Raw genomic sequence first — 142,501 nt, forward strand, 5'->3', positions numbered from 1 at the left:
GCAAGGAAGGCAGGTGAGGGCAGCAAGGACAAACCCTTGGATCACTGCGAAAGTCACTCCCCAGTCTGGGACTCAATGCCTTGTTCACAGACATTAAACCTCCCCAGTTTGCCCCTCGGAGATTACCGGGCTGGAAGGGGCCACCTGACATGAAGGCACTGGGTAGGAAGCAAGAGGCAAAATCACGTACTGATCCCTCCAAAAGGTGAGGTGACCACACAAGGACTCAGGTCCTGGACGCAGCAGACAGACCTCAGCCCTGCTCCCACTGGCTGGGCATCCTGGGGCAATGCAGCCTGAGCCCAGCTTCCTTTGCCTCACCTAAGAAATGGGGATGGTAATTCAGGTCCACCTGCAATTCAGGAAGCCAACAGTGTCGGAAAACTGAGTTTTGTTTCAAAACTCATTTGGTGAAAAATTTGACCTGATGTGAGGCTGTAACCAGAGAGTTATCATGCGATTAGCCGCAGATGCATGTCTCTGATTATGGGGTGCATGCCTGGAGGCATCATGAAATAAACAGAACATGCACTGAAGTACTTTTCAAAAATCTGGTTCCACGGATTCTGGAAAATGGATTTGAACCTGCAGCAACTACTCTGTGGGGCAGAAATGAAGCAGTCCTTTCGTGGCTCCTGGGACTCAGTGGGCCCTCAATAAATGCCCAGATGACCCCTGTAAGGAGGCGGTAGTATTCTCATTTTACACATCAGAAAATAGAGGCTCAGAAAGGTTAAGTAACTTTCTCAGGGTCACCCAGCAGCTAAATGGCAGAGCTGCAGTCCTACAAAATTTACGATCTTAGACACTATGTAAGACACTCAATTATGTTGCCTATTGTCAGGTGACTTGTTTTTCCCAGAGCCAACCCAGAATGAGTTCTAGCCAGTGACTTGTGCACTGCCCACCCCCATTGTCCCTTGCCTCTGCTGGACACAGGACTCAGGGAAAGTCTGGATGGAGTCCTGGGCTCCTCTTCCTTGTCAATTTGACGCAGGTGGAGTTTGGGAAACCACAGCTACCGCATCCCTGGGTGACTGTGGCCTTGTGCCGAGAGCTGTTAAGTACCAGCACTGGGAAAGGAGCTGCCATCCAGTAGCTTCTCCTCCTGTGGCCATGCTTACCAAGGCCTCCAGACATCAGAAGGGCAGGCTCCTGCTTCGTCACAGCTAGTGGGAGGGTGCAGCCTCCCTCTTTGTTATCTGGAACTTGTGTGGGCTCTACGTTTATGGAGTCAGGGAACTGTGGGGTCAGAGAGGGCTGAATGGAGGTGCCTCAGCACCAACAGACCACCTTGGGCCATGTGAGCCCCATCCCGTGACGCCAGGGTCCCGGCTCTCCGGCACAGCTAGGCCACTATGTGTAGCATGAATGGGGAGCTTGATGGCAGTGGGCAGTTCAAAGAGCCAGAGCAGCCCACACATGGATCACCACTGAGGAGCAAGGGGAGAGAAGGGTGTCTTGTACCCAGCAACACCCAGAGTGCCCCCAGAGTGCCCCTGGGTCCAGCCCCGGAGACTGAATTGGGACGAGAAGGGATTGCAAATAAGCTGGGTGATGCAATCAGGATCTAGGAGCATCTCTGTTGATTGGAGCTTCATCTGACAAGATGAAGCTTAACAGGGACAAAGAGGACATCATGTTGTGGGGTCCCAAGAGCCGAGGCTGGGCCAGCGGGAGTGACAAAGACCTGGGGGTTTAGCAAGTAGTCAGTTGATGCCAGGCAGCAGTGATTCTTTTTTTTTTAATTGAAGTATAGTTGATTTACACTGTTGTGCTAATTTCTGCTGTACAGCAAAGTGACTCAGTTATACACATATATACATTCTTTTTTAATATTCTTTTCCATCATGGTTTGTCTTAGGAGATTGGATATAGTTCCCTATGCTATACAGTAGAACCTTGTTGTTTATCCATTCTATATGTAATAGTTTGCATCTGCTCATCCCAAACTCCCAGTTCGTCCTTCTCCCTCTCCACCTCCCCCTTGGCAACCACAAGTCTGTTCTCTACGTCTGTGAGTCTGTTTCTGTTTTGTAGATAGGTTCATTTGTGCCATATTTTAGATTCCACATATAAGTGATATCATACGGCACTTGTCTTTCTCTTTCTGACTTACTTCACTTAGTATGATAATCTCTAGTTGCATCCATGTTGCTGCAAATGACATTATTTTGTTCTTTCTTTTTTTTTTTTTTTTTGCGGTTTGCGGGCCTCTCACTGTTGTGGCCTCTCCTTTTGCGAAGCACAGGCTCCGGACGCGCAGTCTCAGCGACCATGGCTCACAGGCCCAGCCGCTCCGCGGCATGTGGGATCCTCCCGGACCGGGGCATGAACCCGTATTCTCTGCATCGGCAGACGGACTCTAAACCACTGTGCCACCAGGGAAGCCCTATTTTGTTCTTTTTGATGGCAAGTAGTATTCCATTGTGTGTGTGTGTGTGTGTGTGTGTGTGTGTGTCTGTATCACATCTTCTTTATCCATTCACCTGTCAATGACATTAGGTTGTTTCCATGTCTTGGCTATTGTGAATAGTGTTACTATTCATAGGGGTGCATGTATCTTTTTGAATTATAATTTGGCCAGGTATATGCCCAGGATTGGGATTGCTGGATCATATGGCAGTTCTATTTTTAGTTTTATGAGGAACCTCCATACTGTTCTCCATAGTGGCTCAGGCAGCAGTAATCCTTTTTTAGGGGCTGGCAGGGAGAGGTACATATACCCAAGCAGCTAACTTCTCCTGGGCTCTGTTCATACACAACAGCAGCCAAAATAAGGGGCAAGCTTGTTTTTCTCTGGGCAAGTCCAGTTCCGAGTGAAGATTTAGGAAGGATATTGACAAGGTGGGCCAGTCCAGAGGTAGGCACAGGTGGGGCCTTGGAACCTATTTGAAAGGAGGGCCTGGGACTGACACTAGACATTGAGATTTAGAGTCAGGGATAGGAACTCCCTCTCTGAGACGTCACCCAGTCTGTTTTTAGGCAGGGGGGAAACCTCAGGTCTAAAGGCTGGAGGGCATGGAAAACCATGAGGGACTCAGGCTAGAAACAAAGAAGAACTTTCTAAATCCATAGGAATACCAGTACTAAGGTTTCACCTCCCTCTTGGGCTTCCCTGGTGGCTCAGTGGTTGAGAGTCCGTCTGCCGATGCAGGGGACACGGGTTCGTGCCCCGGTCTGGGAAGATCCCACATGCCGCGGAGCGCCTAGGCCTGTGAGCCATGGGTGCTGAGCCTGTGCGTCCGGAGCCTGTGCTCTGCAACGGGAGAGGCCACAACAGTGAGAGGCCCGCGTACTGCTAAAAAAAAAAAAAGAATAAGATGTTTTCCATGTGTAGGTGGGCTGACTCAGCGTGGGTCATTGGCAGAGATGTGGCTCTCCCGTGCCCAGGGTGTGGCTATGAGCTGGCACTAAGCCAGGAAGAGAGGAACATAGTGGGGAAGGGGGTGAAGAGCCAGGGACCTGCTCCAGACCGGCAGCCTCAGCTGGCTCCCAGGCCCGGAGGGGAGGAGGCGGGCAGGGGACTAGCAGGCACACACTCCCTATTAATTACCCCTCAGCCTAATTAGTCTTCCAGCCTCCCCTCCCACTGCTAGGAAAAGGCCTTTGTTTGCTGTCTGCATGTTTACCAAGGAAATGGCTTTTAAAAGTTTTCATAGACACAGAGAACCCATTTAGGAGGCTGGGTGGATAAAATTATTTATAGAGTTTAATGGTTATCGTTCTCATGCCTTTAGGAAATCAGGAGCCATGTGGGTGGTGGGTCTGGGGGGGCCAGGATGTCTCTGCCGGCTGCACCTCCTCCTGCTGCCCTCCCTCCTCCTCTACCTCTCTTCCGGACAGTCCTCTTGGTTCTGTCCTTTCTCTGCTTCTGTCTCTTCTGCACCTTTTCTGTTTTCCTTTTGAAATTACCCTTTAGCTCACTCTGTGTCTCCCCTCCTCCCTTCCCTTCTTCCTCTCTCTCTCTCTAGCTGTTAGATTCCCTGTTTTCTCACTGCCTGTCTTCCTCAAGGTCTATATTTGGATTTGTAGGTGTATCTCTGTCTTTCTCTCTGTGTGTTCTCTGTCTTGGTGAATCTCTCTGGCTCTCTGTCTTTTTCTCCGTTTCTGTCTGTGTAAGTCTCTATCTCTGTCTCTCACTGTCTCTTCTCCATCTCTCTCTTTCTGTCATTTATCTCCCCCATCTCTTGGTCTCTGTCCCTGGCTTTTTCCCTCTCTCTTCATCTCTCCACCTACATCCTGTGTACTTTGTCCAGACAACCGCATGGGCCCCAGGCATTGGTGGGCAGTTCCTTTCCATAAGAGCCTTTCACACGTGTCTCCGAGTGGCTGGTGGGTTGGGTTCCTGAGTGTCCTGGACCCACTGCCTCCGCTGGGGCGGGTCCTCTCATGGGTCAATTTGTGTGGGGTCCTGAGGGTGGGACCCTCTTCTTCTCCCACAAGGACAAGGCCCAGAGTGAAAGTGCCTGCCGCCCAAGGTCACGTAGGGGTGGAGGAGAGCAGAGAGAGGTGAGACTGGGAGCCAGTGCACCCTTCAGGCTGAGACCATGGGACAGAGGGTAGGTCATAAGGGGGGTGTAAGGGACTCCCAAGGGTCAAGGATTCCAGAGGAAGGCCTTGGGAACTGGGTAGAACTTTGAAGTTCCTCTGAGATCAGGTCCACTGAGGCCCACCCCAAGCAGGTCTCTAACGACATTCCCTCCAGCCTCTGGTACAGACCTTCGGGGATAGGAAACTCCCTACCTGTTAGAAAGTTGTGCCCAAGGAAGCATCTTCTCTACGGGGAGTCCCTCCTGACTGCGTCTGTGTGAGGAAGGTCTGGAAGTGGAGAGGTGACAGGCCCCTAACTCTGGCAGCACCTAGTCTGATGGGGAAAATGTGGACTCCACCTGTGCAGTGTGTGTGGAGTCCTGGAAAGCTGTCTTTGGAGCGTGGAGACAGACATGCTGGCACTGGTCCTGATTAATGTACTACTGTGTGCCCTGGGCTCGTCACTTTGCCCTGAGGGCCCTGGTTTCTTCTTCTGGAAAATGGGATTGGCGATAACACACCTACATCTCAGGGTTGACAGCAATATGACATGGTGATGGAGAGCCCAAGCTTAGGGTACGGGTGGCTAATATGAATTAGCCCTGTGTCCTAATTCACATTCTCCCTACTTCTTAGCTGTGTGGTCTTGTGCAAGTTACTTGACCTCTCTGAGCCAGTTTCTTTCTCTATAAAATGGTGATAAAAAACAGTCCCTTATACCACTGATTTGTTGTGATAACAATTCAATGAGGTGCTGCATGACTAATGCTTTGCTTGCACAAGTGACTGAACCTCTCTGTGCCTCAGTTTTCTCATCTGTAAAATGGGGATGATAATACTACTCACCTCCAATGGTGGTTGTGAGGACTAAATGAAATAGCACATGTTAAGCATTCGGACCAGTGTCTGGTGCAGAGCAAGCACCACGTGAGAGTCACCTATTGTAATTAGCACAGTGCTTAGCCCATAACAGGGTATGATCTCATCCCTATGGACTCCGACAACCTCCTCCTACTCCCCTCCTTGAGCCCCAACATGTCCACCACGGGTGGCGGGGAGAGAGTGGGGCGGGGAAGTGGGACTGTCCTCTCCTGGGAAGATCTGGCTCCACTCTCCTGTTCATCCATCCAACCATCTTGCAGTCGAGCCTCCAAAAGCTCTTTAACGAGCCTCCAAGGGGACTTTCAGATCATCTGCTTCCCGGGAGACCCGCTTGCATCTCGCAGCAGGGTGGTGCCCATAGCAGGAGGTGGAGGCCGTGTGGGAAAGCATCCTGAGCAGAGTGGCAGGTGGAGGGGTCTCCGCCTCCACACTCCCTGGCGGGGTTGCCTGGAGCTCTCAGCCTCGGTGCCAGGAGCAGCCTGCTGCCTACATGGCCCCGTTAACTACACCAAGGTAGGCACAGCAAACTGGGCGCAGGACTCCTGGGATTTTGGTGGCTGGGCCTTTGCGGCCAGTATGATCCTTCGGCCCCATTGACTCATTAAATGGCCCTGTCCTTTTTCCTTCTGGGGAATTGATGAGGTGAATCCAAATTGCGGTGTGTGGGATCCCCAGTCCTTGCTTTCTGGCTTCGTATTTGAACTTAGATTTAGAGACATTTTGAATCTCCTTAATATCTGGATTTCAATTTGCCAGTTTATAGGATGGAATTAACAATGCTGACCTCACTTAGCCTTTTAAGGGGGTATTAATAATTAATAAAGACAATGATCGCAGCCGGCATTTATTCAGAACTTACTGTGCACTCGGCCCTGTGCTGAGACTTCTCAGCGTGGTCCTAGTTCACGTTCACAGCCTCATGAAGTAGGGGCTCTTATGGTCGTGTCCTTGGTGTGGGAAAACTGACAGGGGACACCTCAGCATAAGGCCACTCAGAGAGTAACAGGTGTATGATGCGCTGCCCGCTGCTCTTTTCACTGACCCACACTGGGGCTTTAAAGACCCAGAGGTTTTGGTGAGGAAAAGGTGCCCATTTCCTCCCTGGGGAAGGAGGCCCCAGTGTAAGGAAGTCTCCCCTGGGGGAGGGAGTGGCCGTTGAGGCAGATCAGCTGCCCAGGAGTCTGGGAGCCTTGCATCCCATGGGAGGATTTTTGGGCCAGGCTTGCTGGGCGGCTGGGGGTGGAAACATAGGGCTTCTCTGGTTCCTTAAGGCCCCATCTGAAGGCAGGGTCAGTTGGGAGATGAGTGACAGCAGGGCCGAGGCCTAGGGAAGGTGAGAGAGACCAGAAGGGGGAACCCTCCTGGTTGACTCTATTCTCAGAGCACCTGGCACATAGTAGGTGCTCATTTAATGCTGCTTGAATGAAGGTCTGACCGAGGAACCCAGCAAAAGATCTTGCACCCCCTCTTTCCAGAGCCCTCCTCTGTGAGCCCCATGGTCTGGGCATGACTGGGAAGAAGGCCCCTTTCTGCTCGGGAGGGAGCACTGAAGCCTTTCCAGGCTTCTGTTAGCAAAAAGTTAGTTAGTGAAAAGAATCACTAGGACCGCTCCCTCCTCCCCCCTCCCCCCCATGCCCGATGACAAGGGAACAAGTAGCTGGGAGCAGCAGTACTGGGGCCAGTCAGACATTTGGGGTCACACTCTCGCCACCAGGGGCACACTGTCCCTAAACCCCCACCATCCTAGTTTCCAGATGCCAAGCTGGCCGCAGGAGTATTAAAGGATAATTTATTTTGAAAAAGTACCAACATGACTCTCATACCGAAACAAAATGAACATGTGTCAAGATTGTATTTAACTCATTAATTAGCTAGGGACCCCATGAGATGTTACAACCTGTTCAAAGGAGAATTCAAATTATCTCATGTATAGAGTCAAAGAAGGCGTCCTGAAATGAATTCACACATAGTTGTGAAAACTGGCAAATCTAGTCTGTATCCACAGAACAACAATCAACGGCATTCCTCTGAACACAATTTGCATTTCTATGGGCAAGAATTATTTGCATTATTATCAGTTGGGATGTGAATGACAGCAAGGCAAGGGTTTAGGGAAAGAGCTGAGAAAAGGGGGCCAGCATTTGCATGTCTGCATGGGCAGCCTCTGGGCTCCGGCTCGGCTGGTCCAGGGTATCACCTGCAGGGACTGTGAACTGCACACCTGTGCCCAACCCAGAAGCGGGCTGAATCGAGCGGGCAATCTGACACCTGCCTTTTTTTTTTTTTTTTTTTTTTTTTACTTTTTATTTTATAATTTCTTTTTTTTTATATATCTTTATTGGAGTATAATTGCTCTACAGTGGTGTGTTAGTTTCTGCTTTATAACAAAGTGAATCAGTTATACATATACATATGTCCCCATATCTCTTCCCTCTTGCGTCTCTCTCCCTCCCACCCTCCCTATCCCACCCCTCTAGGTGGTCACATAGCACCGAGCTGATCTCCCTGTGCTATGCGACTGCTTCCCACTAGCTATCTATTTTACGTATGGTAGTGTATATATGTCCATGCCACTCTCTCACTTTGTCACAGCTTACCCTTCCCCCTCCACATATCCTCAAGTCCATGCTCTAGTAGGTCTGTGTCTTTATTCCCATTTTACCCCTAGGTTCTTCATGACCTTTTTTTTTTTTTCTTAGATTCCATATATATGTGTTTACCTGTTGGTGAGCAGTTCGTGACCTGAGCACTCTACGTGGAATAGTAAAATGATCTGTGCAACGGCACCCCTGGCTGAGGAAGGTGCCCTCTGCATCACAGACAAAGCACACTAGAGGTGATGCAGGCAAGCGAATGGAAGGCTGGATGTAGGGGAAGATGGAGAGAGGAGGAGCCCTGGGTGACAGGAGGTTGGGAGCCTCCTCATCAGGCGGGTGGGGGTGGGGAAGGAAGGAAGGAAGGGAAGGCTTTCAGGGGCTGAGGGAGAAGAGGAGGGAAAGGGAGAGAAGAGGGGAGAATCAGAGAGGTAGCTTGACATGGGAGCAAAGTCCCAGCCTGGAAACCCGGGGCTGGGGTCCCACCCTCGGCTCTGGCTGCCTGGCCTTCGGGATGGAGCCCTTCCGGGCCTCAGCTTCTTTCTGGTTAAGGGGGGAGGATGACACAAGAGGACCTGCATGGCACCATTAATTCTGACTTCTCTCGGGTCTGGCCACACTCAAGAGCTTGGTGCTCCCCAGACCTGTCATGCACCTCTGGGCCTCTGTGCCTTTGAACATGTTGTTCCCTTTGCTTGGAAAGCCTTTCCTTCCTTGCCTGCCTGGCGAAGTCCTATCCATCCACCAAGGCCCGTTGCTGTTGGAACATCACCTCCCTTTAGCATTCAAGACTGTCCCAGGCGCTATGGAATGCTCCTTATCCCTCAGCTGCGGTGTTATAAGTAGCTTATCTTCACAAGCAAGGGACTTAAAGTCAGACAGACTGGGTCTAAACTCTGGCTCTGCCACCTCTTAGATAGCCTCTAAGTGTTCAAATCTCTAAAATGAGGTTGGGACCATTTCACTCAAGTAATGGCACCCACCTTCACAGTGCTGTGATGTTCCCAGGGGACATACTTGTAAATCTCTCAGCCCTGTCCCTGGAACCTGGGATGTGCTCAAAAAATGTTGGCTGTTACTATACACCTGTGAGATAGCACATCGTTCTCGGATCACTGGGGTCAGTTCTGTCCAGATGCCCCATTGAGCAGGGCTGTGTCTTACTTCCCTGTGTGTCACCCCTGCCTAGCGCAGCACCTGGACCTTAGCAGGCTGGCAGTGAATCCCCACTGGATGTAATGATTTTGGATGATATAAGTGGAGGGACAGGGAAGGACTGATAGAAGGAGAGAGACTTAACCGGGCCAGGTGTGGAGGTCTGAGCTGCCAGGGATGGCGATAATTAGCTTAGGAGGGAGGGGAAGGGCCCAGCTAAGGCTGGCTGCTGGTAGGAGAGCTGGCATCTGGTTGGGAGCCTATCTCTCAGGACAAGAACCCCCCGGACTTCCTCCAGGACACAGGAACTCTCCCGGGATGTCTCCGAGGATGGCTGGAGATTGGAGTTATGTGAGATTCAAGCCTCGGCTTTCTCTAAGGGCCAAGAAAAGATACTTACCGGTTATCCCAGGCTGCTGCTGCTAGGAGATGCTCTCTCCCTTCTCCTGGAGATGGGGATGTGGGCCAGGAGGGGAAGGAGCACTATATTCGTCCTGTCCTAGTGCTGCCTCAGAGAACTGAGGCACAGAGAAGGGCAGCAACTTGGTTAAGGTCACACAGCAAGTGGACCCACAGGTAAAATGCATTCTCTTGCGTGGTCTCATTTCACAATCACAGAGTCGTGGCAGGTAGGGAGGCCAGAGCTTATTCTTTCCATGTTATAGATGAGAAACTGGACCTGGAGAAGGGATATACAAGCCCAGGTTAAAGAATGAATCAGCGTTGGAGCAGTGAACTCAAGATCAAGACCCTCGCCCTGCCTTCTCTGTCTGGACTGGGGGCTGCCCTCTCACACCTACAGTGGGGTGAGGAGCCCCGGTAGGGGCTTTGTTCCAGGATAGCTTGTAGTCAAGTTTGGGAGCCTGGAGCCTGGTGATGGGATGGACAGGGACCTTACCCTCTGGGCTCAGGAAGGGGCACCTCAGCTTGCGGCGACTGGCTTGGCAAGGTCCTGGACCCCCAGCCTGCTCTGGAAACGGAGGGACCAGGGGCTGCCAGGCTAGTTGGCAGCATGGCGGCCACTCCGGGAATGGAGAGAAGGTGGGATTTGGGAAGCGGCATTGGTTGGTGCTCCAGCAGCCTGGACCTGCCCCTGGCAGTGCCCTCCTTGATGCCAGCTGCTCTGGGCCTGTCCTACCACTACACAGGGTCCACCTTGGCGGCTGACTCCAAGCCCGGATGCTGCCAAGAGAAGCCGCCTCTTCGCTACCCTTAGCCACATGCAGATCGGAACCAATCCAACGAATCACTCTGTGGGCCTCATCACAGTGAGGGGCCAGTGTGCCCCTCACTCCCCGTTCTAGCTGCCTATCTGATCTGTCTGGCCTGGATGCAGAGGCTATAAGGCCAGGTGAGGGTGGTCAACTCCAATTTTAAGAGGGTCCTGGACCTCTAAGCAAAGGGGGGAGGCATGGGGGGTGTGCAGGGACTAATATTTACTCAGCATCTATCTGTGCCATAGACTTAATTAATCCTCAGAAAAACTCTGCAAAGTAATTATCATTATTCCCATTGTACAGACCAGGAAACTGAGGCTCAGAGACAATAATTTACCTGGGCAACATTATAGAGCTTCTGGGTGGTGGAACCAGGTCTCAAATGCAGCCATGAAGCACATCACTCTCTCCACTCCCCCACCCCTCAGTGGTGGGAGGTGCAGAGGTAGAGACAAATGACCCCCAAAACATGACACGTGCAATTAGAGAAGTGTGAGGAAGGTGCCCTGGGAACTCAGGGGAAGGGGTTGAAAATTCACATAGGAGAAACCAGGGAAGTTTTTGCAGAGGGGAAGCATTTGGAGCCGGGCTTCGGTGAATGAGCAGGGCCTTCTGTAGGTGGAAGAAAGAGCCAGAAGGGCTTCTCGGGCAGAGGGGGCAGCCGGAACAAAGGCTTGAGTGTCTGTCTAGAAAGTTTGGGCTAGATTCTGTAGGTTTTATCCCTCGTGGATGTGACTATTTGATTATCTCCTACCAATTTGTAAGCTCCATGAGGGCAGAGGGGACATCTGTTATTTACATTTTCTCCATTATCACCCTAAATCTTAGCACACTGAGGGCATACAACAGATGTTCAAGAAGTATTTGTCGGTCGAATGAGCAGTGCCTGTTTTAGCTCGGCACCTCAGGACCCCTTGCTTTGCCCCTCCCTTCATGGGTCTCCAGCACACCCTGAACTTGCCACCTTTGAACTTGCCTCCTCTGTAAGGGATTTCTCCGCTGGCCCTCAGACAGCTGGAGCATCCTTTCCGAGGAAGCTCTGAGGCTGAGTCCCACCTGCCAGGCCAGGCTCCTGAACTATAGGAGGTGGAGGCTCCCCTGCAGCCCTGGCCTCTGTTCTCACTCCCTCCTCGGCCAGCCCATGCCTACCAGCTGCAAGGCCCAGGGCAAGAGTGCAAAGGAGGCCCACATACCACACGTTTAAATACCAAAACATCATTGATTCAGCTATTAGACTGGCAAATAAAATATGTTTTAGCCCCCTCCCCAGGCAAATACACCTTCATAATGACAAAACTGAAAAGAATATATAGAGCTATGGTGGGAAATCCCAGAATGTTTATTTATTACCGTGCAGGTATGTCCTGGTGTCCCATTGGTGGCGGCCGATGTCTGGATGAGAAATAAAATAAAGACACATAACAGAAGCCAGATGCAAAAGCGATAATGTGTGATTCTGAGGATGTGAAGTTCAAGAACAGGCAAAATGAACCTATGATGATAGAAATCAGAAAATCAGTTGCCCCTGGGATTGAAAGGATTGTGAAGGACCTGAGTGGGCTGATGAAGTTGTTTTATGTCTAGATTAGGGGGCTGGTAGTACAGGTGTTTACACTGATCCAAACTCATCCAACTGTATTCTTAAAATGAGGGCATTTCACTGTATGTAAATTATACCTCAAATACAGCCATAAAAGACTTGATAACATCAGAACCATGAGAAAATTACAACAAATCAGTGTTAAAATCACGTAAAAAAAGATGTGCATCATGCTTAAATTATCACATATTTACTCCCTAAAATTTATCTTTTTTGCCATTATGTCAGCAAAATCACCAGTTTTGTTGTTATAATCAGGATTTTCATATAATTTGTGTTCTCTTGACAGTAATGATCTCAAGCAGCCCTATCTGATAGAAATACATGAGTCACATATAGAATCTAGTCCACGTTTTAAAATGCAAAAATAAGCAAGTGAAATTCATTTAAATAATATATTTATTCAATCCAAGATGTCCAAACTGTTATTTAAACAGGTAAACAATATAAAGTGTTATTAATGACATACTTTATGTTCCTTTTTTTCATATAAAGTCTCCAGAATTTTGTGTGCATTTTACACTTACAGCACATTTCTATTCAAACTGGCCACATTTCAAGTGCTCAATTGTCATATGTAGAGAATGGATACTCTATTGGACAGCTCAGCTAAAGAATTAAAAAATAAAATGCAATTTTATTCAAAGTGTACAAAATTCGAAAATATTTTCATTAAGCATTTAAGTTCAAATGATAGTAAAATATTTAAAAACTAACCCTTTTTCATATATCTTTCATCAAAGTATTAAAAATGATCTATTAAAATTAAAAGGTACAATTCCTATTGTAATTAATGAATATAAAAATTATTTAACTAACCTGAAATGTTTAAAATATTTTGAAAAGTTATTTAAGTATTATTAAATATTTTTATTAAAAAAATTGTTCACAACTCTAGTATTAAAAGTACAAGTTTTTGTTAATGTAATGAATCAGTGTCATGCATTTTACATCTAGACCTACATTTATACCATATGATTAATATGAATTGTTGAATGTAGCAAAATGTTCCTTAGCTGCTCTGTCAACTAGAGCCAACACTGCAAATAATAACTTGAGAATTGTGAGTACTTCCAGAACCGTTAATTGGAACAGTCAGACAGCTAGAAAAGGACACTTGGCTTTGCTTGGAAATGATACTTTGTTTTTTGAGAATCTTTTGCATTCATGCTATCTGAGAGCAAGGATTTGAAAAGCTAATTAACTCATCTTACCCAAGTGCTTCTGTGGCTCTTATGTGCCCCGTGTTCTCCATTCCATCCGGTGGAGCCATTTGTCAGCAGCAGCAGGTCCCAGAAACATTCTCAGCATTCTGACTCTGTTGTCTTTTTATTCAGCAAACCCAGAGCAAAAGATGTGGAGACCCATTTCCCTGGAGCCTGAACAGTGTTAATCGTGAGAGCAGGGGTTTAGGATTAGGGGCTATACGTGCCAGCGCTGAACATAACAATCCTGAGTGACAAGAGGTGCCCACGTGTTCTTTAAGGTGTGTGTGTGTGTGTGTGTGTGTGTGTGTGTGTGTGAGATACTTGAGTTCCAGCAGACAGCTGCCTGGTTTTGTAAATAAAGTTGTATTGCTGCACAGCTGTGCCCACTTGTTCAGGTATTGTCTATGGCTGCTCTTGGGCTAAAAGATCAGAGTTGTTTTAACAGAGATCAGACCATACAGCCTGAAAGCCTGAAATATTTGCTACCTGCTGCTTTAAGACATTTGCCAACTGAGGGCAGGATCTTGCCTGGGTCTCAGTGGTGCCCCTCCTTGGGGCCTGTTGAACTGAGACCTTGGGTGCCATGGGGATTCCATCTAGACTTCTGCTGCAGTTGCAAGCTCCTCAAAGGAGGAGATCTAGGGGCGTAGGAAGGTCCCCCAAAGCAGGTCCTCTAAGTTAAATTCTGAGGGCTTCAGTTGTTTCTTGTAGTGAGTTTGCTGTTCCCATAGTGTTTGAGATAATTTGGGATAATATTCTCTCAACAGTGAGTCCGGAGTAAGCAAGTGGTTGGAGCAGACTGAGAGAATGGTCCTCTTCCCTTCCTCCCTTCTGCCAGCCCCTCCCCATCCTTTGTAAGAATAGCCATGAGGGAATTTCCCACAATCCTCTCAAGGAGCAGAGCTGGCACTAAGCTCTCTTTTCTGGCCCCAGTGTCCTGGACAGAGGTGGTAACTGCCAAGAGATCTTGGTGGGCTGGGGACCTTGTCTGCCTGGGCGAGCCTGAGTGTATGCCAGTGTGGCTGGAGATGGAGGGTAAGTAGACAGAGGGCAGAGTGTGGGCATGGCGGTGCCCACCCCTATTGCCTCACTGGTCACAGTGGCATTTTGTTGGATTCTGCACCTGTCACTTCTACTAGGTGCATCATTCTTGGTCAGCCCCTTTGTGGCTACACAGTGCTGGGCACCTGGTGGACCCACCATCAGGAGATGCGGTCTGCCAGGTTGGCATGTGCTCTTTGCCAGGCACAGGTCGGAGTTGCACACATGAATGCAAACAGTCCATGCCCTCAAGTAGCTCACCCCCACGCCCAGGAGAGGCAGAGAGGCTGGCAGCTGGAGCCCTCACTCTGAGGATCAAGTATATGATGCCTCGAGCAAGCACTCACTCTGATGGTTCCAAGCAGGGCACCATAATTCAGCTTGGAGGGATCCGGACGCTTCAGCAAAGAGGTGACAAATTGAACTACTTGTTGAACAAAAGCGTGAACAGATGAGAACGAGAGCCTAATGCTGGGGCTGTGAACTTTAAAAATGTGAGAAGGGATTGCTTCTGAAGTTTTAAATGGAATTCATTTAAAATGTCCCTTGGCTGAAAGGGGGACAGGAGCAGAGGGCTGGAGGGAGATGGCTGCTGAGAACAGGAGGACCAAGGCCAAGAAGATGGAGCCTCCTGTCCAGGCTCTCACCCAGCATCCCTGCCCCCAACTGGCCCAGGAACTCCTTGCTGCTGATGAGCTGTCGCAGCTCGAGGACAAATCTCTTTTAATTTTGTTCTTCGGAGGAGGGGAGGGCCAGCGTTGGAGCGAGGGACTGGCTCCGTGAGTAATGGTCCTGCCAGCTCCACTAACACCCCAGGTGAGGGATGAGGGAGAAACGCTCCCTCCCCTAACCTTTCCTGGGGCTTGCAGCCAGGGGACAGGGACTGCTCTGCCTGGGCGCATGGAAGCGGTGCACCTCAAAGGGCTGAAGCTGGGGTCCTTAGGAACCATCTTACAAGGGCTTCTGAAGTAGTCTCCTTGGAGTTTTAAGGGGGAATCCATGGGAGGGTCCTTAGGGGTTCACCACCCCTACTGAGTAGTGTGTGAAATTTTGTATAAGTAGAAAAGTAGTGGGGGGAGGGTGCGTGGTTTTCATCAGCTTCTCTAAATTGTCCGCACCCCCGACCCAGAGCTAAGATCTCCTGGATTCTTCCCTCTTGCTTAACAGATGGGGAGGGGAGGGACTCATCCAATGCCACATGGCAGATCTGTGGATCCTGGGGGCTCGGTTGGGCTGTCACCTCCCTACTGTCTCTATGGTCCAAGGCCTGGCTAAGAGGGGCACTGAATGAGAGAACCCAGGTCTCCCGGCCCTCCCTTGCATGCTTTTTCTCCTGGTGAAAGTCTGGGAGATAAGAGATGGGGGCAAGACCAGGAGGTTTAAGCAAAGTCTGGTGTATGTAGCTGCGTGGATGAGCTGCCCTCCCCGCTTCCCCAGGGGATCCTCGCGGTGGGGAGGGGGCGTGCACACACAAGGAGGCAGATCAGAAGCATCTGCAAGGACCTCTCACCTGGGGCAGCCTAAGCCTTAACTCTGCAACACCCCCTCCACCTGCAGCAAAGGACACCTACATAGGGCAGGGAGAGGGGAGGAGGGCAGCATCCCTGAGGGGCAGCACGATGATCAGATACAGATTAGAGGTGATTCTGAAGCCAAAGGCTGCAGTGGGGAGAGCTGGGCAGAGAGGCTGGGTAGGAGGGTGTCGTAGTGGTCCTGGTAGAAACGAGGGAGTGGGAAAATAGAAAGAGCACTGGAGTTGGCCCTGTCCCTGCTGGTGACAAAGGAGCCAGCAGGGCCTCCCGATGGGGCTGAGAACTTTAAAAATGTAGAAAGGGATTGCTTCTGAAGGTTCAGAATCAATCTAGCCCCAGTCCCTGCTTTGACTTCGTGTCACCATGGGCAAGACTTGTGTTTGTGTTGGTCTCAGTTTTCCCGTCTATTAAATGGAATAGAACATTTGGAACCCATCTGTTAAATGAAATAATTATAGTTGCAGCCCGTCTTAGCAAGTGAGGCCTAGAGACAGGAGAGTGGGCATGAAAGCACTTTGGTGCTGAGAACAGATGTAGGGATCGTTGACGAGGACTTGAGAAAAGGTGGTACAGGAAGAAATGATGGGGTGTGGGGAGAGGAGGAAGAGGTGGGGCAGGCCAGGAGAAGGAAGGGTCAACCCCATTCGAAGTGTCTAGGTGTTTTCCTGGAAGCACAATATACTTGACAAGAGCATTTGATAGAACCTGCCAAGGGGTGGCCTCTGACCTGGGAGGGAAATGGTGAACTTTGGTTTTACGAGTGTTCTAGCTGAGTCCTTGATTACCCTGGAATGCAGGTAACTCACTACAGGGAAAGCTGGGAGGATTAAGGCTCAGAAATGATATGGCTGTGCGTGGCAGAGGTAGATACAAGTTATTTGGTGACCTAAAGCCTACCTAAGATAACTACTGAGCACTGAGAGATAAAGCTGGGAGGATCTGGGAAGCCTCCCTGGAGTGGGTGACTTGTGAGCTGGTCACGGGTAGGATCCCGAGAGTAACACGGGGAAAGGAGCAGCCCAACACCGGAAGGCAGGGCTTCAGGAACGTGGGGGACCCCAGCCATTTCCCCTTGGGTTATGAAATGGAATCATGGTCCATCTAACTTTTGGTTCTTGAGGGCGTGTGTGACTCCACCAAGGGTCCCACCCCGTAGGGCCACGCTCAGGAGTCCTCCCAGCCTTGGGCACCCAAGGAAATGAATCCCGGCACTTCCTCCTGGCCTTGAGCCCCCGCGGGAGGCTTGCTGAGCTAGACTCGGCTCCAGGCAGCTCTCCGTGAGGCTCGCCTGTTTACCACTTCGCTGCAGAGCAGATGGATGACACAGAGGCCGCATTTTTCTCCCCTCGCTGCAGGAAAATGAATCTCACCAAGTGTTGCCGACACCATCCTACCAGGTTCCGCATCCATCGTGGACCGGGGCTGCTGACAGAGCACAGGCCCATCCCTCAGCCCGGCTCCGAGCCCAGGGGAGAGAGTGGAGACGAGATGAACATTTCACATCCTTCTTTCCTCGGTGCCTCACCTCCTCTCCCCCAGCTCCAACCACTCTGCCGAGCAGCCCCTGCAACACCCCCGGCCTAGGTCTTAACGGCACTTGGAAGCAGATGCTCCCTGACAGAGAGAAGATGGGGTTGTGATCAGGGGAGAGGTGGCGAGAAGGCATTGGATTTAGACCTGACAACCGACACAGTCTGAAAGCATGATGAGGGGCAGTCATTTCACCAAAATACCTGAAGGTCAAGTCTGCCTGGGAGTGAGGCAGCTGGGAAGATGGGACGGTGGTCGGGAGAATTAGATTCGAATCCCAGCTCCTTTATCAATGTACTCTAGGAATCTGGGCAAATCATTCCATTGCTCTGGGTCTTGTTTTCTTCCAAAATTGGAATGGATTCCTTCCAGTGCTGGTAATGGGTCATGTGCTGGGAATTTAAAGACATGCTGGTAATATTCCAACATCTGTTGAGCACTTACTATTGCCTTAAGACTGTGTGGAAAAGATCATTGATCTTCACATGAACCTTGGGAAGAGGCCCACTTCAGCCCCATTTTACAGACTGAGTAACTGAGATACTGATTTGAAATGACTTGCAAGAAGTAAATGGCCGAACCAAGATTCAAACCCACCCTGTTAATTCCAAAGTCCTTTCTTCTTACTAAATGATATGACTATCCCAGGGCAAAGAGACTTGGGGGTCCGGACCTTAGGGAATCTAGAGGAATAAATAATTGAAAGGAGGGATTTGAGAACCTCAAGAGAGCTGTTTGGGAAAGCATTTCCATTCCTGGCCTCATTTGACACCTAGCGTAGCTCCATCGCTCATCGGGCCCCAGTCCTTCCTCATCCCTCTGCATCATAGCCGTCTTTCCAAAACCCAGTCTCCCTGGACCACTCTGTAGAAGTCTCCAGTGATGCACGTTGACCTTGGGATACAGTCCAAAGTCTTATTAGGCCATGTCTGCCTTCCCAGTCTGCTCACGAGCTCAGGGGGAGAACCCTGGTGTATTTCCAAAATCCCCAGGCCCTTCTCTTGCTTCTGAGTCTTTGCTAGATTCTGAGTTTTCTCCCTTTACCAGCACAAGTTCTCCTTCTGTTGTTTCCAGAAGAAAGTTTTGAGCTTCCTAATACCTTTTCTATCTATTTGGCCAGTTGGACTTTGTTCCTTCCCATTCTTCCATCCTACCCCCCGGGGAAACAATCCAGGTGAGACAGTAGAACCTCTTTTCACAGGAGACTGAGTCACAGGTAGGGGTGAGCCTGAACAGTCGAAGGTAGGGTTCTTCCAATCTGGTCTTTGAAGATGGCTCCTGTCATGCCTGCCTAGTGGCTGTGGGTTTGGGTGGGCCAGGAAATGTGGGAGTTGCCCACTGTGTAGGTTGGGGACCAGCTGGGGCTGCCTTCCAGCCTCCGTGGGTCCCCAGTGGAGAAGAATCAAAGTTGTTGCCCTTTCCTCCCCGTCTAGCAGACGGCCCCAGAGTATAGAGCATCCCAAAGAGAATCACGTGCCAATTCGTTTCCATTTAATCTGGGAATCCTTTGTGGGCCAGTTGGGGCTGGAGATTTGGTCCCATTTTATTTTGGTTGTGACCTCTACTCCCTGTTGAGATGAGTGGCTTCATTGACTGTAGAAATGCCCCCTTTAGGTGTGACCTGGAGAGAGTTTTCTGCTGGGACCCTACAGGGAGAAGGAGGGGTTGCGTAGGGCCTGGAGTGATGACTTACACTCTTCCCCATACCTACCTCAAGTTCATGTACCATTTCAACAGGTCGTGGACTCCCTGAGCCCATCCACAAACCCCCAGCTAACAAGCCTGCTCTCAGGCTTGAATTCAGACCCCAGACCTGGTCCACCTCCCCTGAGCCGGGCCCTCCCTTCTCAGCGCCCCTTCTCCCCTGTGAGTTCCCCACCCTGCTCGCCCCACCCTTGCTGGGATCCTTGCTCCTTGTTGTTGCTGGTGGGCCCTCTGTACCTGGGAGTACCCTCAGCTGCCTCCTACACCCAGGGCCACCCCAGGGTCAAGCTGCCCCTGGATGAAGCTGGGATGCTGGATTGGAGGCTGGGAGGACGCCCGGAGCTTGTTACATTGGGTTACATTTCCACACTGGGAAGGAGACTTTCCTGGTGGCGGACCCTGGTCTGAGACAGAGCCTCATTAGACCACCTTGCTCCCTCTATCTGGGTGTCACGTGCAATAATTTATTTAATCCTCACGAGAACCCTCTGAAGTACGAGCTGTTGAATCCCCATTTCATAGGCAGGGAACTGAATCAGGGTGGAGTCAGTTCCACTGCCTTCCATGCTAGGCCAGCTTGGCTAGGGTGACCCCCAAGTCACCCGGGGTGCCCTTTCCTCCCAGCCAGCCTCAGCAGGGCTCTCTCCATCCACAGGTGTTTTAATAATCTCTCCAGGATCTCTGTCCCTTTCCTCCCAGAAATCTTCTTGGCTTCCATGCAGAGAATGTCAGCCCAGGAACCAGGGCACACCCTCTGAATGAGGGCTTCTGGTTCTACCTCCCCAGGCACGGGCCCAGAATAAATCATTTCATTAGAGTTAATAACATAGTCCCTTTAACTGCAAAGTGTTTCCAAATAGAAGGCCCTCCAGTCTGCTTTAATGAACAGATAAGAATCTTTGTAATTAACTCAGCGATGGCTTGCATGTGAATGGGTATTCTTCAGAGTGCTGTGAGACTATTTGGTTATTGTTTTAGGTATGGGATAGATGTGCTCCTGACCCCTCCCTCCTTCCAACAAGCTTCTATACAAACCACCACCCCTGGGAGTGTGTGTGTGTGTGTGTGTGTGTGTGTGTTTGTGAGGGGCATGCCCCTGCTTGTGCACATCTGTGAGGTTGGCAGGCGTGTGAATGAGTAGGGATGCTCGGAGAGAGTGCATTTGTGATGCGTGCTCTGTGTGCGTACGGAGTGTGTGCACACGTGCTCTATGTGCCCCGCCCACAAGAGCCCAGTTCCTTATCTTCTAACAAAGGCAGCACTTTAATTGCTGGATGCATCTGGTGCTTTGTTGTGTCTGTTCCTGAAGCAAGGTTTGCTGGGGCGGAGGGTCACCCCGTGGCTCTGGCATCACTGGAGATTTCCTCGAGATGTTGCAGCTGCTGGAGTGTTCTTTCCTTGCCTTCTTTTCCTCTCTTCCCTCCCTGAGGGGTGTGGTCCTTGCCCGGTGGGCTAGCCACAGTCCAGCTCCCCTCCCCTGGGCCTGCCCCTTCCCTTGATGGAGAGCCATCTCACAGGGGATCTGGAATCTGGAACGGAGCCCGGAGGGGGCAGGGAACAGATTGTGGAAGAAGGACCCCGTGGGCAAGTGTGTGTGAGGGAGGAGGCCCTGGAACAGCATCCCAGCTTCTGTCAATGCTGATGAATTGCATCCCATCAGGGGAGGGGTGGGCTTCACTCTCTGTGCCCCTTGGAGGGGCGGACTGCGTGCATCGAGGTGGCTGTAGGGTGTACATGATCAGAAGGGGCAGAGAAAGGGGAGGCATGAAGGACCCTTCACCTGCTACCTCCCACCAACGGCATCCCTCCACCCTCCCTCCTCCCTGACATGCCTGGGGTGGGGGTCTGCAGGTGGAGTCCATTTCAGGGCCAGGGCTGGGCTGCTGGCTTCGGTATAGAGTAGGAGCACAGGGGTCCACTCCCAGAACACTGCTCATTTTTCCTTTGCTCCCAATCAGCTGTCCTAACTGGCAGGACCCCTCCTGATGGGAGAATCTACAGAAAGCAGCCCCAGAGCCCCTGCCCCAGTACAAGTCATAGGAGGCCTGTTGGGAGCTTTTGCAATGGAGGAGGAAGAAAGTCATTCGAGAACTGCAGAAGGTCGGGAGGCAAAGGGCACCCCCAGCCCTTCTGTGAAGCCCAAAGAGGGCTGGGGGGCTGCCTGAGGTCACACAGGAAGATGGCAGCAGAACTGGGGCTCAAGCCCTTCTGACCTTGTTTTTCTTGGGAGCCCCATAGTGTCCTGCCCCATGGGGCTGGGAACTCGGCCAGGGGCCGAGGCCCCGTCTGTGCCCCAGGAAAGTCCTGGCAGGCACTTTGAGTTCTGTGTTTGAATCCACTTGATAGTTGGGCTCACAGTTGGCCTCTGGATGGGGGCACAGAGGGTCAGTCCGGGGAGGGTCCTCAGATAGCATCTAGTCCAGACCCCTCTTCTCACAGAGGAGGGCCAGAGACTTGTGCAAGGTCACACTGCAGCTGCGGGGGAGCCAGGGGACTGGAAGCCAAGCAGCTCTCTTCTAAGCAGCCCAGGGCTTCTCCAGGGTCACCTGGGGGAGGGTCCCTTCCCCCGCTTCCCACGCCCACTCCTCTTAGCCAGGCCCCTGTGGGGCTCCATCCCCCAGCCACCGGGGTAAATCCACCCCACCTCCTTACCCTTAACTGTTTGTGTCTGAATTCCTGGCCATCTGATAGACCCTTCTGAATGCCTCCCCTCAACCCACCTACAGCCCTGGTCCAGGCTGCCTTTCTGGATTAACTTCCCAGGTTCCACATTTATTTTACTTCTTCTGCTCTGTGGGCTAAGTGCATACCTAGGTTACTTTGCACTTATTAGCACCTGTTCGTATGTTTCACTGAATGCATGGTGGCATTTCTTCGGCTGTGTCATTTTCCCCCCCTCAGACTGGAAGCTGCTATGGGACAGGGCCCAGTCCTCTTCCATCAGACTGGGAGCTCCCTGTGGGCAGAGGATCCACAAGCTGAACTTTCAAGCTCTGTCTTAGCCGCTGCTTCTCTGGCAGACACAGGGATGGTTACCGTTCCCATCCCCCCATGCTCCTTCCCTATGGACACCCCCCCCCCCAATCTGGCAAAGTCCAAACTCACAGGAGCAGCTACCAGTGGCAGCATCAAGTAGAGGACGGCAGAGCTGGCAAAGCTTGGAGAACCGCTGAGGACCGTTGAAACTGTTACCCGCCTCCTGCCCACAGCATCTCTAAGAGGGTGGAGGGTGGAGGGTGGAAGGTATAAACTAGCAGGGCTGGGCAGTGCCCTGGGCTTCATACCTGCAGACCTGAAAACCATTAAGACTGAAGGCACTGAGGGGGCCATCTGGCCCTGGATTCTAGTTGAGGGTCCTGGCTTGTTCTAGACATGGGCAGTGCTAGGCTCATGGCCACACAACTAGTCAATGGCAGAGAGAGAACCCCCACCAAGGCCCTGGACTCCCAGCCCAGTGCGCTTGACACTGTCAGAATCATTCTCTGAACTCCCGGTCCCCACGGAGGAGGGCAGTGTGGGGCAGAGGGAAGACAGGAGACTTGAGCCAATGTAACCTGGGTATGAATCCTGGCGCTGCTATTTGTTTGCTGTGTGACATGAGACAAGTTACATAACTTCTGAGCCTCAGTTTTGTCATCTGTAAAATGGATATAATGATAGCACCTACCCTACTTGGTTATTGTGAAGACTCAATGGAATGATGGATATAAAATGGTTAGCGTGGAGTGAGCTCTCAGGAAATGTTAGTGACGGCTATTTAATCCTCCTGATTCCCCTGTGCTTGGCACTCTGACTGATCTATGATAAGGATTTAATAAACACTCACTGTGCTACTGTAGCCGGGGTGGGGGCCTAAGGGATGGCCTCAGCTTCCCAGTTTCTCTTGCTTATACTCCAGAGGCTGAAGGGACAGCCAGTATCCCAAGGGAAACAGCAGGTGCAACTCACACCCACTTCCCTGTGTGTGCTGCCTGCTCTCCTAACAAGCCCAGCTCAACACCTTGCTCAGGAAAGCCCTGCTGGTTCTCTGCTCCAAAGGTGACCAAGAGAGGGTTGGATGGTTGTCTGTTGTGACAGTCAGCTGGGGGTGGAGCTTCTAGTAGGGGAGGGAGAGTGTTCCCTCTAAAAATGGGAGAGAGGCCGTAGCGCTTACTGTGTTCCATCTGCCCCCCAACACTATCCATGGTCTATACCTTAAATGGGGGTCCCACAGCCTTGCCCCCATCACTTGAGCACATCAAATCCTTAGAGGCCCCTCTGTATGCCCCTCGCACCTTCCAATCTCTCCAACATCATTTCCCTTCAGTTGCCAACATCATCAGTTGCTTCAGGATGTAGCAGAAAGAGGGTAGGTTTGTAGCTGCCCGGAGGTTACTTCTAAGCTGGAGACCCTGGGCAAATTACCATCACTCTCTGTGTGCCTGTCTCCTCGTCTATAAAATAGGAGTTAGTAGTTCCTATCTCCCTGGACTTTTGTGCAGTACAGGTGCTAAAACAGCACAGCCCCTTCAGAGAGGTCAGTGAATACTGTCTAGTAGCGGTGACTTCCATGTTTATACAAATGAAGAAATGAGAGCCCAGAGCTGGTTTTGTGTTGGCTGAAGGTCACACAGCAAATGCACTGTCAGACCCCAGGGGTCCCTGCCAACCTGTCTTAAGAAGTTTTATCCCTTTAAATGAGAGTTTCCTTTCCTGGCCCATATACTGTATTTCCCAGGTTCTCAGCTTGGCTCCAAGTCTCTCCCTTTCTCCCTGAAGCCTTCTCTTAAGGGGGGCACAGTGCCTGGCACATAGTAGGTGCTTGTCAATATTTGTTGAAGACAGGTTTGTAGGCATGTCCTGGGTGGCGTGGGGGTGAAGCGGGGAGCCGAGCCGAGCACTGACCTCGGGCAGGGGACAGGCTCAGGGTGGCTTCTCCACACCCCCCCGCTGTTGGAGAAATCTCATTTTGCCAGCAAGCTGATTCATGGGCCTGGTTCCCTGGAGCTCCCTGCGCAGCTCTCTGTCAATAACTATTCTTTACAAGGTCCCTTGATTCGGTTTTGGGGTTGAATACAAATTTTTAAAGAGGAGTTCAGCGCCAGGGCCATTCCAGGGACTGTTAACTTAATGTCTCGCCTCGTTGCCTCCAAGCTTCCTGCCTCTTGAACCGCGTGAGGGTCAGGTCTCACCATTTCTAGCAATTGCTTCTGAGTTCTTGCCTTCGGACAGGGGGTGAGGAATGAAGAGAAAGGGACACAAATTACAAGCCAGGGTGGCAGGCAGAGCTCTGGCCCTGCTGCTAGGTTTGCTGTGTGACTATCAACCAACCGCTCCCCTTCTCGGGGTCCTCGTTTCCCCATTTGTGAAAGCATGGATGCTGACAACCACCATGAGGCCGGCTTCTGTGGTCTCCCCTGGAGCAGCGTGTTCTCTGAGGTTCATTTGGGAAGGAGATCTCGGTGTCAGCAGCATCTGATGTCCTCCCCTCACTCCCATGTGGGATAATGCACTTGGCAAATCCTGCAGTGAATGCTACTGTGTCCACCAGCTCTCTGTTGCCACTGTCCTTCTGCTGCAGCATCCTCCTAACTGGTCCCCTTGCCCCTCGCACCCTTCTTTCCTTCACCCAGCAAGAGGGAAATGATCTGAACCTCAAGTCAATCCTGATTCCCCATCCATTTTGAACCCACCGTATTCCCTCCGGCCTCCACTCTTCGGCGTATACATTTTATGTGTTTCTCTATCATCAGGGACCCAAAGCCCAGGCACGGGGAAAGCGTGTGCAGAGACAAGGCAGCAAAAGCAAGCCCCATGGTGTCAAGTATGCAGCTTCTGGGCCTCCTCACCCACTATTCTCCCTTCCTGGAATGTCCTTGGCCTTGTCCTCAGCAAACTCAGTTTGAGTATGCCTCCCCCTCCCTTCTTTGTGCCCCACCAACCCAGGGCAAAGCTCTATCATCAATCATCCCAGGCGACCATGGCCAGCCGCTATGTCCATCTTTCCCCTCGGGGTTGGGGCTCCTTGGCGACAAGCCCACGGTTTTGCCTCCTCTTTTCCTGGCAGGAGCTGGCACATGGTAGGAGCTTAATGCATTGAATAAATGAATTGCATCCACTTTCCAGCTTTCATACCAGCACCCCTCCTGTGCACACACACCCAAGCTGGGATGTTCATCCTTCCTTGACACACACCTATGTCCTCCTCATCTCTCTCTGGAACACTGTGCAGGTAAGTGGTGAGGTGGCAGAGTATGGAAAATCCCCAAATGAGGGATAACAGGGAAGCCATTGATAGTTTGCGTCTGAACTTGAGTTAGCAAATATTTGTTGAGCACTTGCCAATTCTGGGCACCACGGGTGATGAAAAGTGACTGAGGGCCCCCCTGCCCACCCCCTAGGACCCTCTAGGAGGGCACCGTCAGGGCACATTTGAACAGCAGGTACCTGATGTCCTGGACACTCCAGGAGAGGCCTCACGCTCTGCTCTGCATGGCTTTCCAGCAGCTCCTGGCTTCCTTGCCGCTGAGCTACACTTATTCTCTGTTGCCAACACATCTTGGGCAGAGCTGGCCAATCTCAAGTCTTTCTTTCAAGCCCACATCTTACCTGAACATTAAGACCTGGATGCAACAAACTCCATTTATTAAGCATCTCTGTGTGCCAGGGTCTGTGCCGGGAACTTTGTCTGCTTCTGGGCACCGCGCACAGCACTTTACAGACACGATCTCATCTAATTCTCACGACAGCCCCGGGGCTGCCCTGATTGGTTGAGCAGAGGATCGTGACAGGCAGGCTTCCTTCTGTGTGTGGGGGCAACAGCTATTTGGGGCAGGTGCCAACACAGCACTAGTCCTGCCCCTGGTCCCTTCTGGGGCAGATGCTGGTTGCTGTAGCCACCTGTCCACGGCACTGGAGGCTGGCCAGGCAGCCTTGGCCGGGCTCTTCCTCCCCCACCCCCAGGTCTCCTGTGGTCCCTGGGGCTGCTGCCTGTGCTGGGGAGAGGTCTCCCAGGGCCATGGGAGGCCATGAGGGGCGAGGGGCCAGCCCATGGCCCACCAAGCAGGGAGGAGCCCCCCAACAGCCATTGCTCTTTCCTGCCTGGCTTTCTGACTTGGAGACCCCCAGACTATCTCCATCAATCCCTGGAGAAGAGAGGCCTCCCTGGGAGGTGGTGATGGTGACGAGGAGGGATGCCCTCTGAGAGGTGCACTGAGGCAGAGGAGGAAACTGGAGTGAGCTCAGGTGTGCACACAACCCTCTCGCCTCTCTCCTTCTTTTTCTGTACCCTCCTACCCTTCTCCTAGAGGAGACATCTCTTTAGAAGGGCACATTTCTGGGTCAGCAAGTCCTCTATCCCCAGAGGTGAGCATCCCCCCAGCACCACAGGGTTTAAAGGGACCTGGATGTTGGAGGAGGAGCAGGACTGCAGGTGGCTCAGCCGTGTTTCCGTCTCATGTCATTTAGCGTGACCTCCATATGTGTGTGTGTGTGTGTGTGTGTGCATGCACGTGTGTGCATGCACGCGCCTGCACGCAAGGAAGAGACACAGAGCCAGCCACCATGTACTGCCTGTTCTCCGGGAGCTGCTGCCGCCCCCATTCCCAGTCTGGTTGCCTCCATTTACTTAAGAAAAATCTGACACAGTGGTGGGTAGAACCCGAGAGAGGGGTGGCTGTGGGATGGGGTAGGGGAGCCGTGGGCTCCCTTCTGCCTTGCTTGTCGCAGGGTCCTTCCCAGCACTGCCTGGCGCCCTCTCCCCTTCCCACCGGATTCCGCCTAGCAGCGGGGCGGGTGGCTGCCCCTGCAGAGAGGAAGGAGTGCTCAGCAGAGCAGGAGGGACGGCTAAGGCGTAGTGCTGACCTTGCTGAGGGGTGGGCGCGGGGCACCCAGGGCTCCCGGGCACCCGGACCACAGTGCTCTGGGGTGGACCGAGGACTCCTCCCCCTTGAGGGCCTGCCCACAGCCCTTGGGGGCACAGGATGGAGTCCTGAGATCTCAGAGAGGCGCCTGGCTTGGCCCCAGACCCCTCTGGAGAGTCAGCTCCCAGGTCCTGGGAAGGGAGTGGGGGGCACCCAGAAGCCAGCAGATGCTACAAATATCCCCTGCCCCCCAAATGTTCTGTCCACAGCAAGATCCTTGGCAGGGCAGGCAGCCGCCGCCTCCCCACCCTGCAGGACAGAAATCCCTGAATAGTGGTTTGAGAAAAGTCTTTGTGCAGCTTGTGACACAAGACCCCCCCAGAGCCCCCCACACAGGGGGAAGCAGGGGACGTGGGGGGATGGGGCGGGGCATTGTGTGGACCCTTGGCGCAAGCTCGGCCTCCTTGCGCCTGTCTTGGGGCAGGGGTCTAAGTCAGGAGGAGGGTTGGAAAGGGTAGAACGAAGGCTGGGATTGCTCTCCTCTTAGCAAGCTCCAGGGGGAAGGCCCCTCCACCTCTGGGGGCGGAGGATGGTAGGGTGCGAGGCAAGGAGGTGGCCGTCTGGGAGGAGCAAAGCTGCCGGGGCCGGAGCATAAGATCCACTTCAGCCGGCCCGTGTCAATTGTGAGCTGGGTCCCGGCTCTGTCCCACACGGAGCCCAGGCCATGGCGGGCAGGGGACGCACCTCTATGCCATCTCTTTGACTCTGCGCCTGTAATTGTGCAGGTCAGGGGGCGGAGTGGGCCGCGCGGTGCCCGCCGCCTCTGGGCAGCCCCATCTCAGGGCCTCTTCGTCCTCCTCGTCCTCCTCGCCGGCGGGCACCGAGTCGTAGGCCAGCCCCTCCGAGGGCAGCGCCGTGAAGGTGGTGAACTTGACCCGCTTGCGCTTGGAGGTGGGAGAGCTGGCGGGGTCTTCGGCCTGGTCCCGGGCCGAGCCGCCCGAGGAGCCGTCGCCCCGCCCGTGCACCTGGCTCTGGACGCTGCTCTGCGAGCTGCCGCTGCTGTGGTGGTCGCCGTGGCAGCAGGCGGGCACGGCCTCCAGCGGGTTGCTGGCGGGTGGCGACAGCTCCCCCTGCCCCCGCAGCGGCTGCCCGTTGCCCAGGAACACCCAGTGGTGAGAGTGGTCCATGCTGGTCTGGCCCTCTGGCGGGATGCGCTTGTGCCTGTAGCGCAGCACGAAGACGATGCAGTTGATGAGGAAGACCAGGATGGCGAGGCAGAAGACGCCCAGCAGCGCGTACATGCCGATCTCCAGGTCCGTCAGCCCCCTCGGCATCTGCAGGAAGCCGGTGGGCAGTGGCAGGAAATCTTCTGTGGGTGGCACCGCCGGGCTGGCCGTGCCCGGGCCCACAGCCTCGGGTGGGGATCCGGCAGTGCCCGGTGGGCCAGCTCCCTGGGCCTCGTCCTCGCCCCCGCCGGGCCCTGGCTGGCTGGGGCCGGGGTAGTCGTAGGTGGGGTCCCCCTCTTCCCGCCCAAAGTGCACCCGCAGGCCTACAGGGGTCGTGGCCAGCACACTCTTGCGCTTGGTTTTCTGGCAGCTCTCGGCGATGGTGAGCTCCGCGCGGAGCAGCTCCCCGGCCCCCTCGGCCTCAGCCACCACCAGTGGGAAGGCCCGGTCCTGGGTCACTGTGGCCACGCGCTTGTCCAGACTGCTCACCAGCAGCCCATAGTCCTGGGGGCTGTAGAGGGAGAGTGGGGCCGTGGTACCGTCGCTGTAGGAGAGCCAGAGGCTCAGGAGGGCTTCCTGGAGGAGGAAGAGGAGAGGACAGGAATCAGAGATCTACTCCTGCTGACTTCCCAGTGCTGGAACAGTGCCTGGCAGGTGGTGGGTGCTTGGGAATGGTTATTTGAGGGGGAATTCTCCCACTCAACTCTGTACAGAGAGTTATGGCTCCGTACTGCCCCGAGAACGTCCTTGCCCACTTCGCCCTTCTCCCCTGGGTGAGTTGATGGTAAATTCTGCCTTGGGTCTAACTCAGATCCCTTCTGCTGCAGGAGTCACACCGTATCTCCATGCCTGATCACCCCCAGCAGACACGTGGAGACTGAGAACGCACATATACTCAACCCCAGCCTTGTCCTCTGTTTGTTAAACCTTCTGAGAGTTGACCTTCTTGCAGATGAAGAAGCAGGGCTCAGAGACAAGCAACTGGCCTGAGGTCACGAAGCAAGTTGGGGCAGAGGACTCCTGTGTCCTGACCTCTGGCTCGGTGTTCAGTGCCCACCTTCTCCCTCCCTGTGACCCCCACCTGTAACTTTTCCACCTTTGTCCCATAGCCAGTGCCCTGGCGTATCAGTGGGGGGGCTATAGCTGGGGGTCCAGAGATGGGTGAGGGTAATTCCGGGGGGTAGAGGCAGAGGTGACGGGCCCTCTGAGAAATGCAGGAGTGGGAACCTTCAACAGGAGCATCTCACCATGGCAGGTGCAGGAAGTGAGACCTCGGCCAGACTCCCAGGCAGATGGTGGGGCACGGGCCCAGTAGGGCAGGTGCACAGGGCACAAAGGGTAGATAGATCTTCCATTATCAAATCCCTTATCTGGGGGGCTCGTGGCCAGAAACTGCAAGTCCTCCTTCCACACCCCAAGCCCCCAGTCTGGCCAGTTGGGCATCCAGTTACCTGCTTGAGGAAGCTGAGGGTCTGCTGGGCGGCTGTGGTGGCCAGGATGGTGTGGCTGCTACCGGGGCTGGGCCGCAGGGAGAGGGCGAGGCTGGCCACCACCTGGGCCTGCAGCTGTGTGATGCTGACCTTGTCCTCTGTCACTGTCAGCAGTGTCTCCCCAAGCACGGACTCCGTCAGGGGTGAAACCACCTGAGGCAGGGTGGGGCGGGGACGGGTGAGAGCCAGGAGAGAAGGACACCCCACCCCTCTCCAAATTCCCAACCAGGGAGGAATCTGAGTGCTGCTGGAAGAGAAGCCCAGGGGGTGGGGCAGATTGGGAGGCAGGACTCCTGGGCTCTGCCTTAGGTCTGCAACCGGGAACCAGGGTCCAGAGGCCAAGCAAGGGTCAAGGGCTCACAGGAGCCAGGCAGGAACACAGATGAGTGAGGTGAGTTGATTTTAAAGAAAACAACAGCTCTCCCGTAGAGTGATAAGTCACAGTTGATGGTCAGCCTCAGTGTCAGGGAGACAAAAGGGAGTGGTGGGCACTGGGGCAAATGGGAGAACTCATGCTCATGTAAAAAAGGCAGCAGTACTGACTCCAGCTGATGATTGCCAGGCGGGAATGCAGACCCTGTGCTGCCAGATTCATATTTTCTAAAACCAGAAATTTACATTTTTTAAAAAATGAGAAACCTCCCAATTTTTAAACGGTTGGGTCAGTTGTTTTACAAACAAAATATGTCTGCAGGCAGATTTCAGCCCATGGGTCACTATGTATAGTCTCTGAGATGGATGATATCTACCCAGGCACCCAGTTATCAAGGAGGAAGGTCAAAGTTGAGTCCCTAGATCTCCAAAATTCCCTCTTCTGGCCTCTACGCTGGCTGGGCCCTCCCACCTCCTCCGCTCCGCAGCCACATCTCTCAGCGACCACACTGAGCCATGAAAGGTTCACAGAGGCTGATGAGGCTCGGAGAGAGAAGCTTCTCCAAGGTTCTTGACCTTCGATGGTAGAATTTCAAGCAGAAGGGCAGGTGGGGAAGTGTGTTTGCAGGGCCCGTCTGGGGTTGCTCCCCAAGGCCGAGGCGCTGGAAATCCTGTCTTAGGAACGTCTGTGTGAAGGCTCCCGGCACCCGGCACGCCCCACTGTGCTTACCTTGAAGGGGGTGGTGCCTGGCTCCAGCCCGGCCAGCGTGCTGCTGTCTACCATGCGTGCCACTCGGGGGTCACCCACCCGCATGAAGTCGCTGACCAGGTCGGTGACCTCCACCAGCCAGTCTGGGCCCAGCATGGTGACCACCTGGTCGGTGCCCTCCGCCGACGTTGTGTGGAACTGGGTGAAAACCTGCAGGGTGGCGTGCTGGTACTGCAGAGTGCAGCCACGGCTCGCGCTCTGCCGTCGTCCCTCGTCCTCGTCCTCGTCCTCGCTCTCCCGGGCTGATCTGGGTGGGGGAGGCCTGGAGTCAGGGCTCCCCACCCCGGCTCTGACCTGCACGAGTCCCTCCCTCCCTCTTGCCCCACCAGCCCCTCCCTGGCTCCCGTGGGTGGAAGGCTTTCCCTGGTCCACCCCTTCTGTCTCTGACAAGCTTGGAGCCCGAAGTCCCAGGCTTTCCTCTCCTAGAAAGGTACCTTCTTGACTCCCCACCCCACCCCGTGTCCCCTGCCTGGCTGCGTCCACACCTGTGAATAGCTGGCATCAAATCTTAGCAAATACTGGCTCTTTCTCAGCACTAAGCACTTGCTGGGCCCTGGGCTCAGCTCTAACTTGGATCAAAGGTGATCCCTGCTCAAGTGCCAGGAGGCTTAGCTGCGTCGTCGTGTCCTACAGCTGTGTGGCAGACAGAACTTGGATATTCAGCTGATGAGATTGCCAAGCAGAGTGTGGGAGGTGTGTCCTGGCTTCCTCTGGCTGCTCAGAGTAAAATGCAAGAGGAGACAGATAAATGGAGGGAGGAACTGGCAGGCAGAATGAAACCAGGACTTGACAATTTGGGGAATTCTCAGCCTGTCCAGATTGCCAAAAATACGAAAATCAGGAGATTCACCCAGGAAAGCAGGTTGTGGAGAGAGAGAAGGGTGTGGCCAGTGCTTGGCTAGTGCTTCAGAAGGATTAAACCACCAGAATATTCATTCACATAGAGGGCTCTTTTACCTGTGTTAACTAATTTAATCCTCACAGCAATCCGCTAAGTGTAAACGTGCCCATTTTAGAGATGAGGAAACTGAGGCACAGTAGCCTAAGGTTACCCAGCTAGCAAATAGCAGTCAGGATTTCACCCCAAGCCATCTGGCTTCAGAGTTCACTATGTCCTTCACTACTCAAAGGAGCATCAACCTCACTGGGAGCTGGCCTGAAATGCAGACTCACAGGCCTCATCCCAGTTTCACGGAATCAGAATCTGCATTTCAACAGCATCCTTGGGCAAGTCGCGCGCAAGTTCAAGAGGCCCTGGTCTATGCTTCCTTGCTTTTCCAAATCTCCGCAGAACTGAACTGATCCCAACTCTCACTAGGCTGCCTGCTTCTCTCTCCAGCTCCACCCTTCCCGCTCTTAGCTGCCTGTCACTCTGCCTTTCTTCTCTTCCCTGCTGGCTTCTCTCTCCAGCAGCGATGAGTGGGTGAGTGGAGTGTGCTGAGTACACCTGGACCTGCCCCACAGATGGGCACCCAGGTGTGTGAGCCTGTATCCCAGCGAGGGAGCCCAGTGGGGGTCACCGTGTGCCTGGCTGATGTACTCACAAGTGTGTCCCTGGTGTGCCCAGGCTGGGGCACTCGTGTACAGGTGTGTGAGCACCTGTGTTGGTGTTTCTGCTCCATTTTGTCTGCTGCTTGACTGCTCTTACCCTGTCTCCCTAGCCAAATCCTTTCCACTCATCCTTTAAGACTTAGCTCCCGAGTCACCTCTTCCAGGAAGCCTGCTTTGACTTCTTCTGGAGGAAGAGGTGGTTCTTTCCTTTGTGTCACTTGCTTCCCTGTACTCAGGGCTTCCTTCATCCACCACGCTCCATGATATATATAAGACCGCTTCCTGATGGACCCAGAGCTCAACTGGGTCAGGCTCTGGCCACACTTACCTGCTCCCCTCCCTGCCCCCATCCGTGCCTGGCACACAGTAGCTGCTCAATAAGTTTGTTGATTGCAAAACCGACCTGCAGACTGTGTACACCTAGGGCCTTACACACACATGCAGATCAGACGTTGTGCCAGGGCTGTGTCACCCATGAGTATCCCCAGCATCTGCTGTGTTTGGAAGGGCCATACCTCCGGTCAGGAAGGATAGGTACCCTCCAGCCCTTCACTTGGCTGAGGCGGGCATCCGAGAGCTCAATGTGCAGGGGCAGCTTGGGCACCCAGACTGTCATTTCCAGGGGGGCATTGAGGACATCGTAGCGGAAGGTGACCCTGGCGTTCATGGAACCGCGAGACTCCTTTCCGCTAACAAACACGTAGTCACAGCTGCTGGATACCTGGGGAGGGGGAGAGAGGTTGGTTGGCCTGTCTTGCCCTACAGGTCATCCTGTGGGGCAGTGCAGAGGACTTCATTCTGACAAGGAAGGCCAGAAGGCCATTGGACAGAGAAAGTGCCAGTCACAGGAGGCTGAAGGGGAGAGGCTGGGTGGGAGAAGGCCCCTAATTTAATTCCTCTGGGAGGTGTCAGCTTCCACTCCATTGCTCCAGAGATCACCTCTTAGTGGCTACCTTGGGAGGATTTTGCTCCCTGGCAAGAAGCCAGTGTGCCAATATTTTTGTAAGGGGCTGTTTTTGATGTGGCAGGCCACACCTTGGGGGAGTCTTCAGGCTGAGGGTCCCCAGAGCTGGCTCCCCTCCCCAGCATGACCGCCTGGGCTCTGGAGCAGGTGTCTGATGGGTAGAGTCCTCCACGGTACACAGGAATAGCCTGTCCTGAGCAGGACACTGGGGTGCGACTGGGCGGGGAGGAGGTTGAGGTGGAGGGGGTGGGGAGAAGGGGCAGGCCCACAGCTCCTCCAAGGTGCCTCTGGCCCAGTGGTCCCAGGCAGCTGGGCAGCTGGTTAATTTCCAGGAGGGGGCTGCTCCAGCCAGGGGTGGAACTGAGGGAAAGGGAGAGGAAATTTCAGGACCAGAGAACCCCAAGCACAGACAGGTGGACAACTGTCACCCACAGGTGCAGCTTTTGCAAATGCATGCCCACCTGGACACCACCTTGCATTCTTCACGGTTCCCCAGATGAGCATATGCTCACTGAACACATCTTGGTGGATAGCTGTGCCCACTCACAGAGGTGTCCCTGCTAGTACTTCAGGGCAGATGCAACGGGTGTCTGTGTAAGTGCCCACGTACACACCTGGCATAACTGGAGTGAATCCTGTGTGCAATGCATTTAGGTGCTCCTACTGGGACACGCCCCAGGGTGCACATCCTTGAGTTTGGAGGAGGGTCTATCAGGCAGCCTATGGGCTGATGACAACCTGAATGCTCTCGTGGGGGTGGGGAGGGGCTGGGACTGTGGTTCATCCGTGCAGATGAGCCCCTGACGGTCCCAAACTCCTTCAAGCTCTCTTAATCATCTCAGGGGGTGGGTGGAGAGGAGTGGGACAGTGGTTCTGCTAGAAATGCTCATTTCCCACTTCGGAAGGCAGGGAATTCCAGCTGAAGGCTGGCAAATCCCATTTAGAATGTTGGCAAACTCCCGAAAGAACCTGAGTGTATTTCAGTGAGAACAGAAACAAATTCCATTTCGAATCTTTGCTAATTCCCTTTGGTATCTAAGCCACGGTGACAGTTCTGGTCTGCTCTGGGGCGGAGGTGTGGGAGTCTGGGTGGTAGAGGAAGGTGCTGGGTGAGGGCTCTTGGGAGCAGGCCCATTTCTCCCCGTCCCAGCCTGCCAGCAGTGGCAAGCCCCATGGGCCTGACAAGGCTTCCAGCCCTCAGGAGGCCGTGGGTGTGTGGTACCAAGCCGTCTGCTCTGGCTCACTCGGGGGACATTCTTCCTGGATGGGGGGGATGGACGAGGTGAGCCTCGGGGGTCCAGAGACCAGGAGGGATCCAGGGCAGAGCAGAGCAGAGCAAAGAGAAAGAGAGAGGGAGAGAGAGAGAGCACACACTCCCAGGGAGGGAGGACACCCACATCCCCACTCCCCCTGCTGAAGGATTTACAGGAACAGAAAACAGATTCTGTTGCCCAATCATTTGATTTTGGCACCAGCTGGAGGCTGGCACGGCAAACAGCTCACCAATCCCACAGGGACCAGGGCTGGATGCCCTCCTGCATCACTGCCTTCCCCACTGCCTCCTCCCCACATCTCACCTCTGACCACTGTCCAAAGCCAGAGGAAATCTGGAGGCCCTCCTGGGGAGGTAGCAAACTGGACCAGTCAAGTCAGATCAATGTCCTGTTTGCTGGGCTGTGGAGGACCCACTGCCCAGAGGGGGCATCTGGGGAGGAGCTCAGGGCAAGGCCTTTGGGAGGTGGAGGGCTGGGGTGGGTGTTCCTGGAGTGGGTCCTTTTACACAACCTTCACTCCTGGCCTAACTCATGAGCTTCTGGAGGCTTCCTCCTTGGGCTGGATCTCCTCCACCTGGTCACCAGCACCCAGGTTCAGGGCATGTCTCTGAGATCCCCCCCAGGACCCCTTCCCCTATTGCTGTACCTGGTGTCTGCCACACAACAAGGGCTCAGTAATGACTTGGGGATTGAATTCAAGTTGCCAGTGCTGCTTTCTCCCTTCAGCCTGCCAAAAGGTCTCTTCCACATTCCTGTAGGAAGCCCTCCAGGACCTCCCCTTGCTCAGGCTGGACATGGGATGCTCTTCCCCTCACCCCCTGCCACTTCCCCTCCTCTTGCCTACCAAGGGGACCTGCCTGGGATGTGAATTCCCCTCTGGTTTGGGGTTCCGCTCCCCCGGAAGGCCCGAGGCCTTCTTCCCAGGCTCCCCCACCTCCAGGAAGCTCACCTTGATGATGTCCTCATTGTCAGATTCGCATTCCACCAGGGCAGAGACATCTAGGACAAGGCCGGTCACCTCGATGGCAATGACCTTGACAGGGATGGCCACCGTCCGGCCAGTCAGGATGGCTGTGTTGATGATCTCTGTGTCCTGCAGGGAAGAGAGGAGGGCGGGGCTCTGCTGAGCTGCTTGAGGTCCCCTGCTCTCCCAGGACCACCAGCCAAGCCCCGGCAGCTCCCAGCTGTCCCCACTCCTCAGATGCGTATCCTTCCCTTGGGGACGTGGGCAGACAGATGCATCTACTTGGTCTCATGTGCCTTCCCAGACGCTCTGCTCACTTGGACTCCCGTGGTAGCCTTCAGGGTCTACCCCACTCTGCTGCCAGAAAACAATGCTTCCCCAATCCTCCACCATCTCCTCTCAACATCTTCCATTTTTCTCCGGACTCAGAGTAACGTCCAGCACATTTGCCTGGCTATTCCACGTGCCCCTGGGCACCAGACAATCGTTCCACGGCACTCTTCCTAAACCCATAGCTCCTTTGAACAAACTATTCCCCATTCCCATCACCACACCTTTGCCCAGGAGATCCCCTGCCTAAAGCACCTTCCTCATCTTCTCTGACTACTGTATGATCCCCTCCTCCACGGGACCTTCAAGGCTCCACTGCATGGTCACCTCATCCAGGAAGCCCCCCACCAAGTGCCCCCTCCACGGGGACTTCTCCCACCTCCGTGCCCCTCAGCAGCCGCTGGCCCACTCCAGTGCCAGGCGCAGAGCTCGCCTGCCTCCTGTGAGTGCACTCACCATGGCCAGGGGTAGGATGGCCTGCACGTCCCGCTGGATGCCCGTCAGCTCGGTGACAGCCCGCTCCAGGTCAGGCAGGGCACCGTGGCCACGGTAGTCGATATGCCACATTATCCTCCGCTTGACTGACTGGCTGGTGAAGTTCTCCATCTCAAAGTCCAGCTGCAGGATCTCCAGGGGCCCCTGGTCCTCCCTGTGCGGTGGGGGAAGGAAGGAGAGCCCAGGAGGAAGGGCTGGGAGCAGCTCAGGAGCTCCGAAACCCTCGTTGAGGACCCTAGCCCTCCTCAGTGGCCTTTCCCCGGGGTCCTCTGAACCTTCCCCAGCCTGGCCTCCAGGGTCCCCAGAAAGTATGCCCCGGCCCTTGCCCCAGCCTGGCCTCCTCCGTCAAGAATTCCCCCACCCCTCCCCGGTGCTGTCCTGCAAAGAGGTGGGCAGAGGAGCCACCTTGGCTCACCAGAGGGGCAGTGGTGTGCCCTGGGCCCAGGACACATCCACGGTGGCTGTTGAATGCTTTGCCCCAGTCAGCAGCTCGGAGGTCACGTGCCACTGGCCACTCCGTGACTTGGTTCCTAGAAGGGTCACGCCCTTCTTGGCCTTCACCCTGGGACAAAGCAAAAAGAAGAAGAGGGAGAGGGTCAGCTTGGGGGTCCAAGGGCTGCCCACCTGCCTACCATCCTTAGGCTGGGGCTGGGAGAAGGGCGAGCAGGTGAGTAAGTTACCCTGAGTTCTAGACTCAAAGCCTGAAACTAATTTGGGGGATCTGGTATCATGTAGCTTCAACCTCTGGCCCTAGTGGAAGCTGTAGTCCCTTCTATTATATCTCTGCCAGGTCTTTACCTAACCTCTACTTGCATATCTTAGTGACAGGGGACTCACTACTTCTGCACACATCCCATTACATCTTTAGAAAGTCCCTAAAAGGAGAAACTTCTTCCCTGGATGTAGCTGAAATAGAACAGCCGTGGGTTCTGTTGGGGGAAGGGAGGACAGCTCTCTTCCACCTGAACAGACATCTGGGGAGGTGAGCAGGTGTCCTCTGAGTCTTCTTTTCTCCAGGCCTAAATTCTTCAGTTCCTCCGATTGTTGCTCTTTTGCCATAGCTTCAAGTCGCCCATATCCTAGTCACCTTCCTCTGGACATTCTGAATACATAAGGTGTAGTGTCTTATACTAAATACAACATTTCAGCTCTAATTAACACTAACTAAAGCAGAATGATTATCACCTCCCTAATTCTACATACTTTACTCCTATTAATGCAGCCCAGGATCTCTGATGACTGATTTAACTCATATTCACATTCAGGTGTTAATCACTGAATTCGGTATGACTCTCTCCAGGAATACTTGAACTTTAAGGTAGTACATTCAGGACAGAAGGCAATACTTAAAGAAGCCGGAGGTTAATGGTGCTGTTTCAGGTCCCATGTATAGTGCTTGGGTTTGTGGGGAGCATTTTGGTGGGGCCTTTCTTATATCCTCAGAATCACCCAACATGGCTCAAACCATGGATTCCTACTGTGAGACATCATTATATTTTGTGGGGATGTGCTATGACTGAAGGCATTTCTGAATTTCTGAACTGTATCCTTCACAAAGAAAGAGCTAGGACTCCTGAAAATATTTCTCCCCACTCCAGGATTAGACAAATGTCCTGACACACGGACACTCTCCTGTTCATCTTTTGGCTCCCAGGCAAGGGGCTGCTCTCTGATCTCAATTTCTCCTCTTAGGCCTCAGTCTACTCATCTGTAAAATAGAAGAGTTGCACCCGCTAATGTCTAAGGGCCCTTCCAGCCCCGATTCTATCATTCTGGATATCATGCTTGTGGAAATGGATGTTTCCTCTTCACCATGACACCACTTCTGTGAGGTAGGGAGGACAGGGCAGACATTTTTGTGGCCATCAAGCGGATGAGAACACCGAGGCTCAGGTAAGTGAGCTGTCTTCCTGAAGTTGCTCAGGTGATAACTGGAAGAACTGGGATTAGGATGCTGGATGGGCAGGTCTGGGCGAGCCCTCTACAAGGGGTCAGGTGTGCATCTGACCTTGGAAGGGAAGCCAGACCCCCGCCCATACCCCCGTACCTGAGAGTGAAGTGCTCCAGGCTGGGGCTGGAGGGAGAGGAGGAGTTGGGGGCCAGGTAGAGGAGGATGCTGAGCAGTTCCCCGGGCTTGAGGGGCCGGTCAGGCAGGCGGATCATCAGGTTGCTGTCCAGCCTGTGCTCCTGCAGGGTCCTTCTCGGGGGCGGGCGGAACAGGCTGATGCTCCCGATGCGCAGCAGGGGGTGCTGGGTCGGGCTCTCGGCCCGGGCCCCGCCCCCGGGCCCGGCACCCCGCCGTGTTCCTCCACAGCCTCCCGACGCATCCGGGGCGTGGAGAGTGTAGTAAAGCTCGGCTTGCTGACTCTCCCCTGTCGCCTCGGGCTCCAGCCCATCTGGAGACTTGCGGCGGGCAGTGGGTGGTGCAGCCGGGGCCGGCGGTCCGAACCAAGCCAGGGGCAGCTCGGCGCGCACGAGACAGGTGGCCAGACCCCCGCTGAGGCGGCAGGAGCTCTTGACCTCCCGGGCATCCCGGAAGGCGTGCAGGCGTACGCAGGGCAGCCGCTCGGTGACGCCGAAGTCATCCCAGTCCCGGCCGGCCACGTAGAACAGCACCTGGGCCACGGGCTGCGAGGCAGGCACGCGGGGGTGGACGATGAAGGCTCGCACCTTCCAGCTGACCGTCAGGCGCTCGGGGATGTCCAGGGTGCTGGACGGCTGCAGGAGCTCCCGGGCCACCACCTGGCTGGTGCTGAACGGTCCCAGGGAGACATTGAGGACGGGCAGCTCCTTGGTCTGGAACACCACGAAGGGCTCGGAGCGCTGCAGGGAGCCGTTGGTGACCGTGGGAGGCGTGCGCCGCACCTCCCGCAGGAAGAAGGCCAGCCGCGTGTGTGACAGGCGGTAGCTGACCGGCAGCACCGGGCTGGCCTGCGGCCCCGGAGGACTGGGGCTGGCTGGGTGGGAGCGGCCAGAGGCTGGGGACAGACAGAATAAAGACCCCAGAGTGGTCAGGAGAGGCTGTGCTGGGACTCCAGGGCACCCCAGCCTCCCACCCTTACAGAGGGCCATCCACTCCCAGCCAAGCCGAGCTCAGCCCAGCTCTCCATCCTCAAGGCTCCAAGCTGGGCTCCACCTTTGCTGGTGTGTTAATTGCCCTCTTGTTGATGATTCATTTCTTTATCTGCGATGCAGGGGTAAAGCTAATGCCGGTACAAAGCATTGTGAAGGTTTAAAGAGGTTTTATCCTCTGGCATCTTCGTTTGTAAAATGAGTATAAAAATTGTTTCTGCCTCAAAGAGCTATTGTAGGGACTTAGCGAAGTCATGTGCGTAGAGGGCTAAGAGCAAGTGTGATGCCGAGGTGGTAAGTTTTCACTCTTACCATTATTAACGGTACAGTACAGTACGTATTTAACGATTTAACATTGTTTATTAAGATTAAACTATTATTCATGCATTATTATGACAGGCAGTGGCTTATTTGATCCTCATCAAGTCTTTGAACCAGGTATTATTATGATCTCCATTGATTCACCCAGTTTTCTATCAGTAACTTCTCTTTTTGGAGAGCCTATTCTTACCTCTTACAAATGAAGGTGCCGGATGCTTAAATAACTTACCCAAGTCACATGAGTGAAAGGGGCCAGCAGCTGGAGTTGAACCTGGGGCCACCTGGCTTTCAAACCCAAGCCTCTACTCCTTTACTGCTCCAGCTGCCTCAGATGGTGCAGGGTCCCCAGGGATCCCACCTCACCCCCTACCCCCTATATGTACCACCCCACAAATACACACTGGGAAGTTGATCCTCGTCCACCAAACCCAAACGTGGGCCTTGGGATCTCGGGCTTGACTTCTCCCTTCTCTCGGCCACTCACCCCATCCTCGCAGGATCCTGCCAAGCTGTAGCAATTCTACCTCTTGGCTCTCTGGTCTGTCCCCGGCTGCCCCTGACCTCCATCCCCAGACCCCTGCTCCAGCTTTGGCTTCATTCCTGTTGCTATGACAACATAACGTTGTCTAAGTGGGTCTCACCTCTCCCCAGCTCTTCCCTTCCCTGGCATACCCTTCCCCCCTATAGCAGCCAGAGGGATTTGTTTCTCCCAGACACAGATGGGACCTTGTTGGCTCCTTACTCCCAGCTCAACACCTGTTGGACACTGTTAAGGAACAGGAAGGACCAATATGGGGAGGTCTGAGGTTTGAGAACCAGTTCTGGATCTGCTGCTTAGAAAGCAGTTGGGTTGGCTGCTGTGCCCTGGCCCAGGTCATTACCCCTGATCCCACATGTGTGCCTGCAGCCAGCCTCCCTTTAGGGGGCAGGGACATGCTCTCAGAGACTCCAGTGGACCCCTGAGCCATGTTTCTCACCTTTGATGTTGTGTTGTCATTTGTTTTCGAGAATCAAGAAATTGCTCTATAATTTATGTAACACAATGCAAAAGTGTATTATTAAAGACTGTCCCTTCTGCTTACAGAACTCACCTTGCACCTGAGTGTGGCATTCAGGGCCCTCTACAATGAGCTCCAGGCTCCCCTTTCCCCAGTATTCCTCTTCCCAGGCTCCTGCTGCCAGCATAACTGGACAACTTCTGGCTTTAGCGCTGGCCGATGCTGCCTTACCGTCCTTCCTATGCTCATGCTGTGCCCTCTGCATTGGATTCTCTCCTATCCTATCTGCACACATCCAAATCCGAATCTTCCTCTAAGGCCCTGCTCAAATGCCACCTCCTCCACGAAGCCCTTCAAGATATGACTTCTACTCCTGGGAATTTCCTCAGAGCTTTGCCCTTCTCTGAGGGAACCTCTCATCCTGCCTTGTGTGAGAGTTATCTACGAGGCCTTGCACTGAACAAGTCTTTAACAAATCACTGTTGATCTACACTGAGTGATTCGCTGAGACTCCGTCCCAAGGAGACTCCTAATCAGTGCTATGGTGGTTACTTGCCACTTATGCATATTATCATGTTACCACCATCAATGAAACCTTGATGGTTCCACAAATGTTCACACCCAATTCCTCATAAATGCGATGAACTAAAAATTCCCTGCCCTTGAGGCTCTGGTGTCTATGTCTGATGTTTTTTAATTTGTGGTTTAATTTTCTCATTTAACAAATGAGGCAATTGGCTTGGGTCACAACAAAGGCCCTGGGTCAAGTGTCCTAAGAGGAGTGGCACCTAGTCTGTGTGACCCTTAGGGCCCTGCTTGAGCAGCCCTTAGGACCAGCTGGCCCCTGGTCCTCTAGGCAGCCCATGCTTTAGCCATCAGACTGCTCCCTCTGTTCCCAGGAGAACTCTGTTCTCAGGCCACCCTTCTCCACTAGACGTCCTGCAGCCCTGCAAGGTAAGCCAGCTGCCGATGATGGGGTAGAGATGCGCAGCCTGGGCCCAGATGAGAATAGGAAGGCGTTTGGAGAGACGGGAGCCTTCCCTGCTGCTGCATAGAATCCCTGCCCCACGGTTACCACTGGAGTTTCTGAGAAGGTGTCCCTGATGCCTGGGGCGAAGCTGGCCCAGGCACACATGTGGGATCTGGGGTAATGACCTGGGCCAGGCACAGCAGCCAACCAACTGCTTTCTAAGCAGCAGGAAGTAGGCAAACGGAGGCTTCAGGACTCAAGTTTAAGGCTTCTCCCTGCCACGCTCACGAGGCAACTTGCTTCCCATTTTGAGCCTCGGTTTCCATCTCTAAAATTGAGGAGGTGACATCAGCCCCCTCACAGGGATGTTGAGAGTAGCTGAAAGACCAAGGGGAGGAGGGGGCACTGCTACAGGTGGTGGGATGTCCAGGACCTGCAGGTACTGAGCGGAGATGGGGAGAGGCCACCGTGCTTGTCCTGCTGGGGTTGGAGAAGGGCACCGGTTGTCCCTGAGCTGTAAGTGCTCAGGCCGGGTGGACAGGGTAGGGATGTGGATGTCAGAACCACTGGCCCTGTCTCGTTTACCATCCCCAGGAGACCCCAGAGGCTACTAAGACTAAGGCACTTAGTCCCCTTTGGCCCTCTCACCGTCCCAACCTCAGGCAGGGCCAGCCACCTGGACCCCTTGGAGGCACAGTGGGGCGGGGCCACCAGATAAGCAGCAGACTCAGAGGGGCGTGGAGAAAGGGATTGGAGAAATGTGCTTGCGTGCACCCCTCCGCCCTCAGATTTTTGTTGAATGAATGCAATTCTCTGAATGAGCTGCCCAGCACTGACTGGGATGCCATGGGCTAATGAAAGCGCCCTCCATGGGGCATCCCAGAGGAGACTGGATGGCCAGTCAGGGCAGGGTTGCTGGGCTGGGGGTTCTTGATCTCTCTCAGCAACCTTGCAGATAAGGAGACTGAGTTTCTGAAACAGGGAGCAACTTATATTAAGAAGGCAACTAGCATTTAGAAAAGGGAGCCAGAAAAGATGGTATTAGGGTACTACCATTTTGTACTGATGTCATCATGACACACAGCACCGCCCCCCATCACCACCCATGAATCATTCTATCCTCTGGGGCCCTGAGACCCCTCTGTGGGCTGAGTAGGGGCGGGGGTGTTCCTGAGACCCCAGCACTAATCTCAGCTCTATGGCTCAATTACTCTGGAGCCTAAAGGAAGTTGCTTGATGTCTCTGGGCCCCAGTTTTCCCAGGGAGGTAGGGGAGGCCCTGGAAGCTGTCTGGTGTGGTGGGGCTGCCAGGAGGAAGGGGAGACTGGGGGAGTTGCCAGCAGATCAAGTTTTTGGAGACACGATGTGTGAATGTGTGTGCACACATGCGTGTGCTGAGCTGCACGCTGGCTGGCATCTCACAAGGAGCTCTAAGCTCCGGGCATCATGGAGCGTGGAATGGGCTTGGGAAGGAAAAGCTTCTAGAAGTTTCCCTAAAGGAAGACGGATGGAGTAAGGGAGGGTCAACCCGGAGCCGAGCTCAGCCAGTTCCAGAGGTGAAGGAGGAGTGCTCCAGGGGTGCCGCTCGGGTGGACTTGCTGGCCTGGACCCGCCCCGCCTTGGAAACACCCAACACAACTCCCTCCAGTCTGAGTGGGGAGCACGCACGCACACACACTCACACACCCATGCTCATACACAGCCTGGCACACACCTGCTCGTTAGGCCCCCCACCAGGAAGCCCGTGACAGATAGTTCTGAACCCCGGCCGCCCCTGGGCCTCTCACCTGCCCCACTTGGCTCCCCGGACCCCAGGCTCCACCTGCTGACTTCTGTTTCAGCCCAGCTCGCCCTGTGGACCAGACTTAGTACTGCCTTCCTGTCAGCAGCCTCCCCTCTCCTGGGAGCAGCAGTCGGATTCTCCCTCCGTCTAGGTGGCCTTGGGCCTAAGGAATCATATGGGTCTGGCTTCCCTGCTTCTGTCTCCCTAGGGAAGGGGCTCTCCCTGTCTCATCATGTCTCATGGTTAGCATTACATGCCCCCTTCCAAATTCATACGTCGAAGTCCTAACCCCCAGCACCTCCTAATGTGACTGTGTTTTGAGATGGGGGTCTTTAAAGAGGTAATTAAGTTAAAATGAGGTCATACGGGTGGGTCCTAATCCAATATGACTGGTGTCCTTAAATGAGGAGATTGGGACACAGACACACACAAGAGGGAAGACCATGTGAAGACACAGGGAGAAGGCGGCCATCTACAAGCCAAGGAGAGAAGCCTCAGAAGGAACCCACCCTGCTGTTACCTTGATCTCAGACTCCCAGCCTCCAGAACTGTGAGAAAAGACATTTCTGTTGTTTTTGTAAAAGTCTCTGGGACTTTGTTATGGCAGCCCAAGCAGGTTAATAATAGATGGGGATGAGCTATTTCTGTCCCTCACGGCCTCAGTTTCCCCAGTAAGATGTGGAGATACCGTATAGGGGTGGAGGAGGAAGACAGGCTGGGATCAGGCAGCTTTTGCAGACAGGGATAATGATGGAGGCTGAGGCGTTCCCAGCGCCTCCCCTGACTGTGCCTGGCATGTGACCCTTCCTAGCTGAGCTGAGCCAGCTCCTTCCTCCCTCAGCCCTGGAGGGCACATCCAGCTCTTAACAGCTTGGTAACTAAGGATGAGGTGTCTGTGGATGTAAGAGGTCTGAACTCCCATCTCCCCCCACCTCCAACCATCCCCTCTCCCACCAGCTCCCCTGGGCCCTGAACCTGCCCACCTCAGGGACCCTTGGGAGCACCATCCTGGGGCCACTTCAAGACTATGCTCAGCTGAGAGCCAGAAGCCATCCTTCCCTTCTTGTTCCAGAACGAGACTAAGGCATGAAGAGAGGCTTCACTGGAGCTAAAGAAAGGCACTGGACCCACCAGCACCCAAGAGAACATTTGCCCAGGAGGTGGGGTGTGGGGGTCCCCTCATCCTTCCATGCCCAGCTTAGGCATCACCTCCTCCCTGAAGCCTTCCCAGATACCTCCACTGCCACCACTGCTTTGTTCTGTCCAGCTCTGGCTCTGGCTGATCAGGAGCTTGGCCCTGGTATAAGTGTGAGATGCAAGTAATCAATGATCTGTCTCAGCCACTTCTGTGAATTTTTCCTGGGGGGCAGGATGCTGGTCCATGGACCTCTTCGTCTCTCAAGCCATCTCCAATCCAACACCAGAAGGCAGGTACTTGTTTATGCTTTTGTTTTTCCAGCTGGATTGGGATCTGGGCAGACACTGGGTCTAGCCCAGCTTTGCATAGTGCCTGGCATGGCACACGGCCGGTGCTTAACAGATGTCAGTTCTACCCTCTTATAAGGCTTGGGGGCACCTGCTCAGGGCCATTGGCTGGATAGAGGCCCTCCCTTTTCATCTCAGGCTGGCCCTAGGTGTCTGGGAATGCAGCAGGGGCCTTTGCCCAGCCCCAGATAAGCTTCACACCTTCTCCCCAGGCACAGAGGCCAGTCCCTCTCCCCAACCTATAGAATAGATAAATGAATCTGCGTGGAGGCTAGGGCCAGGCAGTCTGGGGGAGGGGGCACCTCTGGCCATCTCCCTGCTTCTAATCAAGATCAGATGCCTCCTGCTTCTATCTCTAATTGTCCCCAAATTAAAACTAATCGCTTGTAAATCGGAAAAAAAAAAGATTGTCATCAGCTTTGGTGAGTTTGAGGCTGAGGGGCACAGCAGGGCCAGAGGACACGGGGCTGTGCTGGGAGAGGGATTGGCCTGCTTACCTGTGTGTGTGTGTGTGTGTGTGTGTGTGTGTGTGTGTGTGTGTGTGTGTGTGTAAGAGCCACACCTCAGGTCTGGTGCTTGGGGATCCTTCTACTCTTACTCCTGAACTTGCCTGAATCTAAGAATCAGCCAGAGAAAACAAAACAGCAATAGCAAACAGATTCTCGGGCTGGATCCAGGCAGACACAATCACAATGTCCAGGGGAGAGACCTGGTAATCTGTGTTTATTAAGGATCCCAGGCGTTGATATTATCATAGGAGTTTGGACCACACAGCGCTAAGCAGGAAGGGCTGGGAGATGCTGAAGCGGTCATGACCTGCATGGCATAACGTGGTGATGCTGATGGTGCAAGATGAAGCACCCAGAGCCCAGAACAGTGCTGGGCACGCACTGGTGCCAATTCTACAAAGGGATGAATGAACGGGTGAGAGGAGGTGAGAGCCAGGGTTGATGCAAGTGGTGAGAATCCTAGTGAAATCGAGCAGGACCCTGGAGGGCCCTCCGGGGTACAAAAGCCTTTCCCTGTCCCCCATTTCTTGTCTGTAGGAAAAAGGCTTCGGTCTCCTAGGCCTTCCCAGAGTTCCACAAGAGCAGGCACAAGCAGTTAGTGATTTGGACAGTAGAGTCACAGCGCTCTTAACCCCTCCTGCAGGGATGTAAACAACAATCTGATGCCTACCTTTGAGTTGTTCTACTGAAACTAAGACCCCCACCCAGGTGGAGGATGGTGACTACATGCTGACCACAAGCGTGTAGACCTCAGAATGGCTGGAACCAGAAGGTTGAGATTCTGGAAACATCACCCCGTTACCTCACCACCAACCAATCAGAAGAAGGTGCACAAGCTGATCAGGCATCCTCTGACCCTCTCCCCTAGCACCATCTTAAAAAACGCTCACCTGAAAGCCACCGGGGAGTTCAGGTCTTTTGAGTACAAGCCGCCCGTTCTCTTTGCTTGGACCTTGCAGTAAACCTTTTCTGCTCCAAACTCCAACGTTTCAATTTGTTTGGCCTCACTTGGCATCGGGCACATGGACTTGGGTTTGACAGCACTAGGGGCCATGCGGTCCAGGATCAAGAAACCAGGGATGGGCTATGCACAGTGACCCCTCCCAACCCAGACCTCCAGGCCCACAGGAGGGGTGTGACCTAGGGGGTACACTCCCCTGGCCCAGGACAGTGGCAGTGGAGGAAACTCTCCACTGAGGACCCTGAAGAGCTAGAATAGGGCTCTCACCGGTAGGAGGGATGCTTGCGTTCCAGCACTGCTCTTCCTTGGCTGCTGGGTGGATCTGACCCAGGGCAAGCATGTCATTTCTGCAGCCCAAGGCCCTATTTCTCCATCAGCAAAATGGGGAATTAGCAACCGATATACCAGTTAGTCCAGAGTGGGGTGCTGAAGTAGAAAAACACTATGTCTTGAGAAAGGTTTTATTTTTACAATTAGTGATACCCGGTGTTAGTAAGGGCTTTAAGATATGGGGCGATCACATGACCTGCTGTCGGAGGGTAAACTGGGCAAGCTTTCTAGAAAGCAATTTCAAAATATGTTTTGAAGGCCTTGAAACCGTTCATGCTCCTTGCCCCAGTAACTCTGCCTTTGGGAATCTACTAAGCAGAAATCGGCTCAAAAATTTATGTGGAAAGATATTCACCACAATGTTCTGTTTATTAGTAAAAAATTAGAAACAACCTAAATGTCCAAAGGCAGGGTATGGTTAAATAAAAGCAAATGGCTAAGCATGCAGGTTTCCAAAAATTTTTTACTCAGGTTGGAAAATGCTCCCAAAATAGTTTGAACTAAACAAAGGATGGTGAGAAACTGGCTATATGGCATGATATCAGTTTTTATGTAGACACTGGGAGGAAATACATCAAAATGCTATTGGTGGTTATCTCTGGGGGGCTGAGGATTATGCATGATTGTTATTTTTTACTTTATGCTTTTATGTATTTCTAGTTGTCTGGAAAGAACATGTATTGCTTGTAAAATTAGAAAGAAAACAATAAATGTCATTAAAAATGAAGGAAAGTGTTTGAAGCTATTGCAAGAATTTTTTTAAAAAAGGAAATTAAAAAAAAGAAAGAAAGGAAGAAAGAACCTGTGTGGTTTGGGAGCCACACAAATTCATATAGAAATCTCGGATCTGACACTTCTTAGCTGTGTGACCTTGGGCCAGTTATATAACCCCATCTGAGCCTCTACTTCCACACTTGTAGAATGAGAATAATAGACTCTATTTCATAGAGTTGTCATGACTAAATGAGCAAATTGCTTGGTGTAGTTCCTGGAACAGAGTCAGTGATGAGGGTTCATTGATTCATTCATTCATTCATCACTTATTGGTTATTTAGTTCTGAGAGGAGGGAAGCGCTAACCTGCTTTTCTCCAGCACTTGGTGCATTGCTTAACTCATGGTAGGTCCCCTGTCAAAGTCTGTTAAGTTAAATAGGACAAGTACAGAGGTGACAGGCACATGAAGCAGAATGTCCCAGGGACCTCGAAAGCAGCGCTGAAGCTGGAAGGAGGGCTAGTTGTTGGGAGCTGTGAAGAACCCAGACCAGGAAACTCTGTGTGACCTTGAGCAGTTTCCTCCTCTCTCTGGGCCTCGGTTTCCTCATCTAGGAGAAGAGGCTGGTCCCTGCTCAGCCTGCCATATATGACTTAGGGCTGGGCAGGGGCCATGTGTGCAGGGAAGCCTGGTGGGTTCTGAAGCAGGCAGGGGCGGCTGGATAAAGGGGAGGTGACAGCTGGGCCAAGTGGTCCCAAACATGGCCCTCCCCTTGCCCCACTAGGACAGGGCCTCTACGTACTGTTGAGCAGTTTGGATCTTGCACAAAAATGCTAAAACCCAGACCCAGATCTGCTCACCAAGCCCGGCACCTAGTGTGGGGCTGCTTCTGTCTTTTTCCAAGCTGACAGAGATGCCGTATAGGCTGGTCCATACCGGCGTGTTCCCACGCAAGGCGGGACTGCGGTAATCCACCCCTTGGAGGAGGAGTCCAGCCGAGGAGTGGGTGACTCCCTGACATCCACCCCCTTCCTGAGCGCCACTGCATCTCCCTCCTCCACCTGGCTCTGCCCCTTCCCAAAGCAGCTCCGGGCAGGGCTGCATGTCACCCATCAACCCAGTCCTCTGACCCCTGTGTCCCCAACACTGAGGGCCACTGTGTGCCTGAAGCCTGGGCTGGGCTGCGGGCAGCAGGAACTGCAGAGGGGAGGACATCCAGCCAGTGAATACGTGAGAACTCCCTGCAGCGTGGGGGCGGGGTCAGGGCTGGCCACTGAAGGCTTCAGCCATCCACAGCCCCCAGTGGCTCCTGCTGTCTCCTAGTGGGCTGTAAATCCTGGGGAGCCAGCTTCCCCATACTGTCTCCATGCCCCACCCGGCTGGAGCACAACATTGGAATAAGTAAGCTGGGGGAGGGGCCAGCGGAGGGGTCCCCTTCCCCAACTTGGCCCTAAATTCCCTCCTGCCTGCTCACTGCCAGCAGCACTGGTGATTGGCCAGGTCATTTCCTCCTATCTACCTCGGAACTCCCCATGTCTTAGCTAAAGGGATGGCAGGGTCCCTACTCCCACATTTTACCGATAAACAAACTGAGGGTTTGGAAGGCTCCCGTCAGACTGGCTCTGCCAGTTATTAGCTGTGTGACCTTAGGCAAGTGACTTAGCATCTTTCTACTGGGTTTCCTAAACTGTAAAATGAGGTGATAGTGGCCCCTCTTTGAGCAGGTTGCTTTAAGAATGAAATGCTCATGTTATAAGATTATCTGCAGGCACTTCAACCATGCCTGACACCCAGTTAGCCCTCTTTAAAGGTCAGCTGTTGTTTGGGTGTGATTACCACCATCATGAAACAGATCCCCACACAACCTCCTGAGTCAGGGCTCTCCTGGCCGTTTCTTTTGCTTCCTCAGCCTAAAATCCTTGCCTCCACCGGACCGGATGCTACCGCTCAGCTATGCCCCCTTGTCTCTTCTTGTCTTGGAGAACAAAGGAGGAAATCAGAGAGATGTAGGTGGAGGAAGAGAGGAGGGAAGGAGCAGATACTGGCGGATGCAGGAAGGAACCGAGCTCAGCTGACTTGGGAGCTAGGGATGCTTCCCGGGGTTCAAAGGAGGACCAGGGCACTGGAAGATCAGGCAGCCACAGGTCCCCGAGAAGTTACTGCTGGGACAGCCCCTATGTGCTGGAAATGACCATCTAGTCTTGCTCCAGAGCACCTGGAGGGCACCTGAGGCCCCCGGGGGGGGCGCGGGTTGGGGGAAGGCCTGCTGGGTACCCAGCAAGGTAGATCACAGCCACGGGAACAGGGCTCTCATTTCCCTGGTCATCCCAGGGGCACCTTCTTACCGTTCCGGAGCCTTGCTGCCAGACAAAAGCAATCCCAAGGGGAGCCCGAGGAAAGGTCTCCTGGTCCCGAGAGACTGTTTGGGCCGGGGATCACTCCCTCCTCCTCCAGCTTCTGCTCTCGTGGGATCCTGTAAGCTACATGTGACACGGGTGCAGAGCCTCGGGGCCCGTGACAGAGAGAGGGTGAGAAAGGGTAACCCGGGAGGCGGTGATATGGACCTCTTGGGGGCGAGGACCTTGAGATGGACAACTCAGATGGTGTCCCTGGGCTGGAGGAGCCTGAGCTCAGAGGTAGGGCTCCTGGAGGGGGCGGGAGTGGTAGGGGGGCAGGAAGGAGGGGCATCAACTCCGGGGACAGAAGCTCTACCCCTTCCAAGTGCACAGCGACCCTGCGCTTGTAAGTTGTGAACATGTGTCTGTCTGTTAGTCCTTCTACATTTGTGATCTCAGGATCAGGACCAGAGGCTCAAACAGGCTCCTGAAGACAAGGAGGCCTTGTATTTCCAGGCAAGCATCCCTCACCCCGGGAACATCTCTTTTATAATTTATTTCTGAAAATCTGGAGGGGCCCCATCCTCACTCCTGCCCCCAGCAACAACCGGCAAGGCCAGGGCACACCCTTGGCCCCAGACCTCAGTCCCCCAGCCTAATGGGCCAGATGTGAGGTCCCTTCTGTTATGCAGAAGGCTTGGTGGGGCTCAGCGGGGGAGGGAGAGGGTCTGATTCATCTGCTGCCAGGTGTGCCGGTGGCTATGGGACCAGGGACAGAAGGCAGCTGTGGGAACAGCTCCTTGTCCCTGGTGGACAGATGGCCCTCTGCTCCCACAGCCCTCTTGAACCCCACCTTCACCCCCCACACTCGCCTCTCATGGGGCCTGGTGCGAAGCCACCTGATGTGGTCTTTTGGAGAAAGGCCTTTTTGGGACAAAGGCCTGCCTCTGCCAGTCCAGTCCTCAGGCAAACAAGGGCCAGGGACCTCGGGCAGGAAAGAGGGGTGGACAGCAGCAGGGGGCGGGCACCCTCCAAGGGAGCGGGTCTGAGGGAGGTCACCCTGTATAGGAGAATGGGCCCCTCCCCCAAGGACCTGGAAACCGGGCTTGACCTACTCGGCTGACCTACCTAACCAGACCGCTGGTCAGGCTGCCAGGGAGGCCTTGGGGAGGGAGAGAGAAAGAGCAGAAATAGGCAAGGATGGGGGTGGGAACTGAGAGGTACAGAGGGAAAGGCAACAGGAGGGAAGAGTCGGGGTGGGGAGAGAGAGAGAGGAGGTAACCCCAGCCTGGTGGGTGGCCAGTGGGAGGCTGCTGGGGGCCAGGCCCCCCAGGAACCCCTGTAAACCTGTACAGCCCAGCCTGGGAGCTGAGCGAGCTACAGCGGGAGCAGCGGGGGAGGGGAGCGCGGGGGAGGGGGCTGCTCTCTGAGTTACACTAAATGACTAATGTGCATTATCCTAATTATAGCGGAGCAAGCTGAGCCTTCCCACTGGCACAGCCGCCTGCATCTCCTAATAAACAATTAGCTGCAAACAACAGGAAAAAAAGTGTGTGTGTGAGAGAGACAGAACGACGGGTGGGGGTGGGTTTGGAGCTGGGCCTTGAGTGGGGGGGAGCTGGGGAACCACATCACTCTTTCAGCTCATTCCACCAGGTCAGGGGTCAGGGTTGCAGCAAACAGCAGGGCCCCAGAGGTATAGGGTGGGCCAGCTCATATTTAGAGGCTGCTTATGGAGTGCAGGCACTGGGCTGGATCCCACCTTCCCACCTTCCTCACAATAACCCCCGGAACTAGCATCCCTGTGGTTTTTTTTTTTTTTTTTGCGGTACGCGGGCCTCTCACTGTTGTGGCCTCTCCCATTGCGGAGCACAGGCTCCAGACACGCAGGCTCAGCGGCCATGGCTCACGGGCCCTGCCGCTCCGTGGCATGTGGGATCTTCCCGGACCGGGGCACGAACCCATGTCCCCTGCATCGGCAGGCAGACTCTCAACCACTGTGCCACCAGGGAAGCCCTAGCATCCCTGTTTTTGCCAATGAAGGAACCAAAGCTCAGAGAGGCTAAGGGGCTTGCCCAAGGACACACAGCTCTGTGTCAGCCCTCCTGAGTTCCCTGAGCTCATCTATAAGGAGCCTGGAAGCTGGGGACTGACTAGGCAATCAACTAAACTATGCTCCAAGATCAGCACTGGAGGTGGGCATGAAGGTAAGATTTTCTTGCTGGTCCACAGTGAGTTTTATGTGAACCATCTCTGATGTTTTGACAACAGTCCAGAGACAGGAGCCTTCTTCCGATGCCCATTTTAACTGAGGCTTAGAGACAGGCAGATATTTGTTCGAGGTCTTGGAGGTGTAGTGGCAGTTTGAGGTTTGGAAGTGACTCCTGATCCTTGGGGTGGGGTGTGGGGGGGTCCCTCAGTCCTGGGCAAACTGGCACAGTTGTTCACCCTAAGAAGGAGGCCAACCATCCCTCTCTCTGCCCACAGGGTACTGACGGGCCCTGAAAGGAAGAACTGAGTGTGTGCAGGGGTAACTCTGAGGCCTGGGCCAGTTTCACAGGCAGGATGGGAGCCCCTGGAAGATGAGCTCTGCCTGCCCATTGGGGAGAGACTCAGAGGATCAAAATCACAGCCCTGGATTCAAGTTGCTTAATCTTTGAGCCTTGACTTCCTCATCCACAAAATGGGGCTAATGAACACAGGTGTCGTGAAGAGTAAACGTGGGGATCCATGCAGAGTGCTTCACACAGACCCTGGCTCACAGGTGGCCCCCATGTCCCCCATGGAGCCCTCCTTGATCAGCCCTGTCCTGCCCTGCCCACCTCTCAAAGCCTAGGCCCTGTTGTACCTGGTTTCTCTTGGCATCACATTGATTGTCTAGCTGCTGCTCCGTTGGTATTTCTAACTCACTGCTGGACAGAGGTCTTCGAGACTCTGGTTCAAACCACCCACTTTACAGATGAGAAGACTGAGATTCAGAGAGGAGAAAAGCCCTGCCCAGATCTCACATCTCCCTACTGCCCCATTGCAGCCCATTCCTCTTGCCTGTGGGATGCTTCCCTTCCTGCTTCCCAGTCCAGCATTCCCATGAATGTTTCCTTCTTCCCACAGTACTCTGTGTTACCTGTTCTACCTCTTCCCACTCCCCAGCCCACACACCTGGGTCTGGGCAACTCCAGCCACGCTCTCCCTGCCTTCCGTGCCTTCACACATGCTGTTCCCTCTGCCTGCTGTGCTGTTCCCCTCACACTCCACCTGGTAGGTGTCACTAGTCCTTTGACTTCTCCCAGGTGTCACCTCCTCCATGAAGACTTCCTTGACCCTCCCCCAATGCTGGGTTAGGACCTGACTTCTGAGCTGCTCACATGCATCATTCTGTACTTTTTTTCTCTGTGCTGCCACCATTGGTTTACAGAGTTTGCTTTCTCTTAGACAGAAGCCTTGGCTGAGGGCAGGGAGCGGGCCTTTCACTATGCAGCCTGACTGCCTAGTACAATAGTAGGGCTTGTAACTAATACTCAATAAAGATATTCAACAAATAAATATTTATTCAGCCCTTTCTCTGCTCAAGACCCTGCTGGGAACTGCCAGGGAGACAGAGATAGAGAAGATGTTTTCTGCCCTTAAGGAATTTGCTGGCTAACAGGGAGACCAGACAAGTACATAAATAACCACATAAATAAAAGGTAGGAAGTGCTATAAGGCTTTGGAGAAGAGCAGAGCTCCCTGGGTGTTTGAAGAAAAGCCAGATACCTACACAAGAAATGCTTGAAGAAGGTGGAGTGATTTGAGTGTTGAAGAATGGGTGGAAATTCAACAGCTGCCTGGGTGTGATGGGGCCTAGGTGGGGGTCGGGGACCTTTCAGGTAGAGAGAACAGGGTGGCAAAGGGGCCAGGGGTTAAAGGCAGCTTTGGACTGAGTGGCATGTCACAGGGAGAGCTGAGACTGGATGGGCATCAGGGGGCAAAGGGCTTAGAATGCCAGGCGAAGGCATCTGTGGATTTTATCCCAGGGGTTTTCAAACTGTTTTCTGTGGAGCCCTGGGGCTCCATGGAAGTGTCTCAGGCCCAACAGGAGGAGGGTTCACAGCCATTCTGATCAGCTTTTGTAGTCACCTAGGCTTTTACACGAATAATAGCTCCTATGCCTTTAAAAGTCTGCCCATCATGCCATGGGCGATGGGGAGCCACTAGGGTTCTTGAGCAGGGGAGTGATGCCAGGAGGCGGTACCTGGCCTTGTCTCCCTGCCCGCTCCCACCCATACACACACACTACATACACTCAAGACAGTGGGACAAAAGCAGGGGAGATGGATGAAGCTGCCGCTCTGAGGGGCTGATACATAGCGTGAGAAGCAAGTGCTGTAATTAATTTCCCTGAGCTTAAGTTACCTCAACAACCTGGCAGGTCGGCCTGGGCTCTCTGCCCCGGGCTCAGCTCCTGGCATCCTACGGTGAAGGGGCAGAAACCCCTGTCAGGCACCTCCCCCAGCTAAGCCCCGCTCCCCACCTGACAGCCCTTTCTGCTCCCAGTTGCCTTCCTCTTCCTCCTTCTCCCATCCCCATCCCACTCCACTTTAATCCACCCCTTCCTCTGGCCTTGCCCAGCACCTCTTGTGAGGGTGCTGAGACAGCAGAGCAGCCGTAAGGCTTCTCCTCCAGCCCATGTGCAAAACTGAACACAGGATTCTCCCCAGACATCCCCCAAACTCCACACCTAGATCACGCTTTCCCCACTTCTCACTGTGATTCACACACCATTTAAAAAGGTCCTGAAATCCCACCTCTTCCAGGAAGTCTATCTGGGCTGTTATAAAAAAATCTGAGCTGAGAATGATTCTGAATCCTCACTCAGGGGAAGAAGAGATCCATAATCGATGAATGATGTCTGCTGTGAGTGCCAGATAGGAACTGTGGCTTCTGTGTCACATCTTTATCGTCTTTACCCTCTTGATTCCCAGCATCAGATGGGGGGTATACAACGAGACATTTTTGAGGTCGCTACCGCCCTCAGATTCTGGAAGAGGCTGCACAAAAACAGAGGCTATCCTCTTCAATGCTGAGGCCACCTCCTCCCCCATCTCTGCTAAAAAGATCTGCATTAACTCTTCTGTGGTCTGATCACCCATAGCTGGGGTCTCGCTGCTGGTCCTCATTTCTGGGAGGAAGCAACGAGAAGACAGAAAACAAGAGTCGCCTTCCCAACAGTTCTTTGCTCACTCCAACTTGGGGGCAGTGTAAAGTTCCACTTTGAAGGTCAAAGTTTTAACTTCACGAGTGCAGACATGCCAAATGCTCATTCCATCTTGGGGTGTGCAATTAACAACAATAACAGTGACAATACCATTCATGGAGCTCTTCCATGTGCCAAGTGCTTTCTGTCCTCTACTTTCCATTCTTCCATGAGAGCATGTATCCATTATCCCAATTTTATGCAGAAGGATGCTACAGCCTAGCCATGTCCAAGGTCACAGATAACAGATGACAAATCTAGAATTCAAACCCACGTCTGACTAGCACCAAGGCATCCTGGGGAAGAGCTGTCTATTGCCTCTGAAAGGTTAAGTGTTCTTCCCAGGACAACCATGGATCCCCTACCTGTCACCTTGCACCCTTGTCTGCCTCCCCTTGTGGTCTGCGGCCCCTTAAGCATGTGGTCAGTGACTCTCATCTCTGTATCTCTAGTCCCCAGCTGCCACACAGTAAGGTTTCCCTAAATATTGATTGAATTAAGATCAGTGAACAGAATTATGGTGGAGATAGACTTGGAACTAAGAAGGAGTTGGTAATTTCTTGGCATCAGAGCTGCCCAGCAATAGAAGGGGCTGCCTTGTGAGGTATCCCCGTCCCTGAGAGGATCCCAGCCACCTGAGACTGATGATCTCCATCGAGGATGCTGCGCAGGGGCTTCTGTACAAGCAGAGGGTTGGCCTGGATGACCTTTCAACTGTGAGATTCTGTGAGGCTGCCGTCCTTAGGAATTGCCGTCTGCTGTGTGGAAGGCATGGGAAGAAAGAAGGAGGCAAGAAAAGGAGGAGAGAGGGAGGGGTGAGTGGGAGATGCTGAGCTGGGGAGAAGAGGGCCCCTGTGCTGTCCTTTGGGCAGGGCAGGTGAAGCCAGGGATGGCAGATGGGACTACAGCTAGAGAAAAATAGCCACATCTCTGCTTATTTGGAGAGGTCATGGGATTGGTGTGGCCCAGTCCCCCCCTCTTGCCAGGGGACACAAGCACAAACTAAGGGTATGAGGCTGGGTCCCATGGCTCCCCAGGCACCCCCTCCCAGGGACCGGGCCTCATAGAAGTTCCTGAGGATGGAGAAGCAGGGCCGAGAGGCAGAACCAATCTAGAGCCCTGAGTATCCAGCTCTGCCTGGCCTCTGCTGTGTGACTTGGGCATGTCCTGTCTCCTCCCTGGGCCTCAGCTTCTATGCCTGTGACCGCTCTGGCCCTTTCCACTTCTTACTGTGGACCACTCTCTTCCTGCGTGTAGACAGAATTAGCATCTCCATTCTTCTGGGCCCTGCAGTAGTATGAGGCAGCCACACCCCTGCCCTGGCCTGTGGTGGGTGAGGTCTACTTCCCTACTTCCTGATTCGGGGCTTGGTCATGGGGACTTTCTTGAGCCAATGAAATTTTAGCAAATGAAACACACATAGATGCTTGAAATGTACTTGCAGAATTGGGTCTTTTCGCCAGGAGAAGAATAAGCCTCAAGTAGTGCCCGGTCCAAAGAAGATGCAAGAAACATGGACAGAAGGAATCAACCAGCAGCTTGGACTCTTGCCAGCCAAGCCCAGTCCTGAACAGCCAAACCCCAGACACCTGCAGACTTACAAGAAATAAATGTGCCGTGTTTTATGCCACTGAATTTTGGGGCAGTATGTTATGCGGCATTATCATGGTAGTAGCTGACTAATAAATCTTTCCTAGATGCATGGAATCCTGTGCTTTGAGGGGTTGTCTCAGCCCTCTTCTGCTTGGAGATAAGGCCATAGCTTATTGGAGGGACAGGGCAGTTCCCTGCAGCCCAAGGGGGACAGCAGGATGGAGTCTGGCTGCTTTGAGGTTGGGAGTGTCTTTCGGGGAGGCTGGCTCAATGGGGCCTGCTCTGGAAAACGAGGGAAGGGCTTCCATCGGCGCTGCTGACCCCACCACCGAGGTCAGGGTGCTGAGTACACCTGGCCTTATTCCAAAAGGAGACACCTTTGCTGGGCTGAGATTTGAAGAGCCACATGATTCTGGAGCTCTGCTGAGCCTCACTCGTCATACGGTTCATGTTCTGAGGGCCGCAATTGCCCGTGTGAAAGTCGGGGATGAGGGACCAGAGTTGGCTCACTTAAGACTTCATGGCTGATTACATAGGGAAATACAAGCAGCTCTTTAGGCAGCGGGGGATAAGCACGTCCCTCTCAGTGCTGCCTCGGCATCTGCTGGCCCTCCAGGCTTGCCCTGGGATTCTGGGTAGCTGGGCTGTGGGCATTAGAAGTCTGCGGCTTAGCTTCCAGACTCACATAAACCTGGCTTTGAATCCCAGGCCTGCTTCTTTCCAGCTGTGTGACCTTGAGCAAGTTGCTCACCCTCACTGAACCTCTGCCACCTCTCCTCTAAAGGGCCCACAACAGTAGTAGACATTCCACGGGGTTGCCATGAGGATGAATGCAAGTCCTATGCGTGGTGCCTGGCACAGAAGTGCTTGGTGATACAAGTGAGCAGGGCTATTAATAATAACTCATTCTCATTAGACTCAGGACTTTATCTTCCTCGAGATGCATTCATTCCTTTACTCGGTCCTTCAAAGGCTTTGCATGTACCAGGCGGGGCACAGAGAGGTCACAGGTAGTCTCTGAGGGGGACGGATCCACAGGCAGCTGACTCAGATGCTGAGGGTGTGCAGAGACAGCACCACCATCCAGCCCCCTGCAGCTGCTTCGCTGTTTTGCACCAGCACATCCGGAAAGATCTCCTGAGAGCTGGCTCTCATTTCTCTGCAGATAGTTCACTTATTCCCTCCCACTTGGACCTGCTTCCCCATCTTCTGCCCTTGGCGTACATGATTCCAGTCACAAGACAGGATAAGGCAGCCAACTGGTAGGGTCTGAAAGGGAAGCTCAGCTAATTGCACGGTGGGTGCTGGCCCTGCTCGTGCACGGCTCCCAGACTCTCTTCCCCCACGGACCTCTCCAGAAACCACTGCCCGGGCTGTGCCCTCCCTCTGCCCTGAGTGTTAGGCCCAGATTGGCTCCATGGGGATGAAACCTGAGCTTCAGGGGACACTAGGGAGCTCTGGATCTTCCTCTTGCCTGCCAGTCTCCCAATGTGACAAGTGTCACCCGTTGGGAACGGAGATAGAGAGGGAGTACTCCGTTTCCCAGCCCCTTCCCCCTCCTCCCCCATCGCCTCCAGGAGGGCTGTCAGAGGCGAGGTGTAGGGTCCTAGCCTAACTTCTTCAGGCCCTGCAATACTAGAGATGGGAAATTGAGGCCCACAGGAGTGAAGGGGCCTGTCCCAGGTCACATAACTCAGGGTGAACAGAGCTGCGTGTCAGTCTGGGGATGGGGCCTCTGATTCAGTTCTCACCTAAAACGCTGCTGCTGCCGCCCCTTTTATGGGTGAGGCCAGGCCGGGGCACAGCCTCACTACCTCTGCTCCAGAGACAGACAGGCCCTTGACTCACAGGGCCCAGCTTCCAGGCAGCACTCCTACCCCTGCTAGAAGACTGACCTCTCCTTGGCTGGGAGGCCCAGCAGAGGCAGCTGGCTTTTTTCCAGAGACACCAATTTGGTCCTGTCTCCCTTTTCTTGTGGAAAGTGGAGCCTGATGGGGTAAGGGAGTGCTTTCCAAACTGTGTTCCTTGGAACCCCTTGGGGGCCGTAGCAGCAGGGCTCTCCTGGGACCAGAGCACAGACTGAGCGCCTGGAGGAGATTGTAGAGTCCAAAGGATGCAGCAAGAGGGGCACTGGCCCAAGGCACCCAGTGCTGGGCTCAGATCACTTCCCTTCTGCTAACCTGGTGCTTCCTCCTCTCTGGAGGACCCTCAATTGCTCATCTGTGGAAGGAGGTTTAACCCTGCCAGATCTGCCTTATGGGGCAGCTGCAGGGAGGACAGCTGTGGAGGCCCTCGTGCAGTGCCACGGCAGGTGCCACAGGTTCAGGAATGTCCCTGAACCCAGGGCTTTGGGACAGGGTGGGAGAGAGGCAGCCGTGTAGCCAGGGCACTGCCCCCTCCTTCCTTCCTTCCTTCCTTCCTTCCTTCCTCGGAGGCCCCAGAGGGGCCAGAGCATTACAGAGAAGGGACTTCAAGTCAACAAAGACAAATTGGCTTAATTGACCCAAATTAGCAGCAGGGAGGGCCCCAATGGCCCAGCTGCTGGTACATTTAATCACTGTCACCCCTGTGTGATCAGGGACAGCCCCCCTCCCCCAAGGCCGTTAGGGTCATCTCCCCTGTGAATGCCGCCTCTCTGGAGTCCTCCATCAGCAGGAAGTAAGGCTGGGACTTTGGGGACAAAGACAGCCTTAGGCCAGAGGTCAGAGCACCCTGCAGAGCTGAGCCTGGCTTCAGGAGAGACAGCCTGATCTGGGAGGGGGGCAGCTCTGGGAGCTGGGGGTTCTTCCCAAGCCCCTCATTCTGAGCTCAATGGCCACCCCTTGGAGAGGGAGGGATCCACTGGGGCCAAATGACCAGCAAGCCTTCTCGGAAATGCTGCCCAATCCTGCACTTTACAGAGGCTCACGGAAGGGAAGGTGCCCCCAGGCTCTGGACTGGCTTCTCTCCTCTCTTTCTGCTTTCCACCCTGATGACTGGGATGATGCTAGGGTGGTGATCAAATCGGGGTCTCCTGCAAACCCTTAGAAGGTTTAGAGCCAGAGCCCTCCTTGGTCTCTGGTGACACCGTTACCAAGATTACTGTTGGCTGTTACTGCCAAAAAATCCTGTGCCGTGAGAAGGCAGGAAGGACATGCTTTCCCCTGCCACGAATCCCCTCCTGGTGTCTGCCTGCTCCTTGGTGGGGACCATCCCACAATACCCACTGGCAGCGGGGCCTGGGCCCAGGAGCTCCAGGTCAGCGGTCCTGTGACCTCAGGGCCTCCTGTGACCTCACCCCCTCTCCAGTTGCATCTCTATTTTTCCTGCTTGGAATCTTTGATCTGCCAGACCTGTCTTTGCATCCCTGACCAAGACCTGAGGCCATTCGAAAAGTACCCTCGCGCTCTGTGTACTTCACTGATCCGTCCTGGCCCTGGCCACACTCTAGCCCCTGCCCCTCCCACCCATGGCTCTGCCTGCCCTTATGCATCAGCCCTTCTCTGGACTCTTCCCTCCTGCTTCTCTCCTCATCCACCACTCAGGCCCCCCTCCCTCTGACCACACTCCTCTCTTTGTCTCCATAAATGCTCCACTGGCTTCGATCTGGGTGCTGATATTACACAGTGCAGACCCCCAAGGGTGGAGTCCATGCTAGGTTCATTGAGAGCAGAACGTTCTCTCTCTCGCTCCAACTTATAAATGGGCCACTTATCAAAGTTCATTGAAAATTGGCTGTTAGAACTGGGAAACACATTTCCACACCTTTCTCTATAGAGACAATAATATCAATAGCAGTTACATTTCAGGCCAGCCCACCAAAGAGATGTCACCCATAATTAATTCCATAAATATTTATGGAGCACCTACTGTGTGTATAATGAGACTGAATAGTGGTTCTAAGTGTGTTACCTTGAGTTCTGGGTCCTGGGACAGAGGACTAAGTGAGGGTGAGAAAGGGAATGAGAGAGAAAGTGAAAAGACGTCTCTGTGCAAATCATTTAAAAATAGGCTAAGTCCAATCATCAAAACCTTTTCCACACTCCTCCTCCTTCCCAGGGCCCCTCTCCTCTAGGGCTTCCAAGTCTCCCCTCCCCACCGGGACTCCCAGCATTGGGGCGACCTCTCTAGGATCATCCTAATTCCAGGAAGCTTTATAGAATGCAGGTTCCCAGGCCCTTCCCCAGCCAAACTAATCCAGAAGTTCTGGATGTGTCCTGAGAGGTGAATCTTACTCTATTCCCATACCCTCTACCATTTTTAGGGAGTCTTGCTCTAGCAGTGAGCCTCAATCATGGTTTCCCTTTAGAATCACCTGGGAGCCCAGACCACACCCCAGGCTAGTGAATCCAGAATCTCTGAGGCTGGGACCCAAGGCATCAGCATTTATTCAAGAAAAGATCCTGAATGTGTAGCCAAGATTGAGAACCACTGCCTGGGTTGTTCTATTTCTCACAAAGTTTTTCCTTCCCTGCCCCTGCACCCACAGATGACCAAACTCATACCTGCCCTCTCTCCCCACTCCCCTCCTCGTCTCTGTTTCTCCTTGGGACCCACGCTCATACCTCCACGGTGACACTCATTTCCATCTGCAAGGGTCTGTGGGACCTGGGATGGCGAGTCCACATCTTGGGTCAATACAGTTTGGCTGAACATGAATATCGGAGGCTGGGGGCCCGAGGCTGTGCTCCTGCAAAAGGGACTGGACTGGACCGCCCTGCAGCTCTCCCCACTGTGGAGTTAGGAGCTCTGCAGGTCACCACTTCCCCACCCCAAGGAAACCCTAAACTGCTGGGGCAGGGCCAGGTCCCACCCTGGGTCTCATAGGCTCACCGCTGAGTGCAGGCTCCCATCCCCAAGTTGGTGGAAGGCGATTTCACATTTGTAACAATTATTCACTTAACTGGGTTCCAATTAAATCGGGATGAAGTGGAGGGCGGTGTCTGTGTTTGTTCCCCTCCTTCCTTCTTCTGCACATCAAAGAGAGTGCAGGGAGGATGACAAAGGGCTTTGTGGATCTGCAACAATCCCACCTTCTGTACTGGGCTGGGCCTCACCTGCTGCCAGCAGCTCCCATGCCTGCCTTTCTACTTGGGGGCTGGGCTCATTCAAAGGTCCTAGGGGGTGCTGGCAAGAGCCAGTTCTTTTCACGGTATTCCCCCGCAACTGGGAAACAGAGTGGGGTCCCAGGGAATCGGTGGCAGAAGTGAAGGGACCACCCTCTTGCTGAAGACACAACAGCAAGCCCACTGGCCTGGGAGCACCACCCAGATTCCCCCAATGGCAGAGTGGCAGGGCCTCAGGGATGGGCTAAGTGAACCCAGAGCTTGCCAGCTAGACTCACTGGGGGTCTCCAGGGCTGCCATGGGGTGAGAGGGTGGGACAGATAACTCAGTGAGACACCGCTGCTCTCCATTCAATCAGCAGCAGCTCTGCTTTGATCTGCATTATATATCATCTGGATTCTATATAACATTTTGTATGCTATAATATATTATATATTACATATATATTATGTATTTCTCTGGCCAAAAAAGAAAAAACCCAGAAAATCAGTGATTGAGTCCAATCTTATCACATCTCAGAAAGGGAAACTGAGACCCAGAAGGGGTAAGGGACTTGCTCAAGGCCACACCACCATTTTGGGGACTAAGTTGCTTGGATCAAGGTCTTCTGGCCCTGATCTCAGCCCCCAGTGGCCAGGAGATGGTGGAGCTCCATGGGCAGGAAGTGAGGAGGGGGCTGGATGGAAGGATGAGCCAGGCTGGGGTCTCGTAGGAAGCACCTCCCTCCCACCTCTGGCCTCTGCTCCCCAAGAGGGACCCCTCTCTGGTCCACACTAAAAAGAGGCCAGGAGGTCATGATGGTGACCAGGGGCTGAGGCTGGGTTCATGTCCACAGGGCCCTTTGGTTGGATGCCCTATCCCATGGAGAACCAGGCCATGTCTGGGGGCTCTGGTCACGGGGTGAGTGCCTCAAAGGGGCCAAATCTATAGAAGGACACACATGTCTGGTCAGCATCTGGAACACAGTAGATATTGAGGAAAGCTGTGTAGAATGAATGAATGAATCAATCAATCAATAAAACAGATCTCAGTTTAGGAATCAGGACCGAGATTTCTAATCCGGGGTGAATGAGATGAGGCCTGTAAGGGAAATGGTTGCAGAACAAGGAAAGTTAGAATCAGAGGGGGCTGCTGAGTGCCCCCCGCAGCCCTGCCCAGACAGAATCCCCTGACTGATGGGGCAGGCACAGTCGCTCCTGGGGAAGCCCATAGTCTGATGAGAGAGGCACAGTCTTCTCTGGAGGAGCCCCAGAGCGATGAGGGAGGCCCAGCTTCTCCTGGGAGAGTCTGCAGTCTTGGGGCTAGGGAAAGGAAGGGAAGGATGTTGCTACCCGGGGGAGCTCCCTGTCTCATGGGGGATGCACTTGACTTGGGCAGCCTCTTGCTTGAGGGAGGAGGCAAGGCTGGGTCTCAGAGACAATGCACCCCTTCCTGGGTGTGGAGCAGAGGGGCACGCGTCTGGGTGCCCAGCAGCAAGGACCTGGGAGCTGCGGCCAGGCAGGAGGAGAGCCATCAACATTCCGGTCAGGCAGCCAGTCGCTGAGTTATTATTATTTCTTTTTTTTTGAGCTACTTAGAGCAATTTACAGAAATCATTTAGGGGCCGTTTAAGGAAGAGAAAAGATGAAGAGTTTTAAAGGCAGGGCCCAGGGATGGTTTTATGCAGATCGGCTTTGCAGGGCTATGGAGAAAGAAGGAGGTTCTGGATTCTGAAGGTTGTGGGTTGGGGGAGGGTTCTGGTCTGACATATCTGCCTGGGAGCCCCCCAGGCAGCAGCCAGGGACCGAGGAAAAGGGATGGCTGGAGTGGGGAGGGGGGGCGGTGTACCTTGGGCAGAGACGGCTGAGACACATGAGGAAGAGGGAAGGGGGCACGGTGGGGTGAGCCAGCCACCCTGCCTTGGTTTCCCCTTCTGTGATCAGGGCACCTGCATGGGTGAGTTGACCATACCGGGATCAAGCTGATTGAGTGTGTCACTTCTTCTATGATATTGGGGCCTGGAGGAGGGGCTTTGGGACCCAGAGCTCCAGAGTCAGGAGATTAGGGCCCCGGGGGAGTGGAGGACATAGTCTCTCTGCCTCTTCTTCTCCTGTTACCTGAGCCAATCACTTCTCTCTAAGCCTCAGTTTCCTCATCCACATGATGGGCATCATGATTATCAACTTCGCAGTGAGGATTACCTGTAATAAAGTCATAAAGTGTAGCCATTTTCCAACTGCCAATGGCTCCAGTTGCCTCGGTCATGGTGGGGAACAGTAGGACACTTCGAGGTTGAGAACCTGACCTTCAAATACTCACATCTCCTGCCTACCACCCAGACAGAGAAGTCACACTTCTAGGGCTGGACAAGGACAAAAGTGGCCTTCATTGGGCTGGTATCAGAGGCCCGAATGGGATGCATGGGGAATGCAGGGGTGTGTGTGTACATGTGTGCATGATGTGGAAGGGGGGGGGTCCTAGGGAGGGGAACAGAGGGAAAATGAGAAAAACAGTCATACATTTAGCAAAGTCTTCCCCACATGTCACATTTCATGCTGTTTGTGATGTGATTATTGGAGATGGAATCTGGTTACTCCATGTAAAGATCATGCCTGCTGGGCTCTTCCCCTGGATACGCCCCTGGGGAAGCTAACTAGGTGTTGGAGGGAGCCCCAATCTGTGACCAAGCAGCTTCCTCCGGCAATAGTTGGCCACGCTTCCCCCAACCTCCAACACCCTCACGAGAAACCTCTGAAGACACAACAGCAAGCCCACTGGCCTGGGAGCAGGGACCTGAGTCTCAGGTCCGGCTCTGCCACACCTGACTGCTGTGTGCTGGGCTAAGATTGTCCCCCTGTCTGGACTTTAATCTCCCCATCTTTCAGATAAGGATGGTTCCAGGATGAGAGGGGCCTGAAGTTCCCATCTACCTCCCCTAACTTTAAGTATCTCCCCCCACTGAGCGGCCCCTCTGCACCACAGTCCAGGGAGAATTTCAGAGTGCAAACCAACAGGCGCTGATGGAGGGCTAGCTGCACACAGGGCACCACTCAAGGAGATTCACACTTTCTCTCTTCCCTTTGGCCAGTTCTTTAGCAGGGAGGGTACTGATAGCATCTCCTGTCTATCCAGCCTCTGGGCAGTGCTGAGTACTTTACACATCAGCTCATTGAATCCCCATGATCTGAGATGCAGGTGCTGTTTGTTATTATCCCACTTTACAGATAAGAAGCCTGAGGCTTAGGGAACAGAAGTGACTCCCTCCAGGTCAGTGACAGAGTAGAGGTTCCCTGGCTGCAGTGCTGTAGTCTTTCCACTGCTGTAGCGGATGGACAAAGGTCACCCCATGTGGATCTCAATGCACCAGGTCACAGAGATTTTGGCAGTGGTTGCCGCTTTCCGAAATCCAGGTGAGCCAGTCTCTGTTTGCCTTCCCCTCTGCCCCCTGCACTGAAATCGTTTGCATCCTTGACCCACACTGGCTGGTAACCGTGTCTTCCTGCCACATGATCAGTGTTTGTCACAGTGCTTGGTGTGGAGCAGGTGTTCAAAAACACGAGCTGAATCAACCTGTAGCTACTCTTTTTTTTTTTTTTTTTTTAACATCTTTATTGGGGTATAATTGCTTTACCGTAGCTACTCTTTACTGAGCACTTACTACAAGCCAGGCTCTGCTCCAAGCACACTCCATGCCTTTATTATTTATTCACTACCACAATCCTGTGAGGAGGGTACTCTTATTATTCCATTTTATAGATGTGGAAACTGAGCCACAGGGCAGTGATGTAATTTTTCCAAGACTGCAAAGCAAGGTTATGGCAGTTGATTGTGACTGAAGGCAGGCAGGCAGGAAGGAATAAACATCCCCCTCTCTGGTCTCTGTCACTCATTTAGTGCCCAGATGTTTCTTCTGGGTGGTGCCCCAGGTGGAAAGGGTGAGGGGAGGGGAAGGAGCAACGTTTCTATTCATTCATTTCACACAATAGGTACTGAGCATCTTCTCTGGCGAGGCACCGGTTCAGGTGTTGGGAATACAGCTGTGAACAGAATAGATGTGGCCCTGCTCGTGGGGCTTCCATTCCAAGGGGGGGAGGTGTCAGTCTATGAACAAGAAGAAACATAACTATACAGTATGTCAGGGGGAGAAAAATGGAGCAGGGTCGGGGCAGAGTGAGGGGCAGGCAGGGCTGTTTTAAGTAGGGCGTGGCTGGGAGGGCCACCCGGGTAAGAAGCATTTGAGCGCGGACCTGAAGGAGGCAGGGGGGCGATGAGTCATGCTTATTAGGAGGAAAAGACCAGGCAGAGGGGTAGGAAGGACCTGAGGCTCGGCACCTGGCATGGGTGAGGACAGCAAAATGGACAGTGTGGTCGGAGCTGAGTGGGTGACAGGAAAGATATGGTCAGAGAGGTGTTGTCAGGAAAAAGGACACTTGTGTGGCCTGTCAGCCCCTGAAGGACTCTGGCTTTCACTCTCAGTGAGTTCAAGGTGATTTGATCAGGCCTATGGTCTGTAGCATCTCCTGGAAGAAGGGGAAGGAGCGTGGCCTCTGGGAGGCATCTGGGACCTGCTGCCTGCATGAATGGGAGTCCCCAAGGCCAGCATGAACCATGCCAGGGCTGGGGAGGAGCTGAGCCGGCTCTAGGCTGGGCAGGGAATCTCCGAGAAGGACCCCAGAGAGTCCCCAAGGCTCACCGGTCCCCAGAGCACTAACTCCAGGGCCCCGAAAATACCTCCAAGGGGAGAATGTGGTAGGGCCCTTGGGGAGCTCCTAGCCCTGCACCTTCCAGGATGGCAGCCATTTGCCACGTGTGGCTATTGAGCCGTTGAAGGGGTCAGTTGTGATGGAGTTGTGACAGAGTTGTGATGTGCTGCTGACAGTGTAAATTGCATGGGGTATTTCGAAGATGTAACACAAAAGGAAAAAAAGAATGTAAAAATCTCATTAACTGTTTTTACACTGATTACATGTTGAAATGTTCATCTTTTGAATATATTGGTTGAAATATACTAGTAAAATTCATTTCACCTGTTTCTTTTTACTTTCCTCACGTGGTAACTAGAAAAATTGGAATTACACATGTGGCTCGTGGTACGTTTCTGTTGGACAGCACTGATCCAGCACGGCAACCCTGCTCTCACGGGCAGGGAAACTAAACTGCAGCAGGAGGAAAAGATTTGTCTGAAGGCAAGCAGTTGGCTGAAAGAACACCCGGGACAGAGGAACCCGGTGGGAGGCTGGGGAGATGAGGGCCCTCTGGGTGGAATGGGACACCTGAGCGACTCCTAAGGGCTCATGATGAATTATAAATGGTTACAGAGACCACACACTGAGTTCTGCCTGTTCTCCTTACCCAGCCCCCCACAACCCTACAGGATGGGCAGCGGGAGGGATCAGCTCTGGGACCAGGGTGTCCACGAGCTTTCAGGTTGCAGGTTGCAGCAGCAGAAATGCTTCAGAGATGCCTGGGCTCCGTCAGAATCTCCCTGTATCCTTAGACCTGATTTCTGGCAATGGCACAGGCTGCCTGCCCTGATGGTGTACAGGTAGCCTTTATGCCCACCTTGGGGGCTGCCACAGAGGAGATGCAAATATTGGGAAGTCGTGGACTCAAGGGTCAGGTACCCACCCTGGCATTGTGTGCTCTGGGTCCAGCTGCATTCGCAGGAAGGCCTCCTCCACCTTGGGGTGGAGAGACCCTGGAAAGTGGGGGAGATGCTTGAAGCTGTTTTCCTGGGAAGGGAAGGAGGGAGGCAGGGAGGGAGGGAGAGGGGTCAGCAGCTGGCCACTGCTGTTTTTAAAACAAGCAGCATGTTGCTAGGAGGCATCAAGGGTAAAAAAAAAATAAGACCCCAAAGAAAACAAAACCAAAAAACCCAACCACCAGAAAACAGCTCTCCGGGAACTCTTTGGCACTGTCTTAAACATGCTTCCTGGCAGTGAGGCCTGGCACCGGGCAAGAAAGGAAGGAAACAAACCTGCTGATTGTTTCCTGAGCCCCTCGGGCAGGCACACAGCTTCTGTTCTGGGCACGTCCATGTACACTGGTTTATTATCCTTGTGGCAGCATAGCAGAGATAGGTGATGCTATTATGCCCATTCTGCAGATGGGGAAGCTGAGGCTCAGGGAGACGAGGCAGGCGAGTGCTCCCGGGTAACCGAGTGCTTTTGGGCGAGTGCTTTGGGCGACTCGAAAACCACAGTCTGACGTGACTGGCTTCTTCTGAGGCTTTCCTGGAGCCTCAGTCACTGACAGTGACCCTGGATGGATCGGACCCCTGAGCTTCTGGCTGCCAGGGTGAGGGAAGAGGAGGGAGGCTGGGCCTTGGACCTCTATTAAAAATTGCGAGAGAGATCCTGTCTGTCTCAGTGCTCTCACTGGGCCACCTTCCCCAGTACTCCTGACCAGACAATAAAGACATTCCTGTCCCCACCCAAGGGGGTCAGAACTGGCTGTGAGCTACAGGCAAGTCCCTTCTGCTCTCTGGGCTTTAGCTGCTAAATTAATAAAAAAGCTCCAAATACTGAGCCATATGCTACAGGCTCCCCCGTTGCCATCCTATCTTACAGAGGCATAAACCAAGGAGTAGAAATGAGAGGTCAGGCTGCTGCTAAGTGGCAGAGCTGGCGTTCAGATTCGTCTTCCCGGTTGTCTGCCATGTGGTGGTACCTCTGACGATTTCTAATGGTCATTCCCCATCCCAAGAGCCCTCACTCCCAGATCAGCTGCTGGAACAGCTTCCTTCAATATTGCTCCAATCTGCAAATTGCCCCCAGCCAAGTCATTGTTGCTAGATCCCTGCTTTGATCAAGCCACTCCCTCGCTCCACAATACGCCACAGCTCCCCAGTGCTCCAGGGAGCACAGGGTCAAAGTTCTGAGAGGTCTTAAGAGATCATCCAGGTAACCCTGCATTTAGCCCTCTTGCCTGCTATTCCCTCACAGGCAGCTGTGGCTCTTCCCATGCTGGACTCAGAGCTGGTAGGCCAGGGACAATTTTTGCCCTATGTTTCTGTCTTCCTCAGGGTCTTGGACACAGAGTGGATGCTGACTGATTAGTCTTAAGAGGCAGAATTCTTGAACCTGGGTTAAGGCCTTCTGCAGTGGTACTTCTTCCATGAAGTCTCCCCTGATTTCTCTAGCAGGTACGAGATTTCTCCCTTCACAACTCTGTATCCCTTCCAACATGTCTATGGCATAATTTTATCACAATCTGTGGAGAAACAGCTCATCTCCCCAGGACAATGCCTTAGAAGCTCCTCGTGGGACAGGCCCTGTATCTTCTTCATTTTCACACTTAACACAGTGCCTGGCATGTGCTGATAATATTAATAACAGTAATACTGAGAACTATCATTTTCAGACACTCTGTGCCAGGCACTATTCTCAATATCTGACTTGGAATAACGACTCAACTCATCACAACAGCCCTCTAAATTGGGTATTTTTATAATCATTTGCAGATGAGGAAACATGCACAGTGGTTAAGTAACTTGCCCAGAAATCACAAGGGGATGGACAAAGCCAGGCAGGTTGGCGTTAGAGCCGAGTGCAGGGAAAAGGTGAGGGTGGAGGAGAACTATGAACGTCAGGAGAGACCGAACAGTCTGCTGGCTCCAAAGGTGCCCAGCACAGGGCATGGCACATATTAGGTGCTCAGTTAGTAGAAGTGACTATTAAGATAACTAGAGGGCTTCCCTGGTGGCAGAGTGGTTAAGAATCCGCCTGCCAATGCAGGGGACATGGGTTCGAGCGCTGGTCCGGGGGAATCCCACATGCCGCGGAGCAACTAAGCCCGTGTGCCACAACTACTGAGCCCGCGTGCCGCAACTACTGAAGCCCACGTGCCTGGAGTCTGTGCTCCGCAGCAGGAGAGGCCACAGCAGTGAGAAGCCCATGCACCGCAGCAAGGAGTAGCCCCTGCTCGCCACAACTGGAGAAAGCCCGCTTACAGCAATGAAGACTCAACACAGCCAAAAATAAATAAATTAAAAAAAAAAAAAGATAACTAGATAGTTCAACAGCCGCTCAGACCCAGGTGGGTGGTCGGCAGGTGCTGGGTGGGGAAGGGCTTCCCAGGCAGGAGCGCTGCAGCCAAGTGGGGAGCTCAGCCCTCTGCACCAAGCCAGCCCCACTCCCACCCCGGCTTCTCACCCTGCCAGCTCCCCCAGCTGCAGCCCCCTTTCCTCAGCATCTCAGACCTCTCATGCATGGGGGCTGGCGGTTGGCAGTTTTTCTCCTGTCGGGAGCAGCCACAGAAAACTGAGATCATTTCTCTGCTGTGTTGGCAGCTGAGAAAATGGCAATTTTTCGATTCTTCCAATCCAAGAGATTCTTCCTATTGGACCAAGGCCCCACATGCCTGTCTCTCCCCAGAAGGGACAGGGCAGGGGAGACTGGGGTGACCCGGGGAGACTCAGGACAGGGCAGTGGGTCATCTCGGGGCAGGTCATCTCGTTGGCTAAGAGGCATGGGCTGCAGTGGTCTTGCGGTGGCAGGGGGCCAATCGTGGGAGGAAGGGGCCACCGGCTGAGCACTTGCAGACATAAAACAGGGACAGGCAGAGAGGTCAAAGCAACAGGTAATCTGGAGTCGCTGTGGGACTTCTCAGAGATCCAGGAAGACTTGGTTTTTGCTGCAGCCCCATTTTATGTACAGGAAGCTCGAGTCCATGGAAGAGGCCTGGGTGGCCACATAGCTAATTTGGCTGGTCGGGTCTGGAAGCCAGGCTTGCAAATCCTTGGCTGGTCTCTGCAGCAGTCTGCCCCCTGCACACCCTGGTCCTGCCTCCGATGGGGTGGCCGCGCGGTGGCAGGAAAGACAGCCACAGGCAAGATTGTGTGGGGCAAGGAGCTAGAGAGCAGACAGAGATCCCCTCTGTGGCACGGGGGCTGGGGTCCCTATCCCCACAGGTCTGGAGCTCTGCAAGCCTGCAGCTGCCAGCAGCTCAGGTCACTCTCACTCTAAACCCTGCTATGTCTGCCCATTTCACTCAGTTTACCAGGTAATCTTCTAGGGCCTCCCTTCCCTACTTAATCTCCCTGCACCCTTCCCAGCCTGCACTGTGCTCCAGCCCCTCTGGCCTCCTTGCTGTCTTGAATGGTCAAGCTCACCCCTGCCCTAGGACTGGTCCCAATGCGATATTCAGATATTTGCTTAGTATGCTCCCTTGCCTCCTTCAAGTCTGCTTAATGACATTTAATCAAGTGAACATTCATTTTAATACTGCACAACCCCTCCCAACACACACATACACACACACTCTGGAATTCCCAATTCCCATACCCTACCTTTCTTTTATTTTCCTCAGCTCTTGTTGCCTTCTGACATATAATTTACTTATTGTATGTATTTATTATTTACTGTGGCCTCCTCTCTGCACCCCTGCAAGAATAAAGGCTCCATGAGTGCAGGGCTTTTTGCTGTATTCATGGATTAAGACCAAGTGCCTGGAACAGTGCCTGGCCCACAGTAGGCAACAACTGAATACTTGCTGAGAGACAGGGAAGCAGTCTATGTGTACATGTATGTGCACAAGTGTACATTCAGCGACTCGTCTGACAAATTGTCAAATGCCTACTTTATTCCAGAGATCCCAATAGACACCGGGGGATACAGCACCGGGAAGAGAGCACAAAACTTCCAGGTCCATTCAAGTTTAATGCCAGTGAGGGGGCCAGGCAGTGCAGTTTACAAAGAGGGCAAATTGGAAATGAGTGGCAGGGGTTGGTGGGTCTTTGTTTAACTCAGAATCAAGGCAGGCTTCCAGGAGGAAGTGTGGATCCACTTGGGCCTAAAGGCTGAGTAGGAGATGGGGCAGAAGAGTGTTCTGGTCAGAGGGAACAGTATGTACAGAGGCTCTGACATGGAAAAGGACGTGACCCATGTAAAGGACTGGAGAGATGAGTGCGGCCAGATGGGTGGGCCTTGCTTAGGTATGTGGGCGTGTGGCTGTCAGTCCCCATCTGTGCTTATTCCCTGTGTGCATGAGACAGAGGGGTACGGCAAGAAGACCTCTGTATTCGTGGTCAGAAAACCTGACCTCAAGAGCTGGTGTGGCCAGGTCTCCATTGAGCCTCAGCTTCACCCTCTGTAAAATGGGATCCTAGTTGCTGCCTTTACCTGGCGGTCACTGGTCTCCCAGTGACCAAATGAGATCATGGATCTAAACTCCAAAGAACTGCTGGGACCCTCAAGTGTACGGGTGAGTGCCCATGACCGTGTGGGTGTGCATTTGAGTGCGCTGCACTGCCAGCTCCCACCGACACCTTTCTCCTGCTGTGACAAGTCTGCTGCATCATCTGTACCAAGCCACCAAAACCAGACTTGCTCCTGGCCCTGAGCCAGGCTCCCCACCAGTCTTGGGGGCTGGGGGAGGGTGGGTGAGGCCTGCAAAGTGGGGTCCTACAACCTCTGGGCAAAGGCAGTCATCTTGTCTCTCACCATCGGACCCTCAATGTGCAAGAGGACAAAGGCCACCTCAGAGGGCTGGGGCTGCGCCTCCCTCATCAGATTAGGGCCTCTCTGAAGATGGGAATGTCTCCCTTGTCATAATGATCCCCAAGGGCAGGAACCATTTCCCCTCCACCCTTTCTGTCCCACAGAAAAGCAGAGAGATTATCACTCAACGTGACTCTGGCTGATTCTGTTTAAGGGCTGACCACCTCTGGGGCTGTGTTCCTGGGGAGGGGTTTGGGCTTGAGGGTGTCCTGGTTGCCTGTTCTCTCCCAGGGTTAAGGGCTCGCCCTGTAAGGTCTGATGCTGTCCAGACCTGGATCCTTGGATGGGGATGCCTCTGAGAACCCGGACCATTTTGAGTGTCATCCATTTATCCAGGTGATCCTGGGCACATCACTCTCCCAGCTCTAAGGATCCTGAGAGATGGGCTTAGGAAACAGAAGCTGAGAAATTCCTCTAGCACACGACCTGCCCACTGCCCTTCAGTTTGAGTTGAACAGGAAGTCACACAAGAGAAGAGAGTAACCAGTTGCCCATTCTCATAGGCCAAAAAAGGTGTGGGTGAGAATGCAGCAGGAAGGATTCAAGTCTGATAAAAAGCAGAACTTTCCAAAGGCAGATAATTATCTAGATAATTTGGACCAAAAAGGGTTTTATTCAATTACCTTTTCTACCCTTTTTTTCTTCTGCACTGAATTATTCATTCTTGCGTTCATTCATTTGTGCAACAAGCATTGAATAATCCAGGTAATTGCTTCCATTTTCCACTTCATCCTGCTGGGTTGTCTGGCAGCCAGCAGGGCCTGGGGCGGTGGAGTGGAGGGGGGGACCTGGGGGGGAGGCGGTGGGGGAGGAGCAGAGAGGGGCAAACTTGGCAGAGGAAAGGAGATAATGACTTCTGGACGCTCAGCCTATCTCCCAAGAGTGGCTTGTCCCCTCTGTTACCACACCGGCCTCACCTGTCTTAGTGCGTGCCCCGCCCCCTCCCCGGCAGCCCATTGGTCCTCCAGAGACTGATGCGGTAGTTGGCAGAGAGTCGGTGCTCCCGGATACACTGCCCCATCCTTGGGGACTGCTGGATTATGGCACCGCCAGCTGAATTGATGATAAGGAGGCCCACTTTTCATTTAAAAAGACAGAGCAGGAAAATAGAAAAATTAATTTATTTTCAAAAAAACAAAAAAGCCACCCCACAACTGGTTCATTAATCTCTTATTAAAATTCTGTGCTGAGCACTGTCAAGGAAGAAGTAAGGAAGACCCCGGGGAGGGAACGGGGAGGAAGAATCATATCCATTTGCTAGCGTCTGTGGCTGGCCTCTGTGGAAGGAGCATGGGTGTGGGGCGGAGAGACAAGGGAGGCGACAAGAGGCTTCTCTGTGGCAGAACAAGTGAGCTGGAAGGGGGCTCGGCGGGCATCGCCTCCTCTCACTCTGCAGAGGAGGAAAACAAGACTTGGAGAGGGAGGTGACCGTCCTGTGGCTACGCAGCAAGCTGATGACAAAGTCAGGATTTGAACCTCTAAATGATGGATCCCAGAGATCCAGACCGCCTGGAATTTCAGAATGCGGGCCTTTTTCTCATCACCCCAACTGGACTTCAAGCTCATGAAAAGGAGTCGAAGATCAGGTCTTGAGCCCCTCCATGTGCCCTCTGTAGTGCTTGGCAAGGTTTATTAACACTACTGGTGATTGATTACCTTGACTGCTTGGGACCCGAGGCTAGTTTGAGGCCAGAGATCTTTGTATGAAGCCGAAGCCTCAGACAGAGGGGATGACAGAGGTGGTGGAATCTCTGCCGAGGGGCCTGGGGCAGACTGCCAATCTAGCAAACCCCTTTGGGCTCTGCTGCTGGTCCTGGTTCCAGAATGAACTAGCAGGATGACCTTGGCCGGTCCCTTTCCTTCTCCGAGTGTCCATTTCCACATCCGCACAAAGGTTGGATTTGGAGGTTCTGTGATCTCTTTTAGTTTCGGTGTTGTGAATGGCCGTCACTGTGGGTAGGGCAACAAAGAGAGACCACCCCGCCCCCTATCCCCTCTGCCCCAGGTTGGAGTTGGTGCCTCTCTGGTTCTCAGATTCTGCAGCATCACAAGCACTCACTACCGATCTCAGGCCTGGGGTCTATCACTTTCAGACAAGCCCCGAGGGAGGGCCAGGAGATGCCCGGGTCCCGTCCTGGTGTTGCAAAGTGGCCTTCCCTCCTTCAGCCAAGCACTATCCTCAGAATGGATTCCAATACAGCTCATTTTCTGCCACCAAGTTTATAACACATCCCCACCTACTGGTCTTAAACATTAACAAGGCTGTGTTGTGGCATAAGGCTCCATGTGGCCAGGAAAATGGGTGTGTGTAGAGGGGGGAGCGGGAAGCATCATTCCTCACTCCCAGTAGTGAGGGAGCCTCCCAAGGCCAGCACTGACCCTGTCCTCCTGCTGTGTCCTCCCTCCATCTCCAAAGGAGCCCAGAACGTGGGTAATTGGTGGGGTGGGGACAGCACGGACACAACCCGGAAGAGAAGTCAGGCTGGTGACCACAACGGTGAGGACACGTGCATTTGAGATCACGTATTCGGAGCATCATGGGACACTACATTCACATCCGTGTTACAACACGTCACCCTAGACACGTATATCCTATATGGGCCACTCAAGGGGTATGGCACAACTCTGCCCCATCCCCATGCTCTCTTCCTGGTGTCTCTGTCTGTCTCCTCCCACTCCCCTCTTCTGCCTCACACCCCAGAGCTCCCTTTTCAACTGACACTGCGAGGGCCCCCAACAGAGTTATCTTCACACCCCATTCATTTCTTTTGAGTGCCTACTATGTGCCAAGCACTGGAGAGTGGGGCAAAACCGAAGAAGACATGGCTCTTGCCCTAACTGCAAGTGTGTGGGGATCAGGAGGGGTACATGTATAGATATGCCCATAAATATGCCCACACATACCCTTCACACACACACTGCCATCCCTGAGGAGTGCTGGGAAGGCAGCATGAAGGGCCAAGGCAGCACAGGAAAAAGACCAATTACTTCTGTTGGGGGTTAGGAGCTGCTGATGAGCAGCCAAAGGGTAATCTAGGCAGACTCCCTGGAGGAGGTGATGTTTCAGTTGGACTTTGAAGGCAAGGTAAGGATTTCCAGAGGCAAGGTATTCCAGATGAAGGGGTTGGTGGGTGCAAAAGCAGAAAGGCAGGAAGTTGAAAAGAGTGATATCTCATAAGATGCACGGAGGATAGAGAGGGGGCAGTACCGCAGAAGTGAAGATGTAGATTGAGACAAGATCACGGAGGGCCTTGTATGTTGAGGGGGCAAAGAGTGTATCCTTGATCCTACAGGCAGTGGGGAGCCAGTGAAGGATACTGAGTAGGAAGCTGACACAATCAGTCCTCTAACAGGTTAAACAACCACCATGCCTTGCTAAACTCCTATCCAAACTAAAAATGGAGCAGAACACCTCTCCAGAGACCAGATGCAGGAAAGTGGCCTTCTCAGATGGTTTCTGGCAGAAGCCTTGAGACTGACAGCAGTGTAGGGGCTGCCACCCCAGAGGCTGAGCTGGGCCCTGAAAGGTAGTGGGGCTCCGTTCACACATGGTATCTGCCCAGTTGTCCTGGCAGAGAGTGAGAAGGGGAGGGATGGGCCAGGGGCCACACTGTTGGGGAAGATGGGGAACATGAGGGAGGCAGCCCGAGGTCACCCTGCCCGATGGCGCCAGAGTCAGAAACCCAGGCTATTTGGCTCCCCGTCTGGCTGTGTGGTCAGAGCCCTGTGGCCTCGGTAGCCTGCCAGGCATGAAAAAGTGCAACTGTACCCCCGCTCCAGCATCTTTGAAGAGCCCAGAAAACCCTACCAAGAGTTAGCTTGAAATGAGACTAAATCCATGTACCCTTTTCCTGATAAAGGCATCGTTTGGGTGGGTGGGTGTTGGTATTCCTGAAGGGGAAACCCAGGCGAGATGTATTTTTGTGGGAGGAACTTCTTTGGCCTTATCCATCTTGGGGGGGGTCCCCAAGCTTTGAGCATCTGCTGGTACCCTTCCCTAAGGAAGGGGAGTCTGAGGCATGGGCTGGGGATTCAGGGAAGAAACTTGGAAAGGGAGACAGATAATCAGCGGGGGGGAAATGCCTGCCCAGTGGGGGACCCAGGCTCCACCTCCTCAAATAGCTTCCTTCTAATCGCCAGCCAATCCTGGGCCCTGGGTGTCCCGCGCACTGTGCTAAGCACTGGCTGTGTGGGGGACAGAGCAGAATAAGCCCACCACCTGCCTCCACCACTCCAGGACTAAATGGGTACAGAGAAGACACCGATATCTAAGGAGAAGAGGAGGCAGATTTATTCCAAGAGAAGCAATGCAAGGACAGCAAGGCCCTACTGGGGCTGGGTTTTAGGACGTCGACAAGATTCTGGGAGGTGAGGGAGGGGAAAGGATCCTTAATTGGAGGCTGAGGGGTCAGAAAGGTGGGCCGTCGGAATCCAATAAGAGTGTCTGAGCTGCCTGGAGGTGAGGCCATGGCTGGGCTTTTGGAAGGGAACTCTGGGAGCAAGACGCAGGGGATGGGGACAGAACCACGCCTAGACCCAGGCCTGACCTGGGTTTCCTCCTGCTGCGCCCCCAAACTCCCTGCTCACTGGGTCCAGGTCACAAGCCTAGCCCCTGCAGTTCCAGCGTGCAGACATCCAGAGTCCCCTCTCCCCACCCTCAGTCTTGCACACGGAGCCCGAGATTTCTGGGTCCCAGCAGCATTCCCCCTGCCCATTCTTCTGATAAAGAACTGAGGTTGGCTGTGCCTGGTGAAATGAACGCAAAACAGCCCCCCAACCCCGAGCCACCCCCTCGCTGAAGCCGGGGAGAACCAATCTACACGTAGAGGGAGGTCAGCCTGTTCCCCACCCCATCCTAGCCTCAGGACCCTAGCTTCCCAGAGCCCATTCTTCTCCTTATTCTTTCAACCTTGAGAAGGAGACTTGGTCTGGGTGAGAGAAGCCGCTGGTTAGAGACCTTGGGCGCGCTCACGGCCCGCCTGGGCAGGCTCCTAGGGACCAGGCAGACGTGGGCAAAAGCTGAGCAGGGTACATGGAAGGTCCTCCGCCAACGCGGAGAGCCCACTGCCCCCTCCATCCTAGCCCCTCTCCAGGCTGTCCAGGCTCACCCCTCGGCGTGGGGCAGCCAAGTCCCCCATCCCTTGCTGGCTGGGGAACTATGTGCCCGCTCCGCTCGTTTCCCGTTGGGAGGGGGCAGAGAGCCTCTCTTTCTCCATTTTCCCCTCCCCCCCCCCATCTCTCTCTCTCCCCCGTCGGTCAGCGCCCCTCGCCTCCTGGAAAGCCTCCAGCTTGCGGAAGGCCCGCTGCAGCCTCCTCCCGTCGGATCGGAGTTCCCACTCTGGGGGGCTGTTCCGCGACCCTAGGGCCCCCACCCATACCCCTGCTGTCCCACTGCCAAAGAGCGCCAACCCCGGCTCCCACCCCCTTTACCGCGGAGCTCGGGGCGAGCCTGGGGGAGCAGACGCAACAGATTGCAGAACGCAAGAGCGTAGAGCCCGTTCCCTCCGCCCGCCGCCCAGACCCCCGCCCTCTGGCTCGGCTAAGCCGGCCATTTAGATGCAGCTCACAGGACGGCGGGCAGGCGATCCCCGGGCCCCTGTCCACTTCCCTTCTCCAGGACCGCCGCAGGAAGCGAGGCAGCGGGCGGCGCGACCCCGCACCGGCCTGCGCGCCAGGGGCGGGGGTAGACACGATCACCGCGGTCCCAGCAGCCCTCAGCCCCGCCGGCTGCCGGGCTGGGAGTGGCAGGAGGGGCGGCCCGGAGGCGATCCAGCGGATCCCTCGGGTCCCTTTAGATTTCCGTGGGCGGACACGCCCCCAGACTCCCGGGTTTGGACCCTGCTCTCTAACCAGGAGGAGGTTGCAGTGATACCCCCTCTCGTCCTTTTCCGGGGCCGGATTCGGTCCACAGGGCGGGCCTCGCAGCCTCCGCTCCCGCCAAAGGGTTTGGGGGCTGGAGGTAACTCGAGCTGCCGCCCGAGATGCTAAGCTGGCAACGGCGGCTGCGAGCCCGGGGGTGGAGGTTCTCCTTCTCCAGGCTCCTCTCTGCCCCCTCCAGCGGCTCCCGCCGCATCTTCACTCCCGAGTCCGCGCCGCGATACTCACCGTGGGCGAGCAGCGCAGAGAGGCAGAGCAGGGCGGCGCCGCCGCGGCCCGGCATCCCTGGGGCCATGGCCGAGGAAGGAGCGGGAAGGGGCCGAGGGGGCAACGGTCGACGACGACTTGGCCCCAGGCTGGGCTTGGTCACATCCAACTTCTGGTGGCCGTGGCGCCCGGCTGTCTCTGCTGAGGCTCTGGGGGCCAGGGAGTGAAATTCGGGGACACTTTGAGGGGAGGGGGCGTCCCGGGCGCCGCCGGCTACACCCTCGGAACTGGTGGGGTCGCAGCACCAGGCGGGAGGAGCCTCCACCTCCCGGCTGGTGCCCCCTGCAGGATCTGTGCGGCTAGGGGGGAGCCGCACTTGCGCTCCTGGGGCCGGGTGGCCACTGGCGTCTCGCGGGTTGCCTAGGGCCAAGTGTCGGTTTCCACAGCCCCGCGGTCCCGCTCGAATCCGAACTCGTTCGAGGGTGCAGATTTCCGATGCAAACCTCAGTTTCTTCGGTTTCGGTAGTAACCCCACATGGATATCGCGGCTTCCTTCCTCTGAACGCCCTGAAGCAGCACCTCCAGCATAAAAATCCCAGGTTAGGTGCAAATGAATGATTTCTTTCGCAGAGAAAGAGAAAATCCAGGCAACTTTAATCCATCTGGAGAAGGAAAAGTTTCCGTGCAGTGATGAGACCGGCGACGCGGGTCGCCACGACCCGAGGCAACGCCCGGACCGAATGCCCGAGATGGGCAGCCCGCGGCTTGTCCCCTCGCCGAGCTCCCTGCTTGGCTCCAGCGCGCTATCTCCAGTCTCGATCAGGGCCCGGGCTCCACACAGGCAGGCTCAGCGCCGCCTGCCTGGGCAGCGGCACCGCGGCTGGCGCGAGGGTGGCGCGGCTGGAACGGGCTGCCCCATGGAGATGGGGTTTGGAGAAGCGAGTGAGCGGGAAACCCGGCTATTGCGCCTGACCCCAGACCTTCCTGCCCCGTGCGCCGACTCCAGCTTCCTGGCCGTGAGCGTCGTAGGATGGAGAGGGGCTCGGCCAGCCCGCGGCAGCCCCGGGTCGCCCCCCTCTCCTCCCTGGTCTCGCTGTCTCAGGAGAGGGCCACGCTGCTCCGCCTTCCCCGGGGGAACCTGCACAAACCTTGAACTTTTCCGGGGTTCAGAGTCTCCGATGTCTCCTCCTCCCCGCCGCCCCCGCCCTGCCCCCGGATGCCCGATGTCTCGGTGCAGCCGGGCATCTGCTCGCTCGCTCTCTCTCTCTCTCTCTCTCTCTCTCTCTCTCTCTCTCTCTCTCTCTCTCTCTCTCTCTCTCTCGGAGTCACTTTGGGTGAGCGGAGCGCCGCGCCTGCCTGTGCTGCGGGCGGCGAGACCCCGGCGCCACACCAGGGGCCGGGGCACCGGGCGCCCGCGCAGCCCGTGGCCAGGGAGGCGGCAGCTGGTGCCTACGGGGCCGAGTGGAGAGGAGGTGCCAGCAGGCTCCCCATGGACGAGTGTGAGGGGAGAAGAAGAATCAAGGAGCAAAAAGGAAGAGGAGGTGGGGGGAGCCACAGTTGCACGAAGCCGCCGCCGCCGCCGCCGCCGCCGCCGCCGCCGCCGCCGCCGCCGCCGCCGCCGCCGCCGCCTCCTCGGCGATCGCGCCGGCTGCTCCGCCGTAAATGACTCGAGAGAAACACACACACTCGCGCTCGCCCTCCCTCCTCCCTCGTCCGGGATTCAGCGCCCACCCCGGCAGTAGCGGGCGCGGAGCCTGGCGCGCTCGCTCCCTTCCCCTCCCCTCCCCGATTCCCCGTGGTCACGTGGCCCCGGAGCGCGCGGCCCACGAATCACGCACCACGGAGACGCCCCCCCACCTCTGCCTCGCGCCCCAGCTTCCCCTCCCCTGTCCACGTGTCCATTCCGCATTCCCAGCCTGGGAGCGCGCGCGTCTCCTTAATGAGACTTGGGCAAGGGCCGACCTCACGATTCCGCTAACCCCTGTTTCATGTTTTATTTTTCCTCCCCAGAGCAGGCTAGCGCTGGGGCCCCAGTGGGGCCGGCCGGCTGCGGCGGCCACATTTCCCCCGGGGAAGACGCCACCGCAGCCACTGTTGTCCCTTTTCAAAGGATGCTCTCTCCTCGCTGGTGGCCAGAGGTGTTTTACAGCCTCTCGGACAGAGGCGCGCATAGAGGGTACCCTATCCCCACCCCCAGAGTCTGCGTGTGGCTCTTCGGAGCCCTGGGTGGGAATCAGCCGCGCTGTCGCGCCCAGCCCCTCTCGGGCCGCGCCGGAGCTCGCCGGCTCAGCTCCGTTTGGGGATGGGTCCGGGACGCAGCTCCTGCAAAACCTGTCCGCTGCTGGGGGTGGAGGGACACGAAGAGGAGGGGACATGCCTTCTACAAGTTGTTTTGCCAGCCTTTAAAGGGACATGGGGATGGGGGTGGGGAACTGTCCTCTTGCACACTCACCCAGGCACCTGCTGCCGAGGGGGAGGGGTGGGGGAGGCGTTCTTTCCCACCGTCAGGCCCGTTCCATTCGAGCGCAACCCAGATCAGACCAGACGAGTCAACCGTCAACTGTCAGCCAGGCATTGGATCAATAGAAATGATTTTATAGCATCGTTGGGTATCACGCCCCAACCCCCAAGGACCGGCTCTCAATCCCACTCTACTCTGGAGGAAGAGGGTCTTCAATCCTATGGACATAGCTCGTATGCCGGGGGTGTGTGTGTGGATCTTCAGGGTCACCGCCCCCCCCCCCCCCCGTATCTCTTCACTCAACCAGACAGAGTGTGGGAAGAGGTAGGTCAGAGCAAGGCCAGCTGGGGCGCTTCGTCTCTGTCCCTCATCTGCCTGTCTCAGTCCTAGAACTCTCGACACTGTGAGTTTCCTTTTCATCTAGAAAAGTGACATTTTCTTTTTGGAAAATGGGCTTGGAGCCTTCCCGGAAGCCTCCCTCCTCCCCGGCTGCTGGCTGTTGCCGCCTCAGCTTGGCACGGGGGCCTGCGGAGAGCGGCTCTCGTCCCTCCCCATAGCCCACGTCTGTCTGGAGCTCGGAGGTGCAGTGTGGGGAGGGCTGGCCGGGCTGTTGGCGGCCCTGGGGATGGAAGGTGCTGGAGTCGTCAAGGAAGATGATTCTCATTAGGCCCCTAATGCCTGATGGCAATTAGCGTCACCCAAGGGCTTATTCACCATCCCACTGAGAGGCGAGCCAGCCTCTGTGTGGGAGAAAGGGGGAAAGAAACCACCTCCTGAGACTGGCCTGGGGTGGGGGTGGGGGTCCAGGAGGAGGAGGACGAAAGCAGGGAGGTCTCCTACCTCTGCCCACCTCCCCACAAGGAAGGGGCACGGGGCTTGTAAAGAGTAAGTCCAGAGGACAGACACAAGTTTGCTTTTCTGAGCTGAGGACCCACTGCTCCGGTGATGTGGGTCAGCGATTTCAGTCCACTCTCCCAGCTTCCTCTGCAGACTGGGCACAGTGTTCCGGTTCTTCTCTCTAGCCCTGCCCCCGTAACCCAGAGCCCTTAGATAATAGGAATCCAATCTCCCTCTGCCCACTCAGTTTCCCCTCCTCCCTCCCTCTCTTCCCTCTCCCTCCCTTTCACAATATGGTGAATATTTCTGGTACCACAGCCACTGCTCACAACGGTGAGCAAGACCGACATAGCCTGTCCTCGTGGAACTTCCATTCTAGAGGGGAAGACAGACACTAAGCTTGTGATTGATTACAAGCTGTGATAAGTATGTGGCATAAAAATGCAAGCATTTTTGCTCATCTTATGGAGAAGACTGAGACCCAGAGTCAGGAAGGGTTGGGGGTCGGGGGCAGTCTGCTATCATTAGGGAATATGTAATTTCAGCCTCAGATTCTTCTGGTACCTTCTATGTGGATCCACCTTCATGGACCCTAGAACAACCCCAGCCTTCTGCCAGGCAGCCGGGCAGAAGTTGGGCCCATCAGGGACCCACACAAAAACTGCCTGACCTGCCACGACGGTGGACCTGGTGACATCTGCCCCTGTTTTTCAGGACCCCTGCCCACAGAAGAAGATAGGAGAGGTCAATGTGGGCCTTCACTAAGGGGAGCTCACTGTTTGTGTGTGTGTGGGGTGCTCCTGGGATCCCCCTGGAATCCTAGTCTGGCTCAGCTGGGGAGGGGTTCAGAGATTCCTAAGGTTCCTGGCAGAGGAAAAGGGAGACTTCCTGGAGGAGGTGAGCTTTGAGCTGCGCTGAAGGAAAGACCAGTTGGTGTGGGCCAGGGGAGAAGAGAGAGGAGAGGAGGCTGTTACAGAAAGAGGGAGCAGCTTTTATAAGGGCGCGGCATCAGGGGGGATACAGTGTGATCAGGAAACGGCAGGCTGGAGCATGGAGAGCTGGGAAGGGGGGGCACTGGGGAGGGATGCTGGAGAGGCAAGCGGGCACATGGCCTCTGCCCACAAAGGTATATGCCTGTGATGACATGCACTCCCAGGGCTATTATGTTCAGTTACAACTTCACATGTACATGGTCACAGACTCGGAGATGCTTGTAAAGCATCTTATCAGCTTATGCGTGCGCACAGACACACGCACACAAACTCTTTGCAAGATGAGTTGGCCCCTGAACTGTTTAGGGTTTCTACTCTCATTTCCCTAGAGCACTCCACCTTGAGTTCCTCGGCAGGCAGCACGTTCTCTCCAACCCTCACCCTCTGCCAAACCCTGATCTAGGCGTCCCCCATCCCTCCTCCCTCTGGCACACAGGGACAGTAAGATAGGACCACCCCCGGGCACGCAGCCAAGGGAGGATTTGGACTCAGGCCATGCTGGCTGTGCTGTGCTCTCCCATCCTTTCCTCCCCACCCCCAACAGAGCTTCACTTAATTCCAGGGCAGAGCTTTGATCAAATGTGAAGCAGAGAAGTAGAGAGCCAGAGCCAGAGAGAGAGAAAAATACAAAGTGAACAAGCGTGCGCTTTTTGCCACAGCCCAGCAGCTAAATGGCAGTCAACTCATGACGTTCCTACAACTTACTCAACTCCTCTCTCATTAGCCAACTTGGCTGCCTGGTGCAGGTGGAAGAGGAAGAAGCAGGGGCCCAACTTCTCCCCGGAGCCTCCCCAGCTGTCGCCTGCAAGGCCACAGAGCCTTCGAGCCAGCTCCGCCTGGCTCCTGGGCTTGGCAGTGCCCAGGATTCTTGCTTTGGGTAGAGACTGCCCAAAGCTGCTGGGGAAGATGAGAGGGGAGCCACGAAGGGGGAGGAAGCCCTTACACCACAGATTTGTATGATCTTCAGAGGCCATCCAGGAAATCCATGAGCGTTACAGGGGTAACGAGACCAGAGCAGTGGGTGATTTGCTTGACTTCACAGAGGGAACTCATTTCAGAGCTGGGATCAAAACCCAGGTTCTCCTTCCTGCTCCCTTAACATGGGAATCCTTGCTTTAATTTCCCACCCCACCTCCCAAATCTGATTCTCAGTTTCTTCCTGTCTCACTCTTGCTATAAAACCATCTATGGCTATCCACTGCCTATAGGATTAATCCCCAATTCTTCAGATTTGCATTTATTGCTTGATACATACCTTTTCCCCCCTTGGCCACTCTCCCCCAAACAGGCTGTACATTTTTCTGCCTTCGTGCCTTTTGCCTGTGGTTGCCTCTGCTTGGAGTACCTGTTCCTCCTTCCTTGCTTCCTTATGGGGCCTTTTCTGCAAAGCCTTATTCATCACTCCAGAGGGAATTGATCACTGTCTGCCTTGTAGTTGGAATTCACCCGCTCTCTTAGCTTCTCCTTATAAAATCCTTAAGGACAAAGATTATGTCTTATTCATCTTTCAGTCTCCCACAACATTGAACACAGTCCCATACATACCTTAAGTGTTTAATAAATGTTTACTGAATGAACGAACAAATGAACAAACGAACGAACGAATGAATGAATGAAGGGCAGAAAAGGCAATAGTTTGGACATCAGTGTCCTGCAGTGTCTCCCTATCCATTACCTTTTTGAATCTTCACTATAATCCTGAGCAGTATGTAAATATTATCTCCATTTAGTGATGAGGAAGCTGAGGCTCAGAGAGGCAAAGCAACTTGCTCAAAGTCACACAGCTTGAAAGTGAGACAGCTGGGATTTGATTCTGTCTGCCTGTAAAGCCTGTGTTCGTTTCACCTGCTCAGAGCACGTAGGATTAAAAATGCCCTCTCAAGATGATATCCCAAGGACTCCTTAAGTCCACCTTGGAATCCAACAGCAGGGGACACTCAAAGAGAGTCTGGGCCCACCGCAGTGTTTTCCTCACTTGGAGATTCCACCCCCCACCCCATCCTCAGGCTAAGTGAAAGCATTTTTGTTTCCACCTCCCCGTCTGTCTCTCAGAATCTCACGGACAGGTACCACGGGCTGTCTATAGGTGGTTCGGAGTCTAATTCCTGGAGCCAAACTTCCTGAGTTCAAATCCCAGCTCTGCTGTCTACTATCTATGTGAACTTGGGCAACTTACTTAACGTCTCCTGTCCGGTTCCTCAGCTCTAAAATGAGGATAGTGATAGTACCTACCTGGCAGTGTTGCAAAGTACCTGGGAGCAGTAACTGGCGAGTTCTCTGTGCGTGTTTTGTATCATTATTATCAGTATCATGTTCCTCCCTGGGAGGCAAACCCCAAAGGGTTTGCCTTCTCCTTTCTCCTTCTGTGACGAGTGGTCTCTGGTTTTTTCTGTGTGTCCTTGATGGGCCCCCTAAACTTCCTAGGGGTCCTATGTAAGATAAGCAAGCAAAACTGGGCAGGGAGAACAGCTCCAAGGAAAGCCAAATCAAAGTGACTTTTGTGGTGACAAATGCTTAATAATAACTTTACAAATCCAGTTGAATTACTATGAATAAAAACCCTCTTTTTTTTTTTTGTACGAATACCGCTCCCCGTCTCCCAGAGAGCACACAGCTACAACCCTTAAATCCACCCAAAAGAATCATTACTGAGAAAACAAGCTAAAAATAACCCCAAAGGAAGCAGTGCCAGCACAGAAGCAGTTCCTTGGAGATGGGGGCGTCCAAGGAAACTCTTCCATTGCTTCTGGGGTAATAGATTCTAATTTTAAATCTGGAGTTGCTTTGGGTGGTGGGTCCTGGCCCCCGACCCTGCAGTCTAAGCCTCTAGGTCATATTCAGTAAACTTCCTGGGCATCCGGCCTTGCGCCATCTGCTGGTGCCTAAGGAGGGCTGCGGTAGGTTGGGGCCCCCGTCCTGGTCCCACCGCTGTCTCGGTTACTACCTTGTGGGACCTGGGCTCCTTTCCCCTCTCGAGGGCCAGGCTTCCTGAGCTCGCTGGGCTGCTTCTCTGCCTGGTCCTGTGAGTTAGCCTGCCCTGGAGGCCGCTGCCCTCCGCTGTGGGTCCCCGTGTGCCAGACACTCTGCTAGGTGCTCTACATACACAGCCTCCCCACCTCCTCAAGGCAGGTCCTGTTTTCCAGGTAAAGAAAGGAGGCTCAGAGAGGCTGAGTCACTGGTTCAAGGACGCACAGGAAGGAAAGCATAGAGTTAGAATTTGAACTCAGATCAAGTCTGCCTGATGCCAAAGATCCTTTGGGCAGCCCTGAATTGAGGGACTCTCCATCCCCAGGGCCCACAAGGTGGAGGTCTCGGGGGGATGTTCATGTGACAGAAACTGCATTTGCCCTTTAGAATGAGTTTCCCAAGGCAGGTGCTGTGTCTGCCCTTTAAGTCTGGGAGCAGGGGTCGGGGGGTGGAGGGCAGGTCCCCTGGGCAGGGACTGTATCTCTCAGACTGGGCTTTCCACGAGGCAGGGGTATGTCCCCCCGCCCCCATCAGAAAGGAGGTTCGCAAGGGCAGGCCTCCCTGCTTAGTCTGGGACTTGCCCCAACAAGACTGTCATCAGTCCGGGAGAGGCCCTGGGGCAGGACCCCTCTTTCCCCTCTCGAATTGGGGGCTGCTTTATAGAAGGGCTGAAGCTGCCCCATGAGGCAAGAGCACCCCACCCAGGGACCCCACCCTCCTCAAATTAAGTCCCATCAGACTCTGTCCTTGGTCTCCCATCCCCCCACTTGCCACTTCCCTGAGATTCCAGAGTTCCCGGCTGGCCGGCTGGCTGGTGACAGCCCAACAAATGGGAAGGGCAGAGGCATAAACATGGGGCTCCCCTTGGCAGGGGCCAAGCTGTTTTTCTCCTCCTGGGGAGATGAATGCTTGTCCCTGGGAAGGCTGACACCTTTTCTTCCTGAAAGGGCCGCAGTTCCTCTTGATTGAAATGTGTCCCTGTCGTGATGAGGCTGTCTCCAGGGGGTGGGGCACTTCTGGTCCCCCCCTGCCTGGCCTGTAGGCTCCGTCCATCTAGGGAAGATAGATGACATTATTCCAAGCCGCGATGATGCAACCAGGGTCAGAGTGAAGTGTTTAATTGGAACGTCAGGGGCCGTGGCCTGGCTCTGCTGGGATGATTGATTTCCCGGTGGTGCTTGTCAAAGGAGCAGCCACGGCGGGGAAGGAGGTGCGGGGGAGTCTGCCAGTGACCCTGGGGAGGCCAGGGTGGTGGGAGGCTGCCAGCCCCTGTCTATATCTTCAGGGAGGACACCCAATGGGCTTCTGCCTACTGCAAAGGGGAAACTGAGGCACAAGGAGAGAGGGTGACATGGTGGGAGGCATTATGGGGATGAAGATGCCGGAGCTTCAAACCTCAGCCTTCATTTCTGGCTGACAGCTCTGTTTCCGTCCTGCTCTCCATCCCTTCTGGTCCCTTCCCTGTGCTGAGAGGAGGGCCGTGGGAGAGGGCATGGCTGTCCCAGGACACAGGACACAGTCCATCCTACAGCCTCCCATCACCCCACTGGCTCCAGCCTGCTGAGGACTGGCAGGGTGGCAACTGAGTTTAGAAGCCATTGACCGTCACCTGTGCTGGGCAGGGAACTCATCTCATCGCTTCCAGAGACTGAGGTCACTTCCTTGTGGGGAAACTGAGGCAGGGAGCTGGGTTTGGTGCCAAATCATGAACATCCCTTTCTACCCCACATGGTCCTGTCCCAGGGGTTGAGGGAGAGCTGGGGGTGGGCAGCAGGCTGGGCCCTGTCCATCTCACCTCCCGTCTTAGAAAGCTGACTGCAGGCCGGTGGGGAATGGAAGGAGGCCAAGGCAGGAGAAATGGGAGGTGTTCCCGGGTATAAAGAGCTACGGTGAGTGTGCTCCCTCTCCTTGCCTGTGCGTAGGAGTGAGTCGAGGGAAAGAACAGTCTGGGGAGGTGGCTGGGGAAGGGAAGCCAATGCTGCAGAGAGAGGTGACACACAGGCTTGGGCTAGAGTGGCAACAGCCGGGGAGGGACTGGAGGAGATGGGAAGGCAGGAGCCTGGATCTACAGTTTGGGGTGACTTAAAGGAGAAGGTGGGATTGGAGGGGGTTGCTCTCTCCAAAGAATACCTGCTGTTTTTCATCTCAGCCTCAGAAGGCTGAATCCAAGACATTACGTTTGGTTGCTGTCAACATGATCACCAGAGTCACTCTCATCACCACCGTCGCCATTGTCACCATCATTACCACCATCACCACTTTCATGACCGTTATCATCACCACTCTCACCATCACCATTATCAACACCATCACTACGGTCACCGTCATCACAATATAATCAGCACCATCACCAACACCACTCTCACCAGCATTACTGTCACCACCACCATCACCATCATCGCCACTGTCACCATCCACATCAAGGGCCATCATTATCATCAGTCATTATCCTCGTCCTGCCCTCCATTCCTGCCTGATGCTTTACAGTTTATTTCAAAGCACTTCCATATCCTTCCTCTAATAAAAAACTAATCAGAGGCTGGTGAAGCAGACAGGGTTGCTCTGATTATCTCCATTTCACAGCAGAGGAAACTGAGGCTCAGTGATGGTAAGTGACAGCATGCTCATGGACAGACTATTCCTAGAACTGGGTTCTGTCCACTGGCCCCAGGGTCTCCCTGCCCCCACCTTGCTGCTGTAGAATCATTGTGGTCCTCTCTCTCCTGTGCTTCCTCTTGCTGCTTGCCATCCACGTGAACTGGGGAGGAAGACTCTAGCTTTGTTACAACAAGAGAGGCTTTGGCCATAATAGTACAAGCCCAGGTGTCTGCCCAGGGGCACCTCCCTTCCCCTTGTCAGGCTCCAGTTTCCTCATTTCCATAAGTACTTTTTGGGCCTGATGAAATCTATGGGCTCTTTCTACCCTGCTAGTCTGTGATGGTGCTGCAGAAAAAAGTCATCAAAACAGAGGAAGAGATAGAAAAAGACAGTGAAATGGAGACATAGACACATATAGACCAAGACAGAGACCCAGAGAGGCCAAGGAAGACCTAGCTGAAAGACTCATTAAGATCCAGGGATATACGGAAATAGAGACAGAGACAGAAAGCAGGAAAGCAACCAAGAACATGTCAGAGGAGATGTAAGAGGCCACAGCTCAGGAGGAAAAGCAGGATGGAACGGCTACTTCTCTGCCTGGTGGTCTCTCCGCCTGCCCCTGCCCTGTTTCAGCGTGAGAACTGCCTAAAGAAGGGACAGCCAGTGCCACCTCGAGGTGCTTCTGAAAGGCTGTGGCTGTGAGGGCAGCTCCTGGGTGTTTCTGTGTCTGTGTGCACGTCCCTGCGTGTGGAGTTTCAGGTCGTGGAATTCTTCTGTTTGGATACCAGGAAGGATGCCGGAACTCCCACCATGGCTTTGTACCTCTTTATAGCCCGGCCCTTGCAGCACCAAGGATGCTGATTTGGCTACCACTGCCCTTGTCACATTAAGTCCGGAAAAATGGGATGCAGCGGAAGTGGGGTGGCAGGTTCAGGCTGCGTTCATAAGGGAGCTGGAGTGGGACTTGTAGGGGCTCCCCATGTCCTCTCAGAGGGTTGGGGATGGCTTCTTCGTTCCCGTAAGGCTCCCATGTCAGTTCTCGGCCACAGAGGTTCTGCTACCCTATACTGGAGGCTGGGCTCAAGCTCAGCTTGTGTACACGCTGCTGAGGGTCCCCCAGCCTCTACACAGCCAAGTACTCACTGGGGCCATGACTCACATCTTCCCATCATCTGTTTCATTCACAAATCCAGCACTGTCACTTCCCTCTTCGGAATCTCTCTACGGCTTCCCGTGGCCCGCAGAGTCCAAGTGCTTGGACTTGCTGCAGCACTAGACTTGGAGGTGTCTGGGCTGCTCATTCCTGCCTCCGCACACGTCAGTCTCGTCTCTGCAAAGCCCCACTGAAGGAGCAGCCACAGGACCCCCTAGGTTTCAGCAGGCTGTACCTGGGGCGGACCTAACTCAAGGGCAGGCCACCCAAGGCTGCAGGGGACTGGAGAGCGTGAAAGGGGCCAGAAACATGAGGCAGAAGCAGAGCGTGAAGGGGTCACGGCAAGCACAGGCTAGGAGGAAGCAGCAGTGCAGGTGGGAGGCTTGGGTGGCCCTGGGCTCTGCTAGGGGATCCCCAGAGAACTCCAGCTCCCAGGCGAGACCACCTGTCTCACGTGTTTCCTACTAACAACGCCCCCGTTGGTGGAGGGAGGGACCCAGCAAGGCAACACGTGAGTGACCCTGCTTGTCTGCACCCCCGTTTCCCTCACTCACTCCTTGCCTCCAGTTTTGCACCTAATGCTTTAGCCACAGACGACCGTGTTCTTTGAATGCATCATGCTGTTTAATGCTGCGCTATCCCCTTTGCCTGGAACACCCCCTCCCAGATATTCCCAGGACACTCATCCCTCAGCCTGTCTCTGCTAGGAAGTTTTACTGGCCATCCCCTGCCTTGCCCGCAAAGTCGGTCACGCCTTTGCCTGCCCAGCGTGCCCCTACAATTGCCCTGTGGTGCTTGGTCCCCGTCTGTCTTCCCCTTTAGACTGAGAACTTGCCAGGGGCGGAGACCATGTCTTTCATCTCAGCATCCCCAGCTCCTGGCACGGGGCCTGGCATGCAGGCAGCATTAGAGCCGTGTTGACCGAATGAATAGCTTCAAAAGTTCCTGCATGGACAGCGGGAATGTGGGAGGAAGACCAGGTTGGGGTGGGCTGGGGACAGACAGTGAGTGAGGTTGGCAGGTTTCACTGGGGCTGTCTGGGGACTCAGACATGGGGGTGCCCAGGACAAAAAGGGCATATGAGCCTGGAGCTCAGGAGAAAGCATAGAGAGAGAAGATAAGGAAGCTAAGCAGGGATGGGCTTTCAGAGGACAGACTCCCCCCTTCTCTGGCTACCTGAGCTGGGGGTTTCCCAGCTTCTGTGGAGGTCCTTCTGTGGAGGTCAAAATGCTCAAGGTCGGGTACCTGTGCTGCTTGGAACGTCTTTCTCCCTCTCCAGTCCCCAGGTTTCAGTGATGACTGTTCCTCATTAATGAGCAAGCAGACCAGTCACTGAGGTTTCCTTTGGATCACCCTCTGCCAGGTGGCCAGCATCGCCCTTTCTCCTTGCATGGGGTCTGGTACCACCGGCGGGGAATGGGTCAGCCTCACTGCAAAGCATGATGGGGCTGTGGAAACCCATGACAGCAGGGGGAATACGTGGGCAGGGGGATGGTGCAAAGCCAGGCTCAGAGGCTGGAGCCAGGGTGGAGGATGGGTCTTTCCAGAACCTTAGTCCTTGGGAGAATCAGCCACCATTTGTCGAGTGCCCTCTATGTTCCAGGCAGGGTGGCAGGCACGATATAGGTGCTATCTTCATGCCATTCTTTCTGGCAGGGAGTTTACCCTGCTTTTCAGATGAGGAAACTGATACTCACAGAGCATCACTGATATAACAGTCCTGTAGTCACACAGAGCCAGCACTCAAATCCAGGCCTCTGGGACTCCATAGCCCATGGCCTTCTGGAAAGTCACTGGGAGGGAATGAGTCACAGGACTGGGCCTGCTTACCACAGAGGCTGGATCTCCCCCAGGAGCAGTGGGTGCAGGGCGCAGCCCACCCTGTCGTTGTCACAGCTGCTGCCTCCTTCCTCCTGTCATCACCATCAGAACTGCTATCCAGTTATTTCCAGTGTCCCCATCTACATGGTAGGATTGCACTGCCTGGTCCCCTTGCATGGGGCTCTGTGTTTGTTCTGACTCCTGACTTGTGAGCGGAATTGACACCTGTCACTTCCAGGCCAAGCACTTAATTGCCAGAGTGAGACCTAGAGCTCTCTTTTCCTTCAAGTAGAGTGACTGGCAGCAGGAGAGATGGTAGCTGCTCTATCAGTCTTGTCCAGTGATGACCAAGAGCAGAGCCCCCTGCTGACTGGTGATGGATATTAATGTGAGCAAGAAATAATGTGGTTTCAACCAGTGAGGTTTGAAGGCTATTTGTTACTACGGTGTAACGTGACCCATCCTGCCTGAGACATACCTTTTCCTCGTTGCTGTAAAAAGGCATGTAGGCCAATTTGCTTCCAAGGCACCTGTTGGTCCTGGGATGTCGCTCCCTAAGCACTTCTTAGAAAGACCTCAGGATATGTGGACATTCCCACCAAAGTTAAATTGAGAGTCTGAATCTGAGAGCCAAGATTTCTGGGAGCTTCCTAGCTCCCTGCCGCTGCCATCAATGTCTATAGATGGTTCTATAGTTTGCAAAGACTATTCATGCTCACGAATGTGATCAATCTCTCCGAGGGAGATACAGCATTCCCATTGCACAGATGGCAAACTGGGTGCCAGAGAGGTTAAGGAACTTGGCCAGGCCATGGGTTATTTGAGTCCCAGACCAGGGAGTGGAATCTACGCCCTTGGCTCCAGTCCCCTTGGGTTTCCCACACCTTGGACCAAGGGTAAGGCTGAGATTCTTAGGAAAGAATGCAAACCGGAGAAGAGGTCTTGGCAGTCGGTAAGAAAGGCCCTTGCAGATGGAGAGAGTAGGAGTCACAGAGAGAAACCGCAGTACCACTCAAAGGCGCTGCAGTTCATGTGGAGGGTGGCTGGGAAGTAAGTGGGCAAGATGGCAGGGCAGGGCTTACTTAACTCTGCAACGACCTCCTGCTTTACCCTTACTGTGCAACTTGGGGCAAGTTACTCAACAATTTTGTGCCTCAGTTTCTGCAACTGCAAAGTGGAGACAATAACAGGGCCTCTCTCCTATGCTTGTTGTGAGCACTGACTGGGATAATATAGGTTGAAAGTACTTAGAACAGTACCTGGCTCTCATAAGTGCAAAATAAGTATCTGCTGTTATGTCGTCATCATCACCGTCATCCCCACCGCCATATTTGTCATCAGTCTTATGACTTTGGACAAGTCATTTCCACTCTCTGGGCCTCATCTTCCTTATGAAATAGGGATAGTAATTATATATGTAAACTCTGTGATAATTATAGATGGAGTTTGCTGAGTGTTCGCCATGTGTTTCGTACCATTCTAAGTTCGTGAATTCATTGAATTATTACATGCCCCCCTCCAAGAGCAGCTCATAAATGGCAGAAGTGGGATTCTAACCCACACCGTCTGATTCCAGAGTAAGTCTTTTAACCACTACCTTTTAAACATTATTCTTACCATATAAAGCCTCCCAAAGGATGGTGAGTTGCCTGGGTAAGATAGCATGTGACTTTGCAGGACGTATCTAGGGCCTTTGATAAATAAACTGCGTTTGTGATGTTGTCAAAAGTATGTGAGTCCGTAAGTGTTCAGTGCCTGTGTGTGTGTGCCTGTACTTGTGTGTGTAAGTGACATGCTCTTTAAAGTCTACTTTGGTCCCTGGGAGGGCTCATGTATACGTTTTGTGTGTGTGGCTGGTCCACCTGTGATATTGTTTCATCTATGGTGACTGGTCTCTGTGTGTTTAAGTCATAGGTACATTTGTGGGTGTGAAGCCTCGTGAACTGAGTGTGTGCATGTGTTATTGTGTGAGTTGTATGGGCCACTGTGGATGCATTGGTAATGATATGTGAGCTGTGTGGTCTGGTTGTGTATGTGATACAGTGTGGCTGGTGTGTGTTTGTGTGCGTGTGTGTAATCATGTACCCGTGCACAGGGTGCTGGTGAGTGCAGGCGTGAGTGCCAGTGGGCTGAGTGCCCTGTGTGTGTCTCTGAGAGCCAGAAGGCTGGTGCAGCGTGGGCTGGGGGAGCTGTGTGTCTGAGGGTTTAAACAGGCTTCCTGGCTGGCCTAGATCCAGCTCTCCCCTCCCAGCCTCTGCAAGCACAGCCTAGCAGACGGGCTGAGTTTTTATACTCATGAAAACAGCCCTCTAAATATTTACCTGCCAGCCTGGTGGAATGGCCTGCTTCCCTTCCCTGCCTTCCCTCCACAAGCGGAGTCCCGAGTGTGAGCTCAGCTCCCCGACACTCAGCCCCTCCCTGGGGCTGAGCCCTACAAGTGGCCCCTGCTGCCTCCCACAAGGCAAGGAGGAGGGAATAGAAAGGCTGAAAGCAGCCCAGTTCTGACTCTGGGCTGACTCTAACCCATCGACACATCCCTCGTATCTGCCTTCACATCCACTCAAATGAACAGACATGCTCTTTTACACACGCACGGCTGTTCACCGTTCTGCTCACCTCACTCATGCTCAGGAGCCCTGAACTCACAGCCTCACCCCTTTATACTCACTCTGGTACATCCAGCCCTCCACCCTCACTATGATTTTATCCTCACTCTTTTCCTCAACCCAGCCCATTCCCATCAATTCAGGCTCCTCCTCTCCTTCCCTCACCAGTTCCAGAAGCTTCTTCCCATCCTGCCCAGCCTCCTCCCACCCCACTCACCCCGACCCAGGATGCCTTCCTCAGGGCCTGGAAGTCCTTGCGTGGCCAACGCGAAACTCTGCCCATGGTCCTGAACCATCACCCCAAGAAGGTAATCCCCCCTTCAATATTGGGTCATAGGTGGGAACTCTTATCCAAAAATTTTCAGAAATTCTGAACTGGGTGAAAAGAGTCAATAGTAGGAGAAATAAGATTGCATATACATTCATGCGTGCACACAGACAATCTCAGAGATAAAAGAGAGACAAAATAGAGACAAAGAGGGACAGAGAGAGACAGAAAAGGACATTAAGAGACAGAGAAGACACACACACACACACACACACACAGAGAGAGAGAGAGAGAGAGAGAGAGAGAGAGAGAGAGCCAGCAGATAGGAGAAGCCACTGGAAAGTCAGAAATGCTGAGAGATTTCCAGAGAGGAAAAAAAAATGGCTTCTGTTTTGACATCACTTTCAAATAATCTTACTTACTAAGAAGGCATATTATTTTCCTCTGGGAAGCTGGGGGAGTACATGCTCCCTGATTCTATCTGCTGAAACAACAACTAATTAAGGGCAACCCTCAGATGTTGCAACTCCCTGCCGGGGCTGATTCATTTAAAAGGAGAGGCTGGTGGAATCTTGTGCCCAGATTTAAGATCTGTGATGGGACCCCAGAGCCCTCCTTAATCCAGGACTGGTGTCCTGGCAGGTCACTGTCTTCCTGTGCTGTCCAGATCTGCTAATACCCCACCTGCCCTGGCTGAAGACGGTTTTTAAGGTCAGACATCATCTGGAGGAAACAGCTGGAAACAGGCAGACCCTCTGCCGGCTGTCTGACCATATTTGACAACAAGGTGTATCACTTGGCTCACGTTCCTCCCACCTTCCAACAGTGCTGGCTTCTCCCACACTTGCAGGTGGCTTCCAGGGTCACTTTCCTCCTTCCTCGATTATCAGGCACCTTTCTTGTTCTGGTCACTCTGCTAGGTGCAGGGATCACACTCAAGCCTCACAATCACCTTGGGAGGTGGTGGTTATTCCCATTTTACACAAGAGGCAGCAGAGGCACAGAGAAGTTAAATAACTTGCCCAAGGTCCTGCAGCTCATAAATGGCTCAGCTAGGAGTCAGGCCTCCTCTTTGAATCACATCTCCTTGAAGCCTGGGTGTGTAACATCTTTCCCTGGCAGCTTCCCGAGGGTGGCATTGGTGATTGTGAGACAGCACGAGTTTCAAAGTTAACAGTCCTGGAGGTGGCCCTCAGGGTTCCCACATGTTCTTCTGGTGGGATCCAGCTGGGGCCTCCTCAGCCTGGCTGCCCCTTCTTGGGCCCTGGGAAAGGGTCCCCAGGGGTACTTAAGTCAGGAGAGGGGGATGGCAGCAGCAGCCCAGTCTGGGCAGGCCGAGTGGGTTCAGCCAACCTCGAAATGCCATGGCCTCTGGCTGCAGGCGCGGGTGCCCCCGTCCACAGCAGCAGAGCCAGCTTGGCAGGGCGGGAACCTGGCTAATGACCATGTTTATAGCTCAAAGCATTATTAGCTTTTAGGAGCTCTCAGCCCTCGCTGTTGTCAACAGCTGAGCTTATTGATTGAGTGACTTGATGTTTTTGCTTATTAAGTGCCCGGAGTGTAGGCAGATTTGGGCCAGCCTTGGCTGGGAGGAGGAATATGTGAGTGGAAGGGAGGCTGTTTGCCTGTACACACACTCCAGCCCTGCTCATTTGTGCAGACACATGTGTTGGGGTGATGGGCGCATGTGTGTGTGCCTGCAGGCGCGTGTTTCTGAGTTTGGTTTTAGGAGAGGGAACCTTGGTTTCTGCACCTAGCAATCACAGTGCTGCCCTGGGGGTACTGGGATTTGGATTTGGGAGGCCTGACTTTGAATCCTGGCCTTATCTTTCCAATAGCTCTGAGCTTGGGCTTCCTTATCTGGAAAATGGAGATTAAAATAATACCAGCTCTGCCTACCTTTGAGACGGAGAGTTGATGAGATACAGCAGTTTGTAAACTGTAAAGTGCTGCACACATGCCTGAGGGTGTAACTGTTATAACTCTTGGGAGCTGAGCTGTGATGCATAATCAGGTTTATGTGTGGGAGACAGGTTGGTGGAGTGGAAAATGAACAAGAAGGGGAACCCTAGGGGACTGCTGGGAACTCCAGTTCTGAGGAAGCTGGACCAGCCTTTGCAGCTGATATTTTAGGAGACCACAGCAATTGGGCACCAGAAGACCTGGGTTCCAGGTTCGGCCCTGGCATCAAGGTGCTGTGCAGCCTCAGGAAAGTTGCTTTCCTTCTCTGGGCTTTTACCTTTGTCAAAAGAGGGGCTTTAAGCTCAGTCGTCTCTAAGGCAAGGCCCCTTTCAGCTCTGCCTTTTTTTTTTTTTTGCGGCATGCAGGCCTCTCACTGCTGTGGCCTCTCCCGTTGCGGAGCACAGGCTCAGTGGCCATGGCTCACGGACCCAGCCATTCCACGGCATGTGGGATCTTCCCGGACCGGGGCACGAACCCGTGTCCCCTGCATCAGCAGGCGGACTCTCAACCACTGCGCCACCAGAGAAGCCTACAGCGCTGCCTTTTTATACACGTAGGAATAGTGTGGACACTGGTGGGATTCACAACTCTCTGTGTTCAACATATCCTGTGTAAATTTCACCGTGCATGTCCATAGGTTTCAAATGCCCCTGAGCTAGTGTGTGTTGTCAAGTTTACAGCCCCCCCACCCCCCATAGTCTCTGGACACATAGGTGCCACAGCCCATCTGCTTCTTGTTAAGGCAGAGGAGCTAGGAAACCAGCTGCCTTGCTGGACTCCAGCAGCTAATGGGGAAAGCCCATTTTAACAGCTGATAAAAAGATGGATCCATTAAAAGAACAAATTAACTGAAAATCCAAAGATTACTTTTGTTCTGCTGGTGAAGGGCTGTGGAATGCCAGCTCCATTTGTTATATGAGCACTCCAGCCCCTGGTTTCCCCAGGCGTGGCTGCTGTCAGGACAAGCCAGCCTGGCTGTCCTTAACCCCCTCACCCCCATTCTCCTCCTAGGAAAGTACTTCCTGTCCCCGTTCAAAGCACCATGCGTAGCTATCTCAATGAATGCCTCCCTCATCCTCTGTGCCTGGCTGGAGGAAGCCCAGAACCCCTCCCGCTGTGCTCTGAGCACCCCAGGACTTGGCTGAACGGAGGTGGAGGCCGAGGCTGACCTTCCCTGACACATATTTCAACTCTGCCTAGTTTTCCTTTTTCATTCCGGTCTCTGTTAGGGCAGCACCTTTTTGTGGATCACTTGGTTGTCCACCCGTTCATTCACACAATTTACCAACGTGTTTGGAGACCTACTGTGTGCCAGATGGCATGCTGGGCCCAGTCTCTGCCCTAGAAGAAGGGGAAGCAGAGGTGAACCCTGCCATGCTCTGCAGAGGGCCCTACAGAGTAGGAGGGAAGCAGAGGAGGGAGTGATACGTCCTGCTCTGGGAGGCCACAGAAGAAGTGGCATCTGAGCAGCATCTTGAAGCATCAGGGGAGTTTTTCAGGTAGTGAAGGCCTCTATGCCGGGGGACAAGAACGAGCATGACATGCGTAGACCTTATTTAGAAGTAGGACCTGGCTGAGGGCCTTGCACACAATAGATGCTCAATTAATATTTATGGGAAAATGAAGTGATTATTAAGTGTCCATTATGGACCAGGAATTTTGCAGGTGCTGAAATGGTAGTCTCAGTTACCTCATCTGTGAAATGGGAATAATAATGTTACCTCTCAAGGAGAGAAGATAACAGATGTGCTTTTGCACGTGCTGTTTCTCTGGTCTGGACTGTCCTTTCTATTGTACAATCTCATTACAGAAAACGCTCACTCATCCCTCAAAGCTCTGCTAAATGTGCTCTGCCTGGGGAAGTTTCCACCAAGTCTCCTTGGGGAGGACGAGTCCTTGCCTCTCTGGGTTCTTCCTCAACTGGAAGATGCCATTGACTGTGAGATGCACCATCGATTTCATAATAGCTTTGGGGGGAAAAGAAACCGTGCTGTAAGTGTACATACTATCTACATTTCAGAATTGTGCAGATGTTTTCGAGAAATGCCTTTTAGAAACAGGGACATGCAGTAGCTGCTTCTCTCATGGCCTGAGGGCCACAAGGATTGACTTCATTCATTTACTCAATCAATCAATCAATCAACCAATATTTATGGAGATCCGTTCTAGGCACTGAGATGAAGCAGTGAATAAAACCAAGTCTCTAACCTCATGTGGCTTATATTCCATTGGGAGAAACAAATAGTAAATAAATAACCAAATAAAAATCTAATCTAAATCATTTAAGAGGAAGGTCACAGTAAGAGCTTTGAAGAAATGTGAGGCAGGATGAAGGATGGAGAGGGATCAGGGGTGGCTCTTTTAGCTAGGGTGATCAGGGAAGCCCTCTCTGAGGAGGGGGCATTTGTGTAGAGACTTGAATGGAGGGAGGGAGTGAACTGTGTGGGTATTTGGGGAGGAGCATTCTGGGCAGAGGGTACAGTGAGTGCTACAGTCTTGTGGTGGGACCATTCTTGGCATGTTTGAAGAAAGATGGGGGTTACATGTGGCTGGAGTGACATGAGGGAGAGGCAGTGCTGGCACCTGAGGTCAGTGTGGTCGACCACGCCCTGAGACAAGGGAAGGTTTGGGCTTTTTATCCTAAGTGTGATGGGAAATGCGATATGTTTGCAGATGGGACTGCTGTGCACCTCAGGACAATGAAATTGTCAGCTCTCTGAGGGCAGAGAGAACCAGCATACAATAGAGGACTGTTGAATGAGTATTGGAGGGCCTGCAAGCAGTCCCCTCCCTGGGCTGATGGGTCTGGGTGGGATCTCAGTGTCCTGGAGGGAGTGTGGGTGAGGCCAGAGGCAGCAGGAAGGACCCACCTGCTGAAATGCGCCAGGCTCCAGCATGCAGAGCCAGTGCAGGGGTGGGCAGTTCCACTGGTGACCCCTGTCCCAGTCACTTCTGCACCCCCCATGGTGTATAGAGGCACAGCTGGTACAGACCAGGTACAGGCCAAGTATCTGTTAAAAAAGTAATAATGGAAGCATAAAGCTGTTATTGATTTGCGATGCTTTCCAGCTCAAAAGGCCTCTCATATGTGTCTTCTTATTCAACCCATACCTCCAACCCAGCTGGTTCTCTTTTTACAGCTGAGGAAACTGAGGCACAGAGAGGGCTGGGAAGTTGCATGCAACTGGAACAATCACTGTAAACCATCTCTGCCTGGAATCAGGACGCCTGGACTCTGTTCCCAGCTCAGCCACCAACTTGCTGGGTGACCTTGGGCAAGTCAACAGGCCTCAGTTTCCAAGACTGTCAAATGAAGAGGTTTACTGAGATGTTTCTTGAAGACTTACTCCAGCTTTGATGCTGTAGGAGTCAAAACTTTGCCTTCCAGAGGGGACACTGGGCAAGTCACAGCAGCAGGCCGGACTGAAGGCAGATGTTCGGAAGAACATCTGTAGAAATTGCAGGCTCTGCAGCAAGTAGCCCCTAAGGTTCTGGATTTTGTCTCTGCTTCAGTCGCATCTTCCCCAGGGTGGTGGCCTTGTGTTGTGGGCTCGCTCGCTCGGTCTGGCTGACTCAGACGTGTTCCGCCCATCTTCCCTGTAGAGTTTGCAGGCACTGGGACAAGTGGCTATTTTCTCCCCAAGAGATGTTTGCAGCAGATCAAGTTACCTCTGCCAGGCGTGTCGCTGCTCCCGTCCTCAGCAGCAGTGCTGTCTGCTCAACCACCCAGGATACCTGGGGGTCCCCCCTCTTCCCTCATACATTTAGTTGGCATGACCCTTTGCCCACCATCCTTGACCCTTCCCCGTGGATGAGTCCCGGTCCCTCCATCTCCCTGCGGTTGCCTGGTCCAGGCCATCACTTTCTCTCACCAGGATCGCTGCAGCGGCCTCCTAACCACTCTGGCTGGCCCCAGGCTCCCTCACCTCACATTGTGGCCAGAGTGAGCTTTCCAAACTGCAATTCCGGTCATGTCCTTGCTGAGCTTAAAACCCTTCAGTAACTTCCCTTTGCCCTCAGGATAAAGTCCAAACTCTTTAGCATGCTCACATAGGCCTCACAATCTGGGCCCTGCCAACCGTCTGCTCTCATCCCTCCCTCTCTCCCCCCTCCCCTCCCCCACCCCTCCCTCCCTCCCCCACCCTTCCCTCCCCCTCCCTCCCTCCGTTCCCCACCCCCTCCCTTCCTCCTTCCCTCCCTCCTCATCTTCCAGCTCTAATTCTGTTCTCCAGTTTCACAGAACTTTCCTCAGTTCTCTAAACTTGTCACATCCTCACTTGCTTCCCTGCCTTTGCACATGCTGTTTCTTTTGTCTGGAACACTATTCTCAGGTCAGTGTCACCTCCCAACCCTGCCCTCTCTCCTCTAAGCTTAACACTTAATTACTCTCGGGACTTGGCTTCAAGAAACCTCCTCCTGGAAGCCCTTGTGAATCCCTCCCTCCATCCCTTTGGGTGTGCTCTCTCTCAGCATGCATCAAACAGACCAGAATCATCTATCAGTTTCCTGTCCCCTTGGCAGGGAGCCCCTAGACAGCAGAGATCTCGCTCATCTGCATCCCCAGGTGCTGTAGGTACGGTAGATATTTGAAGAGGGAAAAAAACCCGAGGCAATTAATAAATGGAAGGGGAAGCATTCAGTCGCATTCATCCGTCCATTTGTTTATTCTGCAAATATTTGCTGACTGGGGAAGCAGAACTGAGTATGACAAGCAAGGTCCTGCCATATGGAGCCGAGGTACCTCCAGGCAGGGGGATGAATATTGTCTCTTTTACAGCTCTGAGGTTTGGGAACTTAGATATTTTCTCTGTCTGGACCACTGAAGAAATCCTTTCGGGATAAGAAACCAACACACGCGCTAGGGTTGAGGTTGATGCTGGGGCCAGACCTGGACCTGCCCATTTCCCTGCAGTCGCCTTTCTGTCCCTCCGGAGGGCATCCTAGCTCTGAAGGGAGATTGCTCCCCTTCTCCTGGCCGCACCCTTCCTCTCCCACCCCCTCTTCTCCCTCAGCTGTTCCGTTTCCCACCAGGAAGCTTAACTTAGGCCTCCCGGTGGGGCTTTTAATTTGGATTTATTGCCAGCCATGACTGTATGTTAAACAAACTCCAGGCGATTATTAAAAACATGATTATCACGGTTTATTGTATCGCTAGGTCTGCAGTGGGTGTTCTGGTGCTGAGAGCCAGCCAAACCTCTCAGATACAGAGGAGTGAAGACCCCCAGAGAGGGTCCGCTCTGATTTCTGGCCTTGTCACACCTCTTAGGGGAGGAGGTGGCAGTGGGGGGCGGAGGGATACTTCCGAAGGAGGACAGAAACCCTGGGGAGGGGCGGTGATGTGGCAGAAAGAGCACTAACCTGGGACCCGGGAAACCTCGTGCCAGTTTGACCCATGGCTTCTTTGGGCTTCAGTGTCTTCTTGTGAATACTTGAGAATTGAACCAGATGACCCAATGCTCTGAGAGCTGAAATCCAAGTATCCGTTGGGGTTGGAGGAACTTCACTTTGTTCTGCAGAAAGACCCAAGCCAGGCCGCTGACAAGGCACACATAATTCAGAATATTCCATCATGGGCATTGGCTGAAGATCTGCCCAACCTAGTTATCCTGACCTGGGGAATATTCTCTTGCGTCAGGCAGGCTGCCTACCTGCTGCAAGGTCACCTCTGATTTGGGAGGGACATAGCCACACAAAGGCATCAGCAAGGTGAGGCCAGTGGAGAAGGGGGAGGCTCCTGGCCTGGGAGCCAGGGCCCTGGGCTCTAGTCACAGCTCTGCCATTGACTGGCCAATGGCCTTGGGCAAGTCATTTGTTCACTCAGGGCCTCAGTTTCCTGGTCTGTAAAATGAAGGGGTAGATTGTTCAATGATTTGCAAGCTTTAAAACATTAATGGTGTACTTTTTTTTTTTCCAAAAGAGCATCTCCTGTAGAAACTAAAGATTGAAGGCAGATGAGGGAGGGAGCTTGGAAGCCAGGAGCAGAGAGCCTAACCCATGGCCTCTCCCTTGCCCCAGCACCTGCCCCGTCTGGGACATTATGCCAGCAGTTCTCAAATGCCTTCCTTGACAGTCAGCTGGGATGCTACCCACTTGGCTTCCCATGGAGAGTGGGGTCCCACCATTGCCCCATGGATCCTCACCACCTCCTGTAAAACTGGAGGGCAGACAGGGGTACTCCCACTCTGGGGAAGGTGCAGCCCACACTGCTGAAGGGAGGGTGCCCAGAGCCAGAGTCAAGCATCCTTGGGTGCCCAGGGTGCCTCCTTTGTCTCAGTCCCACTCCACTGAGCAAGCGAGCCAGGGCCGGCGGAGCCCCCAGTGCAGCTCTGGAGGCCCACATTCCTGCCCAGCCTGCCGGCCCCCTGGCCTCCTCTCTCATTTCACCTCCACTTGGCTCCTTAGGCAAATGCTTGGGCCAATCCCAAGCCTGATGAATCTTTGATGAATTCTGAGTAAAAGCATTTTTAAAAATTCAGAAAGGCAGGGAGGTGTTGGGATGCAGGAAGGTGAGATGATTCTGCTCCCCTCCCATCCTTCTCCCCTTGTCGGTCGGCTAACGAAGCCTGAGCCCTGGAGTGTGGGGCTAGGGACACGGCAGGACACAGCCGAGCCACCCAGACCAAGAGAACCTGCAAAACAAGGCCAGCACCCTGGAGAAGGCTTGTTAGCCTTTCTAATTGAAGTAGAGGTAAATTCTAGAACCGAAGGATATTAGAGATGGAAAAAGCTTAGAAATAACCTTCTAAGTCAACATGCCTGCACGGAATGGAGGTAGGAAATGGAGTCTCAGAGAGGAGAGATACATGCCCAAGTCAGGCCCAAAGTGGTCAAGGCAGGCCTGGAACTCAGACCCCTGTCTCCTGGTACAGTGCTGAGCCCACAGGTTACCTCTGGACCCAAGTGCCTGAGACAGGCTTCCTGACCCCCATTCAGAGCTTTGCATTTCAGTCCTTCCACAGAGCCATCTTCAGGATGTGCAGGATCCAGGGGACAGCTTGGTCATTCATCAGTGAGAACTGGAAGGGCAGAGACTCAGGGAAGAGGGAACAGACTAGGACAGCTCTACCCCTGCTGCTGATAACCGGTCAACCTCTACTCTTGTCCCCCCCAATCCTCAAGGCTTAGAGGAACTGGGTCTCTTTCCCCTGCTCTGTTTCTCCCCGAACCCTTCAGGTTGCCTTTCTGTGGCTTAATTTCCTCTTTGCATCTCCCCCCAGTGGCTCAGTAGCCCAGCCTTGCCTAGATGAATCCATGTCCAGACTGGTTCAGAGTCTTCCCAGCTGGCAGCTGGATAGAGAGGAGCTGACATGGAGTCACTGTCCTGGTTCCAATTCTGGCCCTACCACTCCCTAGCTGTGTGACTGTAGACAAGTTACCGAACCTCTCTGAGCGCTTTTCCTGAGGATTAAATGAGACAAAATGGCTGAAAGCCTAGCATGGTGAAGGCACACGGTGGGTTCCATACAGATTGATGGTATTTCTTTCACCTTCTAAAATCTGATCTCCAAGTTCTAAGAAAGCCAGGGCATTTCCCACGTCTTTCTTCACCATCCTCCTTGGATGCCCACCGTGTTTGATATCCTTAGAAATCTCCCTAACCTGAAGGCAGAGAGGGCTGCCACACTGCATAGCTTTGGGGGCGCCATTTGTATTATTGAACATGCAAATGGCAACCCCTGGAGGTGAGCGCAATCTCTGTGGTTCTGTGTAGTGTTGCCCTTGGTAGGCAGGCAGGGATGGAAAAACCTGCATCCTTGAGTTCTCAGATGGAGAACTCTACTGAGTTTGTTTTGCTTCTGCTGAAGTTCCATTCCCTTCTCTTGGCAGCGATACCTGTTATCTTGTCTGGCTCGCTGTGTATTTTGAACTTTACTCCCAGAGCTGAGATTTCAACTTGATTCCCATAATTTAGACTTCAGCTTTCGGAACAACTTCTCCCTTCACCGATGTGTCCTGCTTTGATTGCCAAGCACGTAAGAGTCTAGAGACACACGTTTTGGGTCTATTTCAATTGCGCATTCATAGGACTTGTAAATATAAAGGACGCCCGTAAACTGAGAGATGCTGCGTATTGGCCTCAGAAACAATACATTTTATATCAGAACCTGAAGAATAAGCCCTAAATCAAGCACCTGGGTTTGCACCCTCCAGGTCCTCAAATCCAAAGTGAGATTCTGCATGTGCTTCAAGGGGTACCTGGGGGAATCACAGAGTACGGAACACAGAGACCAGTTTTTTTTTTTTTTTTTTTTTTTTTTTTTTGTGGTAGGCAGGCCTCTCACTGTTGTGGCCTCTCCCGTTGCAGAGCACAGGCTCCGGACGCGCAGGCTCAGCGGCCATGGCTCACGGGCCCAGCCGCTCCGCGGCATGTGGGATCTTCCCGGACCGGGGCACAAACCCGCGTCCCCTGCATCGACAGGCGGACTCTCAACGACTGCGCCACCAGGGAAGCCCCAGAGCCCAGTTTTATACTCATATTTATATTTGGAACCCTACCACTTCCACCCTAGCTGTGTGACCTTGGACATGTCACACAACCTCTCAGGGTCTCAACTTCCTTTTCAGCAAAATGAGGCTAATAATACCCAGCCAGCTCACAGGGCTGTGGGACAGTGACTTGATGTTTACGGAATGACAGCCGCTGTCAATACCCTGAGATGTTAATTGTTGTCCTGGTCCCCCTCCCTGCCCATATCACAGAAGAGAAAGTAGAAGCTCGGAGAGGTCAAGTTGTATTTGCCAAAGATCACTGAGACAGCTGGGATTCACACCCACACTTCCCCGACTCTGAAGTTCAGAATTCATCTCCTAGCCCAGCTTTGTTGTAAGCATGTTTTCTTTTTGTGTGTGTGCTAAAATATACATAACAAAATTTACCACTTTAACTATTTTAAATGTACAGTTCAGTGGCATCAAGTACACTCACATTGTTGTGCAACCATCACCACCATCTATCTCCACAACTTTTCCATCCTCCCAAACCGAAACTCCATACCTATTAAACAATAACTCTCTACTCCCATCTCCTCCGGCCCCTGGCAACCACTATTCTATTTTCTGTCTCTGTGAATTTGACTACTCTCGGAATCTTGAGTAAATGGAAACATACAGCATTTATCCTTTTGGGACTGGCTTATTTCACTTAGTATAATGTCCTCAAGGTTCATCCATGTTGTATCCAATATTAAGGCTGAATTCTATTCCACTATATGTATATACTATGTTTTGTTTATATAAGGATGCATTTTTAATGCATGTAAGGAACCTGGTACATGCTAGGTACAAGTCCTATGATATTGTCATTGTTGGTACTTATTCTATTTGACTGTTATAAACATTTGCTATAAAATTCAATTCTTCAATGACTTAGTAATAGTAATGACAGTAAGAAACATCCACCAAATAGAGAAGTCCATTCTTTTACCCCATGTCAGGATTTCCCTGGTCCAGTGAGCTCAAACTCTGGTGTGCCTCAGCGCCACAAGGGCAGCTTGGTAACTATCTCAGTGTCTATATTCTTAGTAAGCTCCCCGAGTTCTGATATGCACTAAATCCTGAGCACTATTATCCTGGTCTCGGAATCTTTCACTGGCGGTATCTGGAAAGATGCCACAAAACCAAGGTCAGGAGGATGTGAGGGCAGAGGAGCGGAAGCACTGGTGTTTCTGAGAAGCTTCTCTGAGACCACAGGCTCTGGCTTTGTGACTGACCGTGTTCTGACTTTCCTGTGTTGGACAAGCTTTCCAGCCCTTTCTGGGAAAATGCCTAAAATGACCTATTCAGACCTGCATTTGGAACTCAGGCAGACAGCTGTGTCCTCACCTCTGCCTTCCTGGTGGGTCAGGATGGAATTTTTGGCTCAAGGCTGGAATAATTAAGAGCTTTGGTGAGCAGGGGCTCTTTGTTTATAACCTGCTGCTATGGACTGAATGTTTGTGTCCCCCAGACCCCCAGATTCACACATAGAAGCCCTAATCCCCAGTTTGTTGGTATTAGGAGGTGGGGCCTTTGAGAGGTAATCAGGTCATGAAGGTGGAGCCCTTATGATGGAGTTAGTGCCCTTAAAAAAGGGACGGAAGGCAAATGATCTCCTTCTTTCTCTCTCCCTCTCTCTCTCTCTCTCTCTCTCTCTCTCTCTCTCTCTCTTTCTCTGTCTTTGTCTCTCTTGGCCATGTAAGGATACCATACGAAATTAAGGCAGGAAATCAATCCTGGCTGACACAGGGAATGCATTGGCATCTTCGGTATCCCTTTGGTCAAACTCAGTACAGCCAGGGGACCCAGAGCAGAGCAGAGAGAGAGAGATTTTAAGGGGCAAATGGAAGGCATCTGGTGCACTGGGTTCTGCCTTTCCATCTGCCTGGAATTCCTTCCACTCACTCTCTCTTTCTGGGCTGGCACCATCCTACTGATCCTTGAGGACTCAGTCCAAAGTCACCTCCTCTGGGAAGGCTTCCCTGATCTCTGCAGGCAGAGCTGGATACTCCTGCCCTAGGAAGCTTACTGTTGTATCATTGTATCAATTGCATGATTGTGATTGAGACCTTTGCTCATTCATCGCATCACCCAGGGTCTTTTTTGCAGCAGGGAGGAGGCTGGAAACTTCAGGTAGATTTATTCATATTATAAAGATATAGCTAAATAGTACACCACAGCATTTTTATAAAATGATTGCATTTTCAGTCTAGAAATCATGTTCTGATTAAGAATCCTGTCATTTATTGTGAGGCACATCCCAGATTTAGACTGTAGTTTGTTGAAATGGTCTAGGGATCACCCAGACGTTTCAAATGGAATAAGATTTTGAGTGACTAAAATAAAGCAGATGTCACAAAATTCAGGATTCAGCGTAATGCCTTCCATAATTTCCTTCCCACTGTCTTGTTTTCCTTGTAGCCTTAAGGTCAGATGTCCTGGATAATATTCTGGCCATGAGCAGCTATATTCTTATGCAAAAAAATTATTGTGTCACTTTAAAGTTAATAGTTGTGAAAAAGATAAAAGGGGCGCTAAAGTCCACTTGCTTATTCAAAATGATGATTCTCCCAAATCTTGTCATGTTCTGTAAATCTCACTCTAAATTCTATTCTGTGACTTTTTCACTGCCAAGGGACATAACATTGGCAGAAACTAGTAAATGGAGCCAAAAAAGGTCAAAAGATTGATGCCTGTTGATGTAGCTTAAAATGCCCCTAAAGCAGCAGTCTCCAACCTTTTTAGCACCAGGGACCGGTTTGGTGGAAGACGATTTTTCTATGGACCAGTGGTGGGGCACGGGGGTGGGAATGGTTCAGGTGGTGATGCGAGCAATGGGGAGTGGCAGGTGAAGCTTCCCTGGCTCGCTGCTCACCTCCTGCTGTGCGGCCCGGTTCCTAACAGGCGGGTACCAGTCCGCGGCCCAGGGGTTGGGGACCCCTGCCCTAAAGAATGTAAATTGCTGCAGCCACTAAGGAAAACAGTATGGAGTTTCCTCAAAAAACTAGAAATAGAGTTGCCATATCATCCAGCAATCCCACTCCTGGGCATATATCCAGACAAAACAATAATTCAAAAAGATACATGCACCCATATGTTCATAGCAGCACTATTCACAATAGCCAAGACATGTAAGCAACCTAAATGTCCATCGACAGATGAGTGGATAAAGAAGATGTGGTAATATATATATATATATATATATATATATATATATATATATAAAATGGAATATTACTCAGCCATAAAAAAGAATGAAATAATGCCATTTTGCTGCAACATGATGAACCTAGAGATTGTCATACTAAGTGAAGTAATGTGGAAAGAGAAAGACAAATACCATATCACTTATATGTAGAATCTAAAATGCGACACAAATGAACTTATCTATGAAAAAGAAACAAACTCACAGACATAGAGAACAGACTTGTGGTTGCCAAGGGGGAGGGGAGGGGAAGGAGGGATAGACTGGGAGTTTGGGATTAGCAGATGCAAACTGTTGTATATAGAATGGATACACAACAAGGTTCTACTGTATAGCACATGGAACTATATTCAATACCCTGTGATAAACCATAATGGAAGAGAATATGAAAAAAATGTATATATATGTATAACTGAATCACTTTGCTGTACCGCAGAAATTAACATAACACAGTAAATCAACTATACTTCAATAAAATAAATTAACCCCCCCACCACCCCGCCAAAATGCCCCTAAGCACCTGGGATTATCTGTCAGGTACTCCCTCAATTCAGAGTCCATATCCTTTCTATATTATATACAATCACTTCTAAATGTCCCCTGAATGTCAATTTTGACCACTCAAGAATTATTTCAGCAGATATTTATAAAAAACCTATTATGTGTCAGGTAGTGTGTAAATGTGAGTGGCGCCCCCGGGAGTTACAAGTAGGAATAGCACAAACTTGAGTCTAGCGGGCAATGTGGAGGGAGAGTTGGGCTTTATCTGTGGACGACTTCTTCTTCTTCCTCTTCTCCTTCTCCCTCTCTCTCTCCCTCCTTCTTCCTCTTCCTCTTCTCTTATTTCTTTTGTAAATAAACGTTTGATTATAAACCTTTGATTTTGGAATACTTTTAGATTCATAGGAAAGTTGCAAATACAGCACAGAGAGTTCCCATATATTCCTCACCTAGTTTTAGGGTCTCCTCTTGAGAACCACTCAGAGAGGAATTTCTCTCAGATCGCAGCATCAGGATTACTTATGCATGTCCAGAGTTATTCCCATGCTTTATTTTAAGGAGCACTGTGATTGTACAACTCTGAGGATTTCTCCTTTTGCATTGACTACTAGGAAGCTCACAGGCAAATTTGTGGCTCGATGGACCTTTTGGTAGACATTTTGGGTATTAACTTCACCCTTGCTTTCACCTTCTTCCTCCTACATGATTTTTCTTGCCTTGTTTGCTTCATTTTCACTTCGTTTTTCTGTATTGAGCTTTGTTGGCCTCTTCAAATCATTTTTGGAATGAGGTGGAGACATATATAACTGGATAAACAGACCATTTCCTCTGTGTTCCCAAAGTGCCTGATGCAGGCTTCTATTCCCACATTTGTCATGTTTTATTATAATAGCTTGTTTATGTGTTTGACACCCCCAGTGGGCTGTGACTGCCACCTGGCTTCCCTGCAGCTGGAGTCCTGTGCATGACGGAGCACCCCAGGATGGGCTGTTGCCTGAATCCCTTTTTTCAGACCCTGAGCCTACCACTGCCATCCCACCCCTGCCCTACATGGGCATCCCCACCCCTGCACATGCTCAGAAGCGGCCTTAGCATTTCTTGGAGTCTGTCCTGCCCTGGTGGATATCCTGTATGCACCACTGTGAGGGGTGGGCAGACACAGCTTGTCAATATCCAGAGCGGAAGTCATACCAGCGTGCACTCACAGTCAGAAGACGGTGGCCTGAGAAGATGCAAAGGAAATTAGGGGTGCAGACTGTTTTCTCTTCCTCCTCCTCCTCTGCTCCGGGGTGGCACCTCTCCACTCTCCACAACCATCCTAGAGATGGGTTGGCGAGGCCATGTATGACCAATAGAGTCACAGGATCACAGGTTGTTGGCTCAAAATTACTCATGTCTCACCCAGAAACTCAACTTGGGCCGTTCTCTTACCCAACTTTCCTCCATTCTACATAATTCCATTGTGTAGAAGGAGCAACTGAAGCCCAGAAAGGGAGAGTGATTTCTTCAAGGTCACACAGTGAATTCCAGGCAGATCTGTTCTCTACTTGGAGGAGGGGGCAGTGAGCTCTGTTCTTTGTGACCATCAGGCGGAAGCTGAGCTGGTTGGGAGCATTTCAGGGGGCAGAGGAGCTATCCAAGTTCCCTGGAGGCAGCCACCCAAGAAGCTGGCCAATCATTCTGGGTAAATCCCTCCTCTCTGCCCCACCCCCAGTTCCAGGAGGAATTGTGTAGACTCCAAAGGTTTTCTCTGATGGAGGAAAAATAATGGTAAAGGGGAAGTTTGGGATTGGGTGGAGGGAAAAGTGGGTCAGAGAACGGCCCCAGTGACTTCCTGGGAGAAAGAGGTGAGGTGGGAGAAAGAGACTAGAAAATGTAGAATAAGCATGGCAAACTCTAACGCTTGCAGGGATGCTGGGGGCTGCGGGGTGGGAGTGGGCAGGGAACTTGGGTCCTCATCCTGAGTGTGTGCTGGCTGCTCAGTGCTGCTGCTGTCAGGGGGATGAGGATGCCAAGTTGCAAATATTTCAATTTTTTCTCAAGAAAATTTGAAAACCTGATGTTTGTGTGAAATCCAGATTTTTCATATGTTGACAACCAATTCCAAAATTTAAAACTCTGTGTGACTACAACGTATAGATTTTATTTGGATTCAAACAAAACACCTGTGAAAAAGACATTTTTGAGATAATTAGGGAAATTTAAATATATAAGAGGTACTGGATGCTAATAAGGAATTATTCTTCATTTTTTTAAGGTGATAATGGTTGTGTTTTCAAAAAGGTCTTATCTGCTAGAGAGATGTACTGAAGTATTTATGGATGAAATAATATGATGTCTAGATTTGCTTTAAAATACCTCCAAAAAAAGGTGTGTGGGGGGAATAGATGACATGGGACTGGTAAAGCGGTGATAGTTGCTGAAACTGGGTGATGGGTTCATGTGGGTTCATTGTACTAGTCTCTGCTTCAGGGTTTGTTTTAAATGTCCTTGAAATAGAAACACTCTGTTTGGGCTGAACACAATCTGTCGGTGGGCTGGATATGGCTTAGACCCCCATTTTAAACCTCTCATCTAGGACTTTTTCTTATACATAAGCCACAGAATACTAGGGGGTGAAGAAACCCTAGAGATTGCATAGGTCTGGAGTTGGCAAACTACATCCTGGGGGCCAAATCTGGCTTGCCATCCGGGTTTTTTTGTCAATAAAGTTTTATTGGAACACAGCCACGTCCACTTGTTTTCATATTGTCTGTGACCGTGCTGGTGCTGTGATAGCAGAGTTGAGGAAATGCGATTGAAACTGTATATCTCAAAGAGTCTAAGATATTGACTATCTTTTCCTTTTATGGAAGAAGTCTGTTGACCACCGATCCAGGTCAACAGCCATCCATCTTTAGCACTGAGGCCCTCGTGCTGCATTTTCCAAGCCCAAGGCTAACTTGGGGTTGGAGGGAATGTGAGTCTGCTGATGGGGTGGGGAACAAGAGACCCGGGCAAACAGATCTCAGGGATGGAATTAGGGCAGCCGGGTAAAATGAGAACGCTGAGTGAATGTTAGGTGTTCAACAAATCTTAATTCCACCAATCCATCCATCCTTCCATCATCCACTGTTAGTCTGTCTTCTGTTTTCCCCAACCCCAAATGCCCTACATTTGGTCTATATGGTTAGTAGTTTGGTTTGCTGGCTGTATATTCTCTCAGCAAGTTTTTTTTGTTTTTGTTATTAGACCGTGTTCTTCAAACTTTAATATGTAGACAGATTCTTATTCAGTAGGCCTGAGGAAGAAGCTGCCAGGGGATCTTTGTCACCCTTTTAACATCAAGGGCGTAAAAAATATTGAGCAGAGTCTCAACACTACTGACATTTTGAGCCAGCTCCCTCTTTGTTATGGCCTGTCCTGTGCATTGTAGGATGTTTAACAGCATCCCTGGCCTTTTACTCACCTGTGACAAGCCCTTAGGTTGTGACAACCAAAAGTGTCTCTAGACATTGCCAAATGGTCCACCTCCAGTTGAGAACCGTTGAGGTAGAGAATAATTGATCCACAGGCAAGTGCAGGGTTCACATAACTATCTATAAATAGTTCCATCAATTGCCATATGCAATCAGGCATCTAGTGATAATGTTCTGACATCTAGTATCAATGTTGTGATGATGATGACAATGATGATGATGGTGGTAATGATGATGATGATGATGATGACGATGATTATGATGATTATGATGATGACGATGATGATGATGATGACGATGATTATGATTATGATGATGATGATGATGATGATGACGATGATGATGATAGCTCCCACAGACCCCTATGCCCAGAGCCTGGTCTTAGCTTTTCCACCTCCTTAGGGCTCCAAAGCTCCTGCTTACCTTCATCATGCTTCCTTTCTCCTGATATTCCTACCAGGGCACCTTTGTGAAGACTAACCATCACTTAGAGTACACATGATGCTATCACTGCTGTAACCCACATAGAAGGGCAGGCATTATTACCTTTGCTCTGCAGTTAAGAAAACGGAAGCTCTTCGAGGCGAAATGAACCGTCCTGTGTCACAGGACATCTTGGACCCAGAGCTGGGGTGCTAGCTGAGATGTCACAGCTGCCCCTGGGAGGGGATAGACCCAGTCATTCTCCCCTAGAAGGGGAGAGGTTGCCATCCCTCCCCTTTCCTCCTATTCACTGGGTCAGGGGTCACTGGAATAGTAGTGGCTGGCATTGACAGAGTACCATTGAAAGCATTTTACAAATATTAATCTACTATTCCCTCTTGACAACACCTTGATGATAATATAGATGGGGAAACTGAGGCACAGAGAGAGTTAAATAGCATCCCCAAGGTCATGGAGCTCATAAATGGGAGAGTAAGTGTTCAAACCAGGCAGGCTGGCTCCAGAAGCTATGTGCTGTATCGCCTGTTGTGACCTGGATACAGAACCTGAGGTCCCTGCCTCCCAGGCTGTATTTGTCAGCATGGAGTCGGAGGAGATCATCATCGGTTGCCAGAGACACCCGTGATGAGGCCCCTCTGCCCAGCATGGCTGCAGCTGCCCCCAGACAAGGTGTAACCCCACTGGCACATCTCCTGCCGCTCCAGCCTGGCGGGAGACAGCTCCTCTATGCCAGTCTTCAAGGCTTACATAGATTCACAAGATTTTTAGCCTTGTAATGAATGTTCCAGCTTCCTCTGGTGGGAGCCAGCACACCCAAGGATGATGGGGAACTGAGAGAGTCAGGGGAGCCTCCTTCGAAAGCCTGTAGAGTCGTTGTCAGAAAGCGAAGAGAGCACACCTGTGCTGGCAGAGAGACCGCAGATGCCAGCTGGCTGCAGGGCTTCTGCTAAGGAGAGCGAACAGGCAAGAGAGCATTTGATTTTCATTTGGAGCTTGAATCCCAGCTCAGCCACTGTCCAGCTGTGTGACTTTGGGCAGCTGATGTGACCTCTCTGAGCGTCAGGTTCTTTGTCTGTAAAATGGGGGTGCTAACACCCAACTGAAACACTGTTGTTAAGATGAGAAAACCCATGGGATGTGCTGGGGAGGTCCCAGGCATTGAATAACAGGAAGCTGTTATCATAAGGAGATGGAGGCTATAGAAGTCCCATAAGCTGGGCACTCGGAGGTTTGTGGTCTTCTTGAGAAGGTTGAAAAGTCATGTCAGGGAGCCCTGCTGGGTTTGTCTATTTGAGATCCCCTTCTTGGGGAAAGAGCTCTCCATCTTTCCTTTGGGGAATTTCCCTTCTCCCATCCCATGTAGTGTTGGTGGGACTGTCAAACCCAGCACCTGCCTGGCTACAGAGAATGGCCAAGAAGTGGGCATAGGCCCAAGCCAGGCCTATCAGAGTCCACCCCGGGATTTTACATACAGGGGGAGAAGACTCTTTCCCTGTCCTCTGAGGTTATTAAACTGGATTTACTGAAGCCTAGAAATATTTGAGACATGGCAGCTACTTCCCTGTCCCACCTACCCAGCCCCACAGAGAAGCCAGTCTCCAGAAGGAAAAGACCACACAGAGGCACACAGATTTATGTGAGAGAGAAATGCTGACCTGGTGATCTCATTTTCAATGCTTCCCATCCCCTGATCCAGACTTCTCCTTTCAATGAGCCAATAAAGTGTCCTTTTAGGTTCAGCTATCATGAGTTGGTCTTTACAACTTTCAGCCATAAGAAGCCTGGCTACTACAAAGAGGTACTCTCAGAGACTTGGGGTGACCTGGAGTGGGCATCCAGCTAAAGCTGTGTGGGTCCAACGTCAGAAGAGGCTGTTTGGGGATTAATTTCCCATTCTGTGGTTCCTTCGCTTTTATCGATTTCTTACATCTTGCATGTCTTTTTATCTTACAGCCTTTTAGAGCCTTCTATCATGTTTGAGGGAGCCTTAGGTAGTCAAGGCTGGAATGCTATACCTAGATGGGCCTTGTTCAGTGGCCTTAACTACAGGTACTGGACATCCAGCAGGATACATGTGGTCTGAGCTGTAACCCTGGTGCCAAGAAATCAGCGGATTCGTGATTTGGATGTGGGCTTCCAAGCACTCCTGGGCAGTGCAGCTGCACGAGATGCTGGGAGTGTAAACAAAAAGTAGTTGTGAAGTGCAGCTAAGCCAAGAGCTGGCCCCCGGTCATGTCCCGAGGACGAGCAAGTGAAGTGCTATGTGGGGCTCCTAGCAAGCCCCCTCGGTGCCTGGGGTGAATTCGGTGGGAGAAATCATCACTGTGCAAATGAGGTATAAACTGGAGTGAAGAACTTGGCCTTAGATTCAGGTCGAGATCCATAGGGTGAATTTAGGCAAAGTGTTAGGAAAAGTTGGAGTTGTTCAGGACCCTGACATATTAATAAAGGGAAAAGGGAACTACTCTTTTTTCCACTACTTGCCAGACACCATACTAGATACATTATAAACATCATCTTAGTTCAACTGGTAAGGACAGCTCTGGGCCTCATACACTGCCAGTGGAATTGTAAAGCAGTGCCGCGCTTCGGAGAACAGTCTCTGATGCCTCCAATGGTTAAACAGAGAATTCCTGTATGACCCAGGGATCCCACTCCTAAGTATACACCCAAGGGAAATGAAAACATATGTCCAAGTGAAGACTTGTGTATCAATATTTATACTGCATTATTCATGATAGCCCAGAAGTGGAAACAACCCAAAGGTTCACCAGCTGATGAAGGGAAAAAGAGAAGGTAGTATATAAGCACACAATGGAATCTTATTAGGCAAAAAAAGAAACGAAGTACTGATACATGCTACAGAATTGGTGAACCTTGAAAACATCATGCTACATGAAAGAAGCTGGTCACAAAAGACCATATATTGTATGATTCCATTTATATGAACTGTCTAGAATAGGCAAATCTATAGAGAGACAGAAAGTAGATTAGTGGTTGCCTAAGGCTGGGGGAGGGGAGACAGAGTTGATGGCTAAGGGGTGGGGAGTTTTCTCGGGGGAGGTTAATGAGAACGTTCTAAAATCAATGGTGGGGATGGCAGAGCAAGTCTGTGAATGTGCTAAAAGCTATTGAATTGTACCCTTTAAATGGGTAAATTGTATGGTATGTGGATTACCTCTCAATAGAACTGTTAAAAAATTCAAAGTGTTTTTCTTAGAGAAGTAAGCAACGAGAAGTAGAAATGGGGCAGGGGTTGCTGTTTTTTGTGAAAGTCTTGTATAATGACTTGATCCTTAACCTATGTTACGTGGAATAAAAGAAAAATTAAACTAAAAATCACGCACTAATCTTAAAAAAAGGAACAACCCTGTAGCGTATTGCTGATTCTGTTTTACAGAGGGATAAGCTTAGATTCAGAGAGGGATGGATTTTTTACTCATGATCCAATTGCTAATGAGTGGAGAGGCAGGACTGGAACTCATGTCAGTTTGATTCTTACTGTTTAACCATCACTAGGGGCCGGAGTAAAGAAGATTAGCTCGCTGCTCTTTTTTTTTTTTTTAACATCTTTATTGGAGTATAATTGCTTTACAATGGTGCGTTAGTTTCTGCTTTGTAACAAAGTGAATCAGTTATACATATACATACGTTCCCATATCTCTTCCCTCTTGCTTCCCTCCCTATCCCACCCCTCTAGGTGGTCACAACAGCTCGCTGCTCTTGAAAACCATCCTCTTTGGGGGATTCTGCATGGGTCATGGATGGATGAGGTTGACCTCGTCCCATCTCGCCAACCCATGTGATGTAAGAAATGGCACCTGTCTGGATGAAAGGCTCCATGCTTTACTTCCAAGTTTGGTGTAGGAAAGAGGGGCCAATAGGGAAGCAGACCTGCAGAGACCTCCATTTCACCTTGTTTCAAAGGCTTTCTTTCTGATTTCTGCCATTACCCTCCTGCTGGCTTTGGGGGGATGCTGAGACTTCAGTAACACTCTAGCCCCACCCTGGACAAATGGCCCTTCCCTTTATACCCGTAACAGAGCCAAGGAGAGAGCAGATGATCTTTCATAAAGGCTGTGGAAAGCAGGGGTGAAGAGGAGATGGACTCAGCTGCTTGAACTTGAGCAAGTCACTTCACTGTTCTGAGCCTCAGTTTTCTCATCTGTACAAGGCGTTAAGAAGGCTCAGATTGCAGGATCATGAAGACTTAATAAAGAACACAGGCAAAGTGTGATTGTGGGCCCCTGAGGTCCTTATGTCCTTTTGCCTGCAGGGCTGGATCCTGGGGAATAAGAGATGGAGGTCAAGGCATCTCCATATTTTGGCCCCTAAGCTCATCCTCGTCGCATGTCTAACCTTACTTTTGCAGGAGTAGTTCCTGTGTATCATTTCCCGGAAATGGTTTGGGTACCATCTCGCCTGGGTCAGGTGAAGGCCCTCAGGAGCTGGCTCCAGCCCCTAAGTACTTCCCAGCTGTGGCTCTTCAGGGGGCTGCCATGCATGGCTGCATCTTCCCCACCCTGAGACTGGGGTCCACAGGTACAATGCAGGCTTGCTCACTGGTCCTTCCTTACTGGCCAACATTGTGCCTACCTTGCAGTGGAACCTTAAGAAATAGATCAAAGACGGGAAGGAGAACGTCAAAGCTGAAAGAAACCTCAGAGGACGTCCAATCCAGTAATTCTGTTTATTTTTAACCTCAAAACCCTTTCTTCAAAGGGAAGGTTTATGCAGAGGTCCGGTCTATCTATAGATGAAAGCTGAGCTGTTCTGACCACAGTGGGGGTAGAGCCAGGCCTATCCCTTGTTTGGTCTTTCCTTTCCAGCTATCTCTGTGGAACCCTTACAACTGCAGGGAGTGGAGTTTGAAACTCACTGATCACATCTCAGCTGTGATGGGAAAACTAAAGCTAAAACTAAAACTAAAGCTCAGAAAGGAGGAGTGGATTGTGACTTGCTCAGAGTCACGGAGGGTGCAGTGCTGGCTTTGCAACTGGGCTTCTAGCTCCTGGGCTGTCTCCCTCGCTATGCAAATCTCCCAGCACCCCAACGTTTTTTTTTTTTTTTTTTTTTTTGCGGTACGCGGGCCTTTCACTGTTGTGGCCTCTCCCGTTGCGGAGCACAGGCTCCGGACGCGCAGGCTCAGCGGCCGTGGCTCACGGGCCCAGCCGCTCTGCGGCATGTGGGATCTTCCCGGACCGGGGCACGAACCCGCGTCCTCTACATTGGCAGGCGGACTCCCAACCACTACGCCACCAGGGAAGCCCAGCACCCCAAACTTTGAGTGCAGTTTGAGAGCTGCAGGTGTTTCTAAATGCCTTTTTCTTTGCAGCAGTGCTGACAGCCCTGGACTCTTCAGAGAACAGCTTTGCTATCATGGTCGTGTTAATCATTAACCGGGGGAAGCAGTGGGGTGAAGGAGAAAGGCAGAGGTTTGGGAACTTGCCAGAATAAGTCAGGCTTTATTATCATCATACTAAACTGACACGACTCCCACCTCTTCCAGGGAGCAGTTCTTCCCAGGCTGAAGGGGTCTATTCCTCTTCCATTCTCTTTAACCCCTTCCTCCTGGCCTGCCTGCCTTCTTACCTGTCTCCCCTTTAGTCAGCCATTCACAATGCAAGATGCAATGGGCCTTTGGTGATTTAGTTGTTTCTTGATTTATAAAGGAGCCACTGTATCCAGGCCCCTAAGGCGTGGAGCTTCCACTGATGAAAGACCCAGACTCAGCCCTCCAGGAGCCAAGACCCAGGGAGAGACTTGGAAAGCAGTTGGTTATATGATTCTGGGCTCGTTGCTCCAAACCAAGGCAGCTGGGGAGTTTGCCTGTGCATTATCGTTACGCAAACCACGTTTTTCCAGCCCCAGATCAGGACACCCGGCAAGAACTCACGTACCTAAAGAAACAACAGAATATGGAGTATTTGAAATTATGATGGTCACCAAAAATCTGGGTGATTTGGGTGTTTTAACCATAATATCAATCTCAATTTACCTGACGTCAAAGTTAAGTATGTGGTGAATATATATATACCCAGGTATCTTTAAAGCCTCTGCCTTTTAACCAGACAACACTCAGAATCTTTCCTTTGCTTTCTTCCATAATAAGAATGGGGGGAAACTTAACCCTTTTTTAAAGCAAATAGAATTGAGTTTCAGTCTTCACAAGACCCACAGCTGATTTCTTGCACTTGTGACAGTTTTTGTGTGTGTGTGTGTGTTTCTGACGGCTACAGCTGTCCCCCTGGGAACAGGGCTCTGTATGGGTGTCTGGCTTCGTCACTGCCGAGACAGGAAGTTCCTTGAGAGCGGGAACAGAGTCTTATTTATATTTATTTTTCTAATCCCTCTGGTGCCCAGTACAGCCCTTGGAATGAGGGAAGGCTTAACCAGGCCTTGCTGAATTGAATTATTGAGTAGACAAGCTTGTGATGGGAAACAAACAAACAAAAGAACCAACCCCCTATGATTCAGTGCTGTTCAACCTGTCACTTGCAGAGTAAATCCCCAGCTCCCTCAGATGGATGGTGAAGGGGACACACAGACAGGCAGAAAGAAGGATGTGCCAGGCACTGCGCTGGGCACACCTGGTCTCCCTCATCCCTCCCCGCATCCCTGGGAGGGAAGTGCTCTTACTATCTTGTCACAGATGAGGAAACGGGCTCAGGGAGGTCCAGGCTCACCTAGTGCAGAGCTGGGTTGGTGCCCACAGCCTGCCTGTCCCCAGTGCATGCTTTTCCTCCCAGACAGCACTGAATCAGTGTTGTCATGACTCCTCTCTTCCCTGGTCCCTCACAGTTCCTGGAAACAGGCTGCAACCCCCTGACCTGCTGATCAGGTGAAAACAGTGGCTATGGAAACAACAGTTGTTATGACCTCGGCAGTGGCTTTTATCTCTTTATTGGTCCCAAGTTTCTGAAAGATGGCAATGTAAAGATCTGACCCAGAGCCTTTCAACCATCAAGGCCTCTTTCAGTGGAAAAATGTTTGGGGTTATAGGAAGGGGTTTTGTTTCTTTGAACTTCTCTCTGTGTACAGCACCTGGCACATGGTGTGTCCTCAGTTCTTATTTGTTGAAAGATGAAGGAAGGAGGCCTGGATTGAATGACTGAATTGTCCTGGCTCAGGTGTTTTCTCACCTCTCCTTTCTTTGGAGAGCAGAAGCCCAGCCTGTGATGGCCTGATCTCAAAGCGACCATAAAGGCCCAAAAGAAACAGAGAAAGAAAGAAAGAGAGTAGGCAGGAAGGAAGAAAGATGAGGGGAAAATACCAGCTCTCCCTAATTCCTCTGCCCTCTTCTCCATGTATATTTTCTGGAAATAAACGTTTACCCTGTGGGCTACTCTTTGCTACTTCAAGTGTGGTCCATGGGCCCGCAGCATCAGAATTACCTGGGAGCCTGTTAGAAATGCAGAATCTCAGGCCCCACCCCACTCCTACTGAAAATCAGAGTTCGCATTTAGCAAGATCTTCAGGAGACTTGTGTGCACATTAACTGTTGAGAAGCACTGGGCTAGAGGACAAGGCTGTAGGAAGCTTGTCTATTCCTTTAAGAGGGTAGTCAGATGCCTTCCACATCATGGGAAAGGACTGGGAGGGGTTTTAATGCACGAACTTCTGGAATGGAGAGAGAAGACATCTGGGGAGGAGACTAATAGTGGTGATTATCACCATCACCACCATCGCCATTTTATTGAGCCTTGACTACATGCAGAACACTTGACATTCATGATCTCATTTTATCCCCACATCGACCCTATCAAGGATCTGTCATCATGATTCCTATTTCAGAGATGAGAAAATTCAGGTTGTGGTGACAATGCAACTGGCCAAGGTGACAGAGGGAGATCTGAGTTCTGCCTCTACTCCGACCTTGGTCAAACTACTTTGGTCTCCAGGCTAGGCTGCTCCCTGCCTTCAAACCAGAGAGAACAAAGCCCAGAGCCTTCTAGGAAGCAGGCAAGAGAAGAATAGAAAATACACAAGACTGCAATGTCCTTTGGAGCTGAGATGTCCTATTTCCAACGCAACAGAATCATTTAACTGATAAACATGGGAGCCGTGTCAAGATGGCAGTAAATTGCCTTGCTATCAAGTTAGGCCTTTGTGTTATGTTCAAAAGAAACGAATTAAAGGAATTTTTCTTTAAAGTTTATTTGACCCAGACATTTCCACATCGGCCTAGGAAGCCAATTCAGTTTGAAAACTTGGTGTGAAGCTTGAATTATTAACACATGCCTGAAAAATGATACTGCATATTTGCTTTAGAACATTTTGGGGATGGGGGAGGATTAAATGTATCTCTGGAGGATTTGGCCAGGGATGGGGGTGAGGGAGGGTGAAAGCAGAGAAGGATGTGAGTGTGGGCCAATGCTTGTAAACATATATCACAGAACTTGGCGCTTCATAGGAACTCCAGCGTTCAGATGACTGAGACAAATTTTAAAGATAATTTTTCACAGCTAATACATAAAGCATGGTCCTCGCAGTCTTCCTCTTTAAACAGCTTTGTTAAATAGTCAGTTGAATGACATCTCCCTTGCTGCTGTGAATCCATTAGGGAATTGTATTTATATAAGGAATATCGCCTGATCACCTCGAACTGCTTAGAAAACATCAGTCCGTTCACCCTCTTGGCACCCTAGTGGGAGTCATATCAACACATCTGGCTTATTTCTACTCCCTTGGTGCTGCAGTGGCTCTGTGAAAAGTGGACTTGGCAGAACCAGAGTCCCAGCTAGCACCTTCCAGGATAGCTGGCACAGGGTGACTCTCGCCGGCCAGGTTGCTGGGATCCAAGAGGATGGGTGTACGATCGGGGCTGCTGCAGCCCCTGCCATCACACACACTCCCCACTCAAGTATACATCGAGCTGATGTGGAAACTCCAACAAGGAGGGAAGCTGGCATCTAAATAATGATGGTAATGATACGAGTTGCTAAGATGTGTTGCTTAAGGTGTGACAGGCACCCTGTAAAACACGTGGCATAGGTAGCCCAGTAAATCTTTGCCTTCGAGGGGCTTCTAGTGTTAACCTTATAGCATCGACGAGGACATTGAGGTCTAGAGAGGTTAATTCACTGACTCAAACCCACATTTGTCTCGTTCAGTCCACACTTGTATCCACCACTATGATAGACCAAAGGACACTCAAAGAGGGAGTTTGATAGAGGGAGAAGATGGGGCGTGAAACATTTTATATGCATAGATACATATATATATTCAACATGTGCATTCATAAATGCCTCCAGCCTCACTCCCTCTCATTCAGTCCTCAGCAATGAAGCAGAAATAGTGTTCTTTTTTCCCTTAAAATTGTCTGTATCCGATTATGTGAAGCAGCTAGCATGGTGGCTGGCATGCAGTGGATAATCAATGGTGTTGCTTCTCTTTTCCACTTAGAGTCCACACACACATGCTGACACTCCCTGATTTCATGAATCAATATATTTCTTGAAATCATGCTTGGAGGAGAATCTTGAAAATATGGATTGGGCAGGACTATTGCAGTCATCAGTTTAAACATGGTTAGCCATACCAGCACAAACCATTAGAAGCTGAGGTAAGGTGAAAAGGAAGGAAGTAGAGGAGCTTATTTAGTAGCGTGGAATGAACAGAGAGGTGGGTGAGCAGCAGAGTGGCGAAAGTGAGGACTAATCTGATATTCTGCTGTGGGAATGCTGGTGGGGCTGATGCTGAGAAGAAAAATCACTTATGTCCCCAGGGCTCCCATGTACAGTTGTGCAGGCTGCGCACTGCAATACTCCTGGGGGTGCTACTTTCAACCACCCTTCTGGGAATGGCAGCCCTGAGCAGTGTGATGCACAGTGAGTATGGCCATAGGCAAGGGCCTTGCAAGCATCCTTTACTGAGCTCTAAAAAGAGTAGAAGCATGTGTTGTGGGGAAGTGGAGAAAATACGGGGCACATTGGAACTGGTTGGGTTAAAGGGATCAGGGAGGGATTTTTAAACTGGGCCTTGCTGGTTGAGTAGAATTTTAACAAGTGGAAAATGGCGGGGAGTGGGGGTGGGGCGGAAATCCAGGTGGCTTATTTTTATTCATCTTTGAGACTGAACTCATCTTGGGGATGAGTTTCGACACCTCCTATAGCACTGAGCTTACTGTATTCTAACTTTTACCACACCTTTCTGAAACTGTTCATTCGTATCTGTCGACTCCCATGGTGCCTCCACTACACTGTGAGCTCCTCAAAAACAGGAACTACGTCTTTCACTCCCATATGTAGGGTATAGCATGGGTGCTGGCGCAAAATAGGTCCCAGAACATAGTAGGTGCTGAGTGAACTGAGTAACAAATGTATGAATGAGTGAAGCTTCTGCAGCAGGGATGCTGATGGAGGCAGGTGGCTGGTTTGCAGCTGAGAGATGCTAACATCCCCAGAAGGGGTAGTGGACCAGGGTGAGAATGAGCAGACTGAGGGGACCGCTGGGCTGTGGGGTGGTGGAGAGAGTTGAGAGGAAACTGAGTGATGTCAGCCACCCGGTATGGAGTTGGGGCCTCTGCTCACGAACCCGACACACAGCCCGGGGCTCGGAGCCAGGTAACAAGCTCCTGCCTGGGGCCCTGAGCCTCATTTGAAGGCCGATGAGTTTTTAACAGCATTTGTTCCCCCGAGGGTCAGGATTCAGGATGTGCCTCTCTCCAGCAGGGCAGAGAAGGGGCTGGGAGACAAACAGCTTTTACCAGATTGAAAAATTAATATGTGAAGCAAAGCCAATGCTGCCAGGTGCTCCCAGGCATAGAAAGGCCAGAGAGCCAGTGATGCTTGATGGTTGACTGGCAGGTAAGGCCAGTCCTCCAGGGCCAGAGGCAAGGTCTCCCTTGCTCTCCAGGCCCTGCTTGGAGAAACCTTCCCAAGGCACAATACAGGTTTGTTCCTTGAGGTCAGAGAGGTGCTGACGCCTGCTCTCTTCCCCTCACTCTGGAGATCAGATCCTCAGGGCGATGCTCCTTCTATGGTCTCCTCTTGCCCTGAACCTAAATCCCATCCACTCTAGATCTGGGCAGGATCCTAAGTAGGTGCTGTAGAGGCAGTGTAGACCATGGGGAAAGCAGGTGTTGGGAGGTAGACACACCTTTGTTCAAATTCTGGCTTGCTAGTTCCTAGCTTTGTGACCAGAGGCAAGTCTCTTAACCTCTCTGAGTTTCTGCCACAAAGGGATAATGAGTCTTTTTCATAGAGATGTGTGGATTCAGTGGGCTACCTCTCATCCGTCAAATGCCTGGCACGCAGTAGGTTCCCAATAAGTTACAACTGTTTTAAATGGGTAATAGCCTGTGTGTACTCTTAGCCTAGCTTAGCCCCGGCCCCATTTGCTGTCTGTGATGCCCTCTGCACCCCTACAATGACTGCTTACTCCAGGAGCCTGGATCTGCCTCTGCCTGTGAGGAGGAACCCCTCCTCATGGCTCAACAATCCAGTTTTGCTCTTCTGGCCCCAATGATCCACACTGGACCCGAGAGTAACTAGCAGCTGGGAACACGAGCTCTGGAATCAGCTGGTCTTTTTGTCCTCTCAGTGCCTCGGTTTCCTCCTCTATACCCTGGTAGGATCGCATACGGCCTCTGACCTGTGTGCTCATCTATAGGAGGGCAGAGAGCCACGTGGCCGGGAATAGGTGGGTGCCAGCATGTCCCAAGCACCCCCTTGGGTGCCCTCGTTTCTCTGGGATTCAGAGGGGCTAAGGGGCTGAGTGACATCATGGGGTAAGCAAGAGGGAGGTGGGCTGGGTCTGTCTGATTTCCAGCTGCGGTCTCTCACCTCCCCCAAATCCCCACTCCCGAGGTCCTCAGAGGGGCGGGGACCAGTTAGAGATGCCCAATTCGCCAGTTATCTCCTTGTCTTAGCTTACTCCCTCTGCTTTTCACAGTCCTATAGGTCTCTCCCCGAGGAAGGCCCGATTTCGAGCTCAAAGGCCCCATCGAGGCATCAGGAGCAGCTCTGCTCCCCCCCGCCCCCCGCCCATATTAGCCGCCGTTTTCTCCCCTCCTATCTCGGTAAAACCCTCCCGACGCTCCCTCGCCTCCTTTGCCAGCACTATCGCTCTCGCCAGCTCTCTCTCTCCCTGGAAGGCTGGATGCTTCGCTGAGCCCCGCTGCCTGTGCAGTACAGTCAACTCGTTACATGAACATGATCGTTGCATTAAGCCAGTGCTCCCCTTCCTGGGGTCCAAGGTGCCTGTTGGGCTTCATCTCAGCCCTCCTCTCTGGGCTCCACAGGGGGGAAGGCAAGGGCGGGAGGAGCATCTTCCCATTTCACAAATGGGGAAACTGAGGCAAGAGGCACCTGGGCTCTCCTCCTCTGCCAGGCACCCAGAGCTCTCTTGGGGACCCTGTGCCTGCCCTCCCCAGGCCTGCCTCAGCCTTACTGGTCCCTCTGCTCCTCCCGGCAGCTTGAATCTCCAGGGAGCCTTAACTCCTCCCACTGGGCTTCCGCTCTGCCTTCAGGCAAACCCTTAAAAATCTCCCCTTCCTCTGCTGCCCCACGAGCTTGCAGACCTTTCTTTTGGTGCCTCGCCACCTGCCCCACCTGATTTAGTGACCCTGGATTAGGGGGATCCCACACATTGTCCAAGGGGCTGCTTAGTGCTTTAGTACTTAACTGGGGTATGATTCTGGGAGCTTTGGAAATTACAGATCAGTGTGTCAGCATGTGTGCACACGGTTGTTTCAGAGGGAGGGTCCACAGCTCTAACAGAATCTCAAAGGGGTGGGAGCCACTGCACCAGCCTGGGAGTGATGGGGGTCACCTGGGCCACTAGAGACCTGGTTACCTGCAAAGGCACACGGAGGGTAGCACTGTCTTGTCTGGGGCTCTTTGGCCTCTGGGAAGGGAGCTCTGTCTGGCTATTCTGTCTCTTAGACTCCAGCTCCAGCCCCCATGCTGCTCCTTATACCCTGCTCCAAACAGCTGTGATCTGCTTCTCTCAGGGACTAGATGCTGGCACACAGGTTGGCTTCTCCCCTGTGAAGTCAACTTTTCCTCATCTAGACGCCCTGGCGCTGAGCCATTTCCGGGTCCTGGTCTCGCCTCTGAAACTGGTGCTACTCAATGTGTGGTCTCTGGACCAGTCTGTTAGGCAGGACTGCCTTAGACTTTATCTAGGCAGTTCCTTTTGTCTCTCCAACTGCCCCTTTTCCCTCTGTGTCCACCTGTTGGAATCCTGTCCATCCTTCAGGGCCCAGCTGCAATGCCACTTCCTCCAGGAAGTCTCCCTGGGTGGGAACTGTCCTTCTGACTTTTCCTACTACTGGCTTCTTCCTTTGTTGACAGTCCTCTCCAGACTTACCGTGTGTTAGAAGCCGACGGGTGTTCTCTGTGCCCAGCAGTGCTGGGCACATAGGAGGAGCTCAGGAAATGCCTGGTGTGTGCTTGGTCACACCCAGTGAGGAAGAACTTATTCTCACACTCAGTGGTGCATTTCTTCAACAAGTGTGTACTAGGTGTTATGCTGGGGACAAAACAGTGAAAGGTACAAAGCTGTCACCCTTCCAGAGCTCCTAGTTGGGGGAGGGAAACAGCATGAGGATAGGTACCCACCAAGGAGTGAGTGATAACGAGGGTGCTGGGGGTGGATGGTACCCTGAGAGCATGTTGCGGGTGTCGGGAAAGGGCTCCCGCAGGAAGTGGGCTCCAGGTAAGACTTGGAGGTGGAGTTAGGGTTGTTGAGGAGGAACCAGGGCACTGGGCCAAAGGGAGAGCACATGTGAGACATGGGGGCATGCCATGTTCCAGAGCTCAAGGTGTTTCAGATGCAGACGCCGTGGGAGGAGAAGGGGAAAGACCTGAGCCCGGAAGTAGGCAGGGCCGGTCTTGGAGGTCCTGGCAAGTCATTGTAAAGAACTTGGACTTCAGAATAATGGCAGACAATGGGGAGCTGCTCTAGTTACTCTTGCCTGTGTAACAAATTATGCCAAAGTGTAGTAAAACACCCATTTATTATGTCATGGATTCTGGGGATCAGTAGTTGGGTCAGGGCACAGCGGGGATGGCTTTTCTCTGCTCCATGACGTCTAGGGCCTCAGCTGGAAAGCTTGAAGGCCGGAGGCTAGAATCTGTCTGGCAGGTGATGCTGGTGGTCACCTGGGGCCCTCAGTTCCTCTTCGCGTGGGCCTCTCCATGTTGGCTGGTGATTGAAAGTGCCTGGCAGAGTGGACTCGAGGCCAGGCCTTGGGTCTAACTGCGTCTGGGGTTCCCCTATATGTGTTGTTGCCTGTCCTACCCTCCTCCTCCTATAAATCCTGGCTGAGTCACTTCCCCTGGGAAGCCCTCCCTGATTTCTCTGGGTAGGGCTGCCCATATACTGTCTGTGCCTGGAGTCATTTGTCTCATCACCTGTCTCCCCCACTAGCTTGGGACCTCCTTGAGGACAGGGATACCATCTTAGGTCTGATTCCCCACTGCCTGGTATACAGAAGGTGCTTGACAAATGTTTGTTGAATTGTAAACGAACCATGAGAAGGTTGTCTAGCTCCTTCCTGGCAGGGTTGGAGTGGCGGTGGCTATTGGCTTATCTTTGCTGAATCTGCCTTTTCAAAGCTACATTCTACCCATCTCCTTTCTAAGCTCATTTGGATCAAATATTCATACCTATTATGGAGCTTCCTTCCACACCAAGTGCTTCCACTCCCATCCCCCTCAACTTATTCTCTGCAAAGCAGCTCGATGGATCTGTACCAGATGTAATTAGATCACGGCCCTCCCCAGCTCAGAACCTCGCCATGGTAAGATCCACACGCTTTACCCCACAGTCTACAGCCTGCAAAGCCCTGTGTGGTCTTCTGCCACCTTCTCTAACTGCATTTCCTACTGCCCCAACCCCACATCCCAGTGACACCAGACTGGCTTGCTTTCTGCCTGACATGCTAAGCTTCTTCCCACCTCGGGACCTTGCACTGCTGTTCCCCCTGCCTGGCATGCTTTTCCTTCATGTCCTTACTTGACTTCTCCTCCTTATCGCTGAGACCTCGGCTCCAAGGCCACTTCCTCAGACTTCCCCCAAACCCTTTGCTTCAGTTGTGTCCTCACCCCAATCGCTCTCTCTTTTAGCACCCTTTCAATTTTCTTCAGAGCCATTATTATCTGAAACAGTCTAGTTTCTCCATGTGTTTACCTTGGCATTCCTGGTCTTCACCAGAAAGCAAGCTTGCTCAGGGCAGGGTCTTGTCTTCATGATGGCTAGGTAGAGCATTCAGAACAAGGTCTGGCATGTAAATATTTGTTGAAAAAAATGAATGGAAACCCATTGTACAGATGGGAAAATCTAGGCGCAAGCAGCCTGCCGGCCGAGGAATCTGACTCTGGGCTTCCAGTCCTGCTCGCCTCTCCCTGTTGGGGCTTCCCTTCTTCCCTCCCGTGTCCCCCCCAGCCCCGCGCCACTCTTCCTTCCTTCCTCTCCTGGGCTGGGAAGGGTTGTTGAGCGGGAGAATGCAGGCAGGCAGCCACAGAACCATTCCAAGAAGTGAGAGACATCCTGGTCCAGGGGGAGAATTAAACTCCCAGCTTCAGTGGGAGGTGAGAAAGAGGCGGTTGTTTGAGCCAGCAAGGAGAGGGAGGGAGGCTCCTCTCCTGGGGTTGCCGATGGATCAGATGCAGAACCGCAGATTACGCTCCGTGCAGGCTCTGGTGCCCGCAGCATGCAGAGCAGCTGGGCCCCGGGAGGAAAGATGCTTGCCAAGGAGGAGTAGGCTCGCTTGTTTGCTCGCTCCCGCCCTGGGATTTACGGTGCTGCCTTTGAATGGGAGTCTCTGATGGAGATATATGGGCCTGCTTCTCTGCCGGGAGTGGGCCCTCCCCACGGATCTGAGCAGCTACTGCTGTAGCCACCGTGAGGGAGATGGCAGGAGATCTATGGCTCTTTCTCCTGGCTGGAATTCCTCTATTCTCCGGCCAATGGGCCAACAACCACTTAGCCAGGAGAAAAAGGCCCTGACCGGCTTGATCCCTGTGCAGTCATAAGGCTTGGTGTCTGAGAAGGATGACGCTAGCCAGTTCTCTCTCTCTGGCTGCTCTCAGTGGTGGCCCTGAGAGGATGGACACCACCAACAGTAAATCCTGAGATGAACCAAACGTAGAGGTCCAGGAGGGAGGGGCATGGGGGTGGACCTTGTTACCCCCTTTTAGAGATTAGGAGCTTTGAGCCTCAACGACGGGACAGTAAGGAAAGGAAAGGATGGGGATGGCTTCCGGTTGCATCCCTGCTCTTCACAGACATTAAGTTCTTTTCATGTGCCTTGTCATCGTCACAGCCAGTCAAGGAGGTAGCTAGGTTCTACTGACCCAGTTGGAGTAATGAAAAAGCGGAGTCAGCGAGGTTGGTAACAGTGCGGGCAGGATGGAGCCCCCCCCCCTTTCTGCATCTCACTGCCAGACTGAGATGCTTCTTTGGGACAACACCGGAGTCATTTTCTGGTTTAACATCAGAGGTCAGCTGGGGGGGGCGGGGGTGATGGTCTTCATTTTAAAGGGCCCCAGCACCCCCTGTCCCCACCTGCTGTTGTTCCCTCCTACTGGCACCTCCTTCTTGCTGATACCCGGTCTGCCCAGCCTTCTCCAGTCAGGGCCCGAGCTGGCAGGCAGCATCTCGGAGGCCTCCCTGGGATCTCTCTCTCCAGACAGCTGTCAGACCGTGCCCTCCCCTCCTCCCAGGCAGTGCCAGCCCTGGGAGACTTGCGGTAAAGGCACTTTGATCACGGAAGCCCTGGGGAGCAGAAGCAAGTGGGAAAGAGAGAGAGAGAGAGAGCAAGCATGTGTGGAGAGATTTACATCCAGAGCCAGATCAGAGATTCCCGTCCTGCTGCTGTTATGTGGGGACTTGTCGCTGTCATGGGGCCGCGGCCAAGCAGCTAAGGACGGGAGCGGCGATGTGCCAGCCTGTCATCAGGAGAGGTAATGAGGCCACTGGTTGGGTGTCCCCCTGACATAGTCATCACCTTTTGGGTAGAGAACCAAACCTCCCCTTTACTCCAACTCGTTAGAATCAGAGAACATCAGAGTCAGAGCGCCCTGAGAGATCTCCCCCTTGTTACAGATGGGAAAACTGTGGCTTGGGAGGAGAGTAACTTGCACAAGTCATAGGTTTACCAGCAGCAGAGCTGAAGCTAGGATCTGGAGCTCTGGGCAGTGTTCTCTCCATGACAGCAGAGGAAGTTTAAGGAAGCAGTTAAGAGCACAAGCTTTGGAGCCAGGCAGGCCTCGGTCCATAGGCGGGCCGAACCCCAGCCTTGCTGCTGTGTGATCTGGGGCAGGTGTCTCAACGTCTCTGCTTCTTCATAGGATACACACCGGTGAGGACCGCTGTGAGGCTTAAGTGAGACGCATGCCTACGGAGAGCCCAGCAGTGCTCACTGTTATCACTGCTGTCGTTGTTGGGCTTCGCGCTCAAGCAGCGCAGACAGTGGTGGGTGGAGGGCGGGGCGTAGAGGCGGAGTGTGGGAAGGGAATGCAGCTTCCTCGCAGAGGAACTGGCCCTGAGTTAGGTGATGCTGAGCTCCTAAGAGGATCCGACTTGACAGAGATGATCTCATTGAATCCCCCCACTACCCTATGAGCGGAGGGGAATTATCCCCATTTTACAGATGAAATGAGAACACTAAGGTTCATCCTTCCTGGGCTAAGCCGAGTCCAGCTTCCCCCGACAGAGGGAGCCAGTGGCTGCCACGTGGCCCACTGGGTCCTGCCTTGTTTCCCTGGAGGCAGGTGGGGTTGATTCGCCCCAAGCTGGTGCTGAGGGAGGGACACCATCTCCTTTGTTGCTCGGCTCCGGCCCGCGCTGTCGATGTTCTTGAGTGAGCCTGGCTCCTCTGTGGTCTGATGGGGGAACAACACAAAGTAAAACAGGATGGCACTTCATGCTAAATTACTCTAATTTTTATGGTACTGAGTACGCTGTTTCCTGACAGAGTAACTCCATTTAGTTTACAGTGGGAATTGTTCTCCCTGGGTTTTAGTTCCTCCTCCCCCGCGCCCTCCCCCTTTCCTGCCTCCACCCTCACGACTTGATTACAGCCCCAGAGAAGGAAGCGGAAACCATTGAATCCCCCTCAAGTGTCCCTGTGAGGAAACTGGGGCCCCAAGATGGGAGGTGCCTGAGCCCAGGTCCCACGGGGGCTGGCAGCTGGCACACGAGGCAGGGCTAGATACCAGGATCCCTCTTCATGCGGGCCACAGGGCAGCTTGCAGGATATGCAGATGGGCAAGCTTGGGGGCACCATTCTCAGAGCTGCCCCCAGCTCCTCTTCTCTAATGCCAAGGCAAAGTGGGAGTGCCCCCCTCCCCTCTGCTTTCTCAGGCTGCCCTTTCAGGATCCATCATCTTGTCTCTTTTATCCCCAGAGCTAATATTTGTTGGGGAGTTTGAGGCCATCGCTGAGGTTCTTGGTAACTTGATTTGTATAAAAAGGCTGGGGTTGTGGAACTGCTCTCCACTGCTATTCATGTACATTTAAAAAGTGTCAGGAGGCGTGGAACAGAGGTGACACCTTGAAGACCCCATGGGTATCCTGGGTCCCACATCCATCTAGCTGCACTCCTCTATCCCCCATTGCCAGGAAGCCAATGCTATTTGCTAGGCTTTAGGTGAGGCGTTCAAACCCAAGTCACTCCAAGTATGCCAGTGGTGCCAGCATCACAGGGAGCTTGCTAGAAATGCAGACACTCAGGCCCCACCCCGGAACTGCTGAATCAGAGTCTGCTGGGTAACATGATCCCCTGGTGAGCTTGCACATCCGAGTCTGAGAAGGCCTATTTTAAACCACACTTTTAACCTTCACTCATCCCCATTTCACAGATGCAGACACTGAAGCCTGTGGAGGGTACATCGCTAGTCCGGGTGATGCTCTTATTAAGTTACAGGGCTGGGATTCAGACTCTGATCTTTCTAATGCCAAAGGGTGTTGGAAGATGGGTATGATTTCAACAGGATAAGATGGAGACAAGGGACTTTGAGAAGAAGAAATGAACAGGGAGATATAAGATGGTGAGGGTGAGCTTGGGAAGAAGAGTAGGGTTGTTTGGAGAGAGGCTTTGGCTCTTTTCAGCAGGCGATGGAGAACTATTAAAGACCTGGGAGCAGAGAGGTCACTGGATCTATCCATCACCCCAAAATGACCTGCATTGCAAGAGAAGCCCCCAGATCAGTTTAAAGGCATTGGGGGGGCCTTGGGGCCGAGATGTGTCCTTGACCTTTCCTTAAGGGCCCTGGTTACACATTTGGCCTCATAGCTTGCTGCTGGTCTGAATTACCCAGCCCAGTGTGGAGCTGATGAGGGACAGATGGGCAGGCTGCTGGGGGGTTGGACCGCAGGGAGTGGGGGGTGGGGGCAGTGGGAGGAGTCCTGGATGGGGAAGAGGATTCGTGTGCCCCGCGTCATCTCTTCTTCAGGAGAAACACCTACGCTTTCTTCATCTGGGTCTTGAGGGCTTCTGTTCCTGTGCCACCTTGAGCCATCTCTGTGCTCCTGCGTGTCAGTGCTCTGCCCAAGGCCCGGGCTCAGGATGGACCATGACCAGGGATTGTGTCTCGCTGGGTCTGGGTGCTCTCCGTCTAGTAAGGCAGCCCAGTCATAACATTTTCAGCAGCGAGCTCATGTAGGGAGCAGGGCCATCGATGCAGTGGAGGCAGCAGTGGGCTCCAAAGTCTGAGGTGCTTGTCCCAAGGGTCAGCTCAAACACACGACCACTGCCCCTTGCCTCCCCTTTCCTAGAGCCTCATCAGTGTCCTCTCGCTCCCCTAGGCAGCATCCTGACGGCACTTCCTACATCACCAAGCTCCTTCAGAGCCAGAAGCTCATGTCCTCCTAGGACAACCTGATGAGAGAGGTAGGATTTATCATCTCCATTTTACAGATGGGAAGATGGTGGCCAATAAAGTTCAAACGATTTGCCCAGCGTCACAGGTTCAGAGCCAAGGCCGTAACCCAGGGCTCTTGACTTTGAGTCCACAGTTCCTTCTACTTTAAAACCTTGAGCACTATTTCTAGTCTGCTTTGGGGCACTTTCTAGAACACGAGATGCTGGGCCCAGGATATGTGCCTGGGGACCCATGTATGTCTGAGCACTGGGGCTGTCACCTCTCAGGTATCCGGGAGTAGCGTGGAGTTTCCGAGGGAAAGGATGACTTTTAATCCCTCCTCCCACCATTCCTCTCCTGCCTGAGACAGGCAGCAGGACGAGCAGGTATCGCATGAATACCCGAGGGCTGACATAGTGCAGCTCCGCCTCTGTCCTTGTCACCCACCTGCCACCATCCTCTTGGGTGCCCCTCCTCTGCCCCTGTCTTCTGGGGAGCCTGTTTTCTACTCTCTTGCTTATCTGTTTCTAGAAGCCCCTTATTCTCTTGCTGTGCCTTATACCCTTGCCTCAAATCTTCTCTTTCCCCCAAGCCTCCCCTTTCTGACCCAGAGCCATAAATCCTAAATCCCTGGGAATCCAAGGTGATGGTGGGTATCACGGGATGAGGCCACTCCGAGCTGCTCTCCGGGCCCCATCAATGTGCGGTGGCCAGTCCATCAGTCAGTGCGGGGACAGCCTGGAATGGAAGCAGCCTGCCCTGCAGCCTCTGCTCCCAACACACTGGGTGACCTTGCACGGTGATGAAGGACACGCATTCTGGAGCAAGCCTGTCCAGACTGGAATTCTGATTTTGCTCCCGATAGCTGCACAACCTGGAACAAATTATGCTACTTCTCTGTGCCTCAGTTTACTCATCTTTTAAAGGGGGTCATGATAGTACCTGCTTCAGAGGATTTTGGAGGATTGAATAAGTGAATGCCCCCCAATGCTTAGAAACAACACACATCAGCTATTTGTCTTAGAGAAGCCTCAGTTTCTCCATCTGTAAAAGGGGTTGTGCTCTCTGTTCCCTAAGGCCCCTCTGGCTCTGACATTGCAGGGTTCAAGCTCTGGGCTCTGAGCTCTGCTTATTTCTCTCCCTTTGTGGAATCAGCCCAGGATCATGTGCAAGATTAATAAATAAATGGATAAATAAATAAATAATGCCTTTCGTTTGCAGAGTGTTGAGTACTTTGCAAAGTACTCTCTCATCCATTAATGATGTCAGTGGAGTCATCACGCCGGCTCTGGAATGTAAGCCACCCAGTGATTATTACTGCCATTTTCAGATGGGGAATGAAAGCTTCGGAGAGGCAAAGTGACCTGCCCAAGGTCATGTGGTTGTTTGATGCTGGGATGAGAAGAGGTGGAAAAGAGAGACTGAAAAAAAAAAAAAAAGAAAGCTGGGAGAGGGTGAGTGTGGGGGGCTCTGGGTGTCAGAGAGTAGAAGCAAAAATGAAACAGAAATTTTAAAAATGGAGTATTTGTCAAAGTCAAACTCAGAGCTTTGGAGTTTCTCCTCCTGCTTGAGTGTTCCTCAAGTATCTGACTTCTGGGGAGTTTTCTTCCCTCACTGTGACTGGGTAGTGTCTGGGGCTCAATCTAAGCTTTGGCTAGAAATTAGTAAAATCTTGGGCAGCATTAACAGAGGTATGATGCTCAGAGTAAGGGAGGTGAAAATCTATTTTGTGCTGGAACCTCGTGTCTAGTCCTAAGCACGGCCCTTTGAGATGGACTTTGACAAACTGGAGGTGGGTAGTGAAAAGTCTGAACCTTGAGCCATCTGGGGCGAAGTTGGAGGAAACAGACTTGAGGAAGAAAAGACTGGGAAGTTTCAGCAGTGTCTTCACCTATTAGAAAGACCCTGGAGTTGCTCTGGGAGGCCCCAGGGGCACAGAAACAGGATTGATGGGTCAAGGTACCAGGGGAACGTTTAATTGCAACAGGGAAAGAACAGGCTAATCTCTGCTGCGAACTAATCTCTGACCCCCAGCGTCCCCCCATACCACCTACACACTGAAGCTTAAGTCCCCTTGGTTCCCCTCTTTCCTGGCTCTCCCCTCGGCCTCCATGAAGCCCTTTCCAGGTTGCAGGAGTGGGATGGGCCGTGCCCTTGTCACTCTTCCCTCCAGATGAGAGCGTCCTGAGGGCTGCGCAGGGCACGGGGATCCTTGCCTGGGGTGCAGGCTCACAGTTGAGGCCCCTCCCAGCCCTGAACAGAAGTCATGAAAGTCTCTGTGTGGGGAAGGCCCCTGAGAAACCTGACAGGGCTTGTTTTGGAAGACAGTCCCTGGGTGGGGCAGGATTAAACACCAGGCCTGGGGAGCTGGTTGCTGAAGATGCCGAGGTCACTGAGAACTGGGCCCATGTGGGGCATGGGAGGGAAGCCCAGGGGCCAGGGTGGGTGTGTGGATGGCGGTGCGGGGATCCTGAAAGGAGACAGAATGAGATCTGCAGGTCCGGGGGCAGAGATGGGGAGACACATTTGCCCAGCACCATCTCTCGGGATCCAGGGCTCAGTTTGGAGTCTGCTGCCCTCTCAGCCACGGCACTCATCCTCAGACGGAATAAAACAAGGCGATTATCGTGGGTGTTTGGGCATCCTGCGCACCCCTCCGAGGCCACACCGACTGATGGCAGGGCTGGATCATTAAGAGAGTGAGAACTAGAAGGGCTTAAAAAAAACCCCAGCTTGTCAGCAGTAATCGGCTTTTGTTCTCTCTCTCTCTCTGCTGGGGTTCGGGCTGCTTTGAAGGGGGGATAATTTACCTCTAAGAAGCTTTGCCATCTCAGACGCCGGCACACAGGGCCCGCTGCCTTAACTTGGTGCTCTGTGGCCCCCTCCGTCCACCTCCACCTGTCCACTTCTGCAGGGGCAGGTGGCCTCCTGAAAGGTCCTGTCTTTCTGTCTGCCTCTCTGCCTTATTTCCCCACACTTTCCCACCCCTGCCATTGCTCTGGGGGTTCCCCACTTCTCCTTCCCTGCTCCCAGCCCCATGGCAGTGAGGACCACGTGGAGGCAAGAAGAGGACTAAGGGGGGAGGGGTGGGAAGATGGGGGTGTGCAGTCACGTGCTCAAGACTGGTGTCTTATTTTATTTTATTTATTTATTTATTTTTTTTTTGCAGTACGTGGGCCTCTCACTGTTGTGGCCTCTCCCATTGTGGAGCACAGGCTCGACACACAGGCCCAGCGTCCATGGCTCACGGACTCAGCCGCTCCGCGGCACGTGGGATCTTCCTGGACTGGGGCACGAACCCACGTCCCCTGCATCAGCAGGCAGACTCTCAACCACTGCGCCACCAAGGAAGCCCTTTTTTTTTTTAAATTTTTAAAATTTTTTGGCCATGCCTGTGGCATGTGGGATCTTAGTTCCCCGACCAGGGATCGAACCCACACCCCCTGCAGTGGAAATGCAGAGTCTTAACCACTGGACCACCAGGGAAGTCCCCCAACACTGGTGTCTTGCAACCCCTCCTCCATCACCTGGACCTGGCTCTGATTAAGCAGATAAAAATACAGGATGGCCAGTTAATTTAAATTTCAGATCAATAACAAATAAATGTTTTTGGCATAAGTATGTCCCATGTAGGATTTGAGATATACTTATTCTAAACAATGTATTTATTGTTTACCTGAAATTCAGATTAAGTGGGAGTCTGTACTTGATCTGGCCCTCCTCCTTCCTACTGCCTCTGGGAGGGCCCTGGAGCATCTCTCCGGCTGGGAGGTCACAGTCCCAAATCCTAGTTCCAACCATTTTAAATTAAGGACAGAGGTTCCATCTCCCGATAATGGACAGACCATGATAACTGACGGCCTTTGGGAAGTTTCGGGGTGGCCTTCAGCAACCAGCATCGTTGTCAGCACTGCCTAAGAGAAATGCACATGTGTAAACATGTAGGCATCCCGTTTCAAGATGAGGGAAGGGAGGCCCAGAGAAGCAGACCAAGTGGCCCAAGTTCTGTGGTGAGCTGCATCAGAGCAGCCTGGGCTGCGGCCTCCTGGCTCCTTGCAGAGTGCTCCGCTGATTCCATGCATTTCTCGAAGCAACCACTTGAGAAAGGGCAGAGGTGGGCACGGTGGCCAGGGCTGAGGGAGGGAAGGGCCCAGGTTCACGTCTCTGGCCATCGCAGCTTCCCTCCCCCAGCCCACTCCTAAGTCCCTTGCCCACTGCCAGCCCCATGCAGTCCACCAGTAGCCTCCCTAGAGGGCTTCCTGGAGGAATCTCTGGCTGCCACAAATGACTCTGGGAGAGCTGTGGTCAACCGCTGCTTCTCCGAACGGGGCCCTCGGTTGAGATGCTGCGCTGCTCAGGGTAAAGGCGGTGATGATCCTGTCCTCTCTGTGGGCACCTGGAGTCCCAACTGTGGCACCGCACTGTGAGGCTGACTGACACACTGGAAGTGGAAGGGAAGAGTCTGACCCTGAGACATCAGGGTCAAGTTGGAGGAACTGGACTTGGGAAAGGAAAGGCTGGGGAGTTTCCACACCTTCTTCACATGTTAGAAACAACCTGGACTTGCAAAGGGGGTCCTGGGGTAGAAACAGGACCTCAAGGTGGAGGGTCCCAGGAGTAAAACCCTCATTCGCGCAGAAGCAGGGGGAGAGGCTGTGAATCTGGTCTCAGTTCGGTGTGACCTTGTTCAAGGCACCTGTTGTCTCAGAACCTCAGTGCCCCAGTTAGAAAATTATGAGGTGCACTAGATCATATTCAAGCCTCCTTCCAGTGCAGAGTCAAGGTGAGTCTCACCTGTGGTCCGTTGGCCAACTCCACAGCCAGCAATCTGAGGTCAGAGGTCATGACTTATTCTGCTTGGCGCTTCCGCTCGCCCTCTATCTTGCTTCATAAAGATGTGGTAGTTGTTGGGGGATAAAGAGGAGGGAGATTCATTCATTCAAAACACAACTGAAAAGTCCCCTCCTCTATGAAGCCCTTCAGATTTCTCTCAAGGTGTAGAGTCTTGTTTGGCTACACAAGGAGCTCAAGCTTGGATCTGACCTCTGTATCCCTCAGGCTCATTACCTGTGGATGGGGCAATCAAAGCCTTGTTAACCATCGCAACAGGTGAGCCCAGCCTCTCCCCTCTTGTCACTCCAGGGTGTCCACTAGACGGAGCTTCACTCTTCCTCAAACGTCCCTGATCCCCTTGCCTCTAATTCTCTTTCTCTCTTTCGTGTCCTACCTTGTATCTACTCATACAAGACTTGGTTTAAATGTCTGTGCAAAGCGTTCTAACCCCTCCCTGTGCTTGCCCTCCCCCAAGCCCCTCCAGAGGACTTAGTTGCTTCCTTCCTGATGTCCCAAGGGAGGGATTATGTCTGTATTTTACAGAGCACTTGCTGTACTGCAGGGTAGGGAGTCTGTCTACTCGCCCGATATGCTCATGGGATGCTCAAGGCTCCTTTCAGCCTCCACGCCTCAGCTTTAACAAACCCTCGCAGCGAGCCTTCCCCGCTGGTCCACCTCATGAAGCGTCTCCATTGTTATTCGCTTCGTGGGAAATCAGGATCTGAATTGAAATAAAAATGTATTGTTGACATCTTTGTTTTCTGTCTTCACTTCTAGAACACAATCGCAGTGACTTTGTCTTGGTCAAAGTTGTATCTCCAGCACCTAGAATAGAGTCTGGAACACAACATGCACTCAGTGAAGATTTATCGAGTGAAGGAGTGAGTGGATGAATGACTCTAAGGCCCTGGAGAATATCGATTGCTTTGCTAGGCCAACCTCCACCCTCTCTTCTTCCTCCAGTTGGCCACACTGTGCGTATCCTTTGGGGAACTTTCTCCTCTCTCCGGCTGTGTTGCTAAGTAGGTCCGGCCTCTTCCCCAGTCACAGAGCGAGACCCACAGTCTAGGCCTGGCCCATCTGAACATTCCTTCTCCCTGACCAGGAATGGGCGCTGGGCCAATCTGTTCCAGGGAGACCCAATCCCGGGACTTTTGCTGCCAACGTGGTAGGATGTAAACTTGTTGCTGCTGGTGGGAAAGTCTGTCTGGGAATGATGTCCACGCAGAAGGAAGCGGATCCAAGAGATGGAGAGAGACAGGTTCCTGGCAACATCGTTGGAGCACTTGGATGTGCCTGTAGCCACCCCTAGACTTTCTAGTTACATGACCCAATAAGTTCTCTTTTCTGCTGAAGCTGACTTGAATTGTAAAGTATTATTACAACTGGAATCGTCCTCATTAATACCGATTGGAAAAGTATCTTAAATCATCTTTTTATTCTCATCTAGCATCAAATAGAGGCTGGCATGCAGTAGGCACTCAATACGTGTTTGGAGTGAATAAATGATGGTGAACACTTTAAGGGCTGAATAGCATCCAATTGACCATTTTTTCCTTTTTCCATCCAGACAAATGTTGAGTATCCATTACGTATGTGGTGAATGTTGGTTGATCCCAGTTGGATGGGGCTCATCTCCTTTCCTCTTCCCCTCCCCTATTAACTTCCTGTTAGTAGAGACCCCTGCCTCTAACCCCCACTCTCCTTATGGCTCCTGAGTCCTCATTCTCTCATTCTTCTTTTGGTTAATAATTGCAGTGGTTTGCAATTTGTCATCCACAATAGGTCCATGTCCTAAGTACCAAAATAACCTGGGAAAAAAAGTGAATGCTAATAACTAAAATCATAGGTATAGTGTACGCCTGGGCTGACCGAGTTGTTCACTCACCATGTTGCTTTTGCAAGCTGTGCAGTCTCACGTGACTCTCCAGAGAGGGGAAGGAAGCAGAGGGTGTAGAAGAGCTCCCCTGGTGCTGCCTCACTCCTCATTACCTTGGGAAGCAAGACATGATATTTGGAAGAAGCTACAAAAATGAGGGTGCCTTTGTCTCCCTTGGGTCCTCCTAGCGTTGGAACTTGAACAGTCATTTAAAAGAGAATTTGATATCATCAAAAATTTCAGCCATATACAAGAGACAATAATAATACAATAGCCCATCATATACTCATCAATCAGCTTCAATAAACCAATAAACTCATGGCCAAGCTTATTTCATCTCTACACTGACCCACTCCCTCTGCCCCATCCCCGATTACTTTGAAGTGTATCATTTGCTTAATAAATTTATTTATTTATTTATATTTTATTTTTGCCTGCGTTGAGTCTTCATTGCTGTGTGCGGGCTTTCTCTAGTTGCGGTGAACGGGGGCTACTCTTTGTTGCAGTGTGTGGGCTTCTCGTTATGGTGGCTTCTCTTGTTGCGGAGCATGGGCTCTAGGCATGCAGGCTTCAGTAGTTGTGGTGCGTGGGCTCAGTAGTTGTGGCTCACAGGCTCCAGCACAGGTTCAATAGTTGTGGCGCATGGGCTTAGTTGCTCCGTGGCATGTGGGATCTTCCCGGACCAGGGCTCGAACCCGTGTCCGCTGCATTGGCAGGCGGATTCTTAACCACTTTGCCACCAGGGAAGTCCTGAAGCATATCATTTTATATGGAGATATTGTAATATGCCATATTAAAGATATATTTATACACATATAAATATATTTAATATTTATTTCTAGATGATAAACGCTCTTTTAAAACCATACCTATATGACCACTCTCAGACTGGTTACAGCATGAGCGCCAATGAACCACAGCTCTCAGTGTTTATGCCTTTGTGAATTCTCCCCCTACACGGACTCTGGGCTTGACAATGGGACTTTCTTTGGCCAATGGGACAATGACAAACATGGTGCAAGGCAGAAGCCCAGAAAGCACTTGCCCATGGGGGCCTTCCCTTTCTTGCTGTTGCTGCCAATGCTTCTGCCACCATATGAAAAGGCCCACAGCCCAGCCCCCTGAAAATGAGAGGCCACCTGGAGTGAGAGAAAGAGAGAGGCAGAGCTGGTTCCGTTGAGTCCATACATAGGAGTGATCCGACCACATTGGGTGGGACAGATCTGAGCCGTCCCAGCTGATACCTGCCCAAACTGGTGACTCACAAAATCATGAACACACAAAACAGTTGTTGACTTAAGCCACTAAATTTCGGGGTGGTTTGTTACTCAGCAATAGCTAATTGGTGCATACCCCCAAAGCAAATGTTAATTCCTTAATTTCATTAAAAACCTAATCAGTATTGAAATTTCCTTGATTTCTCATAAACTTTTTTTTTTTTTGCACTTTGCTTATTTTTGTCAGGTTCCAGTAAATTCTGTGTATTTTGGTCAATGGATAAGTCTCTTAAGTATCCTTTAATCTATAGTTTCTGCATCCAATCTTTTTTTTCCCCCTCCTGAAATTTATGTTAAAGAAACTGTGTCCTTTGTCCTGTAGATTTTTCCACAATCTGATTTTGCTGAATACTATGGTGCCATTTGGTGTGTTCCTCTGTCCTTAAATTACCTGTCAACTGACAGTTAGGTAGGTCTGGAGGCTTGATCAGGTTAAGGCTTGATTTATTTTGGTGTTTGTGTTCTTCCAACAAGAGGTGTCAATATCTAGTTGCCTTTTGGTCACGTGGCTTCCCATGACCCTTGCCTACATCGACTAATCCATCAGTTTTTACAAATGATACTGCAGTTATTCACTCTTTGTCAGCCAGAACAATTCTATTAAGATACATTTCTCCTCATTAAGTATTTTGTTACAAGTGGCACCATTTGTATAGAAAAGGCAGGATAAATGTTTGCTTCTTTCCCTTTATTTGCCAGTTTTCAAAAGAATGAGTTTGTTCCTTAGCATCCTCCGGAGCTGACAGTTTATTTTATTTCTTGAGTATCATTATAAACTCACGAATTTAAACATTTTTATGTGTTTTAATATAGTGAACTGTCCTTATTGATGCTTAAATTGCACCAGCTTTGACCAGTGGGAGCCTATTCAAGTTGGCTCCTGAGTCATTTTGACACAAATCCCATAATCTTTGATAGCTTCCTTGTTTCTGGTATAAAGATGTCTGGCTTATCTTGTACTTTTTCCTGTCCTGCTCTGAGAATTAGCCTTTCCTCCAAGGATACTGGATTTCTTTTGACATAGTTATACATGATGTTTCACAGAGACAAAGGCTTTGATGAGTTTTCTTTTCTTTCTTTCTTTCTTTTTTTTTTTTTTGGTGAGAACAGAAAGTCCAGCAATGTTCTAGGAAGTCAAATTGCTTGGCACAGATAGATGGCTTTCCCTGAGATAAATTTGGAAAATTCTACCAGGTAAGAACAAATCAGTCTTACGTTTGCAAAAAGCAACAGTCAAGACAGATGAAATTTCTTGGTGATCTACGGTTTTCTATGACAAAGAAAAAAATCTTACCTTTGTAAACAATGGAGCAGAAGAAAGAGTGATTTCAGGGCTGGTTGATTCCATGGATTGGAGATCCAAAGATGGAAAGGCTCTCAGCATGACCTGCGGGTGAGTCCTGAGTGGGGCTCTTGGACCTACATCAGAGAATGTACACAGCCAACCTGGGGAGGCTGAGCTGTGCCCCGGGGAGCAGGGGTGTCTGAGAGACCAACAACCCCACCCTGCCGTCAGACACCACTTCTATCACTAATCCTGGATAATTGGCTTTTCTAGGGCTCGCTTTTCTCATCTGAGGACTGGAGATAAACTATCTACTTCTGGACACATTTTGAGGACGAAATGAGATCATCAGATAGTGACAGGACCAACCTGTGCTGCTAGGCCTGAGCTCTTCTCATTTGCTTTCCCATCCTCAAGAGCTCTATGCCTCCAGCCTTTCTCCATTTAGTTCTTTCCCCAAACAAATGTAGTGTCAAAAAGCCCTGTCACTTTTCTCAGGGGACAGATTGAGAGAGAGACACAGGGACAATGGGGAACCTTTGCCTGGAGGCTCTGGGTCCCGCAGGTTCACACAGCTCCACATGGGGTCCAGCAGGGTCTTCTGTTCGTTCTCTCCAGGGACAAGGGCTGTGTTGGGGTCTCCCTGACTCCCTACTCTTGACAGTGATGATGAACTTGATGATACTAGCAATAATAATTATAGGTAACACTGACTGAGCACTTTCCTTGTGCCGGGCTTGGCTCGAGTATCATATATGTGTTTCTATTTGTTCAAACTACCATCATCTCTCCTCTACGTTACTCAATAACTTCCCAACTGACCTTCATGCCTGCTGCTCTACCGTCTATTTTTTTTTACAAGCTGTCCAGAGAGATCCTTTTAAAACACGAGTCAGATCATGTCACTCCTCAAAGGCTGTCAATGTCTTTTCATCTCACTCTGAATAAAAGATAAAGCATGCACAGTGGTCATCAAGCCCCTCATCACCTGGTCCCTCACTGCTTCTCAGATCTCATTACCCTTTTCCCTTCGCTCTAGCCACCCTGGCTTTTGACAAGCACACTGCTGCCTCAGAGCCTCTGCCCATGCTCTTCCCTCTGCATGGGATGTTCCCCTCCCCACGCCACTCTCTCACTTCCTCCAGGTCTCTGCTCAAATGCCACCTCCTCAGCAGGTCTTCCCTTCCCTGATCATTCTGCATAGGAGAGACCGCTCTTCCTGTCAATTTCTAGCCTCTTTTCTTCATAGCATTTCCACCACCTACCATATTACATAGTCACCCTTTGTGACTATCTGTCTCTGCTCCCTACAATGCCAAGCCCATGAAAATAAGAATTTTTAATCTCTATCCTAAGCACATAAGACAGTGACAGGTACATAATAGATGAGGAATAAATATCCGTTGAGTGAATGAGTGAATATTAACTCAATAGTCTCAATAAGCTTCTAGGGTAGGTACGATTATTTTTCCATCTTTACAGAT

At 52.4% G+C, this 142,501-nt stretch overlaps 1 protein-coding gene across 1 annotated transcript; it reads right to left on the bottom strand.

Annotated features, from left to right (window-relative positions):
• Positions 1–27,583: 27,583 nt before the first annotated feature.
• On the bottom strand, positions 27,584–78,269 carry TMEM132E (transmembrane protein 132E; the record flags this gene model as incomplete). The annotated part of the gene is made up of 9 exons (XM_082860124.1): positions 27,584–28,639; positions 29,515–29,706; positions 30,656–30,941; positions 32,761–32,966; positions 35,433–35,576; positions 36,234–36,426; positions 36,688–36,834; positions 38,320–39,250; positions 78,203–78,269. The coding sequence occupies 9 exons, from the start codon at positions 78,267–78,269 to the stop codon at positions 27,584–27,586; spliced, it is 3,222 nt and encodes a 1,073-aa protein (XP_082716250.1).
• Positions 78,270–142,501: the final 64,232 nt, after the last annotated feature.

The sequence above is a fragment of the Leucopleurus acutus genome, assembly GCF_964270905.1.
Source record: "Leucopleurus acutus genome assembly, chromosome: 19".
Lineage (NCBI taxonomy): Eukaryota > Metazoa > Chordata > Mammalia > Artiodactyla > Delphinidae > Leucopleurus > Leucopleurus acutus.